At 36.6% G+C, this 119,328-nt stretch overlaps 1 protein-coding gene across 1 annotated transcript; it reads right to left on the reverse strand.

The window, feature by feature from the left end:
* Window positions 1-37,953: 37,953 nt before the first annotated feature.
* On the reverse strand, window positions 37,954-116,372 carry LOC149805983 (hepatocyte growth factor-regulated tyrosine kinase substrate-like). Its single transcript, XM_089950787.1, has 18 exons — window positions 116,234-116,372; window positions 106,297-106,381; window positions 102,807-102,882; window positions 102,186-102,278; window positions 98,294-98,414; window positions 96,081-96,202; window positions 91,498-91,622; window positions 90,491-90,563; window positions 70,890-70,988; window positions 66,807-66,896; window positions 62,264-62,449; window positions 50,102-50,315; window positions 47,102-47,274; window positions 44,971-45,102; window positions 44,403-44,543; window positions 43,163-43,252; window positions 40,817-41,084; window positions 37,954-40,170 (listed from the first exon to the last, which is right to left on the reverse strand). The coding sequence occupies exons 1-18, from the start codon at window positions 116,268-116,270 to the stop codon at window positions 39,989-39,991; spliced, it is 2,307 nt and encodes a 768-aa protein (XP_089806913.1). The 5' UTR covers window positions 116,271-116,372; the 3' UTR covers window positions 37,954-39,988.
* Between the last annotated feature and the right edge of the window lie 2,956 nt (window positions 116,373-119,328).

The raw sequence follows: 119,328 nt of genomic DNA on the forward strand, positions 1-119,328 counted from the left end.
TAGCTTGTGACTTACATCCCCATTGGAGGGGCCCCGAGTGGCCGAGTGGTCTAAAGCGCTCTTCGTTACGGATCACTGCCATCTCACATCTGTCTGCGGCGGTTCGAGTCTAAGATTCAGCCAATGTAGGCATGTGAGAAAGCTTGCCAGTAGCTTCTCGTGGGTCGGTGGTTCTTTCCGGGGTTTTCCGGGTTCTTCCTCCACCATTAATACTGGCCGCCATGTATAGCCTATCGTGCTGAAAAATGGCGTTAAACCCCACAACAACAACAACAACATCCCCATTGGACAGATGTCCGTGCCTGGAAAGAATGGAATTTTGAGGCTTGGACCCAAGAAGTGGCCCAGTATGCACGAGAGTTGTTCAAGGAAAAAAGTTACTTTTCAACCTGTGGTAGTGACGGTGCCAGAAGAACCCGTCACCCAGGACGGGACTGTCGTGGACAGGCCTGAAAGACCCTTTCGGGAGGACACTTGTGTGACCTTACCCCCTACTATAGAACTGGTTAGAACATTACCCAAAACATGTTGTTGTACAGACACTTGTGTTTATTCCACGTTAATGGTTATCATGTGCCTTTTATCCTTGTACTTAAGCCTTTGGCTTTTATGTATTTTTGTCTTTCGTATTCATGTTTGAAACATTCAATAAACGTGTTCTGAAACAAGTATATAAATTCTTGTCATGTTTGTTTTCGTGTCACAAGTGACATTTCTCACACTATGGCTACCTCTGCTGTCTCTGCTCCCTCTTCCTCTACTGTCAAAGTCATCGACGAACACTTAGATCGTGCCAGTTGGGAGGCTTTGTATCTTCGCCATCCCTTTAACATGCTCATTGCTGGACCTAGCGGTTCAGGCAAAACCGAATTCGTCAAACGTTTGATCGAACATAAACATCATTTGATTGATCGACCACCTCAGCGGATCGTGTGGTGTTACAAAGAGTGGCAATCGGCGTACAGCCTCTTGCGAGAAAGTCAAGGCGATTCCATCGTGTTTGTGGAAGGCATTCCTAAAGAAGACGACGGCATCGTCTCTGACTCCCGTCAAACCCATTTGGTCATTTTTGACGACATGTTAGGAGAAGACGAAGAAGAAATTAAACTGTGGTTCACGCGCAAAGGGCATCACCGTAATGCCAGTGTCGTTTACATCACCCAAAATTTGTTTCAACAAAGTAAGGCCCATCGCACCATCAGTCTCAATGCGCATTACGTGGTCTTGTTTAAAAGCCCTCGAGATAAATCGCAAGTGCAAGTCTTAGCCAAACAGTTAGGAACGCCTTGGCTGACTCAGGCGTACGACGATGCCACTCAAACGCCACACGCCTATTTACTCGTCGATTTGAAACCTACGACCGCCGAGGATTTGCGATTTCGTACCCACTTGTTTCACCACTGGTGCCCAGACGGAGGGTCTGTCCTGTACACGTCTCCGTCTTCGACTTAATTTCACTCCACAAAAAAATCTATAAAAACCTCAGACCCTTTTCGTCTGTCTCACACAGTGTGAACATGACGTCCCTTCAGTCGCATCTTCCCGTCAAATTGATTCGTGCCTTGTATGGCATCAGACGAGAAAAAAAATCCACAAATACGAGCTCGTGTCTTCGGAGCTAGTCTCAAAGAAGTCTTACGATGGTTCACGGTGACGGCACGTCAAATACTCCAAGGAATCATTCAGATTCCTCATCAAACCAAACGCTTTTTCGATCGAAACAAAGTTGCTTTGACCCAACTGGCCGATCCCCGCATCGACACTCAAACCAAAAAACAAATCATTTTGAAACCTGGAGGGAGCGGTACTCTAGGAGGGGTCATCATTCGCTCTCTCTTAAGATGGGATCCTAATGCCCCCAAAGTTCTCCCCAAGAAAAAAAACAAACGAAGCTCCAAGAAGAAGAAGAAAAAGACCAGGTCCCCAAGAAGAACTTCTCCAGTGGCGGGACCCTCCTCTTACCAGACACCACCACCCCGGAAAAAGAAAAGAAGCCCCCAGAAAAAGAAACAGAGAAAAAGTCCCCAGAAAAAGAAAAGCCCACAGAAGAAAACTAGTCGCAAGAGAGGCACTTCGGCCAGGACGCAACCTTACACTCGCAAACCACGACCTGCCACGGCGGTGACTGCGTCTCCGGCAGCCTCACGTTCATCCACTTCTCCGTTGATGACACCAAGAACTGAATAGTACTTGGAGACGTTGATCACACCAAGAACTTCTCCGTTGATGATCCCAAAAAGAACTTCCCCAGTGGCAGGACCCTCCAATTTAGTGGCAGTGGCTGCTGCTCACAAAGTACCTTCTCCCAAAATCAAAGTCCAGGAAAGATCGGGCATGTTACAAAGTTTACTGGATTTGTCCAAGCAAGAACTGGCTCGATTTAGTCCGTTACGAACCCCTCCACGACGTGTCATGCCTGTCTTCAAACTGATACGACGTAAAGACAATCAGTGGCGACGCGTTCCAGTATAAAAAAGGCCTGTGACCAAGTCGGGGGTATCAGTGTTTTTTGGCGCTCCTGAAGACTCAAAGATGTCACCCTCCAGAAAACCCCAAGGAAAGAAAAGGAAAGGACTACCACCACGTTTAGTCAAACAAGGGGACATGTTATCTGTCCTGTCCAAAGCTTCTCCACCTCTACGAAAAAAACTCATTCAATCGGCCTCCAAAGAGGTCATCGATACCGTGTGCGAATGTTGTTTGAACGTCTTGAAAGACACGATCCCTTTGTCCAAACACCAGAAACAATGCTTAAGCAAACATCGTCACGTTCTTCGCCAAATGGTTCAAAAGAAAATTCCCATTCGTCAAAAGAAGAAGATGTTGGTCCAACTTGGAGGCATTTTACCCCTCTTATTAGGTCCCTTGCTGAAAGGAGTCTTGGGAACCATGCTGGGATGACTGGTGGGAGCAAGATAAAAAGACCCTCGGAAGTCCCAAGATCTCAGAATCGACCCCGGACAACCCCATGGAAGGACGAAAACTGGCTTTAGTGCCTTACAAACAATGGATGGAATACCATCGTTGGCAAGAACAACGCACCCCGCATTTACCTCCCAATCCCAATTTGAGCGAGTTGTCCCAGTTACAACACGAATTGCAGTCCTTGATGGATCGCCAAGATTTGTCCGAAACAGAAAAATCGCAAAAGTACGGTCAACTCTTGCAACGACTGCAACTCTTTCACCAGAAATCTTTAGACGAAACAGCTCTACCCACTCTGAAAGATTTTAAGACCTTGATGAAAAGTCCAGCACCATCACCAGTACCAGTACCACCAGTACCCGTGACCAAGACAGAAAAAGGAGAAGAAGAAGAAGAAGGGTTTCAAACTCCACCAGAAAAAGTACGCAAGTTAACAACACCACCTACCTCCAGAATTGGATGGATTAAAAAGATGATGGCCACCCCTTCTTCATCACAAGAGAAAAGGAAAGTGAAGACAGAAGTGAAGACAGAAGTGAAACAAGAACCGATATCCCCCGCTCAGACATCCTCCTCTTCAACACCTATTGCGGGTCGCACACGCAAAGCATTGCAATCCAAGAAAGTACCCCAAGAGAAAAAGAGTAGCATCCTCCAAGAGTGGCTGTCTTATTAACATACACACAAACACAAAATAATGGAAAAGTCTTAGCCAGCATTTACTACGATCCCTCCCATCCTGCAAGTTACGCAGGAGTTCAAAAATTGTATCGTGCTGCCAAAACTCGACTGAAAAGTCTCCGTTTACCTCAAGTGCAACGATGGTTACAAGAACAAGCTACCTACACTTTACACAAACCCATTCGACGCAAGTTTGCCAGAAGTCGCACCCGAGTGGAAGGCATCGATCATCAATGGCAAGCCGATTTAGCCGATGTCTCTCATTTGGCCAGCTACAATCGTGGCTACAAATATTTGTTTTGTGTCATCGACGTCTTTTCCAAATTTGCCTGGGTCGTGCCCTTGACTTCCAAATCGAGCAGCGAGTTAGTGCGAGCCCTGCAACGGGTGTTGAAACAAAGCGGTCGTCACCCTCTTCGATGGCAAACGGACAAAGGCACCGAATTTCTGAACCAAGCTTTCCAAAAAGAATTAAAGAAACGTGACATTCATTTTTTTACCACCGAGAATCCCGAAACCAAAGCCAGCATCGTGGAACGTTTTCAACGCACTTTGAAAGAACGCATGTGGAAATATTTTACGCATCATCACACTCTGAAGTACATCGACATCTTACCGCACCTGGTGCAAGCGTACAACCAATCTTACCATCGAAGCATTGGACGTGCCCCGCAAGACGTGACTCCTGAGAACGAAGTGTTGGTGTTTGAACGCCTGTTTGGTACGTCCCCGACGAGGACTGTCCCCAAGAAAAGTGGAGAGTTGGCCATAGGAGATTGGGTGCGCATTGTCAAAACCAAACGCACTTTCGACAAAGGTTACTTACCTAACTAGACGACCGAAGTGTTTCGTGTCACTGGACGAGTGCATGGCCGTGATCCTGTTGTCTATAAATTGGAAGACATGAACGGAGAAGTGCTCAAAGGAACGTTTTATTTGCCCGAGTTACAACGTGTGACTAAAAAAGAAGACGACGTGTACGACATTGAAAGCATTCTCGAACGCAGAACCCGTAAAGTAGGTAAACGACGTGTCAAAGAAGTCCAAGTACGTTGGAAAGGATATCCACCCAGTTTTGATTCTTGGATCGACGCTTCGCAAGTCATCGACTATAAAAAGAAGTGACCATCATGCCCTTTCACACAGACGCAGCTACGTCGACCACTTCTTCACCTAGTTCTTCTCTGCAAGATTTACAAAAACAACCCTTGTGGGTGTGGTGTGGAGAACGTGTGCCTAAAACGCAGATCGTCTTTTTCTGCCAAATCTTCGTGGTGTATTGTGTCATCGTGGCAGCCATTGCCAGTTTGAGTTTGCAACAAGGAGACAAACAATTATGGACCATTTTATTAAGCAGTTGCATCGGTTACCTGCTTCCCAATCCCTCCCTGAAATTCTCCTCGAACGGGAACCACGGGAACCTTGTGTCCAGTGCCAGTGTCAGTCACCACTCCAACAACAACAATAACAACAACCCCATTTTGGGCGAAGACACGCCTCTGACGTCTAGTAACCCCTCGGACAGCCACAGAACTCTGGAATTATGAGCAATAACAACCAATTTTACTTAACCTTACCCAGTGACAGTTCCATGGAGGTGTTTCCCAAGAACACGTTGTGCTGTTACACGGCCAAATTACCTCAGACCATCCCATTAGATCACGAAGCCCATTGGGAAGTAGCTTTAGTAGAAATCATTCACCCGACCCAAGTCCTCAATGTCCTTCCCAATCAAAATGTTTTTGATGTAGAAGTTCATGACGAGTCATTGCAACAGTACTTGGATACCTATGGCAAATATGACAAGAAAACCCCTGGCACAAAAAATCAAAAGTACACCACCTATCACTTGTTCATTCCTCCAGGCTATTATTTTAGTGGTCAACATTTGGTCAGCACCATAGCCTCCAGGTTTAATGTCGTGTTTTTGAAAGCTTTGGAAAGTGTCAAAAAAGTGTCACCATGGAATACCACAAAGTAGCTCGTCGCTTCTTGATGAAATTTGACGGGAGTAAAATCCTGTCCATTTTATTTTGTCCTGAATTGTTTGACATGTTGGGCGGAGACATGGACATGAGAATGGCCATGCTCAAGAAAAACGAATTACTAATCGTTTACGACAACGAGTCTTTTAGCAAGTTATTTCGTTCCCCGGTAGAATTGAACCAAGGACTGAATTTGATGTTTGTGTACTCCGATGTGGTGGAGTACAACGTGGTGGGACACACCTCCGTACCGTTACTGCGTGTCATTCCTTTCAAAGTGGATTCTGCCACGGCCGCTGACGAGGAAGGTGGAAACACTTATCACGTCCACCGCGAATTTGTACATCCTCACCATTTGCCTGTCAGCAAGTCGTATTTGGACACAGTCAACATTGCTATAAAAGGAGATCTGGGACAAAATATTCCATTCACCAAAGGAAAAGTCACGGTGAAACTCCATTTTCGAAAACGATTCTCTCACGACTCGTAAGTCATGTATCCAGTGTACCGAGGGGTTGCTCGACAGCGAGAACACGGTTTAGGAGATATGTTAAAATCGGCTTTTCGTTCGGTGGCTCCGGTGTTGAAACCGATCGTGACACGCGGATTCCACGCCTTGAAAGATGCGGCACTGACGCAAGGCAAAGAATTTCTCCAAAATGTCATCATCGACAAACAAAACCCTAAAGAAGCCTTTATGAGGGCAGGCAAAAATGTCTTGCTGAAAACGGGCAAAGACCTTTTGGGCCGACGCGAAACACCTATAAATTCCATGCACGCTACCGAGTCAGGCATTTAGCAAGGACAAGGCAGAAAGAGACGACGAAGAAAACACCCTTTCACCAGACTTCACACTTCTAAAGCGAGAAAGACAAAGAAAAGAAGAACCGTTCGAGACTTAGACGTTTTCAATTATTGAGAAAGAGACAAAAAATGATGCACCGAGAGTCATGTGCTTGTTCCAAGTCGGAACTGGATCTGTTTGCCATGCCCCCCACCATGATGACCATGCAAGAACCCCAGTGGGTGGAATTTCATCCCGTCTCCTCCTTGACGGATTCCGCTCCCATCGAGTTTGAAATCAAAGGACAGCCCGAAGATTACATCGATCTGAATAGCAGTTACCTGTACTTGAAAGTGAAAGTGATCAAAACGGACAACACCAATCCAGGAGGCGATGCTAGAGTAGCTCCTTTCAACAATTTCATGCATTCCTTGTTCAGCTCAGTGGACTTGTACTTGAATAACAAACTGGTCAGCAGCAACATGGATACTTACCCGTATCGTGCCTACCTGGAAAATCTCTTGACGTACGGAAAAGAAGCCAAGAATACTCATCTGGATGCTTGCGTGGTAAGGAAACCTGACACGGCAGGTGTAGGCACGTTTAACGACACAGCCCTCACAACAGATGACGAAGCTCACAATGTGGGGTTTAACGACCGTCGTAAGAAAATTCTGCAAGGGCGAAGTTTAGAACTGATGGATCGTTTGCATTTGGACATGTGGTTACAAGAAAAGTATTTGCTCAACGGGGTGGATATCCGTCTGAAACTGAATCGTAGCAGTGCCACTTTCCATTTGATGGCCCATGCCAATGAATACAAAACTATCATTCAAGAAGCCCGACTTTACGTGCGTCGTGTGGAAGTGTTACCTAAAGTGGGAAACGACGTCAGTCAGACGTTGAGCAGAACGACCGCCAAGTATCCGATACGACGCGTAGAAGTGAAAACGTTCACCATTCCCGCTGGACAGCGATCCATGATCGAAGATCATCTGTTCCAAGGACAGTTACCCAAGCGTTTGATTGTTGGTATCGTCAGGAATTCAGCCTTCAACGGAACCCACGATCAAAATCCTTTTGAGTTTCAACATTACAATGTGTCCAAGATCGAAGTCAGTCGCGACGGCAAGACCTTGTGTACCCGAACTTTCGAGTCCAACTTTGGTGTCGCGAAGAATTATTTGAGATCGTATTTGTCCCTGTACGAAGCCACCGGACAGTTAGGAACCAACACCAGTCACGGTATTTCGTACGACGATTATGCAGGAGGCTATGCTTTGTGGAGTTTTGATTTCACTCCAGACCAAGGCAGCGACGAGGGACATTTCCACCCTATAAAATCAGGCCAGATTCGAGTGGAAATTCAGTTTGCAAATCCACCTCCAGAAGCAGCAGGGGGGGGGCGAATCGGACATTTTGTCCAATCGTCATTTGGTTTAATTAATACTTTCTGCACTCAGCGGATCCGGTGTCGTCAGCGCCCGGTAAAAAAAAACGACGTCATCGTCGGGGGGTCGTCCAATCGTCATTTGGTTTAATTAATACTTTCTGCGCGCCGATCCCAGCGTCGTCAGCGTCCGGTAAAAAAGCGCGACGACCGCGTCGATGTCATTACCCCCCCCTGCTGCTAAGAAGTTATTTACAATGAAAAGTAGTTACAATTTAACCGAATATTTGGTCAAGTCCAATACGATATCGTGTCCGAGGATCATGTAAATTTATCGTTACAAATCCATGTGGGGTTGACTGAGCATGACTAAAAAAGTTTCGAAAACCATTAAAGTCCATGTCACCGCCGCACCATGTCTGCCAAATATTTCGTAGCGTGTGTGTATCAACGCCGTTGAATACAGCAAGAATATTACAGTTGTCTCTGATTACTTTTGGAATCTGAGTGTATCGTTGAGTGACATATATCACGTCGGTGTTTTTATGCCTGCCTCTGGAAAATATCCTAGCTGGGTTTTTTTGATTGTCTAACATAACATCATCGTACACGACTAGATTGTTAACGTCGCCATCAATATCATCAATACCTGGTGCATCATTGATATCTGTAATAAACTCAATAACATTTTTTTCAGCGATCGCTGATGCATTCTCGTTAAAATCTTTTAACACCTCGTAGCATCGTTGATCATCTACGCTAGGGGCGATTAAATACAACTTATCCCACTTCATCCATCTCATTATTAAATTGAGTAACAATTGCGTCTTGCCGGATCCAGATGGTCCGATGATAATCATCCGGATCGAGTTTGGTAACGCTGCAACATGCTTAACTGGTTCTCTAGTTTTAGTCGCCGAAAAATCAATTATATTCATATCTCTATACATAAATTATGGATTTATATTGTGTGAAGTGTAGAGTGCGTACTGGCACAAATGATATGACAACCGTTACAACAAGAAATAACAGATCGGCACTTACTGGTAAGTGTGTACAATGCGGAACAAAGAAATTTAGATTTATTTCTATTAGACCCGGGGATGCTTTAAAAAAAAGCGAGGAGGTGATATTGCAGCGAAGTTATCAAAACTCCCCGGAACACCGTGGGCAAAGTATCCAGGAGAAAAGCACCTCCCAGGATATAGCTACTGTGGCCCCGGAACACGATTAGATATCAGACTCGATGATCAAAATCAGCCCAAACCCGGTGAGTATCCAATAAACGCTATCGATAAGGCGTGTCATGCTCATGATGTTGCTTACTACAAAAGTAGCGATCTGCAACAGCGTCATATCGCGGATGTAAAATTAATTCACGCGTTAAATGCTATTCCTGATAAATCATTCAAAGAAAAATTGGCTTCATGGTTGGTAAAATCGGCTATGAAAGGTAAATTAATGATTGGAAGCGGAGCTTCTCGCGCTGGTAATTGAAAACGCTAGCGTTTATAATGACAACATGGAATCCATCTATTATTCTCCGAGAGGATACTGGAAGGGGAAGGCTGCAATTGGTAAACTCGCAAGCGCTGCAAAGGTAACAAAGGCCGTTGCGGCTAATTGGTTATCCAAACAGGCTATATGGCAAATTTATCTACCACCGCCTAAACAAATCAACTTTTCGCGCTTTGATGTCAGCGTACCTAATGAAGTTCATCAGGCTGATATACTATTTTTGCCGCATGACAACGGTTACAAATACGCGCTAACCGTAGTTGATGTTGCGAGTCGATACAAACAAGCGGAGCCGTTAAAAACAAAGTCGGCAACTGAAGTAGCCGATGCGTTTGAGCGGATTTACCGAAGGGGTCCTCTGCGCTGGCCAAATCTATTACAAGTTGATCCTGGTAGTGAATTTCGCGGCGCTGTTTTATCAACGCTGAAACATCATAGCGTCGCGATACGACGAGGTCATACTGCGCTACATCGTGATCAGGCAATTGTTGAACGATTCAATCGGACTCTTGCTGAACGGTTATTTGGGTATCAATACGCGAAGGAATTCATCCAAGAAAAACGATCTCGTGAATGGGTCAAAAGGTTGCCAGGCGTAATTGTAGCGTTAAATAACGAGATTACCCGAGCAATCAACATGAAGCCCAGCGACGCGATTAAAAAAAAGTATATACCCGGAAGATCAAAAATAGATAGCGTTTCCAAGCCGATTCTCGGCGATGTCACTGTTAGATATCTGTATGAACCAGGAGAGCTTGAAGGCGGTAAAAAAAGAGCTACTGATCCTATTTGGAGTGTTACCACACATAACATATTAACGATAACACGATCAACTGGTAGACCACCGATCTATAGACTGGATTCAACTGCCCCACAGCGGGGGTTTACACGCGAGCAACTACAAGTGATACCTGACGATACTCAATTGCCCCCGCGTGGTCTTAACTAGCGCCGTTGCGTCTATTGCACTCAAGACAGGTCAACCTCACATTGTTTTTGACATGACCGAGACTGTTATCGATCCTGTCCACGGTAAATTGGCGAGCGTCTTTATCCGAATAACGCCAGCGCATTACACAATTGCAACTCGCGCAGTGATTATTCTGTTGTTGTCGTAACGCAATTATTAATTCGGCATCAATATCAAAACACCGCTGTTTTTTTTATCCTGTTGGCGGTAACCCGAGAGCTTTCTATCAATGACGCTTGCATCGATGATGTCATCGTTGTCACTGGCTTCGTCAATAACAATTCTTCGAAGCTGATTTATCCTCCGTACTCTGGACACTGCAAGATAGACTAGATTTGACCATTCGATGCGATTATCAACCATCCAAACAATTGTGTCCGTGATGGTTAATCCCTGCGAGGAATGTATTGTCGTTGCGTATCCTAGCGTCCACGGGGATTTATCAGCACGTAGCGCGTCCTCGACGACGCTGATATCAACGAGCACGATATCATTCAGCACGAGAATTTGTTTTTTTGTCCCTGACGCTGTCGGGCCCGGGATTTCAACTTCAATGTTCTGCCGCCGTGTGTTCGCGTGTCTATAACATAACGGCACTGGGCGCGTTGGAAACTTTTCCTTATGCAACGCAAACAACTTTTGCTGAAGTGTGTCTCTGACTATCTTTCTACTCGTTACAATTAAATCGTTTGGTCTCCATGTTTCCCAGAATTCATTTAACGGCGTTTCCGGAATCAACTCGCGGATTATTTCACATTGAACTCTATCCGGCTGTAATCTGATTAATTTTTTAACCTCGCGCAGTTGTTCATCAAGTGCTCGGTAATCAGTATCGGTTTCTTCATAATAGTCCACAAAACCCTTTAACCAATCATGTGGACCCTCGCCGACAAATGGTGGTGGTTAGCCATGATCTCCGCACATTATCACCGCTGTATTCGCGCGCAGCAACCACTCAAGAAACATTTGTAAAACATCTAACGAAACAGTACATATCTCATCCCAGATGATAACCTCAGGAATAAATTTTTCCCCCATTCGATCAGGAGTCCACTCACCGCCGCTGTATCGAAAAAAGCTGTGATAAGTAACGGCGTCAACATTTCGTTGTTTTATCTCTCGCGCTAGTCTATGGGTCGGTGTAAGCACGATTATACTTGCCCGCGTTCGGAATAATTCAATTGCCCGAGTCGTTTTTCCCGACCCGCCACAGCCGCTTAAATAAACTGTTTTATATCTACAAATTGGATCAGAACACGGTGGTGCATTAGACCATTCTGATAGATTATCACCGCGTAAGTAATTATTTTCAACGGTGACATCTGCTGACGGGGAATAATCGAGTCGTATTTCATTTTTAATTCTCCATGTACCCCAACTCTCGTCCGGACTAGTAAACTCGGCTATGTTTCCCTTATACTTTACGTCTATGTAAAATGAATCAATCGCAACTCTAACCGCGGTGTCGGGAAATCTATTTATTATCGAGAATAAATTGATAGCGGCGTAACCCAGCATAGACGCCCTCAAATGTGGATATGCCGGGCTGTCTCCATCGGCGTAAGTAACAACTGTACCCAACCTTGTTCCATTGGACAAGAAAGCTGTTTTGCAGTTCACGTATCTATTTTTGCCACTGCGTCCTTGATTACAAAATCATATTCTGCGTCATCTATAATCAGCCGTGAGCAATATCGTTTGTAGTCGCAGTTTTTTCCACCTTGTGTGAACTTACCAATTATTCTTCTACCGAGATCTTTTGCCTCGCGGTTTCGTTGGTTGAATATCCTTTTGGACCATTCGATGATATATTCCTCGTCGGCATCAATGTGTTTTCTGGATTCGTCAATTATGCTATCTAGACGCTCTGGTTCTGGTAACCAGACTTCAGTCTGCGCCCGATATGATATTATTGCGTCGCTGACAATCAACGATACAAGCATGCTACAATCAATCATAAACCGTAGCAGCGCTATTGGAAGCCATCTCTTTTCAGCCATGTGTCTACCGATCCAAATATAACAACAGCGATGAAGTCCTGCTGCGAATTCAAATGATACTATGCGAGCGAATCCGGTTAAATCAAAATCAGGCAGTGGTCCATTAATAGCAACACGAGTCATTTCATGTCTGGGGTGTCCAAATCGTTTAAAGTACTCAGCGGCGGATCCATACCCGAGAAAACTCGCTGGATAACAGGCAACCATATCAACGGAAATCATAGCGTCGCGGTTGTATTCAGTGTTCCATAGTCCACCGTGATAGTATTCCAAACAACTGGATTGTACATCCGGTAGAAATTCCTTGCGCGTTGGTCTCCACGCATTTTTCCTTGCTGCAACATGAGCCGCAACCGATGGAATCGTAAAACAATTTGTTAGCAGTTGTTCATCATGCTCTTCAAATTCCATGGCGGTTTTTTTCATCTTGTTGTGAAACGCTTCAGTGCGATATAATTCACCGTTTGGTCTTACAAACTGATCAAAGGTATCCGCATCATTTTCAGCGCTGCGAAGTAACCACACTGACACAGGGTCGTTTTTACACAAACAAGCAATAGCATCAAATAGTTTCCTCTCCGCGAGAAAACCATCCTCTCCCAGGAATTCCCCCGGGATATCCTTTACTGTTCTATTCCGTGTAAATATTGTGACCGCGGGCGTCCACGCGTGTTCGTTATGATCAATAATTTTGATTGGGGCTCCCTTTGATTTATACTTTGATTCGTATAATACTTCACCGGTTATCGTTGTAACGGTTATTGGAAATCTCAACGACGTTTCTAATCTCGCTATGTCGCTGATGGTTGCTCCTCGCTCGCGCACTGTCTCCTCCCATTGGTTTATTTTGCTACGTCGTAAATCGGTCAGTTTATTTCCTCGAAACGCATTTGTAAAATGCTCTATTACTCGTTCTGCTACACAATTTATCCCCGTTGACTGTTTCATCGGCGCTAGTTTTCCGATATCAGGTTTCTTATTTAACGGGTATATTCCATAGACAACTGCTGTTTCAGGATACGCTCGTTCATAGTATGGTCTGTCAATTCAGGTTAACAGCCCTGGCTTGGAGTTGCGGCTAACAATGACTGATTTCTTGTCGCTGAGAACCGGTTCAAATTTATCACGTATGATCCAATTACCTGATTCCACCCGGACAATGAATTTTACTCTGAAAAAATACTTTTTACCGTCAAGGTGTCATATTATCGTTGCCGCGCGTTTGTCGTTCATGGTAGCATCAACAACGCCATCAATTCGAAATGTTGACCAACTATGAGATGCACCATCACGCTTGAATTCATTGATACAATCGCGTATTTTATTCAACAGGGTTCTATCGTTTATTAACGCTTTTGGTGCGTCCTTGAGGACTCTATCGAGATTAAACCTAATATTTTTCCAGGGCTTAATTGCTGCTAATCTCTCGAACTCCTCCATATAATTGAAACAAGTATTTAAATGAAAGAATATAGTATAATGAATCACTGCAAATGGTTGATGATTGGGTCGACAACCCCGTGCAATAAATCATGTAGAGGTGAATTCTGCGGGTATCATTTACAAAGCGTTCGTAATGGTTCTCTTGGCCCCCTCCCGTGCTTGGTTTGCCACGTTGGTGTAAGAGGAAAATCACAATTATGTATCAATTGTGGCGGCAAACGATACAGGGAACTAAAACGCTATTATGACAAGCGAATAAAAAACGCCGTCATTGACCCCACCGCTGACTCCGTCAAGGACAAAATCATCAAAACTCCTCAGGACTATATTGAAAGGTTTATAATTAAACCAAATAATGAATTAGACAAGTAGTATTATTATACAAATGAACCAAGAATTTCAGCCGCATCCTGTGCTCGTTAGTTACGAGGCATCTCGCGACGGCGTTGTTAGAAACCGCAGACTGAAGAAGCCGGTTGGTACCGTAAATAATCAGGGGTATTTGATGTTTGGTGCCGGGAAAAAAAGCTATTACGTTCATAGAATAATCTATGAAGCGTTTAACGGATTGATCAACGACGGTCTTGTTATTGATCACATTGATGGATGTCCTCAAAATAACAGACTGTGTAATCTGCAAGCCATCTCTCAGAGTCAAAATAATAAAAAAGGCCAAACTGGCAAGTTTTCAAAGCAAGCAAGGGGGGTCAAATCGTTTGATACATCAACGCACGAGGAAAAAATATTTCAGTCGATGAATGAGGCAGGAAAATATTTCGATATTTGTAGAGCCTCAGTACGAAAAGTAGCAGAACGAGTATATCAAACAGCGATCTCAAAAAAGACGGGTCACAGAATTCGATTTTCATATATAACATCAAAGGGAGATAACTCGTTTTGTGATAGCGTCGCATGACAAGAGTTACGTCCCTTGAAGTCCAATTAATGTTACGATTAATTAATCATTTTACGATGAAAACTAATGAAATACACGCTGTTATCTAACAGCTGTATTCTTTTTTTTAATGTTTTATTCAAATATTTGGTGGGGCCCCGAGTGGCCGAGTGGTCTAAAGCGTTCTTCGTTACGGATCACTGCCATCTCACCGATGTCTGCGTGGGTTCGAGTCTCGGATTCTGCTAATGTGGGTATGTGAGAAAGCTTGCCAGTAGCTTCTCGTTGGTCAGTGTTTCTTTCCCGGGTTTTCCCGGGTTCTTCCTCCACCATTAATACTGGCCGCCATGTATAGCCAATCGCGTGCTGAAAAATGGCGTTAAACCCAACAACAACAACAACAACAACAAATATTTGGTTTCATTTAAATGCTGTGTAACACCATTAATAAGTATTCAAGGATTTAACGATTCAAGGGAATTCAAATTAACACACACCTTGTGACTGACGCGGTTGTATTAGTCACCTTATATATAAGACGACTCGTTATAAGCCTGGGGCTTTCGAAAGCCGATTCGATCAATCAAAACTAACCCACGCTCTTGACCCGGGCGTGTGGTTGTCTTTTATTCACAATCATGCAACCGGGTTAATTTAATTGGGTTGCTTTTGATTGGTCGAATCGGCCGTAGAGTTCCGCCCCGCCGTTTTATGTTTGTGCTGTCTTGTGCCGTCCCATCATCCATCAATCATTTCATTGTAAATATATCCATCCTTAATTAAGTACATGTAGTGATGTCCCCCCAAGCATATCTTCTGGGCGGTCTACGATGACGTTTGTCACCCTAGGCCTCCCTCCCGGAGATGTATGTTTCGGGGTTCCCTTGGGCTCAGATGGATGCGAAGGCACCCAAGGGGTTCCAAGATGTGTTGTTGATGGATGTCCTTAATTAAGTAACCGATGGGCCTCTCTGACGTCATAGGGCGCCAGCGGGCTTGCCAAACGGGTCTTTTATGTATGTGCCGTCCAATCATAATACTCTCTGTTAACACGAAGATGCGGTGGCAACTTCATGTTATACGAGTCCATAATCACGCACATATTTCTCTAGGCAGTAAAGATGTTAACAGCACCTTTATGTGCCTAGAGTTCATTTTGTAAAACATTTTATTTTATATTAGAAATAAAGATGTTTATAAGAATATGAATATCGAAGACATCAATAACATTTTAACTGAAATTTCAAAATTAAAAAATCAAGGAATTGTATTATCTGATAAGCTTGATAACCAAAAAATATTGTCCGATTATGAAATTATTAACGAGCAATCAAAGAAAGGTCGATATACCTTGCCACGTGAGTATTCTTTTATAAAGCGATTACAATATACGATCAATGAAAACCTGTATGGCAATGACGTAAATGCATTTATTGGATTGTTTACTACCGTTGAAAAAATACGACAAAAACTCGGACAGGCTTTTGAACGACGGCGGGAGATTTCTAGTAAGATCAAAAACATTAGAAGGATTATAGACGAAAACTCCGTGGAGCCTGGCATGTAGCGTACGGAAGTGATATTTTACGTTGTATACATTTTTTTTCCCCCCGATAGGTCGTGGTAACGTGCGTCTGACGCTGCCACAGGGAAATTAGAAATTACGGAGCAATTTGCAATAATGGTAGGCGAATCACTTACTACTCGGCTAGCCAGAGAGCGGCTAGCAGCGCTTAAAAAGTTCATACCGTTACGAGACAGGGTCCGAAAACAACTTCAAACGCGGCAACAACTACAAACTGATTTTGCTGTTGGAAGTCAACAACTCTTTGCTCCGATAACGAGTGCAACTGTGCCTGTCCTCGGTGCGCTTGAAAAGATAGCGGCTCAGACCGAGCAAACAAAAGAGTCTCTGGAAACACTTCCTGCGAAAATAGCGGTTGCTACAACACACCAACGAAGGGAGAGGCCGCCACCACTCGCTATAATGGACCCACAAGAACCTTATGTTACAATGGCCGATGAAGAAGAACTAGGCGCCACCGCAAGAGAACCAGAAGAAGAAATACAGGAAGAAATACCGGAAGAAATACCGGAAGAAATACAGAAAGAGGGGAATATACCCCGTAATGTACTTAAAAAGAGCACAATAGACACAATCAGAAATCTTGACGATGAAGAATTAGTTAATTTTACTGTTACAAATTTTGCTAAGGGCACACGAGATGAGCATATCAATAGCGGTTACGAGAAAAATGTAAATTCGGTGGAAAAATGGACAAGAATAGTGTATTTAGCAAGTAGATATAAGGATATAATACCACGTGGTGATACCGATTACAAAGCATTCCTCGAGAATGTTAAAAGTAGGAAACCAAAAAAAGGAAAAGGATACTCTGTTGGTAAAGACGTTACTTGTCCTGGTAATGTTCTCAGTGATATATCACGGCTGGAAGTACTAATCGGAGGAAAACGAGCCGGAAATAACTCTCCGGAAATAATCAATGAGGCCGCTGATATTTGCAGGCGGTTATTTGCCGGTGGTATCATGGACATTAATGTATATCGAACGCTCATAGACGAACTCGTGGACGGTTTTGATGACCACGGTCATTACAGCGATTGACCAATCACTAATTGGAAAACACTGGTGTTTTTATAATAAAGATGATTATACACTACAACCATGATAAACCAGTCAGCGTCTACGTGGTAAACTCACGATTGCCTGTATACCGCGCGTGGTACGGAGACGGTCTCGGTAGCACCATTGCGGGGTTATTTACAAGAATGGCTCCAAAAGTGGCGCCGTTAGCCAAACAATTATCTATGAAGGCCATTGATGTTATTCGTGATAGGGGTATTAGTGCTATTGGAGATGTTGCCGGAAGGGCGTTTTCTGCCGCACGAGATAAACTAGCATCGTTGGTGAGAAAAAGAAAACAGAAACCACCGATGATGCCATCAACGACAGTGATGCCTGCAAATGTCAGTAAAGTAATAAATAACGCCGTGGAAGAAAAACTAGAGTCGTTGGCGGCTCAGTCATCCATCGATGCAACAACCAACGCGCTCATGAACGCGACAGCGGGAAGTGGCCTTAAACAAAATTTAAAGAATTTACGACGAAAACGACGTTGATGAATTAAACATCAACATGATAAATAATAAAATGTTTGCGCGAACCGCTGATCCCGCGTTTGATATGGACGCCCCAGTGCGCAGGGATGATTCTGTCCGTGATTATCAATTTTATTCCTATCAACCACCACAAGCCGACCTACGATCGCGAATTGAACTTCAAGTCCAAGATACCAGTAAATACTTTTTGCCGTGTGAAGCGTTTATCGAAATTGAGGGAGAACTTGTAACAAATGCTTCCGATAATGCACCATACGCAAATGACGGTCGTGTTCGAGTTGGTTTTGTCAACAACGGTATCATGGCGTTATTTGAGAGTGCCAGATATCTTATTGACGGGCGAGAAATTGAATCAATAGAACGCGAGGTTGATGTTGCAACGACGATAATTGGGCTAGCAAGATACTCAGATGATTATATAAGATCGGCGGGCCCATCTATGATGTTCGCAAAGGATACCACTAATAACGCTGATCATATTCAGTACATTAACGTGCTGATGAAAGAAAATACCGCAGTTGACCCACAGGCTGAAGCAGCCAATCCAGACCGCAGAGCAAAACCAGGCGCTGATTTCACTGTTATAAAAAGTACTAACGATAATTTTAATCTAGGGTTTGCAACACGAGTAGCAACATTTCAAGGACAACGCCGACAGTTTTCATGCGCGATTCCACTCCATCACATATTCGGATTTTGTAGAAATGTCAGAAAAGTTATCTATGGGGCTAAGCATACAATCGCTCTAACGCGAAGGGGCGATGATAACAATGCAATATGGCGTGCTGCTGGCGTCACTAACGGTAAAGTCCTTTTAACTAAAATAGCATTGTGGATGCCGGTGTTGACTCCATCAGTTACCACGGAAGCACGATTGTTATCATTTATGGAACGGGGGGAAAATCGTTCTTGAGTTGGCTAGCGGTAACAACTGATGCTAAAGAGGATAATGTCGCTGATACATTTACATGGCACCTGGCATCAAAACAAGGCGTTTCAGCCCCGCGTCATATATTTATAGCGCTACAGAATAGGGATCGATTGGGTAATCAAGAACGCAGCCATATGATATTTGATCGATTAGGAGTCAGGGAGGTTTCGCTGAGAATAAACGGACAACAGGAACCATCCGAGGATATACAGCTTAATTACGACAACAACCATATTGCTCGCGTGTATCATCGGATGCTGTCATTTATGGCGCGTGATCAAAACGTCGACACCGGTTTGCAAATATCACAACTTGATTTTAAAAACCTGTATCCGATTTATTACTTTTCGTTGGAACATCTTGATTTAACGAGACAGTCCGTCGTTGATATACACTTCCGAGCTCGTATATCCCCGGGTGGTGTTGATTATAGAGCGGTTGCTGTCATTCTCAGCGATAAATCAATGCTGTTGGAAGGTGTTGGTGGACGAATGAGAATCGTTGATGCACCAGTGGAAAACATGTAATTGAAAACATAAACGCGTTTACAATAAAAATGTCGTATAGTGTTGTCGGTGTAGAGTTGACCGATGGTCAAGTCAAGAAATTACGATCAAAGTCGGCTAAACAATGTGGAACCACAATAACGCTGAAGCCGTCACAGATGGCAGGTGGTAATCATAAGATATCGTTAACGGCGCGTCAAATAAAACATTTCAATGATGCGATGAGGAATAAAAAGGGTGTTCAAATAGATTTTTCGGCCGCAGCGATTAAAAACATGGAAAAGACCGGTGGGATATTTCCGCTGTTAGCTGCGATTCCAGCGTTGATTGCCGCGGCGGCCCCAGCAGTGGCGAAGGCGGTGGCATTTGGAGCCGTTGGTACCGCGGCGGGAATGGCATTGAAGAAGGCAACCGGGAAAGGCTATGAAAAAAAGAAACGAGGACGACCCGTAGCCGGAAAGGGTCTAAGACTACCGGGAACCCCGTATTCATGGTACTCGGGGAAGGGTCTAAGACTACCGGGAACCGTTTATTAACGCAAGAGTCAATGACTCCTATGTCTAATTTTGATTTAATAGATGCCGCAAACGCGTTAGCGATAAAAAAACTTCAGAGGTGTTTTTATGAGGGATCAATTACCGACAAAACCAAGGAATATTGAAACCGGTATAATTAACCTCGATAAATCCTCCGGAGCGGGAACTCATTGGGTTGCATACGCGATTGATCCGCGTGCGATCGTCTATTTTGATTCATACGGGTTAGCCCCGCCAAACGAGTTCATGCGGTATATCCGGGCGTGTTCAGCCCCGGTTTTTTACTCCACGCTGCCAACACAGCAATTAAGTGACCCACCGATATGCGGCCGTGAGGTATTGAACGTACTCGCGGCGATTTCATCATCGCGGAAACCACCTCATGTGGTTGTAAACGAATACACTAGTGGGGTCGTAGAGGCCCGGCGGGTTAATTAAAAACACTGTTTTTTTTACAATAATAATGATTGATATCTGGGGACGACCGGTTTCGGCGCTGAAAGAATCCACGGAAACGCTCGCCACCGATGACATAAAAAAACTAATCGAGGATGAAATCGCTGATACGTTAAATCTAACCAGTGTTGACCCGGGCGAAATAGTTGTATTTCAAGATCGTCAGGGTAAATTAAAATCCAGTAATGTGTCGCTGGATGACGTTTTAACACGACAGCGTAATGCCGCCGAGAACACTATCGCACTATATACCGGCGACGGACGACTTAAATCAGGTGAATCCATTTTGACGATAAATGGAAAAATAAATACACTGGGCGACAATTATATATCCATGTCGAATTCGTTAAAAAATTTCTATGATATATTTAACGCGCAAGCAAATCAGTTCGAGGGGATACAAAAGTCTGTCAACTCACTACTGCTAGTTTTTTTGGGACCCCGACGGTGACCGAACCAAATCTTGCAGTGATAAAAAATAGTATTTTGGAGTTTACAACGCTGTCGGGCCAATTTACCTCGTTACGAAAAAATATTAACAGGGTTAATGACGCCGTTGATAAATTCTTTGGTAGAAAAAATGTCAAACCGGATGAAATTACAATAACTATAAATGATATCACTGCGTTTGGACAAGAAATAGAAACAATCAAAACTGATGTTGCAACGAACAAAAGGAGTGTAGACGTGCATGAACGGGAAATAGAAATAATCGGCGCTAATGTTGCAACGATCATAAATAATGTAGACGCGCATGGACGAAGAATAGAAACAATAAAAACTGATGTTGCAACGATCATAAATAATGTAGACGCGCATACACAGGACATAGAAATAATCAAAACTGATATTGCAGCAAACAAAAGGAGTGTAGACGCGCATACACAGGAAATAGGAACAATCAAAACTGATATTGAAGCGAACAAAAAAAATGTAGACGCGTATTGGCGGGGAATAGGAATAATCAAAACTGATGTTGCAGCGAACAAAAAAGGTATAGACGTGCATACATATGAAATAGAAACAATCAAACTTGATGTTGCAGCGAACAAAAAAAGTATGACCGAGAATACACAGGAAATAGAAACAATCAAAACTAATGTTGCAGCGATTAAGGGGAATATAGACGCGCATACACAGGAAATAGGAACAATCAGAGCTGATGTTACAGATATCAAAGACAGACTACCGGAAATGACAAAAATAAAAATCCCTCATGAGAACACCTTCAACACAGTATACACGATTCGGCATGGATCATTTATCTGGACTCCTACACAGAATATAGTAAATATTACCGCAACTGTTAAGGGTATTTATCGATTGACACTGGTTTCAATGATGCAGTTTAATATATTATCGTCGAGTTCATTCGGGTTTAACAATACAATATCAACAATTATAGACAAGGACGCAACTGAACCGTTTACAATTAGAGCCGTTGATAGAATTTTAACCAGGGCAAACATTACATGGTATGTGGAATTTGTAGCGGATCTAAGTAATTAAAAACACTAGCTCTTTTAAAATAAAAATGACCACCAAGGTAATTGAATCAGAGGTATCACCGACGTCACATCAATATCGATTCAATACCGTAAAAGAATTCTCCGCGAATTTGAAAACGCTTTCCGAACAATACCGTGTAAAAATAAAAAAATACCGTCGAAAAATAACCGCCATCGACGCGGTCGTGTACTCGGTGTCAGGTATAGTAGCCGGTACCGGTGTTATTTTATCCACGGTGACCATGATGGCCCCGATCGCTGTTCCAATCGCTATCTCCGCGGCGACAACAATTGCTGGAGTCGCCAACGCAATCACTAGAAAGATATCATCGTGTTCTCAGAAAAAACTCAACGAGTATACAGTAAAACATCAAATAGTATCCGACGCGTACTCGAAATTATCCGGGTTGATCTCGTTGGCGATAGATAATTCGTTTATATCCGATGTTGAATTCTCCACGATGGTCCAGTTGTATGACTCCGCGATGTCAAAAATCGAGGATTTTCAACTGGAAGCTGGAAACCACGTCGCTGAAACCACTTCAATGGGCTCAAAACATTCTCCTGAAAAAAGCAGGTTGTTAATATTCGGTGTTGAAATTAAACACTAGAAACAGCGAATAATAATAATGTCGCTGAACTCCGAAGGGTTTCAATTACTTCAACGGATCGCGGAGAACACCACTCCGGTACAAACAAGTATGATATCGATAACATCAACGAAGCCAGAATTCAGTGTAAACTTCCCTTCTCCGATTCCAGTGAAGGAAATAGCGCTGGCAAATTGCGAATATATCACAGTTGGCCTAATATCCGAGCGGAAGCATTTAACGGACAACAACCTAATAACTCGCTGGTTTTTGCATGGACAAATAAGCCCAATGGGACCCCAGACTGGAAGGAGGTTACAATACCAACTGGGTCATACCAAGTAGAACAAATCAATAAAGAATTTCAACGCAGGATAAAATCGATCACAGGAAAAGAATCAAAAATCGCTATTACGGTTCATGAACCGACGTTATCGTCGACGATTGAAATAAGCACACCGGGGTATATGGTTGATATTTATAACAGTTCAATAAGAACCATACTAGGTTGTCCCGAGAATCCACCTCATGAAATCCCCGCGGACTTGCACACGAATGCGCAATCGTATCATGAAATTAATACCAGTTATCAAGATGATTTGTCTATTATGAAAAACACGTTATTACCCAGCAGGTTTATATTTCAAGACAGGAATACCATGCAATGGTATTTTCCGTATAAGGAAACTCCTGAATCGTCCGCAGTGGTCACAGTTAATTTAAATGATATCGCTAGTGCTTTTATCGAGATTAATCATGATTACCAATTTCAACTAAAACAACTACGGAAAACAAAAGCACGAAAACACGTTGAGGTGTTAAATCAACTCATATCAGACATGGAATATATTAATGAGCGAATCGTTAAAACAATATCCGCTAACAGCGATGATAATAAACAAAAATTCCTAACCGAGTATAATATCACAGAAGCCAATTTACCCGATTTCAAGTTTCCAGGATACAACGCGCCAGAACTAAGAAAGTCTCTTAATGATTTTCTCGGTCCATCAACTATCCTCAAACACGATAACGGAGATGGTGGTAGGCATATTGCTCCATACAACGTAAATATCGCATCGGTGATAGCAATCAATCTAGTGTGCGATGTTATCGAAGGGAGTTACCAGGTAGATACCAAGCAATCAAATCAAGCTCAACAGGGGTATATCCTTTATTCATTTTCACCAACAGCCCCTCCGGGATTTTTAATTATTGAGAGTCCGATTAATCCGGTCTATATGCGATGCCATAATCGGTTTTTAACGAGAATTAATTTTAGACTTACCGATCAGTCAAATAACCTAATTGATCTACAAGAGGAGGAGTTAGTGATCACTCTGTTTGTAAGATCATTGTAAATAACTTCTTAGCAGCAGGGGGGGTAATGACATCGACGCGGTCGTCGCGCTTTTTTACCGGACGCTGACGACGCTGGGATCGGCGCGCAGAAAGTATTAATTAAACCAAATGACGATTGGACGACCCCCCGACGACGACGTCGTTTTTTTTTACCGGGCGCTGACGACACCGGATCCGCTGAGTGCAGAAAGTATTAATTAAACCAAATGACGATTGGACAAAATGTCCGATTCGCCCCCCCCCCCCCCGCTGCTCCAGATCACACAGTGAACGTTCTCCTGTATGCAGAATTTGATAATACCATAGAAATCAACAGTTTGAGAGAAGTCATTCTAGATTACTAGAAACCATGGAAGACTGTTATCCCTCTTTACCTAGTGGAAAAACTTTGAAGATGAAATGTGAGGAAACTGTGGAAGAAGAATCCCAAGACAAAGACGAAGAATATCATGATGAAGTCAAGATGGCCAGAACAAGAAGCCCATTTAGTCTGCTGTTTTGCCAAACACTTGGTCGAAAAAATGACGGAATTGATCAAGAAAGATTGCTATGGATGTCAAAACGATCATCCCAGTCAAATTCAACACGATAAATGCCTGATGCTGAGTCAAGAAGAAAAATTGGACGAGTGTCTGGACGAAGCTTGGAGTCTCATCTCGGACGAAGACGTGTTGCACCAGTGGTATAAAGACTTGCGTGAACATTCTTGTCCACCATTAACCACTCAAGAGATCGATCGTATCGAAGCTCTCCTGAATCAAAGTGAGGAGACGAAACGAAGAAACGGTTATTTGTCAAACATTTTCAAGCAAAAAGTCAGGATCGAATTGATGACATATTATTACCTGTGAAGAAGAAAAAACCACACAAAACATGGATACCTGGGAACTTTATTACCTTTTGAACCACAGTTCGTATACGGCTTCTTGGAATCATGTCGTCTGCGCTAAAGATGAACTCCCTCATCGCAAACCTCAAGACCATCTAGTTTATGTCATCAACACGGACGACAGTCATCTCCCAGGAACCCACTGGGTAGCCGTTTATTTTCCCCAAGAAGGATGTGTGGAATATTTCGATTCGTACGGATTGCCTCCTTTGGAAAACGATATCATTGACTTTATGAGAAGAAATGCTCAGACCACCCGATTCAATAATGTGAAATTACAAGGCACAGATTCCTTGGTGTGTGGACAATATTGTGTGTATTTTCTGCATCATCGCAGCCTGGGCTATTCCTTAGAACATTTAGTGACTCATTTTGATCCTCGTTCTTCTTCTAGAAACGATGTGAAAGTAGATCGATGGTTTTGTGACCATTATGCTTATCTTTTGTCTCAAGCTAAGAAACGTAGTGTCCATCAATGGCCTAATGACTTCCAACAGCGGAAATCACAATTTCATTCACAACGTTGCCAGCCCTATTTAAAGTAGATTGTAAATTGAAAAAATGTTTGTGATTAGAAAAAAAAGTTTGATGTTATAATGTTGGATTATTGTTAAAAATGTTAGAGTTGATGGTTAGTGTTAAGTGAGTTTTGAATAAAAAATGTTGTGTTTTGAAAAAAATGCCTTTGTCGTTTGTTTGGCTATAAGAATGTTGATTCATGCTCTTTGACTTCTTAGTATCCCTCTCATGTCACTCATTGAACGTTCCGGCTCGAAAACCGTGGAGGGATGTTTTCCTTCACGTCCGCGCTTTGACTTTAAGAACCGGGGAAGTTTCCAGTCTAACCATCCATTGTCGACTCATCCTCCTAAGAAGATGTACTCCAAACTAGCTAAGCTAAACGAAGCCTACGTGAATTTGCATAGGGTCAGACACAGTCTGATACAGAAAGCTGAAGAGATAGAGAATGTGAGAATGTTAAAAGTCACTGAAGACCTGATAGAAGAGCTCTTCAGAGAAGAAGTGAACAGGGAGAAAGAAGAATGGACAGAGAAGTACAGACTTCAGAGACAGCAGCAACAGCAACAACAACAACAGCAGCAGCAGCAGCAGGAACCTAAACCTGACAGAGGCTTTGTCGATTGTCGTATCGACACCAAAGAGTTCTTCTTCTCTTTCCGAAGAAGCAGACCTATCGTCAGAAAGTCTATCCTCAGAGGACGTCGCATTCTCAGAAACTAAAAGATTGCCATAGCAAACAAAAAACCCCAGCCCTTTTCAGGGCTACCCAATACTCTAGAAAAGAAATAACAATCGATTTGCCAATGTGTGTAGGTAGAGTAGTGTGAATATAACACTAACTCTTTTTTATAGTGTGAGTGTATGTGTTTGTAAGTACGTTGGTGTGGATAGTAGATTAAGATCATGGGTTTTTTTTGGTGTTTGAGGTGTGGGGAGAGTAGATTTGGGGGGTTTGTTTGCTTTGCGTATGTGAATAGTATACTGAAGTGATTAATGAAAATTTTTTTTAGAATAGGAATGGGTAGTATAAAAAAGTGAGTGTTTCTTTTAGGTCCGCGAGTTGTTTTGGTCATGATCTAGGTAAGATCAATTTTATGTTTTTAGGGGGATGTTTTCCTTCACGTCCGCGCTTTTAGTATAAATTAAAAGTCACTCGTCAGTCCAGTTACCCTTGTTGATTGATCAACACCAGAATGAACACCAGACTAGCGAAACTGTTATAACTTCATGTGCATCTGGAATATGCCAGGCGCCTGTTGAACGAACTGGCCGCGGAAGCCATTGTGGAAGAGGGAAGGATGAAAGAGGATGAGAGAAGAAACAAAGAAGAGGCGGAGAGAAGATACAAAGAAGAGGAGGAGAGAAGATACAAAGAAGAGGAGAAGGAGAGAAGAAACAAAGAAGAGGAAGAATAAGAGAGAAGAAATTTCAGAATCCCAGAGACAGAAAATTGGGATTCTGAAGCTATTTATCCCGCCTCTGCTCTCTCCCAAAAAAAAGTAAAAAGCAACTGGGGAACAAGATGTGTATGTGGCGCCAGGCCTGGAAGGTGCCATCATTAACCAGGTGTCCATGAAGTTCCAAAAAAAAAACAGCCCTTTTCAGGGCTACCCAATACGCTAGAAAAGAAATAACCATCAGTTTGCCAATGTGTGTAGGTAGAGTAGTGTGAATATAAACACTGACTCTTTTTTCATAGTGTTGGTGTATGTGTTTGTGTTTGTGTTTGTAACCGGACACGTAAGTTAGTGTGAATAGTAGATTATTGGGTTAGTTTATTGTTTCTTAGCGTATGTGGAGAGTATAGTTTGGGTTTTATTATATGAAATGAGAAAGTAGGGGGATGTTTTCCTTCACGTCCGCGCGTTGTTTGGTCATGATCTAGGTAATATCAATTTTATGTCTTAGGGGGATGTTTTCCTTCACGTCGCGCTTTAACTGTAAGAACCTACAAAGTTCGTCGTTCGCACCATTCTACAGAATAATCTAGACAAGATGAGGCAAGTGACTGATTTATTTAATCAATTGAGGCATATCTATTTCTGGATGATAGATGCAGAATATGTTATAGAAAGGATACAAAAGGAATGGAAGTATGAAGATAAAGAACACTTGGTAACCAGTCAAGTCGAACGTCTAAAGGCCGCCAGACATATAATAGAAGGAATGATAGAAGATGAAGTCAACAAATCAAGAGGATTTATTGACCCACCTTATGTCAGAGTGGGGAGTTTGAAGGAAGCACTGGATTATGTTATCCAAGTCCGGTGCTTCCTAGAACATATAGTGTATTGGACGGAGTTGTCATATGTGAAGAGGGGGCTGGACAGGTTGAAAAAAGGAGAAGAAATAATGAAACAAGTGATGACTGAAGAGGTGAAAAAGATAAAAGAAAAATGGAGTCAAGAAAGACAGGATAAGGAAACAATAAAGAAGAAAGAGGCCTTTGACAAAGTCAATCAAAATTGGATCAAGGTACAAGAGAAGTTCAGGGCTATGGGTCACCCAGACTGGTTACCAGAAAAGGAAAAGAGGAAGAACAAAGGAATTTGGGGAAAGATTAGGGGCTGGATGAGGAAATGGAGGAAATAGAAGAAGAAGCAGAAGAAACCCAAAGGCCCTTTTCAGGGCCACCCACATTTCTCGAAAAGAGAATGACTTTCGATTGCCTACCGTTTTTTTTAATTTTTAAAAAAAAAAATAAAAAAAATCCCATGTTCAATTTCCCTTGACGCTATACAGTCCCACCCTGTTTAAATTCCTTTGACGCTATACAGTCCCCTATTCCCATGTTCAATTCCTCTTGAGGCTCAACAGTCCCACGATTTTTCTCCATGTTAAATTCCCTTGAAGCTATATCGTACCACGATTTTTCTCCATGTTAAATTTCCATTGAGGCTATAGTGTCCCACGATTTTTCTCCATGTTAAATTTCCATTGAGGCTATAGTGTCGGGGGGGGGGTCTGTAATGCTAATTCCCATTGAGGCTATAGTATCCCCCTTCACTACTCATGGACGCTGGCATATTCTAAATTATCATCATGTTATCATCGAGTCTCGGCGATGGAATAATATTAGATCTTGAATTTTCGCAGATGATTGGAATTTACAAAGATGTAATGAGAGTGATATAATCCACGTCTGATTTAGATAATAATAATAATAATAATAATAATAATAATAATAATAATAATAATAATAATAATAAACTACTACTACTACTACTACTACTACTAATAATAATAATAATAATAATAATAATAATAATAATAATAATGATAATAATAATAATGTCAACCCCGAACGAGTTATTACAGCAGATTCTCGTTAATACAACTCCGTCAAGAACAACGATGATACCAGTAAGCTCAGCTAATCCTGAATTTAGTTTCAACTATCCAACTGCTATTCTAGTTAAATAAATAGCGCTAGCACAATTACGAGTATATTATAGTTGGCCAAATATTGGATCAAAATCATTTGGTGGATTACCAGCAAATAATTCGCTGGTATTTGCAAATAAAAATAAACCCGATGGAACTCCCGATCGGCAAGTTATGAGTATACCTACAGGTAATTATCAGATTGAACAAATTAACGATGAATTCCAAAGCAGAATTAAATCTATGAGGGTTAAATAATCCAAAATTGCTATCACAGTTCATGAACCAACATTATCAGCTGCGATAGGAATAAACTCTCTACATTATGCTGTAGATATATATCAATCATCAATCCGAAAAGTGTTAGGATGGCCAGAGATACCACCTGTTTATCAAGGACCTTTAGAACCAAAACGAGATGATTTCCTCACAGATAAGAAAATATTTATAAAACTTCCAGAGTATTGAAAAATTCATCCATGGAACATAGCATATATATCTTATTATATTAATAAGTTTGATGGCACAAGACTTCCTAGGTTATAAGATATTAACGATTTACATGATATAGACGAAGAGTATAAATTTTCATCGACAAATTTGTTAAAAAAATTTCTGACATCATTAAATCTGAACATGAACAAGTAATAAATTACGAAATTTATTTTCCAGTGTCGTACAACATTACAACGATGATACAAAAGCAACAGATCATTGAGTAAATACAACATCTAAACCAGGTTGCATCAGACCTTGAGTTTATCAATAAACAGATCGTTGTATCTGTAATTGACGGGGGTGATAATGTAGCGTATCAAATTCCTCCATACCCAAACGTAAAAACATTTAAACCGTTGTTTCTAAGACATTACGCGATCACAGAAGAACAATTACCAAATTTTATAGTAACAGGTTTAATACAGACGAATTTAAAAAAAAATCAGTCAACGATCTTATCAATGAAAGCTTTCCAAAAATATTATCCGCATGGAGAAAACTAAGCCCACCAGCAGATGTTTTCAAACATAACAATGATCCATATGGCGAAGGTCGTCATATTTCACCAGGAATTGTAAATATTACATCAACACTCGCAGTTAATCTTAAATATGATGCAATTGACGGCAGTTATAAAATAGATCTAGAAAAATCTAACCAGGTACAACAAGGATATATTTAATACACATTTACACTCCAAGTACCTACTGCATATTTGATTGTACAAGAGAATATTAATTCGGTGTAATTGCGATGTCACAATCCGCTATTATCAAGGATACATTTCAAACTTACTGACCAATTCGGACACCTTCTTGGTTTACGGAATAAAATTTTGAATACAAATTTTGATCATAGATCTTCATGTAAGTGATTGATTTTCAATCCTGCATAAACAGGGGAAATAAAAGATATATAACCGAATTTTCAATCCTGCATAATCAGGGGAAATAAAATAGATATAACAGAATTTTCAATCCGTATAAAACCGGTTGCATCAGGTTCAAACCGGTTCAAACCAGTTTATTCTGGTTAATAACCGGTTCAAACTGGTTTATTTTCTTAGTAGATTTTATGGTTTGATGGTGTATTGGACAGGTTTTGACCGGTTTTAACCAGTTCAATCCGGATCAGACCAGTTAGATCCGGTTCAATCCATTTTATCCTGGTTTAAAACGGTTTATTCCAAGCAGATTTTATGGTTTAATGCTGTATTGGACAGGGTGTGACTGGTTCTAACCTATTAAAACAGGTTAATCCGGATCAAACCGATTTCATCAGGTTAAAACCAGCTTATCCTGGTTCAAAACCGGATCAAACCGGTCTATTCCAGTAGATATATTTGTTTTAAGGATGTTTTGGACAGGTTTTGACTGGTTTTAACCGGTTCATAATAGTTCAACCTGGATCAAACCGGTTCCATTTGGTTCCATCAAAACGGTTAAAACCAGTCTATCATGGTTCAAAACCGGTTCAAACCGGTTTAATCCAAGTAGATTTTATGCATCAGCATGCATTGGAAAGGTTATGATTGGTTTGAAAGGTTCAAACCGGTTCCATCAGGTTCAAACCGGTTCAGACCAGTTTATCCTGGTTCAAAACCGTTTTAATCTATGTAGATTTTATGGTTTCAGGTTGTACTGGACAGGTTTTGATGGTGTTAACCATTTCAAACCGGTTCATTCCGGATCATACCAGTTGAGCCTGCTTCAAAACCGATTCAAACCGGTTTGTTCCAAGTAGATTTTATGGCTTAATGTTCTATTGAACAGGGTTTTACCGGTTTAAACCGGGTCATACCGGTTTAATCCGGATCAAACCTGTTCCATCCATTTAAACCAGTTCAAATCTATTTATCCTGGTTCAAAACCGGTCCAAACAGGGTTATTCCAAGTAGATTTTATGGTTTCAGGATCTACTGGACAGGTGTTAATAGCTTTAAACCATTTCAAACTGTTCAATCGGGATCATACCAGTTTATCCTGCTTCAAAACCAGTTCAAACCGATTTATTCCAAGTAGATGTTATGGTTTAATGCTCTGTTGGGCAGGTTTTTACCGGTTTATTCTGGATCAAATCTGTTCCATCCGGTTCAAACCAGTTCAAATCTGTTTATGCTGGTTCAAAACCGGTTCAAACAGGTTTATTCCAAGTAGATGTTATGGTTTCATTCTATATTGGACAGTTGTTAATCGGTTTTAACCATTTCAAACCTGTTCATATCGGAACATACCAGTTTATCAGGCTTCAAAACCGGTTCAAACCAGTTTATTTCAAGTAGTTTGAATGGTTTAATGCTGTGTTGGACAGGTTTTGACCGGTTTCAACCAGTTCAATACGGATAAAACCAGTTCCATCCTTTTTAAACAGGTTAAAACCAATTTATCCTGGTTCAAAACCGCTTGAAACCAGTTTATTCCAAGTAGATTTTATGGTTTATGACTGTATTAGACAAGAGTTGACCAGTTTTAACCGGATTATACCGGTTCAGTCGCGATCAAACTGGTTCCAACCAGCTTATCCTGATTCAAAACCTGATGAAACCGGTTTATTCCAAGTAGATTTTAAGGTTTAAGACAGTATTGTATAGGTTTTGACTCATTTTAGCAGGTTCAAACCGAACCAATCGGGATCAAATCGGTTCTACCAGGTTCAAACCAATCATTACAGTTTATCCTGGTTCAAAACCGGTTGAAATGCTGTTTATTCAAAGTAGATTTTATGTTTTAAGTCTGAATTGGACAGGTTTTGACCGGTTTTAACCGGTTTAAAGCAGCTCGATCTCGATCAGACCGGTTCATACCAGTTCAAACCAGTTTACCTGGTTAGAAACCAGTTCAAACCGGTTTATTCCAATTAGATTTTATGGTTTCAGTCTGAGCTGTACAGGTTTTGACAAGTTAAAAACAGTTCAAACCAGTTCAATCTGAATCAAACCGGTTCCATCCATTTAAAACCGGATCAAATCAGTTAATCCTGGTTCAAAACTGTTCAGACTGGTTTATTCCAAGTTCTTTTATGGTTTCAGTCTGCATTTGACAGGTTTAGGCCGGTTAAAAACTAGTTTAAACCGGTTCAATCCAGATAAAACCGGTTCCATACATTTCAATCCAGTTAAAGTCAGTTTATCCTGGTTCAAATGCAGTTCAAACCATTTTATTCCAAGTAGATTTTATAGTTTAAGGATGTATTGGACAAGTTTTGACTGGTTTTGTCCAGTTCAAACTGGTTCAATCTGGATGAATTAGGATCCATCCGGTTCATCACGGTTTAAACCAGTTTATCCTTGTTTGAAACATGTTCAAACCGGCTTATCCCATGTAGACTTTGGTGGCGCTCTACAGTTTCGTATTTTCATGGGTTAGGATTTTAAAGAAAATGAATTTCCCTGCCTTTCCTCACTGGTTATACTGGCTATTTAAAAAAAGACCTTGTATATCTTAGGTATAAATCAAAGAACCTTGAACTCCCTTTATTTTGGTGTATGATTGATGGGTGTAATATGGGTTATAGAGTATACAGCTTGGCTTTACTTCAGATGAGCACCTTTCAAAAAAGTGCTAGCTCCACTTGATCATTTTCACTTCCTGAATTTCAGAGGTAAATTGTATAAAAAAGAGCCGATAACTTTTTTTACATTTTATATATTTGGCAATTCATTCATTGCACTTTCAGAAGCTGGTATTGTCTAGTCTGGAAAAATTCATTTTCCCTGTTTTAATAGCTGCTATGGATAGCGCACTTTAGCCTGATTCAGGCTGACTTTTTAGCACAAGAGAGCAGTCATTTTAGTTAGCAGTGTGTTTAAATCATGTACAATTTCCAAAAGTAAAATATCCAAAGAAATATCATCCAAATTACATTAATGCAGCATAGAGTTATGCCAATATTCTCTTCACTGTGGATGTTTTAAATGCAAGCAACTTCACCTTACATACGTCACTCTCTCAAAAGTACATAATAACTGGTGAGCACCCCCTTTAGTGTTTCAGTCTGTATTGAACATGTTTTGACTGGTTAAAAGTACGGATCAAACCGGTTCCATAATGTTCGAACCTGTTAAGACCACTTTATCCTGTTTTGAAACTGGTTAAAACCGGTTTATTCCACTTAGTTTTTATGGTTTAATGCTTCATTGGACAGGTTTTCTCCGGTATTTACCGATTCATATCGGTTCAATCCGGATCAAACCACTTCCATTAGGTTCAAACCGGTTGAAAGCAGTTTATCCTGGTTAAAATCCATTTCAAAAAGGTTTATTCCAAGTAGATTTATGGTTTAAGGCTGTATTGGACAGATTTTGACCGGTTTTAACAAGGTGAACTGGTGTATTGAGGAAAAGTAATGTTCCATCTGGTTCAAACTATTTCAAACAAGTTTCTCCTGGTTAAAAACCGGTTCAAGTTGGTTTATTCCAAGTAGATTTTATGGTTTAAGGTTGTATTGGACAGGTTTTGAGCAGTTAAAAACCAGTTCAATCCGGATCCATCCAGTGCATTCTGGTTCAAGCCAGTTTATCCTGGTTCAAAACCGGTTCAAACTGTTTTCTTCGAAGTAGATTTTATGGTTTCTGTCTTTATTGGACATGTTTTGACTGGTTAAAAATCTGGATCAATCTGGTTCCATCAAATTCAAACCTGTTAAAAACAGTTTAACCTGGTTCAAGACCGGTTTATTAAAATAGTTTATTATGGTTTAATGCTTCACTGGACAGGTTTTCACCGGTATTTACTGGTTCATACCAGTTCAATCCAGATCAAACCGCTTCCATTAGGTTCAAACCGGTTGAAAGCAATTTATCCTGTTAAAAGCTGTTTCAAACTGGTTTATTCCAAGTACATTATGTGGTTTTAGACTGTATTGGACAGGTTTTTACCGGTTTTATCTGGTTCATACCGGTTCATGTCGGATCAAACGGGCTCCATCAGGGTCAAACTGGTTTAAACCAGTTTATCCTGGTTAAAAATTGTTTCAATCTAGCTTATTCCAAGTAGATTGTATGGTTTACGGCTGTATTGGACCTGTTTTAAGTGGTTCAAACTGATTCAACCCAGTTGAAACATGTATCAGTTTTTAACCAGTTCAAAACCCATTCAAACCAGTTTATTTGAAGCCGATTTTATGTCTTAAATGCCTGTTAGACAGGTTCTGACCGGTTTCAAGCGTTCAAACTGGTTTAAATCGGTCCCATGCGTTTCAAACCTGATCAAGCCAGTTTATCCTGGTTCAAGACCAGTTCAAACCGTTTTCTTCTAAGTAGATTTTACGGTTTCCGGCTGTATTGGATAGGTTTTTATCGGTTTTAACCATTTCAAACCGTTTCAATCCAGATCAAACCAGTTGCATCAGGTTCAAACCAGATCATACCAGTTTATCCTGCTGCAAAACCAGTTCCAACTTGTTTATTCCAAGTGGACTTTATGGTTTAATGCTCGATTGGACAGGTTTGGACCGGTTGTAACTGTTTCATACCAGTTCAAATCAGTTTATCCTGGTTCAAAGTGTTTATTCCAAGGACATTTTATGGTTTAATGCTGTAGGTTTTGACTGGTTCATACCAGTTAAGTCGGGAACAAAGCGGTTCCTTCCGGTTAAGTCCAGTTTATCCTGGTTCAGAACCAGTTCAAACTGGTTTATTCCAAGTAGATTTTATGGTTTTAGGCTGTATTGGACAGGTTTTAATCGATTTTAACCATTTCAAACTGGTTCAATCCAGATCAAACTGGTTCCATCCATTTCAAGTGGGAACATAAGAGTTTATCAGGTATCAAAACCGGTTCAAACAAGTTTATTTTAAGTAGTTTTTACAGTTTTAGTCTGTATTGGACAGGTTTTGACCAGCTTGAACCAGTTTTCAATCCAGATCAAACCGGTTCCTTCCAGTTTAGCCTGCTTCAAAACTTTCAAACCTATTTATTCCAAGTAGAGTTTATGGTTTATGGCCATATGAGACAGGTTTTGATCGGTTTTAACCGGCTCATACCGGTTCAGTCAGGATTAAACCGGTTCCATCCTGTTCAAAAGCAGTTTATCCTGGTTCTAAACCGGATCGAACCAGTATATTCAAAGTAGATTTTATGGTTTAAGGCTGCATTTAACAGGTTTTGACTTGTTTTACCAGGTTCAAACCAAATCAATCCGAAACAAATTGGTTCTATCATGTTCAAACTGGTGCAATCCAGTTTATCTTGGTTCAAAACTTTTTCAAACTGGTTTATTCAGAGCAGATTTTATACTTTATGGCCGTATTAGACAGGTTTAGATAGGTTTTAACTGGTTCAAACCAGTTCAGTCTGAATCAAATCGGCTCCATCCAGTTTCTCCTGGTTAGAAATCGGTTCAAACTGGTTTATTCCAAGTAGATTTTATGGTTTGATGCTCTATTGGACTGGTTTTTACCTGTTTTAACCATTTCAAAGTGGTTCAGTCGGAACCAAACTGGTTCCATCCATTTAAAACCAGTCCAATTCGTATGAGACCAGATCAATCCAGTGCATACCTGTTCATACCAGTTTATCCTAGTTCAAAACTGGATCAAACCAGTTTATTCCAAGTAGATTTTATTATTTAAGGCCGTATTGGACAGGTTTTAACAGGACAAAGACAAAAAAAAAAATTAAAAAAAATTAAGCACTATAATTACCTGTGTAAAAACTTGGAAAGAATGTTGATTATGGTATGTCTAGTCCATAAAATTTCAGAATTAAGTATTAATTTCTTAAAAACTGTGGAATATATTCTGTCAAACTTGGCCTAGGAGAAGACATTGAAACTTAATGGTTGTTGGGGCATTGGGGTTGAGGTGCAGTCACCTTATCTTTGTCACTTTGGGAGGCAGCAATCTAATTTGCCAATAATTTCTGACTAAGAGTTTTTCAACTTTAAGCAAAACATTTTTTCAGTTGTCTTCTTTTTGTCAGTATTTCAATATTCTTAATTCTCTTATATACTCTTCAAGTTGTGGATTATGCCAACGGTGAGAACTTGAGAGCCAAGGTCAAATGTCTTGACATTTTCAGCAGAGTTGTCAGATCCCAGCAATCCAACATTTTGTGCTATAAGTAACAATTTTGTTTAGTTTGGTTTTTGTGAGTTTAATGCCATTTTTCAGTACCGGGTGGGCTATTCAAGGAGGCCAGAATAAATGGTGGCAGAAGAAGCCAGGAAGAACTACTGACCCAGTGGAAGCTACTAGCGAGTTTTGTCACATTCCCATGTTGGCTGAACCAAGACTCAAACCCACAGACAGTTTAAGATGTCAGTGATCTGTAAAAATGAGTACCTTAGACCAGGGTTTATCCTGTTTGTTCTACTGATTACTCCTAAAAAAAAGCACACTGAGATCTGGCGGCCCATTATGTGACAGCAGATTTGCGTCTGTGCAGTTTGCAGTTGGACTCGTCTTATAAATGAGTATATACAGTTATTCCAAATGTGCCCCCATTAAATATATACCATGATAATATTTCTGTGTTATTATATTTTCATTTATTAAGTAAATTCAGCATATTTGGAATTCAATCTAGTCATCAAACTTATTTTGCAAAGGTTTTATTTATTACACTAAAGAAGCACAGAGTAACACCATAATAAGATTAAATACAAAACATAACTAATAAAAACCATTGTGACAGCTTAAAATGAAGTTTCAAGTTGTCAGAATTTGAGAAAATTTTAATTATTGTTTGTGTGGAGGCACAATTAAACGAAATTTATGCTAATATTTCCTCCATGAAGTGATGTCCCACTGATACCAAATATTTTACTTCAATACCACAAAAAATGTGTGATATTTCCAAACACATCATGATACTACCATGATATATTGCAATTAGGGAAGAACTAATTTTCTGGGGAAAGGGCCTGGGAATTTGTTACTTCCAGCTCTCAAATAATGGAAAAATGATCTTGCCGTGATAAACAACAAACACTATATTATCTCCATTATAATATCTGAAACAAATTATGATAAAAGAAAAGAAAATATCTCAGCTTTATGGAAAATTGCAGCACCCCTCCCTCCATTTAAATTGTCATATTGGCATATGCAACATGTGTCAAATGTGATTAAAGGTTCATAATTATATTTATAATATTCAATTAATTTGTGACAAATACAACTATTTTTTTTTACAAAGATGATAATTTTGGGATTTATTTTACATGAAAAATGGAAATATGCTTTTAATATCTTTAATTTGTAACATGATTATTCTGGAATTTCTGCCACTATAAGGATGCCAATAGCTGACTGTTAGTGACCAGAGTCGCTTATATCAATGAAAACTTAAAAATTTACTTTATAAAACAAGTCTGTATCAAGCACAATGAATATGGCTAATCTAACTTGGAAAAACAAAGCTGCAACCAAGGAAGCTACCAGGTTACTTGTTGCCCCTATTTCTACTGCAGACTGTGAGAAGGGGTTCAGTCGCCAGAATCTGCTCAAAACAAACTTACAAAATTCTATGGGTATATCTATTCTGAAAAATGTAATTTGAGTTTCTATTGATGGGCCCAGTGTTGAGAATTTTGATTTCAGGAAGGCATTTAAGAAATGGTCTGGGGAAAATATGCAGATATTGATGAAGTGTCAGTGACATTGTTCATAAAGACCAAGCGGTATTTTGTATTATCAGTTATAAAGAAACATTCTTATTCATTCTTGCTTTTCATATGCTATACATGGAACTTCCTGTGTATAATGGTATTGTTATATTTACTAATAATTATTCTTGTGCTTTGATATGTAATAAAAACATGTAAAAACTGTTTTAGTGTCATGTTTATATAGATTAAAATACGGCCAATATAATATTATGCATATATTTAAGTCCCTGCATCATTGCATAAAATGGATCCAATGGCTGAAAAGTGGCTCCAAATTTTAAAATTTTGCAAATTTCATGGCGCAAAGAAAAATATTTCCAAGGCAGGCCTTGAGAAGTATTTGTGAAGAAGAAAGAAATGATATCATTTTATCCATCATTGTATATCAATCTGATTTATACACTCTATCAACAAAAAGAACAAATAAAGGATTTTTCATTCTTTTATTGATGCAATAAATCGTCAGTATGAAGACTATTTACCCACCTTAAGCCAGGACAAAATGTCGTTTACATAACTATATATTAACTATATTAATGTAAGTGTAGTACTTGCTAGCTTAAAAAAGAATAATCAGTTATAAGACAAGATGATGTTTTCCACAATAAAAGTTAAACAATGATGGAAACAAAAGGTTGTTCAGTTGTCACCATGATCTAAGCACCAAGACAGTTTACATTTTACATGAAACTTCTGTTGACAGCACTAACACAGATATATAAAGCTGTGTACAGAACAGCTAAATAAAAAACCTGACACTGTTTTAATGCTGCATCAATTATTATGTTTTTATTATGTTTGACTTTGTTTCAAGAAATGGTTGGAATCAAATAAGGTTATGGTTGGGATCAGAATGTTGAAAACAAGAATTCTTCAGGAAGCTATGTCTCACTTGCTCCAAATACAGCTAACTCCTGATTTGTGCGATAGCTGCAATCCCAACTGTGGTCTTGTAACTCAAATTTTCTTGTATCACTGCCTTTAATTTTCACTGAAAAATATGTAACTATAATACTATTCATTTCAGCCATTTAAAATTCCTATTTTGATTTGGCTTTAAACATGTAATTTCATTAATTTTTTAGTCTTCACTAAATCAAGTAAATTTAAAAATAAAAATATAAGATAATCATGCATGTTGGCAGATATGTGAGCCCAAAAAAATCTCTGAAGTAGGTCACTATGTCCTTTTGGCTGATGAGCACTACCCTCCAAAATGAATATACCTATCAGGTACATGCAACAGTGTCCTGGAAACTGATAACAACGACAATGCTGTTGGAAAAGTGATACCTATGTCTCAATTATGTTTCACAGACAAGACAATTAGTAAGTCTGAATATACAGGTAGTACTGTCACAGGTAACATGATTTGTAAGCCTGAATAAACAGATATGACAATTAGCCTGAATACACATGTATTACTGTCACAGATTCAGTAAACCTTAAAATACAGGTGCTGATACAACTGTCCAAGAAACAGAGAGGCTCCATTACAGAACATGATAATGACATAAATTCAAACCTGAACAAAGTTGTAATGTACAGGCAAGTAGATGGCAACACTATATGCCCTACCTCTCTTGTTGTGGAAACATAAAAATATAGACTAGATTCACTGGTCCAAGCTGCAATAAATCAGATTAATTAGTGTTGAATCTACATTGAAAACGTGTAAAAATCTTGTCACATTAGAGAGATAATTAAATCTGAATATTTGTAGGTACATATATTTTGTATTTTTTATGCAAATGAATAGCTTATCTTCAACATTTTCAAGGAGTTAAAAATCCATCATGTAACATTCAATTATACACACAATACAAATGGTATGTAAATCTTCATATATGTTCCAAGTATATCACAATATGTAACATATATAACAAAAAGCAAAATATTTAAAAAGTGACCATATTTTAGACAAGTATGCCTTTTACAAAACTTCAACATGTGGGTAATCTAGGGTGTACGCAGTCATGCCAAAGTGATCACTATACTGAAGTTTCACCAAAGTGGGTTAAAAAAGTAAACTGGGGAAGCAAATATTGGACCAATTCATGTGATTAAAAAAATCTTATCCTATGGTGTCACTGAGTCACTTCATTTACACTGATTCTTCAGCATTTATATATTTCATTAGGAAAATTCCATAGTGCAGTTCTTTTCACTAAACTGACAGGAGCAACAGTGTCTTTCTTTGATTGTTTCAAGCTGGCATCAATGTAAGGTTCCAGTTTCGCTCATATCGTTTATAATCTTCTTCTCAGGAATGAGCAAATTCATAACAAATTTAGAAGAACTGAAAATGTAATTTTAACTAATAAATTAAACTAATACAAAATTTAAGTAAATTGGTGCATTATCTCGCTATATCATCTGAATTCATTGTATACATAGAAGTGTGAAAGTATAATGTACTATCTCCAAATCAAAACACCTTGGATGCTGGGAACTGTGGTGAATATCAGTCAAAAGATATAAGCTCTGCCACACCTGTTGCAGGTACATGTTGTGGAGGGTGAACCATGCCTTGTGATTGAGCGGATGGGCCAGGCCCCTGGTGATATTGACCTTGGGGTGGAGGCAGGTACTGCTGGGGTTGTGGGGGAAATGACACAGGCTCTGTAGGCAAGGCATTCACCATACCTAGAAAAGGAACAGAAAATGCAAATTACATTGAACAAGTTCCATATACAAGATTTTAATAGTATTCCTTGATTTGCAGTTTAACATTTTTATAATTTCACTAAGATATTTTGTGAATAATGTATAACACAATGATGGTGGTCAGGTCTCAATCAACAAGACTTTTCATATTTTTCCAAGATAAGCTCAGTGACCAAGACTAACTCCTGATGTGCTAGATCATATGTCTCTATTCGATAAGTGTTCTCAAGGTGATCAATATAAATTTAAACATGCACGGACCATGTCAAACTTGCCATAATAAAACACTGAAGGTGCTCTGAGCTGCAGAAATACACTAACAACTTTCAATTTAATGCTTACAATTATAAAATTGTTTTCATACTTTTAGTGTTTTAAAAAGGTAATCATGCAGAGCTCTATAAATATTTAAAATTGTCAATATTTGTTTGCACACATTTTTAATATGAAAACTCTTTACATGACTCTGGTATTCAGCATTCACTCATCATTGTTGTTAGAGTCTTTAAATTTCTGGTTTATAGCAAACATGAAATCCACAAAACTGGTTCCTCATAAATAGCAGTGAATTCATAGAGATGGCATTACAGCCTCCATTTAACATGTATGATGCAGATCATTTTACCTTGCATATTAAATGACTGGTACTCTGTTCCTCCTCCCCCACTCATGGCTGTCTGTGGCAATGATGTGTATCCTTGGTTTCCCTGGCTGGCATGGACAGGTAAGGAGGATGGCGGACTCTGGTGGCCCATAGTACTGTAACTCATCTGAGGGTAAACACCCATGATGCTGTGTTGAGGAACTGAACTGCCATCTGCCACACTGTAACCTGATGTAGCAGTAGAATACCCAACTTGACTAGAGAGTGACTGACCTTGAACAGCCATTGACTGAAAATGTAAAACAAAGAAAAATCCTTTTGTTCAAGTTTTTGATGTTTAAGATTTTTTAAAATACAGATACAACTTGGTAACAAAAGACTGCCTTATCTGAATTATGGAAAGTTACTTCCAAGTCCAGGATCTGGTCATCTGATCAGATAAAATTATTCTTAAATAGAATGAGATGATGCTTGTACATAAAAACCTGAGAATGAATTTGCTTTATCTTTGCAGCACTTGTTTTGTTGTTACAACGACATGGCTAAAGGAAATGAAGTGAATTAAAACTACCCGTACAACAATTATTTAATGTGTTCACTCCTCTGGACTCAATTTTCCCAAAATTGATCAAATCATCTGTCCAATTAATTTTTAGGACAAAATCTGACGGGTTTGGATGATCAGCATTTTCAAATACAGCACTGTTACAATGACTATGAGCTAAATACAAAATTTCACTACTGTTCAAGACAAGGATTCACAGATGCACATGTTGGTATATGCAATAAAACTAAATGGCCAAAACAAAATCCAAACAATACTGGAAAAAGAAATGAGGAAAAGTGCAAGGTTCTGTGTGTGGGGTTGTACAGTTGTTGTTGCATGGTTTAATGCCATTTTTCAGCACAAGATAGGCTATACATGGCAGTTAGTATCAATAGTGGGGAAGAACCTGGGAAACCCCAGAAAGAACCACTGACCCTCGAGAAGCTACTGGCAAGCTTTCTCACATACCCACATTGGCTGAATATAAGACTCGAACCCACGCAGACAGATATGGCAGTTATCCATAACTGTGAGCCCTTTAGACCATCCGGCCACTTGGGGCCCCCGGGTTGTACAGTAGTTGAATACTTTTATATTGGCATTAAAGAAAGAACATTAATTTCCTTGTAGATTTTATTCATTGGTAGGCAATCTTGGTTGTACAGTAGTTGAATTCTTTTATATTGGCATTAAAGAAAGAACATTAATTTCCTTGTAGATTTTATTAATTGGTAGGCAATCATGGTTGTGCAGTAGTTTAATACTTTATATTGGCATGGAAGAAAAAAGAACATCAATTTTCTTATAGAGTTTATTCATTTTTCTCTGTATTTATGTACAAGCTGAAACATGTCACATTATTTCATTTTATGCAACAATTACAAATCAGCTCTTTGGGTTAAATTATTGAGATCTTTGGGATAATTATTGAGATATCTAAACAATATATGAATGTCATAAATTCTAAAACATAAGAAGTTTCTTAGATTATGCAAACATATAATAATGTTGTTGGTAGGCATATAAATGTCCTATGTCACACATGTTCACAACAAACAAAGAAAAATGTTAGTCATTTAAAATGGAAAATAAAAATGTCATTTGTAAGTATTATATACAGGAGACTGCATTTAATAACTATATCTACTTCCATGATTTCCAAGGCAAATCTCCATTTTAAAAAACTTATGTTTCCCTCCAAATAATGACACTGGAATGGTAACACAAAATCCATTGCATATGTTTCTATTACATTTCCCCCTCCAGATCATGAGACACAGGGACCGTAACCACAAAATTCATCACATGTTTTAATACATTTCCCCCAACTGACCACAACACAAGAATTGTAACCCAATATCCATCACATATATTATAGTTTTATTACATTTCCCCCTCCAGATAATGACTCCAGGATTGTAACCTAAATTCCATTACATATGTCATGTTTTTACTTCATTTCCAACTCCAGACTAAAACCAATACCCATTACAAATATTGTGTCATATGACTGCATTACAAAGTTTGGTTTACAAAGAAAGCACTTAAAAACTGTCCATAAGTACACTGTTCAACATTTGACCTCTGGTCCAAGCTCAAAAACAAGGCCAAAAAATCATACTCTTATTAGAGATGGTCATCATGTATGTAATCTATGGTGAAAATTTCCAACCAGCGGTTTAAACAGATAGGTGGTTACAAACAGATGAATGGAAAGACAAAAGATATCTCAATACCACCCGATAAAGCATGTGGATAATGACATCCCAACTTCCTGAGCCCTGAGTTAGTCAAATGTTCAATATATTGTGGCGACTTACATCATATTGCTGCTGATAATGGCCTGGGGCACCTGCTTGACTATACATGGCCTGAGATGATGAAGGAACATACATCTGGTGAGATGAGACCTGAAATATGGTAAAATAAAGAATATTAAGCAACTTCAACTCATTCTGGATTAACAGAAATCACTATTAGATTTTATGCAGGAATCAGTTCTTTTATACTGTATACTGTACATTCATTTAATTTCATACGCATCAATTTTTATGGTTTTGCACAAAATAACACTTTTAAGTAATTAAATTTCGGAATTAGGGTTACAGGTCTTAGTTCCCCGTGAAGGATCATTCTGCACTGGGTCTTGAAATTCATGACTTGTAACAACTAGAGAATCCCCCAAAATTCACACCCTACCCCCAATAATAGAGAATTTACAGCAGTTTAAAAATAGATTGAAAATAATCAGGAGCTGGTTTTTAGATGTACTAAATGGTAAAAGATTCAGTCAGAGGTCAAGAATACCAAGAAATGTGTTCATGGAGCATGGATGCCCCACCACAGTGTGTGAAAACTAATGTGTGTGATTTAGATTTTTAACGTAGCTTTATCAATTTTCCAGTCATATCGCTATGATGTCTGCAGTGTGGCAGTTTAAAGTGATGTCTAGCACTGGGGCATCATGCTGCAGACATGTAGCATGATGTCCCGTCCAGTCACATTATCCTGATACCAGGCCGACCAGTCCTAACACTAATCTCTTAATGCTGTGCGCCTAGCGAGACAGCTGTTATTACCATTTTTATAAGTCTATAGTATGACTTGGCCGGGGATCGAACCCATGACCTCATGCATCTGAGGTGGACGCTCTAACCACTAGGCCACCAGAGTGGTGCTGAAAACTAACCTAAACCAAAAACAATTAACCTAAACCAAACATAATTAACTTAATCCAAACAATTAACCAAGGTGTTATGGATTGATGGAAATACAAAGATAACACCATATGCTCTTCCACTGACATGGTGTGACATACATAAATCTAGTTTTACTAAAATTAAAATTCCAATTGTATTCAACGTACCATGTTCAAGTTAAATCTTTTCAAAATATATTTAAACAGATTTTACATATATACATGTAATAGCATGTTCAGTCAGTTAGCAGTTAAAAAATTAAAGAACCTAAAATTTGTGATGTGTAGTGATGAATGTGGATGTTCCCTTGAATGCCCATTTCTTAACAAGAGTGAAACCAATGTTGATGATAAACACTCACCATCTGTTGTGGCCCCATGTGACTCATGTATTGCCCTTGTTGGGGAGGGTGTTGTCCCTGTTGGATCTGATGTACTGGTGACCCATTGGGGCTGAAGCCATGAGGAGCTCCCTGCATTGGCCCTTGTGGGTAGGGGGGTGGCTGTGGGAAGGATAGGTCAGGTTAAGACAACAAAAAATGTATAATATCTCCACTTCTTAACTTGCTCAAGTAATAATGATGGTTACTTCAAAAGAAATCATATAAAATACCAAAATGCGTTAGTGTTTCACAAGAGAAATATCTAATTGTGAAAAGCTATTCACATGAAAGCTGTAATATGCCCTGATGCCATGAATATTGTTAATATTTTACTAATTTTATATACAATGAATGATAAATGAACTTTAAAGTAATTTACAGTTTGTTCTGCTGTCTTTGCAAAGTAAATATAAAAAAGATTGCAGCTAATGCTGAAGATAATTTGGTTTGGTTTTTTCTTTTACACTTGAAAACTTATTCAACACAACTAAAATACTGAAAGAAAGCAATCTGACACATAAAAGAAATTTCTCAATGAAGCTAATACTTGTGGGTAAATATAGCTCTGCATCTGTCGCATGTGGGTCAGCTGCTTCTGCTGTTCAAGCCTCATTTGCATCTCTCGCTCCTGTTCCTGCAGCCGCTGCAACGCCAACTGTCTCTGCATCTCCAGGTATTCCTATAGCATAAGGCAATTGATTAGAGTACAATGAGATGTCATCTTTCACATACTTCATACAATCAGAACAAATTATTGCTGACCATACAACATTAACAAGGACTGATATGTGCACTGATATGTAGTCTACACATATTTGGATATTTATTTACACAGATTTATGCTAGTCTGTTTCAAGCAAATAAAACCATAGCTTGATTCAAGAACAAGTAAGAAGCTAAATTAAACTTTTGTCTTTGCTTATCGGCAATGTAGGAATCATTAGCCGTTGCACGGTGGTGATATTTCTCATATTGCATACTTGTTTCTTAAAAAAAAGAAAGAAACAACATGGTTGTCAATATAGGATGTAGTATCTTAAAGGTCTTAGTTTGACTAATCAATCTTTTTTACCTACATGGTACCGTATCCAAATATGCTTTTAAATCATCACAGCTCATTAACAATATTTTCCAGCATTTTGCAAATAAATAAAAAAAATCTTTTTTAAATTAATAGCAACATGTATATAGTGTTTGTTGTCAAGGACCAAACTAAAACAAGAGTAGTGTGTATTGTCAAGGAAATAACTATAACAAGAGTAGTGTGTATTGTCAAGGAAATAACTGAAACAAGAGTAGTGTGTATTGTCAAGGAAATAACTGAAACAAGAGTAGTGTGTATTGTCAAGGAAATAACTGAAACAAGAGTAGTGTGTATTGTCAAGGAAATAACTGAAACAAGAGTAGTGTGTATTGTCAAGGAAATAACTGAAACAAGAGTAGTGTGTATTGTCAAGGAAATAACTGAAACAAGAGTAGTGTGTATTGTCAAGGAAATAACTGAAACAAGAGTAGGGGTGAGTATTGCCAGCTAAAATCGTGTCATGATATAAATGAATTGCAATTTGTACTGATACATATTGCAACCAAGATGAACTTTTTGAAAACCAATGTGATACCAACTGTCAGCATGATCTGATGAGCTTGCAAGTTTTATAATAATATACTGCATGTTCTACCAGCTGTGCTGCTCATTATTTCGGGAAAAATACAGTGTGTATTCAGGTAACTGACGAGAGTTTGCAGCAACAAAATTTATTTTGCAGAAATGACTTTTGACCCATTTACTTCAAAACTGATTTCTAGATTCAAATGCAAGCCATCCCGAGTTTGTGGCAGAAGATAACAGTTACTGTAAGGAAACAATTTTCCTTTTTAAAATCCGCCTGATCTTGATCTCTGACTCCAAACATGAATAGGTTGGGTGGTTGTTGTAGGGTTTGACACCATTTTTCAGCACAAGATAGGCTATATATGATGGCCAGTAACTGGTGGAGGTAGAACCCAGAAAAACCCTGGACCCACGAGAAGCTACTGGCAAGCTTTCTCATGTACCCACATTGGCCAAGCCAGAGACTCGAACCCAAGCAGACAGAAGTGAGATGGCAGTGATCCGTAACGGTGAGCACTTTAGACCACTTGGCCACTCGGGGCCCCAAACATGAATAGGTGTCTCCCTTGTCTTAAATGCAAGTCATAAACAATGTTCAAAGTTGGTGATAAAAAACTCAAGAACATGTGGAAACTTTTCTTTTTACAATGGTCACTGTGACCTTGACCACTGACCTTTTGATGCCAAAATCAATTGATGTTTCTCTTATGTCAAAGGCTAGCCATCTACAATGTTTGGTCAATGGATCTGATTTAACAAGTCAAGTTACTGTGTGGAAAACTTTTCTCTTTTAATGTATGTGACACTGATTTCTGACCTTTTGAGCCAAATTGATCAGTTTCTTCCTTGTCCCATATGCAAACTACTAACAAAGTTTGGTAACAATAGACAGTGGAGATCTTTAAATATTGTGCAGAAACAATATAGGGAAAACATGGATGGCTGTTGAATATGGTTGGATAGAAATTATAATATATATGCTCTGTCTTGTTGTTGTGTGTGTATACAAATTTCATGAAGAAAATTTGGAATCTTTAACAAAACTATAAACATTTTCAGCACATACATGTTTCTTTTGTCTCATGATTTCTAGTTTTTGTGCCATCTGTATCTGTCTCTGTCGCTCAAGCTCCTCCCTTTCACGTCTCCTCTTCTCAAGATGATCCTCACGTAAAGCATCCAGGGCCTCGCGTGCATCCTTCAGCTGTGCCAGTTTGTCCTGTAAAGCCTCATAGCTACCTGGAAATACCAATCACGGAAGACATGAACTGGCCATAAGAATTTTTATGACCATTGTATCTATTACAAAAATAACAATGTCCTATGACACATACTTGCAGTAAAGAAAAGGAAAGTATGTGCAGTGTAATCAATATTTGCATTCTTACAAATAAGAGTTGGACAGAAAGGTGTATTGTGAAGTTAATTCTGTTTGGGGAAGAATATCAGGAGGTGCGCATAACAGTAAAGTGTATGCTTTTTACGAAAAAATGAACTGACTACTACCAAGGTCACTCAAACAGAAAGAACCTATTACCATTTATACCATGTATAATAATTTTGGAGATTTATCGTATCTACACTGAAATAACTCCAAGTACCAGGATAACAAGCAAAATCATGTTTGTCCCTGGCCTATGGTGGCAAGGTCACCAAATGTATACAGTGAAGAAATCTGGCTGTCACCCTTATGAAAGCTGTAGAGTTACTAGGCAAACATGGAAAATAACCAAGTTTTAGTTGAAAAGGCATTGAAGAAAAAGTGTATCATGGTTAACCTTAAAATAGCTTTTAACCTCAAATAAGATATAAAGCAGAAACAACAATATCCATGAAATATACATGTGTGACCCGGTAGTTAAAATGTGACATCAAATGTGGAATCCAACTCTTTCAATAGTGACAATATAAAAAGTGTATCAAACCCATCACCCATTAAGTCCAGACGCGCAGATGCAAGAGGATCAGACATGTGCTCCTGTTACGAGTCTAGGCTCCTATAAAAATTAACAGGAAAAAAGTGTAGACAACAAGCTTTGTAAAATTTAACAAATCATTTTCCCCCTAGAATATCAAGGGAAAAATGAGAAAAAAGAACTCAGTTTTACAAATCAAATCCAAAAATAATCCAAGAATTAAAAAATAGAAGTCCTAGCAATAAAAAGTCCTGAATGTCCTAGTAATAAAAAGTCCTGAATGAAACTGAGTTCAAATCCCAAAGAAATCCAAAATGGAAGACAATGACATCTGTTGTAACAGTGAAGTGCTGCAGTGTCAACAGCCTCTTGTTGAATCACAGAAAATATTATTCCAGTTTTTGATTCTGCATAAATTTTGATAAATGACCTTGTCCAAGAATTAATTTAGAGCACTAGTATTTTCAAGGAAAAATAATCAATTGAAATCCAATAATTTGAAGAAAATAAAATCTCAGCCCAAACTGGTCACAACAACACAATTTAATGTGTCAAAAGTTTAAAGCCCACTGACTACTTCTATACAGGGGCCCCTAGTGGCCGAGTGGTTGAAAGCGCTCTCCGTTATGGATCATTGCCATCTCACCTCTACACAACACAGCTTCTAAGGATGATATATATATGTATATCATGTTTCTTCCCTCAATCTCTTACAACTCAGAAGATACTGAAAGAAATGGAAAGTCTAATGGTAAACTTTATGCTGTGACCTTCGCCATGCAGATATGATCCCCAAAGTTATGTGCATCACAACTGATAATAATGTTGTGTATTAAGTATACAAGTTTCATCCCTTTATCTCAAACAATTCTAACAACATGGTGCACAATCAAAAGTGCCAAGGAAAACCTGACATAATGAACTTTGATCTTGAAAACAGAACTTCCTATGTGGCTCAAGCCACTCCTTCTAACGATGTGTGTGTATATATATATTTATATATATATACCAAATTTCACCTTTAATTTCAAATATTTTTCAAGGCAACGCAGTGGAATGTAAAGTGTGAGGCAAAGCTTAAAATACTGCAATGATGTACCCCCTCACCCTCTGAAGCCACCCGCTATGATAAAAGTTCCCCCATAACCATCAACTTGTGTTCATTTTCAAACTAATCAAAGAATGGAGAAACTGAATCAAAGATGATCTACTGATGATCACGACCCTAAGTGTCTGACTAATACATTGCACAAAAATTCAAATTCACAATTTTCAACTCCATACAGGACCTATACTGAACAAAATTTGTGAGATTTCATACGTAAAGCAGTGATAACTGGCTCCCAAATATTACTTTCATGAAGAGGAAAGTGGACCATGCTTAAAACACAGTTTTGAGAAAATGGGCAGCCACTCATATGAACTGCAGACCAAAACTTAAAGCTGAACCGATCTAGCAAAAATAGGTTTATGCACAAGAATCATGCATGCAGTAAATTATGCACCCCTGGTACCAACACAAACAGTAAGGGGAAGAAGAGATAAAATAAGGATGTATATTCAAACATTTACTCGTCGACCAATAATGTGAAGCTGTTGAGAGAACCCCCCAATATAACACAACCATTAAGTTAGTCACACACATTCTACTTAAAATGTATAAGTATACCAAGCTTCATCTCTTAATCTTAAAACAGCTTTAAGTTATAGAGTGATAACAAAGTGTGATGGATGAAAGAACTGATGAATATATGGAAATATAGATATGTCCACTGATTATCATGGAAAAGTAGACATTATGTCGCTCGCTTATCATGGAAGAGGTGAGGGACGATAGAGTATGAGAACCAGAACAACATGTCACTTGTGTCAAGAGACAATGGCAACTGATCCTAGACAAAGATTGTGCTGCTGGAAAGAAAGGAACGAAAGGACAGAGAAAAAAACCTCAATAAGCTGAACCCTTCTGCAAGCAGAGGCCTAATATGAAATAATATTCAAATACATTCGCATTATCAAAAGAGATCTGTTTAAACGTTTGTTTTTTCACAATATAATTCTTCGTTTGATTTTTTCACAATATAATTCATCTGAACTTGGCTGACAAGAGATTTTGGATTTATCCAATTTTTGAAGGACATAACACATACTCCTGGCATCTTCCCGCTCCTGTATATGCTTCAGTAGCTGTGGATGCATATTTCCAATGACAGTGAAAAGTGACTGGACCGAAGAGTCAGTAGCAATGCTGCGTCCCCTCATGGAGTTACTCCTCATCCTGTTGACAAATATCTCCACGCTGCTGTGCAGGGCATTCAGGAACTGTTCCTGGTCACTATCATCTGTCTCTCCATTCTGATATACCTGCATAATATGAACAGGAAATGAATGGGCAAGTTAAACAAAGTAGCAACTGTACATCAACAAATCAACATTTAGTAATATGATGCATCATAACACATCAGGTAAATCAATCACCTACATTCAACATTCTACTGTATTCCATAAATCTTGTCAATCTTTACAATATACATTTTGAACCTATTTCTCATAAATTAGAATACTTTTAAATTATAAAATATTTGATGCCAAACTCTTCTAACCCCATTCAATTCCTAGAACTCTAGACGTTTTGCAACAGTAAAATATTACACATTTCTTAATATGCGCTGTGGGAATACTGATGTAATTAATAATGGGTGTTTGCAAAAGTATGTACATATTTATTCCTATTCAGGTATATATAGGCTTTATAAAAATAATTGCAATTTTCAAAGACATTTTTAAAACAAATTCCTCCAATCAACACTTTGAGTATCTATATTGTAATTTTCAGTTCCTCTGCTATTTTTGGAAATTACATCCACCCTCCTTGGCAGTTTAGTGCCTTTATTTAGTGTTCTGTACCAAAATATAGCATCTCCAGTGTACAATAATTAATAAATGGTGGATCTGACAACAAGTTGTAGATCTTTTGAAGGTCAAGTTTACTGTATATACATATCATATGTGAGCTCCTGGGACTGTCATGTTTGACTTTCTTATGCTGTGGTGTGATTCATCAACTGCTAGAATAGATAAAACGTGTTTTACACACTAATTCACCCACTAGCGAATTGGGAGTTTTCTTTCAATTCTAAAGAGCTGAACCTGTGAGATGTCATTTGTGATAAAATTCAATACTTTACTGTGCTCTGCTATACTGATATAATGGAGGTCAGCTTAGTCCAATGTGTACTGAACTGTTCCAATGAACAATAAGAGACAGGCATAAAAGTGTATTCTATTGAAGATAAATGATGTTTAACATGTCATTTTGTGATGAAAATGATTCTCATCACTTTTAAAAACATTATTTATGCTTCTGCTTAATATATAGTAGCAATTAAATTTTGGTACAGAATTTTCTGGGCTATAAGTCGATGTGGAGTACAAGTCAAGTTTGCTAATCATGCAAATTTTCCATCCTTCTTCCTTATATAAGTCAATGTGGAGTATAAGATAAAGTCATGTGAACAACTTGGCTTCTTCTTTTTCTCTAGTAACTTCTGGTTCCATGAATATTAATGGTATCATGGTGTGATATTCCAGATTAACTAGGAAACTGCAGTCACGAACACTAACATAATCCCCCCACCCCCCTTCTGGTTCTGTAGAGAAAAGGTGCCTGGGTGCAGTGGGGTTCAGAATAATTGTGATCTGTCCTGTTCAGTTACCTGACTGTTGTGATCTTCCCTATGTACATGGACACTAGTATATTCCATTATCAACTGACACCTCTGTTGTTGTTGTTGTTGTTGTTGTTGTAGGGTTTAACGCCATTTTTCAGCACAAGATAGGCTATACATGGCGGCCAGTATTAATGGTGGAGGAAGAACCCAGGAAATCCCCGGAAAGAACCACTGACCCTCGAAAAGCTACTGGCAAGCTTTCTCACATACCCACATTGGCCGAATCCGAGACTCGAACCTACGCAGACAGAGGTGAGATGGCAGTGATCCGTAATGGAGTACACCTCTGAATAAACAGTTAATTCTTGTTTTAATTATAATATCTATTGTCACAAGAATCACATGCTTATACAGTATCATTAACATGTTAATTAAATATACCAAAAGCTTTGGCCAATTTATTCCAGTTAACGTGTGTTTGAGGGAAGGATAGACAGACTAGATCAAATTAATAAGACTCCCAATATGAAAATGAACCTATCCACAGGAAAAGAAAAATATAAAGAACATTAACGACATAGAAAAAAAAATCCCAGAAAAAATTCCAATAAAAAGAATCTTTAAAAAGCTTTATAAAAAAGTTATATTTCTTTTATATAAATGTATCTATTAAATATTTTGGCTAAAGTTCATTAATTACATCCAGAGAAAAGCAAGGGCATCATTTATTGTGCTTAACAATCCACTCGAGAAAACCAGCAACTGACATGGATTAATAATAAAAATCAAAGTGGTATGGGCATTGTCTATTATCCAATGGGGTACAGGCATTGTCTATTATCCAAAGGGGTACAGGCATTGTCTATTATCCAATGGGGTACAGGCATTGTCTATTATCCAAAGCCAATATCAGGGTTTAAACAGTTAACTGGCTTGGATTGTTTTTGGAAACCAAAGACCAATCCATTATTTATAATAAAAAAGAGACACCAAAACAACAGCTTGTTAAGAATGTATATGGGTAATGTGTTGATGTTTGCTTTAAAATGTTGTTGTTGTGGGGTTTAACGCCATTTTTCAGCACGATAGGCTATACATGGCGGCCAGTATTAATGGTGGAGGAAGAACCCGGAAAACCCCGGAAAGAACCACCGACCCACGAGAAGCTACTGGCAAACTTTCTCACATGCCCACATTGGCTGAATCTTAGACTCGAACCGCCGCAGACAGATGCTTTAAAATGAAATGCAAAACTCAAAACAGATCACTGATGATCTATGAGCAGTCCATCTCTAATATGAATTTTAAAATAAGGGCATTCTGTAATGACTATATGACAGTACTGTGAATATATGATAATGATATGTTTAATATACATCATTTTATACATATTTTGGGAACATTTGAGTCATTAATATGGATTACATCATGTTGAAGGATACATTGTATTAATGTTGTTGTTGATCTAGGGTTTAACGCCATTTTTCAGCACAAGATAGGCTATACATGGCGGCCAGTATAACTGGTGGAGGAAGAACCCTGGAAAACCCAGGGAAGAACCACCGACCCACGAGAAGCTACTGGCAGGCTTTCCCACGTACCCACGCTAGCCGAGCCTTGGACTCGAACCCACGCAGACAGAGGTGAGATGGCAGTGATCCGGAACGGTGAGCGCTTTAGACCACTCGGCCACTACATTGTATTAATGAAAAAGATGTACTGGTAATCACTTGAGTACATCAAATAAATGATAAATCTAAATATCAATGGACAAATTGCTAAAATGTTATGAGGAAGGATTAGGTATGGCCAATTAAAAAAGATGAATAAAGCAAAATCTGTTCATATTGTTTTTTTTAAACAAAGTTTGCAAAGGTAAAGTATACTATTGAGAATAGACTACAAGTATTACGCTGCCTGTGAATTGTGGACACTTTAATAATTTTCTTTTCTTTCATGTTGTAAAAATAATAAAATACATGCACATACAAATGCATAAACAAAAATAATGAAGAACATTAAAATATAATATCAGTCATTTTCTATAATGCTGATTATGTCTAAAAATCTGAGACACGTACTTAAAAGTAATTTCAATGACATAATCCATTTACAGTTCATTCCAAGCATTAAGACAGATCCCAGACATCCGGGGTAAAAAATTATTGACTTATAATCTGGAAAATATATGATTTTTCACCAATGCCAATGACATAAAGAACATTTGAAAATATCTTCCACCATTCATTTGATGAATGAAATGACTCTTCATAAAGAAAATTGCAGATAATGCAATTTTCAAAATGTCACTAATATTTTATGAAGAACGTACATGCTCAGAAAGACTGTAGAAAAACTGCATCAGTAAAATGATAATAAATAGCACCAAAGTATTGACCTAAGTGTATAGAGAATAATTACAATTTATATTAATCCCTTTAAAGGAAAAAAATGAATAAATTCATCAAGTCTCTTAGCAGCAGTCAGTTTTAAAAAATGATTCTTTCTTTTGAGAAAGAAGAATTCAGAGACAAATAAAGACTTGGTTGGTGAGAATAAAACATTATTTATTGTGTAAAGAGCAAGAGGTTAATCCAAATTACCCTTTAAAAAAGACTGTTTGAGATTCTATAATGTCCTGGGCATTTTTCATAAAAAATTCACCTTCAAGTCTTTTCATGATGGAAGCATCAATATAAGTATCACTATGTAGGTTAAGGTTTTACACATAAATGATTTTTTGGAATTAATTTAACTCTGATTAATGATCTAATTAATTCAATGTGCAATTTCACCAATTATCCTTTATATTAATATCAATTTAAAAAAGGAATGAACATATTAACAAAAACAACTGATGCAGGAAAGAGTAACAGAATAAGCATAAGATCCAATTAATGAATGAATAAAGGAATCAACAAGAGAGAAAAGGGTTATGAAATATATGGATGCAAAATCAAATAAGAATATGTATGTATGTGATTTGGAATTTTAAGTCATATCACCATCCCGACTGCAGCATGACAGTTTATAGTGATGTCTAGCACTAGGGCATCATGCCGCAAACATGTAGCATCATGTCCAAAACAGTCACACTAACCTGACACTAGGCTGACCCACCCTGACACTAACCTCTTAATGCTGAGCACCTAGCAAGGCAGCCGTTAGTACAGTAAAACCTGTCATGAGCGACCTCTGCTATGAGCGACCACCTGTCATTTCCGACCACAATTGTAATGCACGGATCGATTTTACTATATAAACGCTCTGTTATGAACGACCACCTGCTGAACGTGACCAGCGACCACAATTTCTTGGCAAAATATGCATTTTGACACTGCTATGAATGACCGCATCGCCAAAAAATCAAAACAGATTGACACCACTGACCTTAACTTAATCCTTTGTAAACACTAGAGCTCGGGATAAATGTTCTTGGCATCCATCCGTCTACGGGAGACGATGGCATAGCTCCAAAGTACGCTTTTGCTTATCCTTCTTTTTAGCTTGTTTTATTCTACTCTTTTCCTCTGCGTTTTGAACTCCTTGCCTGACAGCTAGACACCAGCTGGAACAGTTGTTTGCACAGCTCTCCCAGTCATTGACATTGATGTTTGCTGTCTTCATATCCTTCTTGCAAACATCTTTGTAGCGCAGATGTGGTCATCCAGTTGGTCGTGCACCTTCTGCTAACTCCCCATATAACAGGTCCTTGGGAATGCGACCTGGGTCCATTCTCTTGACATGGCCGAGCCAGCGAAGGCGCCTCTCGCTGAGTATGGAGAACATGCTGTTCATGTTGGCGCGTTCTAGAACCTCTGTGTTGGGTACTTTGAATGCGCCGCAGACATCTCAGGTGGAAGCTGTTGAGTTTCCTCTCGTGTCTTGCATAGGTGGTCCATGTTTCGCTGCTGTAGAGAAGTGAGCTGAGCACGCAGGCTTGGTAGACACGCAGTTTGGTCTTCTCTGTGAGGTTGGGGTTGTTCCAGACCCTCTGGTTAAGTCTGGCCATCACTGCTGCTGCCTTGGCAATCCTGCCGCCCACCTCAGAATCAATGGAGAGTGAGCTGGAGATGTTAGACCTGAGGTATGTGAAGTTCTCGACAACTTCCAAAATTGTACCCATCAATGGAGACAGAGGGAGGGGAGTCTGTGTCCTGTGCCATGACATTCGTTTTCTTCAAACTGATGGTCAGTCCAAATTCCTTACATGCATGGGAGAGGCAGCATACCAGCTGCTGAAGTCCATCTTCCGTGTGTGATGTCAAGGCTGCATCGTCGGCAAAGAGCAATTCACGGATGAGTACCTCTGTGACTTTAGTCTTAGCACGGAGATGGGCGATGAACAGCTTGCCGTCAGCCCTGGTATGGATGTACACTCCCTCGCTGCAGTCCTTGAATGCATACTGGAGAAGCATGGAGAAGAAGATGGCAAAGAGCGTCGGTGCAAGGACACAGCCTTGTTTGACTCCGCTAATGACTGGGAATGCTTCAGATGTTGCGCCATTGAAGCACACTGTGCTGTGCATGTTCTCGTGGAACGACATAATGACAGCAAGCAGACGTGGGGGGCAGCCAATCTTCTGCAGGAGTCTGAAGAGTCCACTCCGACTAACCATGTCAAACGCCTTCGTCAGGTCTATGAAGGCAATGTAGAGGGGCATCTGCTGCTGATAAATGTAGTATGCAAACAAAGTGCACATTAAATAACACTATAGTTGAACAACCATATATCGGGATAAACACCTCTAACCATCATTTAATCCTTTGTAACAAAGACTGCATAAATAGCAAAGATTGCTCTAATAAAGTATTGAAAAATAATTTGTCTTGCTACAGTACCAGTTTTGTGAAATTTAGAACTCCAGCGTACGGTGTCATTTGTAAACTGCAGTAAAACAGACTAAAGTACATGTCACTAACCGCCACTGTAGTGCCGAAGTCATGTGAATAGCCAGTAAGAGTAACATCAAAGGGCGTAATGATGGATATACGCAGTCAATTTAGAGGTCTGTATTTTTTCTTTATCTGTATGAAAACTCACAGAACGCCGGTAGTCCTTATGTCCAAGTGAGAAATCCTTTGAAAGGGCTTCAGTGTTGGTTTGAGTACGTCGTTTGCTTTCCAGTTAATCCATAATGCCTAGAGAGTGAATGAGCTCATTGTCTTTAATACTAGTAAGTGAGAATCATTTCCGGATTTTTTTAACATTATTTTTTATTTCTTTTGTTAGTGTTTCACCAAGCCACAATCTGTTTACGTGGGTGCAGATGGTCGGAACATTTGTTTATCGAGCTATAACGCTGTTGATATAAACTTCGTCTCAGAATAAATGTACAGTATTGTTTCCTGATGAGTTAATTATGTCTTTTAGTTTCATTCATTGGTACATAATATATATTTATTCCACAATTCCCCAAAACCTGATCAAAACCGATAGTCTTTATAACGTCAACACTAATAACAACGGCAGAATCTCCGCTGAAAAAAAGAAAAATTTTAACACTGGAAGAAAGGATTAATGTCATTGAAAGAGATGAAAAAGGCGAGACCACTCGCAAAATAGCAGTCAGCTTAAGCGTCAGTAAAACGCAAGTTCAAAATGTAATCAAAGACAAGAAGTCCATTAGAAACGAATGGCAGAAAGGTGCACAAGCACAGAGGAAATATGCCACGGCACGACGGACAGTTTACGGAGATCTGAACGAGCGAGTATGGGAGTGGTTTTGTGTTGCAAGGAGTAAAAACATACCAGTAAGTGGAAAGTTGATTCAGGAAAAGGCAATAATTGAGATACATGTTCAGACCAAATAGCTGAGTAAAACATGTCAACAAAGAAGTATAATAGATTTCTTTTAAAAAAACAAGTGAAGAAGTGTATAAAATAAGATATATACATCATATCTAACTGTTCATTTTTTGTACATATTAATGTGATGTTGAAATATAAATTTTATTCTCGTTGTCTGATAGATGTATATCTTTATTATATAAAGATATTTTGAGAGGAATGCATGCATTATTTAACAAGATTCATGAATAAAGGATATGATACATGTACAGTGAGTATGGGTATTATTTATTTTTCAACAATACTAACTATTGACCCTGAAAACCAGTCCATTTTCACACACCTCTTATGAGAGACAACCTGTCTTGAGAGACCGCTTTTGGTTGGCAGAAGGGGCAGTCTCTCAAAACAGGTTTTACTGTACCATTTTTATAAGTCTTTGGTGTGACTTGGCCGGGGTTCAAACCCAAATAAGAATAAGGAAAGGATAAAGAAATGAGCATCACAGAAGTTTAAAATTAAAGATCAATAGAAAATTTGCTTGTTTTAATTCATAAGGTAACACTTCATTTTACATGGGGACATTTTTTCTATAGTAAAATCTGAAAGTGAAATATAGTTATTAGGTGTAAATAACAAGATTGATGGCTGTTACTTTTGATTAAGGATTTAGCTGTATGAGCAACCATGTTCTTCGTATTTTGCCCTCAGGTATGCACAAGAAACTTTCAACATAGCTAACAAGTCACTAATCTCCCTTATTTGAGGACCTGCAACAATAAAACGAAGTCTTCAGTTGATCTGATTGGCAACATCTGGTGTTTAATTTAATCTGCAACATTTGGTGTTTTTTTAATAATTTTTTTGTCCTTTTGCACACAATGCAACTGACAAAAATAAAGTACCCTGAGATGTAATTCTGACAAGCTGTTGTTTACTACTGTTTCTTTCTGTCTCTAAGCTGTATTTTCACTGGATTTTATTCTTGCCCTGAACCGCAAATTTGAATACCCACCGAAAGATTAGATGGAGCTCCCATCCTCCCCATTTTCTTACTGTCTTTTATTCCTAAAAATCAACAAAGCTATTTGATAAATCAATGTCATTACTGTAATCTGGTGTTATGTATATCTTATGTGTATTATTTTCATAATATTAGTTTAATAAGGGTAATTCGGTTAATGACATTTTTATGCTAATATTTTTTGAATGGGTTGTGTGCATACATTGTTTCGGTCATAGGTTTCAAGGTCAGTTGACCTATAAGTACAAGTAAACATCACATGATCTGACAAGGACAAAGTTCTAATGTGAGAGGCCAAGCTGACAGAGTTCCTTATCTGTCAGTGTTAGAATAGCTGATTTGTTTTATGTAGAGAGTATTTTGAAATACACTGATGATTCATTCAAAGCACTGAATTGTATTCTCACTATGGCATGTTAGCTTTGTAAATAATAAAATAATTACCTGAAATTAGACATTCTTAGTAGTACTATTTATACAAGAGGATTGAGTCATTTATTTAATATAATCATTTGTTTGAATTGCATAGCTCTAACATTCATTTAGAGACTATCTGGATATCTAATGGCTGAAAGGAATTACTGTGAGACAGACATTTAGGTTAATAGCTGTACTGGAATTACCCTGAATTCATTTAATGAAATTTGGGATTATAACATAGTGATTTTTCTGTATTGGTGATACATCATTACAATACATGCTATCAGTTGGAATACCTTTGGAACTTATTCAAATTAGCCAGATCTATTGGAATTGATAGAACTTTTAGGATTTCTGGAATTCATTCAGTATACTTTAACTTAATTCTTTCACTTTGTATTTAGGGAAATAAATTTATATTTTAAACTTTACAAAACTTGTTGATTTTGCTCTTTCTTGTTATGCAGTTTAAGACCCTAGAGTCATAACACTAGTAACATGTATTTGTTTAACATTATCCCTTTAAAAAAAAAACAACAGAATCATAAAATATTTGCATGGTTTCAATGCACACTAGATATGGTATCCAGTAGCTGTAATTTCCACTCACTGCCTTAAATTGATATGTCTTGAGACAATTATCGATAGAAACAAGAAACACAGATTTGAATATTAGTATTACTGAAAATGAAAGAAAGAATAATAACTTATACTAGCACACGAAAATAAGAGTTAGTTCATGTTCAAGTTCTCATTTTATCCATACATGACTCATCCCAATATACAACATGACTGTAAAATACTAGAACTATTGTTTGAAGCACAATTACTGATGAAATATTTTGTATATACAAAGCAGAATAAGTGAAGGATTCTTCTTGAAACTTGTCTGATTCCACAAAATTGACAGTTCATCAAATATTATCTTCCCTCTCAGCACAAAGCAGGATACCTCAAGTGTCTTGCAGGACTACTTCGTCTCATCTCATTCCTGGAGAGATGGGGACTTCTGACTGGGATTAGTCATCCTGCTGGCCACCCCCTCCTCGCCGCAAGGGGGAACGGGAATGAGAAAAGGGATTGATGATTCCTTCTTGATGCCAATTCAACCATGCTGTCATGGTAGGTTAAGAAGACATGGCTGCTCCACCAACCAGTTTTGAGAGTCAAGTAGGAATCTGTGTCTTACTAATCCTTTCTCACAGATGGCTCTTCAAAACTGACAACCCATTCAGCATTCCCATAGGGATTGAATGGAAATCTAGAGAAAGAGGTTTTTACTGAACTGTTGCCTGTGGCCAAAAACCCCATACCTGGCCCAAAAACTGTTGTCTGTTGCTTAGTGTCCAGTAACTGGTGACCAGAAACTGAAAATGGAAAATTGGCATCAAATACTATACCCAGTGCAAGGCACCCAGTGTTTGCTGCCTGGTGACTGTCATTTGAAACATTACCTGGTAAACAATGCTGGTGACTAATGTGACTTTCTATGACAAACACTTGATGCATTTCCCAGTGACTGGCACCCATGAATCAACCTTCACTTTATGTAATTTAACACTTAGCTGATGAATGGTGCTCAGGTGCCCTTTGAGAGAAACTCTGAAACTGTTGCCTGACACACTGCCCTGTGGCAAATACCTGATGCCCAGTGACCAATGACTGGTTAGACCTTTATGGGGATCCTCTGTTTAGAGAACTTGGCTGATAAACAAGATCACCTAAACTTAGACTCAGGTCTATTCAAGCAAGATGACAGCTGTATTTCCATTGCTCTGGCATGCTAAACCAGAAAGCACTGAAGATCTCACTCACAAATTCCTAATGTGTTTCAGTGATTCCACCATAGCAGAAGGGGCAGCGTGTGTGAGTGTGATTTGGATTTTTAACATAGCTTTAACAATTTCGCTATGATGTCTGCAGTGTGGCAGTTTATAGTGATGTCTAGAACTGGAGCATCATGCCACAGACATGCAGCATGATGTCCCACCCAGTCACATTATCCTGACACCAGGCTGACCAATTCTAACACTAACCTCTTAATGCTGAGCGCCAAGCGAGGCAGCTGTTAGTACCATTTTTATAAGTCTTTGGTATGAATTGACTGTGGATTGAACTCATGACCTCCTGCATCTGAGGCAGACGCTGTAACCACTAGGTCACTGGAGTGGAGCAGAAGAGGCCATGGACTTCTCACTTATGGGCACTGTCATCTCCCTAAAGCGGAATGGTCCGTAGAATTGATATTGGGTTTGCAAATGAAGAAGAGGAAGAAGCAGGTCCATTCTTACTAGAACTTTAAGCAAGGTAACTTTCCACTTAGTAGTTCCATACCTTGTCAGGCCAACAACAAAATAGGATGATGCATACACATGCAGAACATGCCAAGCAGGTGAAATATGTTCGCATGTTTTATTTTAATGAATGCATTTACCCTCACCTTGAGGAATTGTAATGCTGAAATAAAATACAAGAAATAACACAATAAATCAAAACAACCAATGGGTAGGAAATATTTACCCTACCACCAGTTACTGAGGGATGAAAAAAAGAAGCACAGCGTTACTAATGAGGTACTTGCACACACTCAACTTCAGCTAAATGAGACATAGTTACATGACAAGATTTCATTGTCTGGGGAGAAAATGGCAAATACAACACAAAAAAGGATATAACTGAAATTAACATGCCAGATAATTTAAATGATGAAATGTTAAGTACTCAGAAGACAGCCATAGGTGCATGAAGTCCATGGCAAAGAAGGACAATAATCCGACTGTCAGACAGGGATATTTTTTTTTTTATTGAGAACTCCAATGACTAATTAAATGGGAAATTTCCAAATACTGGGGACCCTGATTACTAAGTGGAGCAGAGAATAATCTCAAGAGAAGGGACTAGTGCCAGTAAAAATATGGCATTGCATTAATAGCAAAAGTAGTTTAATGTTTTAACCATTATGGCCACATGTTCATTTTTAAGTTAGACTGCAAAAATGTATGTCATGCACAGATTTCAAAGCAAACTTCACTATTTACCTTTGCAACTAGCACAGCACTTTGCTGAGGCACTTACATTATAATTTCACTACAATACTATTTGATTCTGATATCATGTAGGTTCAAAAAATGTAGGTAAGTCAAACATTTTTAAAAGAACCTATTTGGCTACATGTAGTTTAATGTAGAATATTTCATGAAAAAAACCATCTTCCTTCTTTGACATTACACAAAGATAATCCACAAAATGCATTTCTTCAAGTAAAAAGTTTAAGAACTGAACTTCATATTATGAGGGTTCTTGAAGTCATGAGGCTCAAAAATTGATTATACACTCAGCATGAATGCCTAGTCAAGTGTACTTTTGGAACCAACAACTTGTGAAAATTATAAGACATGTATCTTACTTCCTGCTGCTTTTCAGCAACTTTGTCCATAGCCTTGGACTCTGTGGCAGTGGCTACAGGTGCTGAGGGTTGAGTTGTTGTGGCTGTTTTTGTATCCTCAGCTCTCTGCTTCCAGTAGTTACGGTTCAAATATCGAGCCAGTTCTGGATCCATATCTGAGGTGTCAATCATTGGTGCAGAAACAGTCTGGAAACAGAGCAAATCTTATGCTGAATACAATGTTGTACTTTTAAGTTAACATCAACTTATAAAATGTCTGTGACCTTCAGAAGTCGGTCAAGGCCTCATACCTAAACAGATGTAAGGAAATTCTTACAGCATCTTTACATTAAAGTAGTTAGGTTTCGTCTTCCAAAACTGAAATATCTTGCACACAAGCTCTTTCTGGGAATAAAATGTTGCATTAATACAACAAAAATTAGGAAATTTCTTTCTCTAACTCTGAATATAATTCCACTGACCATATTTACCATATATATTCAGAATAATTCATTTTTTCCTGTTCCAGAACTTATGTTAATAATTTTTTCACCTAGGTCATATGTCCCAAGACATAAGAAATGAAACAAATTTGTATTGAATTTGTACCCCCTCCCCCACTGCTTGTTGCAATAAAATAGATAAACAAAACACTTATACAATTATTTGATAATAAAATGAAAAGAAACTAACCTTGTATTGTTATTATTTATTCTTCTTTTTTCATCATGAACAATTTATTAAAGAAAAAAATATCCACAAACGCTGTACATGTAGCATATGCATCCATACTGTAGTGTGTCAATTATGTCAGATATCACACGACAAATTGTTCATTGACATAAATTATTGAAAATGAATTATGTCTGGTTGTACTCAAAGGTTTGAATATGTTATCTGACAAAAAACCGGATCCAATCAGAGGGAGGGAGAGAGGGAGGGAGGGAGAGAGAGAGAGAGAGAGATGAACCAATTGCTTGAAGGCACCTGCCATTCATGCATGACACTGTGCAAGATAACTAAGACTGTATTATATCCAGGTTAACAATATGACAATATCTCACAAATAAAAATCATAAGTTATTGCTGTGTATACTATTTACCCTGCAAATATCAATGCCCATTTTATCAATTATGATTACAGATGCAAGCAGATAGAAGTCCAGGTGGTGAATAACACAACTGGCAGAAAGCAATATACTGACTGATTGAACTTACTGAAAGGGTATCAAATACAAAGGTTATTTTATTTCAAAGCAAGCTGACCCTGGTAGCTGGCTTTGGATTCTTTTAATTGTGCCAGTTTTTATATATATGCAAAGTTTGCCATCATATGGAGGCAAACTTGATTCCTTTTTTACTGGTATCCATGGGCATTTGAAAATAAACTGAAACAATACAAGTTTTTAAAGCGACAGAATCAAGTACTTTGTGCATGGACATTGATGACCCAGCATTTCCCTGAGGATTTGGAAGAAAAAGTAAAATCATTTGATGGATTCATGAAGGCCAGAAAAGAAGAAGATTTTGCAGACATTATGATCATTAACACAGATGAAACTCCACCGTACTTTGATCTGATTCCTGGACTGACTGTTGATAAGACAGGTTAAAAGTATGAGAATTCGCACGACTGGTGCAGATAAAAAAAAATCATACTTTAGTCCTTGCAGTTTCCACAGCAGAAATTGTGCTGCCTCCAATGATAATCTTTTACAGGATGAGGGAGCTAAAAAATTATATATGCACTGAAAGGATTGATTGGGTTGATGAGGTGATGCTGCGGTGGATAAAAGTTTTATCTCAAGTACAAAGTTGAATTTAAAAAAATTCATAAAGTTTAAGTTCAAGTGCTATTTCTGATGTAAATTTCGAATGATTTTTAAAAATAGGATGTCCCATAACTAATGACTTGAAAAAAAAAGAATATACAGTGCACAAAAAGTTACTTTAAAAATTAATTTATGGTATCCCAGCACTTATGGGAGCCCAGTATATTTGGTAAATATAGCAAAATTCATCTAGTTAGGTATACAATTCCTCGACTTGACTAGATCTGTCAATAAGTGATTGCTTATGCATACCTGAAAACCCTAAGAAAGAGTTATAAATGTAATTATTTTTTTTATATATGTAGAAGAAAAAGCCTAATCTCAGCATAAAAAACTTATCTACTTATTACATGCCATAATTACAAAACACTGTCTGATAAATGTCATTTATTATTGTTACTAACCTGGATCTGCAACCGGTTACAATTTTTGTCACAAATGGGCAAAATCCATGTGAATTAGCACCAGAATACAAACACAAAACATACCAACAAATTACTTATACCCCACACTCATTTTAATCTACATGGCTAAATTTCACTGAATGATAGTAAAGTGAAGTCCATTATCAAAACACGGTTGACAATTAATTAGGTTCTCAGAGAAACACTTGCAGACATAGATGTTACGGTAGATTGACACATTTTACGTTTAGTTACATGAGGAAAAATTGCATTTATGATGATTACACTTAAAAGTAACCAAAAGATAGAACTAGAACACAAATTTCAATTGAAATTTTTTTTAATTTCATTGTTATTTATTTATTAAAGTAATGCCTCCTCAGGGCACATGTGACATTTTCATTGATTGAAATTTCATTGAATATCGTTAATTAGGGTGAACTAAGAATATCTTTTGGAAAGAAAATGTAACAAATTTTATGACTTCCTTTTAAAGTTGATATTTCGTAATGTTGATTAAAATTTCCAGGTCTTATCTACCATTTTCAACGATAAAACAAATGATACATAAAAGCTTCCATTACCAATTTTGATCACAATTTTTTTCAAGTTCAACAAATAGGGATCATATTTTTGGTATCTTCTGGTTTTTAAAAATGGGATCCATAACTCACCCGGCATTATAAGCAGGTTCGCAAGTTATCAGGGTGCGAGTTATCGAGGGAGTGGTGTATATTATCAATTAAATAAATCTGCAAGGCAAAGTTTCAAATTGAAGAAACCCACCAGTCTTCTTATAAATGTGTAATATACAGTTGCTATAAACAGAAAATATGAAAAGCTCATGCAAGTCTAGGATAAAGAAATGCACTGGATTCAAATTTACAGGATGAGTGGGATTAAAGCCATTATAATAAAGTGAGAAACATGACTTTTTAATTTGTATTTTTTTTATATGTACCAAAAAGTTTCATCCATTTACACGCAAGCATAAGACGTAATTAGAAGAAAAGCCTAATGGTTATACCAAAAGCATAATGGTTGGCATGTATTCTTATGGAATGTCTATGATATGTAAATGCAGTTATAAACTTATTTCAGGGTTCTTCTAGACTTAATAAAAACATATTCCACGACTTATCCAAAACTTTTCCAGGGCCATTTCACAAAACTTATGGACCCCAATATCTATGAAATGAAACCACTTATCAACTGTAATTGTGCCTTGTTCAAGTGTTTTCAATCAGTGCTCAGCATTCTGTGAAATTAGCAGTTATCAATATTTTTAAATCCATTGTCAGAAATTTCATGACTTTTCCAAAACTTTGCAAGGTGTGAGAAATTCAATCACTTTTCAAGTCCCTTCATATTCATTTTTTCAATTCCAAAACATTTCCATGATTCCATGACCTACAGGAACCCTGAAATGTTGATATAACTATAGACTTACTAACCTGACAAAGCCAAATCTTACATGCAGCACAAACTCTTGTCATGATACAAATGCATACCAAGTTTCAATAAAATATCTCAATCAGTGTTGATTATAGTAACCAGACAAGAGTGTAATTGCAGGACACAATTTGCAATAAAAATGAAAATAACTCTTAAAATGCTTATCATAGTGACTCCATTTTTACAGGACACAATGTCAAGTCATGATACAAATGCATATATGTTTCATGAAGATATCATGAAGTGTTCAACAGGTATTAAGTAAGTGTTAAGTTTGATAGACGGACAAGCTGAATTTAGTATACTCTGGCAACTTTATTTGCTGCATGTATTTATCAGTGTCACTGGTTTGTTGTTTCTGGGTTTTCTGGGTGGATTTAATGATATTTCTCAGCACAAGATAGCTTATACATGGCAACCAGAAAACATTGGAGGAAGAAGCTGGGAAAACTCCAGTAAGACCACCAACCCATGGGAAGCTAATGGCTGCTTTCTCTCATTCCAACATTATCCATGCTTGAGACTCAATGTCTGAGGTGAAATGGCAGTGATCGGTAAAGGAAAGCACTTTAGACCACTCAGCCACCCTGGCCCCATCAAAAGTTTGAAGAATTATTAAAAGGGATGATGAAAATATTATGAATTGCCCATTAAGAGCTTTCACAATAGCAATTCCATTTGTATCAGAGATCATCACTGACAAATCATTTATTGCTGAGCTCAAATCTACTGACAAAAAAGAAATGTATGTAACTTCACAGAAGGAAATTAAAAATATTCTCACATTAACATTCATGTGATGAGAAAAAAGAACATAGTAATCATTTAGGAAACTACTGGAAATGTTTGCATATAGGCAATAAGTGTACTCACCGCTGGTTGGCTGACTTTGCTAGGTTGTGGAGATGCAGACCTGTTATTTGTGCTAGCATATAAACCATAACTGGTACGTAATCTTTCTCTCTGGAACAAAAATAAACAAGTACAGCTTTCCTTCACTATACTGTGATACAGAGATCTCGAAAATGCTTAATTACATGTATTTGGATGCAATTGTTTTAATCTGGGACGCAGAAAATCACCCACGCAGGGGTCCTCTGTAAACACTTTTTTGTTGCAAACAGGAAAGTTTTGCGGCACAATAAATATGGTCTAAGCACAATGAAAAATGAAATAATAATTTTATTTAAGTTTTTTGGTGACTTCCTTTGATCAAAGATCACTGGCTTGCTTTGATGAAGGTGCATGTGTTATTTAAGGCGCCGCTAAAGGCTCTCTTTGAAGGACCAAACAAATACCCACTTGTTATTGCTGCGGCAACAACAGATAATTGTAGAACATTGAAACAGACTCTAGCTAGTCAGTTGCATGGCTATTTTGGTTATATTACAGTATACCGTACCAAGGCCAGACACCAGCGTAAATGGATTATGATATAACAAAGCACTGGTGGGTGGTTTGTCAATATGAAACAAGGATTGTTTACGTAACATTTTATGTTATGTAGCATTTTTGTCAGTGCTGGATTACCTAAATAGGCAGAGTAGGCACCGGTCTATGGGCCCAGCGACAACGGATCAAAATAATATTGATAAAATGTATTGGGAGATAATTTGCGAGGGGGGCCCCAAGATTTCGGCTGCCTAAGGCCTTGATTTTTACATCCAAGTTTGCGGGAACCTGTCATGGTGCCTTCGAATTTCTTTACTCCAAAGCCAAGACTGCATATATAGTTTTATCAGCCAACAATGCTGCCACCAAAAATATCTCTAGATGATATATTTTGCTGCTAATTAGGAAACAAAAATCTCAATTTGTGATTTTGGCGAAGCCCAGCGCGATTCATGTTATTGTGTTCATTTCTGATTTTATGTAATTTATGAAATAGTGTCATTTTGTGAATAAAATAAGTGTTCAATCTTGTAATGCTCATTTATTTATCTTTATTTCTCATTTGTGTTAATTCTTATATTCCATAATTCTCCTATTTGTCCAGCTTCATTTGTGTATATCATATATTTTATAATTCTCCTATTTGTCTATCATCATTTTGTTCATTCATTACTGATTCATTCATTTGCTGCTCTTTTAATTATACATTTACCTGTATTTTACAGTTGTCTGATTTACTGCATTCTTTATAGGTTAGTGAAATCACAAAATGAATTAGATTAATTAGTGTCTATGTGTGTGTGATTTGGATATTTAACATAGCTTTAAAAATGTTTCAGTCATATCACTTTGATGTCTGCAGTGGGGCAGTTTATAGTGACGTCTAGCACTGGGGCATCATGCCACAGACATGTAGCATGATGTCCCACCCAGACACATTATCCTGACACCAGGCTGACCAGTCCTAACACTAACCTCTTAATGCTGAGTGCCTAGAAAGGCAGCTGTTAGTACCATTTTTGCAAAATTTTGTGAAATGTGACATAAACAAAAGTGAACTATACTGTAGTTAAAGAACATGATATTTGTACATTATATCAATTTTAATACATAGGTTTTTTTTAGAATAATAAATGATTACAAATAAATAAAACTGACAAAGTTTTGTGTCTGTTTATTCCTGGCATTTTAATAGACATTTAGCCACTTCAACATATTTCTGGGAGGGGACTGCAACTTTTGTTGGTGGGATTTTTACCAACTTAGGATTCCTGGACTCCTAGTTTTAAAATCCTAGTGAGAACTCTGGTGACAGCTGGTTCATAAATGTTGACTCCGTTATATATTAAACCATGGTATAATGAAAGCAGTGTTTTAAACTGATCCACATTATGGCAAAGACTGTGTATGTACCAAACTATGGTATAACAATAAGAATCAAATTTTGACAAATACAGATTCTGATTAAAACTTGCAAGATGCACTAGATCATTTCACTTTGGAACCAGTTAACGTGTGTATATGTTGACTTGACCTAAGAATGTCACTACACAGCTTTTGCTTGATGATCAATCAATGAAAAAGTAACCTTTTTCATGAAAATCCCTATGTTAATGACATGAAGGACCACTGATTGAGCATATATATAAATGGTAAAAATGAATTTCATACATTTAAAAACTGTCATACTCTCATAATCAATTTTATTTTCAAGCCTGGATAAGAACTTTTTATAGCATTGTGTGCACATCTCTTTTCATTATTTCAATAAATGATGCTGTGTTATTGTTACTGAATAAATGTTAGGAAGAATTATGGCATACATATCAATATGTTCCATGTAATTTACACCAAAAAGATTATGGATTTTGTTTTTAAGGTTAACTTTATCTTAAGCTTCATTCTCAAAAACTGTTATTGTTGCACTTGCCTTTAAAAAAATATGGCATTATTTCAAGTTAAATAAAAACACTGTTCAAATCTTACTTAATGCAATAAGTCGTCACCATCTTCCATGAATGTCTTGTGCATTTGTGACAAGATGGGGCTTTTCATTTTGTTTATTTCAATAATTTCAAACTGCTCTGGATGCCTAGTGGTTAGAGCGTCCGTCTTGGAAGCAGGAGGTTGTGGGTTCGATCCCTGGCCGAGCATACCAAAGACTTACAAAAATGGTACTAACATCTGCCTCGCTTGGCGCTCAGCATTAAGAGGTTAGTGTTAGGACTGGTCGGCCTGGTGTCAGGATAATGTGACTGGGTGGGACATCATGCTACATGATGCCCCAGTTCAGGACATAACTATAAACTGTTGTTGTTGTAGGGTTTAACGCCATTTTTCAGCACATGATAGGCTATACATGGTGGCCAGCATTAATGGTGGAGGAAGAACCCAGGAAAACCCCAGAAAGAACCACCAACCCACAAGAAGCTACTGGCAAGCTTTCTCACATACCCACATTAGCCGAATCCGAGACTCGAACCTATGCAGACAGAGGTGAGATGGCAGTGATCTGTCACTATAAACTGCCACACTGCAGACATCGTAGCGATATGACTAAAAAATTGTTAAAGTTATGTTCAAAATCCTAATCACACACACATACACAATACTTTCAATAATTTGATTAAAAGGGGTCTTGGAAATAGTATAGAAGTTAAAGGGAAAATATGACAAATTAATGACCAGTTGAATAAGCACTTTATAAAATATAATTTAGTGAGAAAGAACATCGAAGGTACTGCTTGATGCAGAAAAGTATGCAAATGTCTGCATGTGTGTGTGTTTGCATGTATATGTACTCAATACAAGGGATGTACAGTGTCACTAGGCAACTTGTATGATGTACCTTCTGTTATGTGGAATGGATGGGGGAAGATCCAAGAAATTTAAAACATGTATTATTTTCTATGTAAAGCACACTTGTCTGTGTGTAAACCTGGTTTGTTCATTAGTAAATACCACAAGCAGTGTTAGTGCTGTAGCTTGTACATGTATGACAAGGGCAACTGCTCTAGTCATGTTATAGGGTTGGATGTCTCCCATTTGTTTGTTTAATATTCTGGCTCTTGAAGTCAATGCAGAAAAATCAGCAAGTGGTACATTAAATCCACTATGGCTGCAATGGAATTCATGATAGAGTTCCACCTGACTGAGTGGATATCACCATTTGATTACTGACACTTAATCTCTTGTCCAATGTCCAATCTCATGTTTTTGAGAGGGTAACATAAAATCCACAAGGCATGTATTGTAGGATTAAGTAGCCAACTCACCAATTTTAGAGTCGAGTCCAGAAGCCAACAGTTAGACCATACTGCCTTCTTAGGCATTAAGATTCAATGAATCCAAAAATCTTAAGTTATTTTTGCCAAATTATACCCACAGCTATGTGTGCTATTTGCAGATATGGTAAGGTTTTTCAAATAGCATGTTAGATTGATGAAAATCAGGAAATGATAGTAAGTATACCAACCTTCAAATTCAGTGGCTTTTATACACAACTATGGCTAAATATTTCCCTAACCAAAACCCAAAACTTAATGATAAGGACAAAGAAAATACCTCCTTCTCTTTGTTTTCGTGTTCACTTTGTGACAAGGCAAGTGCCAGTGCTAGCTCCTCTTCTTCCTGTAACTCTTCCTCAGTCTTCTTGGGGGGCACCTGTGGGTAGAGAAATATATGTATATATATATATATATATACACAATGTGACCCCATTATAGCACACTCCGTTATAACACAAATTCGGATATAACACTGTCGTGGTGTGGCTCCCGAAATTTCATATGCATGTATTTTTCTCATACACAAAAAAAATATCTTTCTTAAAACTTAAAGTAGGAAAAAAAATGTAAAAAGTTCATTATCATTTTGCGGAAGAGATCACGTATAAATAATACAAGACAATCGTAGTGTGACTAGTGAAATTTTATATGTATTTTTTCTTGTACATGAAAAAGTAGTTTTTTCTTCTTAAAAGTAAGAAAAATAACATGTACAAAGTTTACTCTGGGATCGCAAAGGGCTTTGCCAATGTAGCAAACTTGGATATTTTTTCCTTATTGGCAGCAAAATAAACCATCTGGCAATATTTTTATTGCCGACATTGTTGGCAGTTTAAACTTGTATATAAAACCATAGGTTGGAGTGGTGAAATTCAGAGGCCCCATGAAAGGAAGCCACAAACTGGATATAAAATGCACTGAAATTTACCTATGGTTACATAGACAAATTCTTTCTCCATGCTGACAAACCATTTTAACTGTTATAACAGTGCATTGTTATATCATCATCTGCTTATCTTGACATCTAGCGGCAGTACTGTATGTTGTGAGATATCTGCTTTTTTGTTGCTGACATTTCTGGTAACAGAGATCAACCGGACAATGCAATATCTCGTAATCTATTCTTTCGTCGAATTTTCGGCCACTCGCTAGTAATTAATATATTTAAATATTAGACTGACATTTGTACGTGGATGGTAAGTAAAATTCCTCTTCTTTTCACTCAGAATTAAATCCTTCAGAACACATTTTCTGCAATAAGCCCTGTCATCTGACCAGAACACCTGCATCTCTATCATCCATTGACCCTTTGTTAAATTTCTGATGCATGCATGGAAGGCAGCATCACTCTGCTACCACAAATGTAAATTTTTTTATTAAAAACATATAAAAAACATCTTATTGGTTTATTCAATATGTAGAGAGGAACAGTAACTCAAATAGATCAAACAATGGCCAATTCTTTTTTAAAAATGTACCCAGATAAAATAATTTGCTGAAATTTCAAAGGAAACAGATTACCTTTGAAGCACCGATTGTTATGAAAATGTACTCAGTCATGCAATACAATTATTTGATGTTGCCACCATAATAAGAAATGGGCATTTGCTTGGTTCTCTGACTTCAATAACCCATGCACCCTTCATCAAAGAAAGCTGACTACAATCTTCAATAAAAACAAAGAACTTTTCTTCAAAGGAAGTCAGTACTTAACTTAAATAAAAGTAATGGAATCTGATGGATTTTTGCATTTTCCAATGTGACTGGAACACGTTAACTGTGCTGTAAAAGTTTCCTTTTTGCAGGGAAAATGTTTATGCTGATGGACGCTACTAATGGCGACTTAAAACGCAAATAACTTTTACTGACTTGGAATGTACTGAAAAGTAAATGTGCTTCATCATTCATTACATGACTGTGCTGTTTTTCCACTGAATTCAGATCAATATAACCTGTGACAAAATTATTGAATATTTAAATCTCTGTGTGTGCATATTTTTGATGGAATCACTTTTATTGTGGATTCAATGTATATGATGAGATATGTGGGTGAGTACAGTGTTGATACTCTATTCATGCTATACATTAGACATGTATATATAAACAGCATTCCCGCATATGTGCCAATTCATGGTTTTCTAAATAAAGTAAACTATTATATATGCCTTCTCTGTTTTCACTACAGGTGTATTTCTCATTTAATATGCATCGATTTAAGATGGTAACTGTGCAGATGAAGCATGTATTTTACTGCCTGCATTTATTACCTACCCCTCCTCCCCCCGTGCATTTCTGGGGGTACATGTATCATTTTCTTCAGCTAACTGACCTGTTTGCTTACAACACAGTCAGGTTCTATGGCTCCCAACTACCGTGCTATAGCGGGGTCACACTGTGTTTGTGTGTGTGTGTGTGTATACATATATATATATATATATATATATGTATATATATATATATATATATATATATATATATATATATATATATATATATATATATATATATATATATATATATATTGATAATGGCGCAAATTCAAAATAGTTTCCCCAAATTTTGGGCTAAGCAAGCTCTTCATCAGGGGAGAAAAAAATACAAACCAATACTTAATACAAAAAATTCTGGACTCTTACATCTTAGAATCACTATGGCAAATTTACAGCAAAAGATAAAACAATACAAAGTTGTGCAGGAATAATAGATGAGCAGGTTCTTGTGTCTATTACATAATGAACCAAGCAGTATGTTTGGACCTAATTCTAAGTCTGAACAAAGGACAAGACAAAGCATAGTGTGAGATCAATGTCAGAAATTATATCCCAGTAGAGTTATTCATGGAAGTTTTGAAAGAAAGATGTTAAAGTACATGTGTGTCAGAATAATTGACAGGAACTTAAATGAATACTAATAAGAACAATAATAATAATAAAATCATATATATATATATATATATATATATATATATATATATATATATATATATATATATATATATATGTGTGTGTGTGTGTGTGTGTGTATGTGTGAATGAGAGAGAGAGGAGAAAGAAGACTACTTCCAAGTTATGCCACCTGAGCTACAGCCTGATCAAATGGCCAGTGTTGCTAAATTGCTTGTGTGCACCTGCATATGCATATATATGTCACATATATAAATTTTTCTCATGTCCATTAACTTATGTACTTGATTTATACCTGATTTCTCAAAAAAAGAATTCTGCACAATGCTTTTCTTGCCTATCCTACGATGGCATAAGTCAACAAATGCCTTTCAAAGGAACTGATGCTCACTTTACAAGCTGAAAATTATTTCCAGAAATCCAACATAAGATCCTTTCTACTTTTTAACTACATATTATTGAAACCACACCTGATATTCTTGAGAAATTCCACCATACCCAGTTTTGTAATAAAAATATTTTCTTACATGTCTGAGTTAACATGTTCAAATGATACCTCAAGCACAATATGACATTCTTTATGACAGCAACTAACCTGGTCTATATGGACATAATAGTGGTAGAGAAGCGAAGTTAAATGCAAAAAAACACATTTGTTAAAGATAATGACAACAACAACAGAAGAATTATCACAGTGTCTCACTGGCATACAAATCTAGACCAATCCCTGCTTCCTACACCTACCTATAGAGGTCATATCAAAGTATTAAAATGTTCTGCCCATCTACAGCTCATCCCCAATCATATCACACACTAAAAATCAAATCTATATCAGTAGTGGTGTAGCAGGAGACACAATACATTACTAACATATAGAGATACACCAAAACAATCTCTTATATACAGTAATCTCTTATATACAGTATGAAAATAAAGAATGGGAGATATGTATGGATGTATATGTATTTTCAAAGAGCTCTGCATAACAGATTCTTACTCTATGCAACCCAATCGCTCCTTAATAGTATTTGGAAGGATCATAATGGTTTGTTGTTGTTGTTTTGGGCTTTAATGCCATTTCTCAGCACATCTTTTTTTTGGAATTCTTTGACCACTTAAATACTGTATATGATACAATACCTTGCTGTTAAATAAGTTCCTATATCTTCAGAAATCCAAGTTTTGTAAATAACACATTTTTAAAACATACCCATAAATCATGAAAATTAAAATGTGTTGGTTGAATATGAAGCAGTGTGTGTGTGTGCGTGTGTGTGTGTGTGTGTGTAATACATTTATGGATTATAACACTCTTTTAGCTGAGGTTTCCATATCTTCATAAAAAGCTCTGTCTTTTGAGAAATATTCAAGCTTGAGTTTTTCTTATGTGTGTTTTTCTTAAGCTATAAAATTAAGCATTTGATGTTCTTAAGTTAAGGTATATCATCCATTTAATTCCAAACTTTATATTTCAAATGCCTTTATTAAAAGTATACATTTAAAGATATATGGATCTTAGACATGAAAACGTTTTAAAATATGTTTTAGCATCTTTATTTGTCTCCCACACTTACATGATGAGCTTCTGAGATATAACTAGCTCATATTTCTTGTCTCCATTATTGGGACTGTCTCTTTTGATGCAATTAATAGCTTCTTTTCCATACTATTATTTTAACACACAAAAAATCTAGTCATAATACTTTACTTACATTAATCATATAAGTGTGTATTCTGTACATGTAACATTCATATCAAACTCCTTGTCCTTGTGTATTTACATTTTTATGTATGTAAACATAAGTCCTATGCTACTTATAATTTAAGTATAGATTCTATTACATTAAATTATCTGCATGTAATCTATTTTAAAAAATTGATCATTAAAAATTTGTTTTAATATTGAAACAAAATTTGCAATAATTAGTTAAATAGTCATAGCTAAATAGTCAAATAATTTAATCTTTCTTTCCATGTATGTATATATTGAGCCAAAGGATCAATCCTGTAAATAAAATCTAACTCTAAATAAATGAAATAAAAAACTGTAAGCAAACAAAAATGATTTAAATAATCTCCACAAGCATGGAGAATGTTTTAAAGAAAAGAACCTTAGTAACATTTAGATAATTATTTATGTACAATTAGCCATGACTGCAAAATAAGATCTTAAACTTAATGACTGCATTTAGAATAAAGACCAAGTTTACTATTCACTTTAAGGGAGGTTCACTTCCTAATACCCATGTGTAAAAGCTGTCATATCCATGTTAGAAAGAACAAAACATTGTAAATTAAATGTCAATTTCACCACGATTATATACATGTGTAAGAAGAAACTAGCCTACCTTGGAGTGGTAACGGTAAGTCCTACAATACTGATACTGACAATCTTCACTTGCTGTATTTGGTCTAAAGTGTTGGCAATGTCATTCAGTCATGCCAAAAAGTTTATGAGAAGATTGTAGACTCTTTCCACTAGGCACTAAATCTGTATTGTTTGATAGTTGAAAAACCTCGAAATCGAATATTCATTGACATGGGACACTGGCATAGGTCTAACACGCATCTTGAATAGTTCACAACAGTTTAAGTGAGTAAAACTCAGAAAAGTCAACTTCACAAAGAACTGATGAATATAACCAAGTGAAAATAATCCATTAGAGACGAGTTGGCAAGTGTCCGTTAGCTGCTGCTTACACTGCTGTATCCTTACCTAGTATGGCTGGCAAGAAATAAATCCAGCCGTTTGCAGATGAAAAACATGCCATTAACATTACTTTCCTCATTTTTAGATCTATTAAGATCTCTTACATTCTAACGGAAGCAATCATTCATCATTTTCCAAAGTTTTCACGAAAGTATGTACATGACAACTCTTGTCAAACGGAATCATTTAAAAGGAGAGTTACAAGGGGAGGTAATTCAAGAAAGATAACCAAGTACCTGTTTTTATATTGACCAAAGTGTAGATAACTAAAAACAGATACGGTGAACATGATAAGAAAAAAATAAATAAAATAATATAATGAATACATTTTAACTTCTATCTGGTTCAAACCTATAATGAATGCACAAATATAAAGTCAGACATACTGGTACATTATAGTAATTGATAGCAGGATGCAAACAATATTTTGATAGTAAAATGCAAATGAACAAAAAATGTCTAATAAATACAATGTGAGAATGGTAATAAACGGAATTATTCACAAGCTGACTTTAGTTCGAGATAATATCAGTTCAAGCTCCTCACCAGAGACAGTAATATCACCTGTAATGACTTGGCATGTGTGTCAAATTATATTGTTACAGATTTACCTGTATAATGTGCATTTGAGTTCATCCAATCCTTCATAATACAAATATAAGGAGGATGAGGACATTATTCTTATTGTAGTTTTAATTTCGTGTGTTTTTTTTATATCTTGCCTTACTGTAGTATTTTGGTTGGAATTTAGATGGAAAATGATACTTATTTTTATTAATACACTTTGATTCAGGTAGATTGTTACAGACTTTAACAAAATTTGCTGTCGAACTCTTAACATCTGGCTTTGTGCAATTATTTTACAATGATCTCGGGCAATATCACTGGTGACTATTTTTAACATTTAATTGTCAGGCTTTACCATAAACCCCAACAGCCCCACCTGGCTGGGTTTAGGGATAAAAATAAACTAAATAAAAATAAACTTACTATCCTTCTCCATACATGTGACAGAACAGAGGTCAGCTTAGGACAGATCAAGAGCTTTTGAAATTTTGGTCATGAATTTGGACTTCAAATCAAGAGAATTTTCACTGACCAGGTTTTTTTTATGCATGCAAATAGCCCAAAAATAACTGCAAAAATTTCTTTCATTAGTAAAATATGTAGATCATTCCATCACATCAGTCACTTCACAGTAACTTGTAGAACAAGCAAATACTTTATAAGTAGATCAATTGCTGATTATATTTGTGGCAAACAATGAATACTTTTTATCATTACTAGGTCCAGCCTTCCTCTGGAGGCAGCCTAAATTTCCTGAGAACAGAAAATGACCTTTAAGTGACTACACAGGAATAGGGCAATGTTAGTATAACTATATCCAGTCCACCAAACAGCTCAAACTGTTTTCTGCATGTAGGAAGATTCAGGCTACTGACTGCATGCCAGAACTGCTCAGGATTGGTGCCATCTGAACTTGATTCCAAGCAATGAAATCCCTGTTTCCATCCATTGGTCAATTTTGTGTAATACAACAAATTTTAAATACCAACGACAATCTGACCTGATTGATGACACTCAAGCTTTTTAGTAAATACTAATCCAAATATAATCAATTAACATCTTTAATCTTTTCAGAATTACTTCTGAATACATATAGTATAATCTCTCTCAACAAACTTTTAAACACCAATTTCACAATTTCCAAAAGAATCTAAGTAATGTTAACTGTTTCATGCTGCTTTAGTTCTTTAGTAATCCAATCATAATCCATTAACATCTTAAATCCAAATTACTACTATCATACAAAGTACAATCCAATGATGAATTTTAAGTTATTGTTTGTCAACTTAGCAATTAAAGTGTCATGTTCACCTTGCAAACACCAGTTTATTGTCATGTGATCTGAGGAAGTCTTTACTGTATATATACTACATTTGAAGGTGGGTGTAAAAAAACAAAGGGGAAATATTTCTGTCAAGGAATTTGGAAAATAATAATTTTGTTTATGTGGGAGATTTAAATGGGACAAGGGGGACAGGAGATACCCCAAATCTAGAGAGGAAAACACTCCTGGCTGGAAGAGAAGGTTCACATTTATGCTTCTAAAATCTACCTAAAGGTTAAAAGAACTACAAAATACAGCAATTTAAAGGAATGATAATCTAAAGGAAAAATAATTATCCATAATTTGTAGATGTTGTCCTTGCAACATTTGAATAAGACATACTTTTCAAATGCCTCTTCAGAAAGAATCTTCCAGTTTAATAAAGGATGAAAGAATAGGCAAAGGGTATCTTGTGTATACATACATACACATAACACATATACAAATTTAAATATGATTAAATACTGAAACATGCAATTACTGCAATAAAAAAAACAACAAGCAAACAGCTGTATCTGTTGGCAACATATTACTTCATAAATTCCTTTATTGATTTCATAATAAAACAATCCACCAGTTACTTAAATACTAGTACTTAAAATATTTATATTGGAAAAATTTGGCAATCATTGGAGTTTGGTTCTGTGGGTTCAATGCCATTTTCATCACATCATAGGCTAGACATTACAGCCATTGCTCATGGGTGAATACTGAAAGATTCCAGGAAGAACCACTGACCCACATATAGTTACTGGCAAGTTTTCTCACATACTCATGCTGGCAGACCTTAAACATGAACTTATACAGACAGGTTAGATGTCAGTGATCTGTAAAGGAAAGCACCTTACAGCACCCAGCCACCCAGGGCCCCAACAAACAGCACCCAGCCACCCAGGGCCCCAACAAAGAATTGAAATAGGAGAGACAAAGAGACAGAAGCATAGGAAGAAAGCTTCTCATAAATGCTATAAAATGAAACAATAAAAGAGAAATCTTGATTATTCAATTAGAAAATAGCAAATTACCAATATTTTCATTTAAAGACTGTTCAGTCTTGTAAAGTGAACACAAACCTCTGAAAATCTGACCAAACTGCATAGAACCTACACATATAAATAAGATACTTTAGACACAACACACTCATTTAATGAGACAAGTTAGGTACAATACACTCTGTGACTCATATTGGCAGCCACTGTAAAGAAGTAGAAAATAGTGTTCCAGAGATTATAAACATTGTTGTGTTTAGCTGGATGTCAATTAGCTTGGTGGGGGATGATGGTGCCCAGACAGGAGCACAATACTAGGCTATCAAATTACAGAGCCTGATGACTTGAGTGTCTGAGCATTAGTGCCCAAGGTTGAGCCAGCCAGTTTGTTCAGGTTGTTTAGAGTGCTCAGTTTTGCTGCAGTTTTCTTCAAGTGGTTGCATAGTGGCAATGATCTGTCCAGAGTCACACCAAGGTATGTTGGGTGCCGGGTCATGTTTTATATGCAGCTCTTTAAGGAAAATGCAAAGCTCATGGTTCACATTTGCATTGTTAATGTGAAAGACACTGCAGACTGTCTTTGTTGTGTTTGACTGTAGGCACCATTTCTCAAAAAAGTCCATCATTTTATCCAGGTCTATGTCCAGTACCTCTTCAAGCTCAGTAAATGAGCAACTTTGGGTCCTAAGAGCAATGTCTTCTACATACATGAACTTGCATGACTGTGTTTCAGGAAAGTCATTGATATAGACATTGAACAGGCAATGAAACATGGATTTACTATTCTCAACTCAAATCATGACAAAATAATAAAGTCTGGCATAAATAAAGAAAATGAAGAGAGATTACTAGTAATTGGCTGAAAATGTTGGACTGTCAAAAGTTTTGTATGCATTTTTTTTAAAGGAAAAAGCCCAGTCCATCAGGGGCCTAACTTTGCTAATGTTGCTGGACATTTGTATGCATCCAAAGTGTTGCCAAAAGTTGTGGAACACTACTGAACCACCATCCAAGGTATCCATGTATTCTATGACAATGTACTAGTGTGTATATCTACTGTCTTGACAGACTTCCTGAAGGATCACAACATAATAAATTGCTACATCCTCCATAAAGCCCTGATTGAGCACAAAGTAATATTTGGCTGAATCCCTTTATCAATGATTTTATGAAGGGCAGATGATTTGAAAGCAACCATGTGGTTTGAAGTGAAGTTTAAAGTGGATCAACAACATACCAAACAAAAGTCCCTTGACAGGGCAAAAAGTATTTCCAGGAATTCAAGATCAGACCATTTCATCCTTTAACTGATGAGTGTTGAATCTATCTAAGTCTGATATTCTTATTTTTCAAATTAACTGCTGTGGTTACCATTTTCATTTAGAAACAAGCAGTAGAAGTCTTTTTGGTGAAAACACCATATCAATATGATCATCCATTCACAAAGAGTAGCAACAGCAAGATTTTCAAGACAGCCATTTTGGTGGCCATACAGGATGTACGATTGGCACCATTTTTTTTTAGGACCAATTAAGTACCATAAGAAGTCTATTTTTTAAAACACCATATTGATACAACCATTCATTTGGGATGAGTTGATCTAAAAATATTTTCCAGAAGGCCAACATAGTGGCCACATTGATTGTCAACTTGTATCGTTTTGATTTAGGACCAACAAGACACCATACAAACTCTTCTAATGAAAACCCTATGTCAAAATGAATATCCATTTAAGAGAACATGCAATAACAAGATTTTACAGATGGCCACCATGGTGGCTATATTGGATGTTAAAAGAAGTCTTCAAGTGATATGACCAGCCATCTAGAAGTAGTAAGATTTTCCTGATGGCCATTGTGGTGGTCATATTGGAGGTGAGAGTGGCACCAATTTCATTTACAACAAACTATACATCATATTAAGTCTTTCAGCAAAAACTCCATTCTGATATGATCATTCATTCATTCAGGAGAAGAGTTTCAAGACGTCCACTTTGAAGGCAATATTGTATGTCTGGGAACAGACATCATTAGAAACCTTTTAATAAAAACCAACAAGCAACATCATTCTAATTTTGGCCCAAGCAGACTTCATAACAAGTCTTCTAGTGAAAATCCCATATCAATGTGAAATTTCATATCAGTATGAAACGTAATAACCCCTGCAGAAGATCTAAACCATCATATTTTTAAAAAAAATAATTGCAAGATGTTTCCAGAGCTGAACTACATATATATCAATGAACTTGAGAACCATTTCTATCTTAAAACTTGAACAACTACAAAAGTCAGGAACATTTTGACACCCCATTGCAAAATGATCAATAAAACATTTTTTAACATTAGCTCTTTGTCTATTCCCATGTCTAAAATGAAATGATCAACCTTTGTACCATAAATGGGGATGCAGCATACTGATATGTCAATTGAGACAATGATAAATTCGTGCTTTCCAAATTGATATATTATCCTTATTGGACAGTAGTTTTTCAGACCACCCTGGGTTCGAACTCTGGCAGAGTCATACCAAAGATGGTACTAACAGCTGCCTCGCTAGGCGCTCTGCATTAAGAGGTTAGTGTTACGACTGGTCAGCCTGGTGTCAGGATAATGTGATTGGGTGAGAAATGATGATACATGTCTGCAGCATGATGCCCCAGTGCTAGACATCACTATAAACTGCCACAATGCAGACACTGTAGCAATATGACTAAAAATTTTTAAAGCTATGTGAAAAATATAAATCAGACATACACACTAGTTTTTCAAACATTTTTAGTTTACATATCTTTTTCAGCAAACACAAGGTATACACATAAAATCTTTATATACTTTTTCCATGAAAATCCAAAATCATTAGAACTTTTGTTTATCAATGACCTAATTCACATTTGTTTATCTTTATCTGCTTAGACCAGAAAAAAATTCAAATTAAAAAAAAAATATATAAATATCATATCATACTGATTCTGTATCTGCAAGAAACAAATCTTTATCATCTACAAACTCAACTAACTTTTATTGCTATATTTTCTGACTGTATACCCTACACAGAATTTGAACATTAAATTATATAAGCAAAAGTTTTTATAATAATAAATATGGCAATAATGGTTCACCTTGCCTTACCACACTTCCACTGAAAACATATAACAGTGAAATAAGGTGAAAATGTTTGGAAAATATTCCCAATCTTTATCCATTTTGTGAATGTAATTACACCATGCTGAAGTGACCTATCCATTTCCCAGCATCTCAAATTTCTGTCATATAGAACTAAATAAATCAGAAATTTATTCCCAAAAGAAACAATCTAATTCAATAGTGAGATCATCATTGTTCAGAACTTATTAAATATTTAATTTTTTCAAACCTTTATAATGCCTGTGTATAGTTAGACCTCTACCACAAACAATCTTTCATAGGCCCTGGGTGGCAGAGCGGTCTAAGGCACTCACCTTTACATTCACACATATCACCTCAATCTGCAAGATTTTGAGTCTCAGCTTGACTGATGTGGGCATGTGAGAAAGCTTGCCAGCAGCTTCCTGTTGGTTGGTGGATCTTCCCAGGTTCTTCCTCCATCAAATATACTGGCCACCATGTAAAGCCTATTTTCATAAATAGACTTCTGTTCAGTTATTTCTTTACCCTCATCATCTTAACATCTTTATTTGCTCCCATAACATTATATTTAACAGGATGAAACAAGATTTACTTCCTCACTTTGCTCACACAATCTTACCTTCAATCTCATTATAACCCTTTGTGAATTTAGTTTGTTACTTGTAACTAAGACTTGACCTCCTCATAGTCCTAAGCATTTTCATCATTTTAATTATCCTCTAGCACATCTGATCTCTATTTGAAGCTTTAGTTTGTGAATAAATTATATCAAGCTCTTGTATTTTATGTTTCAAATATCCCATTTTAGGACTGAATTGTCCATTTGGTTCAAATTTCCAGTACTTCAATTTTTAACTATAATTTGTCATAAATCTTGCAGTAAATGTCCAAAATCACTTACCCCAACAATGGAATCTAGTTATTTCATTAAAATAAAAGATGTGTGTGATCTGACTAATTGCAGGAATAATATTTGTCTCTTTAACAAAATCTGTAAGAGCTGAAGTAATAAGAAAATAATTTAATCAATATTAAATTAATGTAAATTTTTGTCTCCATGTAAACTTCTGAAATGTCGGTCATTTTTGTCTCCAAATCTCCTTCTTTTATTAAAAATACTCCATTAATACATACATTTCTAAAAGAACATAACGCTTTAACTTGATTAACATATCTCTCTCATCCATTTCATCAAAAACTACATTCATGTTATTGCCAATCAGAGGCGTAGCTGGGGGGGGGCAGGGGGGTACATATGTCCCCGGGCGCCAAGGTACAGAGGCGCCAAAATGAGGCTTACAACGTTACATTATAATAAGTAAACAAGGGTAATATTCAAAAATGTGATTAAACGGGGAGGGGGCTGGGGCGCCAATTTTATAGTTCGTCCCTGGGTGCAAAATATCATAGCTATGCCTCTGTTGCCAATGATAATAATGTCAGATGATGTCAACTGCTTCCTATTCATACATCTTTTTTTAAATGTCTCTAAATTACATATAACATTACACATAACAAAACACTAAAATTACAAGAGAAAGAAGCTCTGAACATGACTAAAGGTGTCAAATATAATTAGAAATATTAAAACGGATACATTTTTAGATCTACCCTCCCTAGAAAGAACATAACATAACCTACAACTCTAAAGAAGCAAACATCATAAATTACAAGATTTTAGAACCAATTGGTCTCTGTGGTGACTTAATGAAATATGGTTTTCATGTAAATGTCTTCATGATTGTCCAGAGATGTGATATCTCCATGAATCCAACAGAGCATGTATATTTCTTCATGATAGTCCAGTGCCTGTGTTATTTCCATGAATTCAAGATATCATGTAAATGTCTTATTGTCTTCATGATTTTCCACAGCCTGTAATATCTCCATGAATTCCAACAGAGCATGTACATATCTTCATGACTGTTCAGAGCTTGTGATATCTCCATCAGTCGCAAAAGTTGAGTAATGCAAAAGGTACTGTATATACTCAGTTATACGTCTATTTTCCCCATAAATTCTGTAGAGTAGGGGACATTTTATAACCCTGACATACAACAATTTTGATAAATCTAGGGGTAATACTGGAAACTTGATATGTTTGCAGCACATTTAAAATATTGTATATTCAAATATTTTAATGTTTTCAAAGCACCATTCTCATCCAAAAATGTGTATATGGCAGGCAGTGTGTTAATTTGTTTTATTAAAGTATTTATTAAACAATACCTGAATTTAGTTTTATTTAGTATTCATTTGAAAAAATGAAATTAAATATTACTCACCACAAAATCAAGTGTCCACCAATGCTGTTTACCCTTGAGTGTTTACTTATAATCATATTACTTCCTTTTTCATTTAAGTCCAAACACTCTGTACTAGTATTATATTTTTGTATTTTGCTGTATAAACACCCTTTGTATTTGAAGCAATAAGTTTTCATTTAATTTAAATTTGCCTTTTTCGTGAGGCTGATCTAATTCCCAAGTAATATTTCCCAAGTTATCTGCCAGTGCAAAACCCTTAGCTTGTAAATGAAGCACTCTGGTTTTCCAGGTGACAATCTTTTGTTTGAGCTGTGAATTTGTTACTTGTATAGTGCCAATCTGAGTCCTACAATGTCCTGTAAGTCTGGCCATAATCCTTTAGCTTGTGAAGGTAGCATTGACTTTGTTTTCCAAGTTGACAACCCTTTGATTCAGCTGCAAATTTTTACTTGCTGTGTTCCAAGTAGAGATCTATATTCAGTGAACAGAGTCTGTTTGAATTCTCAGTGATCATGGTGCTCAACTGACACTTGTTCACTTTAACAGATCTTACTAAAAGCAAGCCCAAGATCAGTCTCCACATAAGCACTTGCAGAAGACAGTAAAGACAATGAAACAGAGTCAGACAATGTTTACACTGACCAGGATGAACTCTTGGGCTTTGTATCAGATAACATTAGACAGTGACATTTATATGATACTGTGAATCACAAATGTGTGGACTTTACTTTCAATGTTTATTAATAAGACATATGGAATAAGCAAATTACAATATTTTTTACTCTTGTTTTTTTTACTGGTATGTGACCTATAACAGAATTCATAGCTTTATCATTTAAATGGATTTAAAAATGCCAAGCATTACAGATTTTATACATTTTATTACATGAAGATGGACAAAATGTAAGTAGTCAATATATTTGTGCCATACTGCACTCAATAATTGTATTTATTTTACAATGGACTTTGTCTTTACTTTCCACATCTGTCTATCCAGCTTGGCATTTTTATTCTTCCAAAGTGCAATTCCAACTTACTGACAACAATTACAGACAGATTCTACTTACAATGCACACACCAACTTAGAGGAAGGTCAAAGAGAAATTAGCTTTATTGTGACCCTGAAAGGGGGAGATGGGTCAACTTTAAGTTGAGCTGACTTACAATTGATTATACAGGGTACCTTCATTATTATCATGTTCTTTGGAGAAGCTTTTTCCCCCATGTGTAAAACTAATGGCAACTAAACTCAATCTTGAAAGTTGTTTTATCCCCGCTGTGCAAAAGACACAATGTAATACAAGTGGCAAACACAGATTGAGGAGCAGAACAAGGTATTACCTTTGGTATAAAGGATCTAAGCAAAATCTAAACTTTATTATGGCTTGATTGTTTATGGATCAGCTTGAAAATCTTACCTGCAGGTACCTAATCTGATACACAAACAAGTCATGGCTCAAATAAAAGCTGATCATGTGACACATTCAATTCTTTTGCAAAAAAGTAAGCAGCACATGTGCAATGCGACCCTGCTATAGCAAGCTCTGTTAAAACATGAATTTGGATATAACATGATTGTGATGTGTTTACTGAAATTTTATGTACTTTTAGTACCAAAAAAAAATATCTTTTTCAAAGTATGTGAAATAATGTATAAGTTTATTACCATTTTAGGGAAGAGATCAAGTATCAATTCGAATATAGTACAAAAGTGGCATGGCTCCTGAAAGTTTTTTATATTTGTTCATTTGTGAAAACAATAATTTTTTGTCAAAGTTCAAAAATTAATGTGAAAGGTGAATTATCACTTTGGAGATTGTGTATGAATTTGGATATAATATGATCGTAACATGACTCATGATATTTTAATTTCACCAATTTTTTGATGAAGTGCAAAGTACTGTGCAAAAATAAGCTTAGCTTAGTTTTGAAAGAAAGTCAGCTGATTAAAAAGCTGATTAGTGTTAATCTTATTATTACTGAACTATGCCTGCAAGTCTTCTCCATTTATCTTCAATGCATTCTGTGTACAATTTTTGCTCAAATGAAAGAAAATATTCTCATCCAAATTCATAAATCAAATAAATTCAGTAACTGCTGATCATCGAGTTAATCTCACTAACTACAGGTCATTCAAGGGGCCCCGCGTGGCCAAGTGGTCTAAAGCGCTCTTCATTACGGATCACTGCCATCCCACCTCTGTCTGCGGCGGTTCGAGTCTCGGATTCAGCCAATGTGGGTATGTGAGAAAGCTTGCCAGTAGCTTCTCGTGGGTCGGTGGTTCTTTCCGAGGTTTTCCAGGGTTCTTTCTCCACCATTAATACTGGCCGCAATGTATAGCCTATCATGTGCTAAAAAATGGCATTAAACCCCACAACAACAACAACAACAACAGGTCATTCAAATTAATGAACAATGATTTATATAAAAAAAAAAAAAAAAATGAAAACTAGAAAGCTGCCAACACACGCACAAGGCTTTGTGGTGTATCATGCATTCAGTTGACCAGTGAACACTATTCTGCATTCCCTATAAATATGACCCCATTGTTCCGTAACAATTATTCTTGCTATATTAGTTCAAATAGATAGAGGTAAAATTGTTAATTAGTGGGTATTTACAATGAATAATGGGATACAGAATGTAGAGCTTTTACTGTTCAAGACAAAAGCCCTGGGAAGGACTAAATCCGAAGTTAAACAAATGCAATTAGCATCAAGATTAGTGTTCACAAGTCAAGCAAACAATCTGGTGGTCTAAAAAAAGCTTCTTACCCGAATTTATGTCAGAAACTTTTCCTACCATTTTAACAGAACACAAAAGATTCTAAATGTCTGCTCATTCATAAACACCAGCTGAAACAAGTTTATGGACCAAATTGTCAGTGATTTTGGTCATTGTACGTAAAGCCTCCCTCCCCCACCTCATCTTAACCATTTTTATTTTCCAGCTTCAAATGATTCACATATACAAAGAAAACTGTCTTGCCAATGTTAACACTGATTGGAACAAAACCATTTAAGTTACAGTGGTGGGGGATTGGCTAATATAATCAAACATTCTACTCTCTGCTTTTTACTTACTTTGTTTCAATGTTTATTTTTTCTTCTGTTCTTTAGAGAAGGACTCAACATTTTTGAGGACCTTGCCCTGATCACACATGGTCAAATGGTTTACCCCCACACTGGGTACAGGCACTTTACATATACAGGGATCACAAACCTGTTGAATTCTCATCACAAAACATCATAAGGTCAATACCTTTGATCTTCTATGTGAATTTTCCGCCAAGTACATGTGCTTGTCAAGCCTAGATACAGGTTTATTTTAGAAGCTCTCAATGTCTGAATTATGCATTTTATTATCGGCAAGAAATCAGACCCTTTGGACACATCTAGCAAATATGAACACTCAGGAAAAACTCCCATTTCAATTGTTTATGTGAAATTGACAAGAAATTAAATGTCAGGATTCGAACAGACCTAGCTAGTGTTTTTTTATGATAGAAATAATGTGTCTTTAAACACATTTCTGGTAGAATTACTATTAAGGACAAAAACAGATTTGACTGGTGAGTACAAGTACTCAACTAATTATACTTATATTGCAGATTTTGTACACATACATATAAATATTAAATATGTATTAACCATTTTAAGTACTTGTTTAATCTGGAACAAGCTAATAGTCATGTCAAAAAGTCTATAGTATTGCACCCACTTGTATGCCCCAAGCGTTTTATTTTAGGGGGTGGGGTTACTGCATCATTCTCTTCAGCTATTTAACCTGGTTGCTCATAACATGGTTCAGTACACAGAGTGGTCCCAGTGTTTGGACCTCAACAATCACATTATAGTGGGGTCACACTTTAATAGGTAAATAATATAAAAAAATGAAGAAAAAGCTGTTTCATGTGTGCAAATGTCATCAGACATTCTCAGTATAGATCAAAAAGTGAAAGCAATTCAACTAAATGGAAAGTAGCATCCTTTGATCGCTAATGAGAAATTTGATGTCACAAAAATTCAAATAAACATCTATACACATTCCATTGCAGTGAGTGGAAAACAGAATCAACAGACATGGATAGTTACAGCCCAATGTTTCCACCTCGACTTTTCTGACAGCTTGAGTGATGATTATTCAAAATTAAATAACACTGATATTAAGTTATATCAAATTAAGTCCATAACCTGTGAATACGCCTGTGATTTTTAAATGAAATTCTTAAGTACTTCAAAACTAGTTACTCCTTCTCGTATTTTATATGTAGTTATTACACACATCTGTGTGATCCCCCTCTAGAAAAACCACTCCTCTTATAAGGATACTTTCTGGCTTCAGAATAGGTGGCCTTATAAGTGGGAAATCAATTACTGCTGAGAAACCAATTCCATCTTTTGGCATATAAATTCATCCTCATTTAGAAGCAGCCTAAATGAATATTGCCAATAATGAATATAATCTCTACTCTCAAATTACCACCTTGGTTGTTAAAAACCCCAAAATATAACATTTAATCTTTGCTATTTCATAAAGATCCTCTAAGAATCCTATTTTCTTGCTGATCCAGCTATATTGATACCGGATACATTTCTTAATTTTCAATGTGATTTACTTTATTACAAATATATATGACAATATGTATGGATTTTTGTATGAGGAAATATAAGTAAATAAAACTTCCAGTGATGGGTGTATCAATCACAGTGTGCATGGCAGGATTGCAAAGGGCAAAATTTGTGTTGGAAAACCAAAGTTAGGCAAACAAAGGTATTCAAAGGCCATTGTGTCTCCAAATTATGTGAAATGCCTTTCGAGCTCCCATCATATAATGCTACAAAAATCTGGTAAAAAGCCACAATTGTTAGCAAAGTGCTGCTGCAGAAACCAGAGTAAAAAAGATGGACGATGTGGGAAGCACAGCTCCTGCAAATGCAGTTGTGAAATGCTGAACTCAAACTCATTTAAGGTTTTATTAATATCAAGCTGCTTGCTAAATTTGGTTCAAATCCCAAAAACCTGGTAAATTTATGCTCCAAGTCAGGAGGCTCAGAGTTGCAACTAGGTCTACCTCCAACTGCATGAAATGGTCCATGACCTTACAAAATTATGGCCAAATTTGTGAAAGTCAGTCATATTTTCCAAGAAATTGGATGTCCATTTTCTGTGACAAATCACTCTCACTAACACTGTAAAAACAAATGTACTGCAAACAGTATATGATATTCCCTGTTACATGACCTTATTTCACTGAATGACTTTGACCATGGGACTTGAACAATGTGTGAAGCTGGGTAAAGATCCATAAATATATCTGTGGGTTTTAACATAGGACATACTGAAAAAGGAAATATGGAGCTCATTTACATCCCTTGTTGTGACAATGATCTTGGGAAAGGGAGTATGTCTGAATACACATGAGAATGTGAAGTCAAAACATACAAGTGCAGAAGTTTAATTAAAATAAATTCATTTGTTTAAAAGTTATAATTACCCCTGGCTGAATCATAAGCAATGGACCAAGATCATATAGTCGAAATACATCATGGAGTTCTAAAGAATACCAGCCAATCAAAGTACAGTAAGCATGCATTCCAAATTTGGTTAAAATCCAATATAGTCAACTTATCTTGTGGAAACCAAATTGTTGATAGACAGAGGGATGGATTCATTTACTACAGTGCTTGAGTGAGGTCCTAAAAGATTCAGCTGGTTTTGAGTATTAGTTACTTTTTAAACTGTAGATGAAAAACATTGTGAAAATTCAAGAGAATCATGATCTATGGAATGCTAAATTATTCAGTGATTTTTTTACTTATAATCTGCCTGTTGCTTCACGCAAAGTTTTTACTCAATCATTCTCCAGAAATTCTTTCTACATTAGGTGTCACAGAAAAGCTTTGATGGGATAAACAGATATTTAACTAAGGAGAACAGACAAAATCTGCGAAGATGAAACTGGGCTGAGATAGTCATTTTAATGAGATCTACCTGCAACTGTTTTGATAAGGGACTGGCCAGGTACTCTGAAGGAAGGTCTTCTTCGCCTGGCTTCTTAGCAGGACTGAAAAATATGCATACAGTGAATTCTATAACACATATACCAGTTTTAAACATTTTTTCTCAAATAGCATTTGATAAACGAACAATCTATGTAAGTTATATGTTCTATTTTCATGATGCTTACAGCCAACAAATTTGATTTATAAAAGAGAAATGATATAGTTAAGAAAAAATCTCAAGGTGTAAGGCATAGATTCCACCTCTTTCATGGACTATAATTTTGAACATATCTAGGAAGACACAGGTGATAGCTAAGTAACCAAACTTTTTACACTGACCATAGTGATATCACACCTCTAGTGAATGAGATTATCATTGGAATTTTATCATGTGTAAACACTGTAATCAGGATACAGGGTGGACAGCTAGGTTGCTGTAATAAGGTATCAAAGAAAGACAATACTATTAAGTGCTTTCTCCATGTGGTGTTAAATTTGGGTTTTAAAAAATTGAAATAAATAGATTATATTCACTGCATATACAGACTCATCACTGAACAAGTTTTTTTAAGTTATTGCTTTAGATATTTTATTGGCAATCTTTATTAAACACTCAATTTTATGATGTACCATATAGCAATCATTTGTATGATATAAAATTTAGTGATTCTATCCAGAGATGCGGGTTTTAAATTGTGCTAGTTATGCTTTAATAGAATAGTTTCTGGACATGTACAGACAGTTAAATGGATAATATGGTCCATTCTGTATTGGATGCATGACAAAGCATGACAAATATTTAAGGACAGAATTATCACTAATTATGGTTTTATCAATAACCAACACATAAATGGTTTTAATGATATTTGTTTCTAATAGATAAAAATACAAAAATAACCATTTCTGCAACTGAAAAAGATCCAGAGATACAACAGAAAGATTGATCTATTTTCTTTTTCTTGCTGAGTTGGTATGGTGGGAGATCTTGAGTCTAACCTGTTTAGTTTGCTGTAACAAGCATCACACACCCTCACTTCTTTCTCTATACCAAATCTAGGAATTATAGAGGTCTTGGAGGAACACTTTGAACAGAAAACTTCTCCACAATTACGACAATGGTGCTGCAATGAAAATCAACAACTACCCGCTAGACAGTAAACTTAACAATATGTAACTAAAGACAACCATTATTTAAAAAGTAAATAACAATATGTATCATTTCATTCAAATCCATTTTCAAGCAAATTAATTAATCTGATCTTCCAGATTAATTAATCTTCTCTACCAAGTCAAAATTATATACATCTTTATTTCTTAGGTCCAACTCTTAAGGCAATTAATGCTGTTTACTAATTAACATATTTATTTTGAATTATTTTTTTTTTTACATGTGCTGCTTGGTACTTATTTTCAGTATTTCTTTTTTCACTGAATGATGTTAATTCATGTGAATATATATACAACAGAGTATAATGCCAGGTGTTTACTTATGTACATTTCTTAACAGCGATGCCTTTGTTCTCACTGAGAGAAGTGTCAAATCTGTGAATCGAAAGTAACAACTATGCTTAGTGAAAGCAAAAAACAGAGCAAATGCCTTATATCTAATAACGGAGAAAACAACATAGCATCATAAATGACCATTCTAGGCATTTATACAAGCTAGTTTATATACATATAAATATTGTGAATATTTAAATATAAATCATATATCTTAGAAACTGCAGGAGGATGGTATGAATTACAATTGTGGATACAAGCAGATAGGCTGGTGACGGGCAAGTACTTGTACTCTATTTATGCTTATGTTGCCAATTTTCATATACAATTATATGTATGTACCAATGAATGGATTCTGTCCAAAAAATTATATTAATTTAAAAATATGTAATAACAGTATTAAGTAATTCTTGTTTAATAGGGAACAAGTTGATAACTGCATCAATGAAGCACGTAGTTGTGCAAACTCCCACCTTCACAATATATTTAGGTAAACAACTAAAGAGGATGCAGATGCAATATTTTCTTCAGTAAATCAACTTGTGTGCCTAAAGCAAAATAAGGAATAAAGCATGACAGCATTCTGTGGACCTTATCTGTGGAAATTATCATGCTATTTGAGAATTTGGCTGTACACAATGACTCCCAAAGAAGAACTTCCCAAAATTTAAATAGATTGTAGTAATCTTCAACAATTCTGGCAGACAGTCAGCAACCTGAATCCACCCACAGACAGGAAACAAATTTTAACTTTTTGGTGGACTTAGAAGAGTTGTATTAACATTGCCACATGCTTACAATGAAATTTCATTTTACATTCTGAGGACAATTCAGGCTGACTCCAAAAGAAACCTTGATCCAGTAGCAATACACCACCTCCTAAGTGTTAAGATCAACAATGACGAAGACTGCCACGGATATAATCCAGAAAATGATTTCCTAAGAGATGCTAAAAAAAATGTTTGTGGTACCTATCAAGAGCATATAAATGGTAGCAAGTTACTGTGAAAGGATTGATGTGATGAGATGAATCTGAACACTAAAAAAATAGAAATCTGTTCAATATTTGTAATTTTTTTGCATCTTCATGCTGAACAAAGTTCATTTACCAAGATGCAGCAAAATCTGATTGGAATTCCATCTCCAGAGTATTAGAAAATTTAGCCAATAAGATACACGATAACATCATTAATTTCCATGGATCCTGTTCATAATCAAACTCATCCAACAACCTGATAATATATCACCATTTAAAAACAAATTTAATCAGAACTATAGCTGCTAGTATGTTGACAAGCTCAGCCAGTCAGAAGTAAGATCACATCATTCGCATGCATGGATTTTGCTCACAATCATAGTCAATCAAAATCTTGATGGGAAAAGCCCATCTGCCAAGTTGCAACAAAACCCTATGAAAATTACTGTCTCAAGGGTAGTAACAAAAAATATTATCATCAGAGATCTTAATGATTTAAGTCTATTTACCAAGTCTGATCAAAATCAGATTGGAAAAAGTCACCAGAATGGTAATAAATTCAGCCAGTCTCATGCCTGACCACCTCAACAATATGCATGGTTCAAGCTCCGTATCAAATTCATGCAAGATCTTGATTATATCAGATAAAAAATATGCCTTCCATAGTGGTAACAATCTTAGCAAATAAGATGCAAGATCACCTCATTAATATGTGTGGATCTCACTCATTATTAATCCCATCCAAGATGCTGATGATGTAAGCACATATTTGATGTTTAATCAAATGGGATTCAAAGTATTACTTCCAGATTACAGACGTGATTTTGGTATTCCACAGAATAAGCTGAAAATTTGAAAGGGAGGTTTGTGGGTCTTCCCCAATGGAGTCTCCAGGGGCAGTGCCCAGATCTGGGGGTCCAGATGGCCAATGGCCCCCCCAGCCAAAAATGCATTTTACAATCATAAAAAAATGCTCCTGGTGCAACTTATGATCATAATATATAACAAATAATCATTTGAAAAACTAACAAACTTACCAAAATTTTTCAACCTGACTTGAATAATTTCACAATATTTATTGTCACATGAATTTGTTCTCCAATATTATTGGTGCTTAAGTTATTTCATGTGCATGTCAGTGTTCCCATCATAATTAAGTCACAATAATTTCTCAACTTTTGCAGCAAATATATTATGCTTCTCTCTTTTCATAACAAACCTGTAAAATAAACACCCAAATACATCAACTATATACAAATAATCCCATACATTCACTTGTCTTTTTCTCCAATGGACACAACCTGTTGATATGCCAGTCGAGCTCTTTTTGCGGCTTTGGCAAAGATTTCTTAAGCCTTCCTTTTTGACTGACCTTTTGGGCTCAATGTGCAATCGTTTCTTTTCCTTCTCAATGAGAGCCTTTTTCCTTTCAAGCTGGTGCTTGTATTGGTGACATGCAATGTGCATATTCTGACAGACAGCTACATCTGTTCTCAGGGCCCCGAGTGGCCGAGTGGTCTAAAGCACTCTCCGTTACGGATCACTGCCATCCCACCTCTGTCTGCATGGGTTCGAGTCTCGGATTCGGCTAATGTGGATATATGAGAAAGCTTGCCAGTAGCTTCTCGAGGGTCGGAGGTTCGTTCCGAGGATTTCCCGGGTTCTTCCTCCACCATTAATACTGGCCGCCATGTATAGCCTATCGTGTGCTGAAAAATGGCGTTAAACTCTACAACAACAACAAAAACATCTGTTCTCTCATGCAAGAAATCTTTCTTCTTATAGTAATTAACTGCACTTTTTCCAGATGCCTTCTGAGCTCCAATTTTTCCGTATGCAGCTTCTTTTGTAGGTGCTGTTCCACTCTTCCAACTGCGATTACCGTAGAGCATAGGTCACAAAATGCCAGTCCTCTAGCATTCAGTTTTCTTATAAACGAAATTTCGCTCCAGCCATTACCATTTCCATACATTTTTTAAACCATTATCTAAACTTCTTGTGACAAGGTCTCTCTCAACAACTCGGGATGCCATTTTTTGCAAACATGTTTCTTCTTTCCATTGCCATCAGTTTCCAGTCAACAAAGATTCATTGGATGAATTTAAACTTTTGACCAATCAGAATACTCTTTACTAGAGTTGTGGGCTAACTAATACATGAAACAAATACGTTACAAGGGTCGTTGCGGAATGGGACCAAACAGACCATTTTTAGAAAACCGGATCAGAGATGATAAAAAACGGACTATATCAAGAAAAATCGGATTTAAGTCAGGAGAAAAGCGGAATTCCACTTTAAAACAGAAAAATCATGTCTGACATCAGTAAGAAGCTCAACCAATCAGATGCAAGATCATCTCATTACAGGCATTGATCCTGCTCATTACTGAACTCGTCCAAGATTTTGACAGTGCATGACCTTTTTCCAAATGAAATCAAAATCAGATCAAACAAACTCAACCAATAATATCCAAGATAATGTAATTAATATGAATGGCTTTTGGCCACGATTGAACATGGCAAAAATCTTGATGATATAAGCATATATTCCATGTCTGATCAAGACTGGATCAGCTGACGGCTGTAAAGTCAACCCATTAATATGTATAGCTCTCATTCATATTTTAGCTCACCTAAGACTGGATAACATAAACCTTTAATCCATGTCTGATCAAATGATTCTCTGAAAATACTTACCCAATCACATTAAGGTTAGGAATTACTTCTGCAACCTGCTGGATCCAGCCCTTCCAAAGGCTTGAAAAGTCTCTGTCTATACTGTGTAGAAAGGGAAGTAATTCTTACAGATTACCTCCCATTAACATGCTAGGTGGCATTCCATATACTGGATGTTGTAAGTTTTAGCTTTTGCTGCAAATTCTCAATATGCCCCCAAGATTTTAATGTGATTGAGTAATGTATTTGATAAGGAAACATGGCCTCCCGTGAAGTAACGAGGAAGTGATGCTGGACGGAAAATGAATGCAGGGTTATACCAAAAACTCATTTGCACTTAAGGCCAGGTGCACTGTATCTATCAAAGCTGACATATACTAATCTGATCTACTCTTATGTCACCCTGTTTGCTTTGAGAAGGGACTGACCTTTCTCTGCACCATTCCGAATGCCACCCTACATCTAGTACAGCATTCTCCATCCTTCCAATCTGGGGCCTTGTCAGCCGCAAACATGGCATCTGCTTCCTTCAATGTTGGAAAGGTATGACCTATCAAAGATGAGTTAAGATATTAAGCTAGAAGAATGGTAATCAACATGCTCACATAAATATACCCCCAACTCCTCTGCATCCAATCCCTACCATATGATGGAGAAGACTCCATAGTACAAAAAAATGGTACAAGTATTTACAGCAATCCACTAAAAACTGCAAGAGTAGCTGCTTTAATAAAATTCTTTCATATAAAGCATCCAACTGTAAATAAGGGGCAATAACTCAAAGATCACTGAAGCACAAAAATTTGTCAATATGATTATCTTAACATAATCAAAATAAGTATCAAGTATCACAGCAATCCACAAAAACTTCAAGACAATCTGCATGCACAAGAGTCTCACTTAAAGAGAAAACTGCTATGCATAAAAGGCAATAATTATTTTATTGAAGGAAAAAAAAGAAAAAAAGCTAAGTTCTTTCTCAAGATATACATCAACAGGTATCAAGTTTAATTAAGTGCTGCAGGAGAAAAGCATATTGGCTAAATGTATATTTTTAAATACAATTATGCATGTTTTGGAATTTTTTTAATGGCATTTAATATATGAAATGATACAAAATATGTCTATAAGAAAAACAATAATCATTACAAACATTTTATTAAGGCAATACCATTTTAGGCATTGAGTGTCTTTGGTTAGTATTCGCTGGGCAATGAGAATAATATGTCTTGTCAAAGGATATAATACAGTTAATTTATTCCCCAAGATTTCATACACTGTTTTCCAAGCTACTCCTAATTCATTTCATCTACTAAGAGTGTTACTTGTTATATTTACATTTTTTATTTTTTCAGCTTCAAATTACAAATTATTCAATTTTAATCTTTAAGGTGTATTATTTTACTAATATAAATACTTTTTAAAAAAAATAGAAATTAGTGAATCCTAAACCTATTTTCAAAATCAGTTTGATGGGAAAAAGGGAGTGATGGTTGGGTTTGGGGTGGACATGAGCATAACCCCAAAACTGTGATTCACAATAGTCCTCTTCATATTTTACTTACCTTACTTTAATAGTCAAATTGACAAGTATGTTATTTTTTTAATTTTCATTAATAGTGGTGATATTTGATGGTGGATCATTTGTACAAACTTAAAAGCCCTCTATTCCATGATGTAAAATTTGATCAAATTCTGTTGAGCAGTTGCATGAATTTGTTTAAATTTGTAATATTTTTACCATAGGTAGCAATATTTTACTGTGGATTAATATTCTTTTTTAAATGAGAAATCCTGTCCAAGTTGGTCAAATTGTGTTCAGCAGTTCTTGGAGAAGTTATTTTTCAGATTTGTTTTAGTAACTGTAGCTATTTCAGACGGTAGACGGGCCCCACTTGAACAAATCTGAGTAGAGTTTCATGCCAGAATGCTTTCTGTTAAACTTGGTAGAAGTCTGTTATCCAGTTCTTGAGAAGAAGTCATTTGATATTTTTTCTATTTTTATGAACAGTTGCCTGTTTGATGGCAGATCAGCATTTTTGATCTGAAAGCTTCATGACAAGATGGTCAAATATGGTAAAATTCGGTTGGGCAGTTCTTGAGAAAATGTAAATATCAATTGTGAATGGATGGCACACAATAACATATAGAGGCAAGGATATTAAAAATTTATGTGCAATTTAAATTTAATTCAAATCTGTTGACTACAACTTACATTGCTGTGCAAAAATGAAATGCAAAGGTTTAACCTACTTTTAAGAATGACCTTGACCTTTAAGCCCCCCTCCATCAACATACCTCTTTGGTTGTTTTTTTTTTAAAGACAATGCATAATAATTTTAATTGAACTCTTTTTTTTTTAGCAGCACTAAAGTTATTAAAAATAAATTACAATAGAAAAATATATTTTTAGTACGTGACCTCTACCTTCAAGCAATCTGTTCAGAAATGCGAGGAAAAATATATTAAATGACCTGAAAAACATCATTCAACATTATTGTATGATTTGTGTCCATCTGTACTACAGAATAGTTTGAAGTGACTCATAATGCATACTTAGCATCCTTTCCAATATTCTTAATGATCAATACATTATGTCTTTAGAGAAATTTATGATAAGCTTGTATCAATTAAAGTTTACCTTCTAACTTCATCATGTTAAATGTATCCTGCACAACCTTGTAGCTGGGCTCGTTACGGAAAGCGTGTGACCACACTTGCACTAACTCTGAAACTTTGGCTTTCACTGGGTCTGCTCTAGTCTAATAAAAGATAGAAAAAACAGATCTGTAAATCTATCCAGTAAAAAAGCGAACAGAAGTATTTACACAATATATTATATAACTGATATATTTGATTCTTGACACATGACTGTACAGCGAAAAATATATATGCTAATATAATGTTCTTTAATCATTTAGCTTTGAATATAGAAGGTACAGTATGTTTGCCATGGGGTTAGAGATTGCTACGGCTCTATCATCTTAAACTATCTAACAGAAAGAAGCAAAACCAACAAGTTTAGTAAAATCAACAAGTTATTTATTTCCCTAGAATACCAAATGAAAAATCAAAGACACAGTATTGAAAATTAAATCCCAAATAATCCTAAATGTTCTATCTCAAGTCTAGAAGTATAGAATGTTACAAATTAATTCCAATTATCTTGATTGCCCTGATGTACCTTAATGATAAAATCCAGAACATCTTTAAATGAGTTCTCCCAAATAATCCTAAATGTTCTATCTCACTTCTAAAAGTATAGAAAGTTCTGAATGAATTACAAATCTTGATGCCCTGATGAACCACATTGATCTATAATGCAGAATATCTTTGAATGAGTTGTCAATAATTCCAAAGTAGTGTTTTAGTCCAAAAAGTCTATGAGCACTTTGTAATTCCAATATATAATTTAAAAAAATGTTTTCTCTTAAATTATATCTGAACATAATTATAAACTCTGATCACTGATCTCCAAAGACTAATAATAAACTGGAATGAATAATTGTTTACCAAATCCTTTATATACATATTTCTCTCAACCTATGTCACAACAGAGTGTTCTGAAAAATGCAATCATCTTTGTAGAAAACTAAACCAAACTGCAAACAAGTTAACTTCCAGAACCTTCTAAGCTAATAAACAAGGTTAGGTCTTGAACTCAAACTTAAGTAAATATCTTCTTTACGTCTTAAAATCATGACAAAATTCAGGTAGATAAAAGCTCCATTTTAACAATCACTTAATCATGAAGTGATAAAAGTCAGATACATAACAGAAGGGCAAACTCCAAAATCCAAGGTGTCATTTTCAATTCCAAACATGCAATTTAGGTTGTAAAACTCTGTTGAAATATTAATGATTATGAAATTTTAAATACAGTGTCACCATGTTTTCTATAAGAACGATTAAAAAGACTTCAACCCTCCAATCCTTTCCTCAAAACTTACTTTCCATTTCCATTTACATACATATGAAAAATCCATGACTTTCTCCAAAAACCTAATTGTCACTGTGGTATGCAAACACAAAAATGGTGAAAACAACCCTTTCCTTGTTAAACACAGTAGTTATGACTTCAAGATATGATGATTTCCTCATGGAAGATAATCTGTTTAGAAGTTCTCATATCAGTGCCACATCATTATATACCATAGGAACTACTATCACACACTGTTGTTCAATCATACCTCAGTATAAAGTGACATAGTTCCCATGAACAGCACTGTAACAAGGGAGCATCATATATACTTAACTGATGTGTTGTTCAAGGATAATTCAGTAAAAAGTGGCACAACTCTCATCAGCAGCACTGTAACAAGGGAGCATCATATATACTTACTGATGAATTTTAATCAATCATACCTCAATATAAAGTGGCATAGTTCCCACGAGCCGCACTGTAACAAGGGAACATCATATATACTTACTGATGTGTTGTTCAAGGATAACTCAGTATAAAGTGGCACAGCTCCCATTAGCAGCATTGTAACAAGGGAGCATCATATACATTGTTTAATCATACCTCAATATAACGTGGCACAGCTCCCATGAACTGCATTATAGCAATGGAGCAAAGTATATACACTTACTGATGACAATGTTGCTTAATCATACTTTAGTATATAGCATCACACTCCCATGAACTGCATTATAATGAAGGGGTATTACATATACACTTACTGATGATATATTGTTTAATCATACCTAGTATAAAGTGGAAGCACATTAGATACTCTCACTAATGACAGTTTTTTTTCAATTATACCTCAATATAAAGTTGTGTAAGTCCCATGAAAATCATTATACAGAGGGAGCATTGTATATACACTTACTGTTAATTGTTCAATCATACCTCTCTATAAAGTGGCATACCTCCCATGAACAGCGTTATAACATAGTTATCATGAACAACATTGTAATGAGAACACATCATATATACACTTACTAATGATAATGTTGTTCAATCATACCTCAGTATAACAGAGATGGTACTGACTTTAAAAAAGTTGTTTCCTAAAAAGTTGGCAACCTCAATATTTTGTTGCCAATTTCATAATGCAGTACTATCCAATTATCTCAGCATCCTTGGGGCCAAGGTAATATTGTCAACATAAGCAATTATTTAAATAAATAAGAGGGGTGAAAATAAATTGAAATTTTGCATACAATTGAAATTTCTAAGGGATGATCTGTCGTGAGTGACTAGGATTTATGCAGAGAAAAAAATGGACATTTTTTATTTAATGAAGACAACTAGTCTGAAATACACTGGTATACTTAGAACTTAGATTTGTGTAGTACACTCCACAATGTGTTAAATAATATACATACATATGAAAAATCCATGAATTCAAGTATTCAAACATATGGTGGAAAATTCATATAGCAGTCAAATCCCATTAGAAAACACTCCCAAAATATATACATAAAAATTGGTAGTCTTCATTTGATCTGTATTCCATTGTTAACAAACATGTTTCCTGAAAAAATTCACTCTGATATTTATTATCCTAGTAGCACGTGGCTGTATAGTTGTTTATATGCTACAAATATATGTACTTAAATTGGCCTAGATTTTGGTCAGCCAGAGACAACTACCATGATGCTGAGGCTACATAGGGGATGAAACTATTCATAAGGAAATGAAAACGTGAACAAGTGAAAAAGTTTCACATTCTTGCGAGATGTCCCACCTTCATTTAACTCGATGGCCTGATATCTAGTTTTTTTGTTGCAAACAGGAAACTTTCATGGCACAATAAATACGTCCTACAAATGAAAAATGAAACAATGCTTTTGTTTATGTTTGTTGCAGACTTTCTTTGATCAGAGGGTTTCGGCTTGCTTTGATGAAGGTTCACGTATTACTGAAGGTGCTGCTAAATGTGCTCTTTGAAGGACTAAACAAATGCTCGTTTGTTATTGCTGCAGTAACATCAAATAATTGTAAAACATTGACGGAGACAGAATTGTTTTTTCATTTGCTTAGCACATATACAGAACAATCGATGCCTCAAAGCTAATTAGCTTTCTTAGAAGTTTTGGCGAAACTATTTTTTCTGGTACACTTTTCAAAAATGAAAAGAATTGCCAACGTCTGGTAGATTGTTCCCACCTTCAGAGGTGGTCGATTGTAGCTAGTCAGGTAGCAAGACTATTTGGGTTATATTGCAGCAGAGAGTACTGAGGCCAGACATCAGCATAAGCAGATTATGTTATAACAATACCATGTCAGGGTGGTTTGTCAATATGAACAAAGGATTTATTTATGTAACAATAGATTAGAGTGCAATTTTATATCCAAGTTTGTGGCTTCCTGTCATGGTGCCTTCGAATTTCTCAACTCCAAACCCAAGACTGTATATGCACTTTTTAACAGCCAAAAATATTGTCACCAAAAAGATCGTCAGATGGTATATTTTGTTGCCAGTAAGGAAACAAATTGCAATTGCGAAGTCCAGTGCAATCCCTGGTATAAAGTGGCTTAGCTCTCATTAATAAAATTATAAGAGAGCACTGTAGTCACTTACTGATGCTTGATGTTTCATAAATTCCATGAACTCTTTTGTTGCAATTTCATTGTGTATTGGTGATCCACAGTTTTTTACACATGATTCCAAAACCTGTAATGGGGGAAAGGAAAAAAGATGTTTAATAATCAATAATCCATGTACTGTAATATGTCCATATTTAATTTATAAAGTATTTATAGGCGACGTTCTATCCAGTCATCTACAAATTTAATGTTTTGTGTCTCTATTATTGTCTTTCTGACAGTCTCTCACAAGAACAAAAATATTCAGATAAGGACACACAAGCATTTCCTTGATCCAAAATTTTCAGCCATCTCATAATAAGCTTCCCTAAACACAGTAGATGATACTAATCCTGATGATATTATGATTTCTACAAGCCTGACAGTTTTCTGATTATTAGTACATTATGCTGCAATCACATTTATCTTTTTCCAAATCTTATCAATAATCTTTCAAAACTACAATTAACAAGTTCTTTTTGAAAGTGATGCCAGTGACTTTTCAAAACACAGTGATGTTGTTGAAACAATTAATCAATGGTCAATATGTGTTATTAAATAATAATAATAATAATAATAACAATAATAATAATAATAATAATACTTTAATACTCACTTGCAGAGCAAACAAAGATACATGAGGATTTTCTACTCCAATTTTCTTCTTTATCATAGATACTGCCTGTTTTGGGCTAAGAATAGAAAAAAAAACAATTATCACTTCCAATGATCTGGTCCCCAGTCACAAAAAAATAACGAGCATAAAACATTAATTCAGAGTTAAAATTCCACATGAGACTCACTTTAATGTTAGCCTACCTTATATTTAGCTAGAAATGCATCAGTGACTTGGGTGTGGTTGGATGTATGGAGACACAGATGGCCAGACCTGCACACTGATTACAAAGTGATCATGATTCACTATCTTAAGCTAAACTCGAGATAAAAACAATTTATGCAATTTTATGTAGCCAATCTACTAAAAATGTACAGGGAATTTTTAAACATCTTCAATTTATGCCTAACATTTCAATTTTAAGAACTGAGTCCAAAATTGTCAAGCAATGAAGTGTAAGGATACCAACTTTCCTCTCTTAATCTCAAATGGCCTTAAAGTTACAGAGTAAAAATTAAGGCTGTTTACTTGTGTAAATGACTTAATTTCATTTACTACCTGTAAACATTTACAGAACTAGTAAACAGGCAGCCAATCAACCATTTCCAATTAAATTATATATTACCATAATTATGATAAGAGGTTTATTTAATAAGATTCTTATGCTAATTTTTTTAAAACATGTATCTATGATTATTACATCAAAATGTGGCATTGCTGGGAGAAAAAAAACAGAAGTTGATAAGAATTAGTTACAGTACACATTAGACAACACTATATAACATGTTCACATTACTTTTAATGCTGATAAAACAATTATTTAAACTACAATATTTACATTTAAATGTCTATCACAGAACCTTTGATTAGTGCCTTATTAAACAAATAAATTTCAGTTTTGTAAGCCAATGCATAGTTTCTTGGTCATTGTAGATTTTACAAAAGCATCCCAAGCATTATCTAGGCAGTACATCCACATCCATAATAAATTTTTCATCATATACATATGTGTAAAAGTAGGAAACAAAATCACTGGGATGATTTACTTAAATTTTACAATATGTTCCACAGTCATTCTAAAGAAACCTGTCATAATACGAGGTGAAGAACCTGCAGCAAATGAAACAACCGCAAACTGAGTGAGTTACAGCATACACATTATAACAGCTGTAAACTGTTCTGTAAGACTAGTGGATAGATGGGGTGGGGTGGGTGAGTTGTTAATTATTTTAAATAGTATTGTTTCAGTTTTTAGCAAAAGTGAAAGTATGATCCAAATGTGGTAATGTGATAACTATGAACTGGGTTCCATTGTCAGTCCCATAGCCAACAATTCCTTTTGCTACATTTTTGTTTGGATTACAACATTCTTTCTCAAAACAGAGACTGATAACATGCTTTTCACACATCCACAGTGTGTGTGTGTGTGTGTGTGTGTGTGTGTGTGTGTGTGTGTGTGTGTGTGTGTGTATATATATATATATATATATATATATATATATATATTGTCAATATTTGCATCTTCAATGATGACCATAATATATAGAAAGTTCCATAGCAATCTACTGAAATCTAGGATTCAAGTTGAGTTCATATGATTCTGTCAGGTACAGTGTAAAGTCAAAACAGGGAAACGTTTTTAAAAATATAGCAGGAGGAAAGTGATTTATTGATACACACATCTTCAAATGATGATCATAATCCTCATGGCAATCCATCATAAACTGCAGGACCAGCTGTACAAAGGATATTGTACGGTACAGTTTATTAAGGTATATAAAAATGGGCAATAATTCTAACAAATATTGTGGAAGCTTGATAGAAACACTGTAGGACACATTCAGGGTGCATATGAAAACTATTAAGATGTTAAGACTTTTCTTAACTTGCTTCACCATTGTTGTAAAAAGCAAATAAAAAATAGGTTAATAATAATAATAATAATAATAATAATGAGGACTTTGTATAACGCCTAATCTTTAGAAGCTCTAAGCACTTTACAACATTAGACAACACCTATAAGATAAGAAACATATAATATTATTACAAAAACAAACAACATGAAATTAGAAAAACATTAAAAAGTAAAAACATGCTGAGAATATTTCAGGTAGGAAACATTAATAGGTCTTTAAGTTTGTTCTTGCAGTCGAAATAAGTGAGTTTTGAGAGCCCTCTTGAATGTGATCACTGTGTCTTTGTGTCTAAGTTCAGTGGGCAATTCATTCCATATTGCTGGGCCCTGGTATACAAAAGAACGCTGTCCATATGACTTTGTTTTCATAGTGGGAATAATGAGTATACAATTGTCAGAAGAGGAGCGTAAGTATCTTGCTGGTGTGTAAACATGGGTGGGGTCAGATACGTATGTTGGACTAGAGTCCGACAGTGAAATGTAGAACAGAGAACAAATTTTGTGTTTGATTCTGGATCGAATGGATAGCCAGTGTAGTTACAGTAATAATATTCAAATATTTCCAAAGAAGACCTCCTTTCATATGTTTGCATGATGAAATATTGGCTGAGATGATTAATTTTTGCTAATAATTAACTTGAATGCATCCAGTGAGTCATAATCTGCTTACAACTGGGTAACACCAATTTTTCACTTGCTTTTTCAAGATCATGCATGAATTTAGGCAGTTAATTAATTTCTGTAACAGTTTTTATGACCAAATTGGCACCAAAATTGACAACAGATCATAAAATTTCTTTTCTAACTTTCACTTCGAAGGGAAAACTGGCAAAAAAAATTGCACTACACTGTAGTTAATAAAGCATTACACTGAAACAAAAGGCAGAAATGGAATGGCATGAAATCAACACAAGACAAAGCTTACCTCACTTTCTGGGCATGTTTAGGCTAATCTACTAATTCAAGAGAAATGGTTTTGCTGTCGAGATTGTGACATATATTGCAAAGCTCAGGGCCTCCATTAGATTTCAAGTTGGAGGATGAGCATATAGGTTGTTTTTTTTATAAAGTAGCCAGGCAAATCTCCTGGCTCCTGGCTGATATGGAAAGCCTTGAAAACTTCAAAACAAAAAGTGCAATAACTAAAACAAAAAAATTACAAAAGCAGAGAGATTTGGCAGATGATGACCTAGTACGAGTTTAAGCAGTAACTGGCAACTAATAGGATTAGGCACAAATTCCAGTATACAAGGAGAGGCCACTCATCTGACTTCTGTCTCAGCAAGCATTGGTATTGCACAACCAAAGTCAAAAGTAAATGACATCTTTTTTGAATTGGTAGGGCTGAATCTGCAAAACTGTGGATGCTTTCCCAATGTGTTATGACTGGTTATGATGACTGGATAGTGCTTCTAAAGAAAACTTGGCAATGGCTTTCAGGTCTATGACCGTACGTAAAATTCTTGCAAACATGCAATCTGTCACTTAGACCACAGACAGGAAAGATACTATGAAAATGAAGTTAATATATATTTAATATTTTATTTTTTTTACAAAAACTAATGTGCTACTTACGGAACATCTCCTTGGCGAATACAGTCACAAATCTGCAGAACTGAATCCCAGTCAGGCTCCAATAACAGCTGACTGGTTGCCTTTTCTGAAATTAAGAATGGAAAGTAAGTTAGTAAAATACAATACTGCATCAGTATTTAGACCATCTGGACAATACTTGTTGTTGTAGTTGTTGAGTTTAATTATAGTGGCGTGCGCACAATTGTGCATGTGCCACTTTTTTCTGACTGCACCGCAGCCTGCTTGTTGTTCCTGGGGAAGAGGATGGTGCCACCTCCCCCAGGCTTTTATGGATTCAAGGAACCCTGATAGTTTGGCCTCAATCTGTGGGTCCATAAAGGTCCCTACAGTTGAATGGTTGGCTGTCATTAGTGGGAAGGAGAGCTCGGGAACGGTCCTGCTTGCTTTACATCGCTGGTTTCTTGTTGTATTAGCCTGGTGTTTCTTGCGATTTTTTTCTTCTTTTTTTCCTCGATTTTTTTCTTCTTCTTCAAAATGTTCTAAAAGGAGGGGGGGGATGTTCTATGCTGTTCTTAGTAGAAATCATGTATGAAGAGAGATTTTCAAGGTTATTATGGTATTACTAGTTGAGGTGTTTAGGGTGTTTTTCCTACGTTATGTTATTTATAAGTTTGTAGATATTACCGCTTTAAGTTATTTATTAATTAATGTTTTTAGAGATTGAATGTTATTTATACTTTATTTAGCAAGAGACCTGAGTCCTAGCCGATTACACGGTTTGTTAAGGACATCTAGGACCGGAATCCTAGCTGATTACTCGGCTCGTTAAGGACATCTAGGACATCCGATTTTGCGGTTTCCTTAGTTTTTTATAGGTACTTCGTAAGTGAATTATTTATTAATACTTTTATAAAACTGAATGACATGTTATGGGTTTTTATGTGGTGGCTTCTAAATTTATTTAGCTAGTTACTGGATCTTTTGGTTTCGTGGGGATAGTAATTATATTTTGTTCCTAAGTCCTGCTGAGTCTATGAATTGATTTATATTTTTATATGCTGATTGTTTATTTTTATTTGAGTCCATAAGTAACTCTGGGTATGTTTGTGGTGATCCAATCTCTTTTTGGTTTTTGATAAATATTTTCCGAGCGGGTTGATATTTTGGGCATATATTGAATACGTGGTGTAGATCTTCGGTGGTGTGGCAGTTAAAAAGCAGTTAATGGTTGCTGGTTTGGGTCCTAAAAACCTTCCAAAACTGATTGCTAGTTTAGTTTTTCCAGCTATTATCCTGTTTATGGTTTTCTGTTCTAAATAGGTACCCTTAGGTACCTGTATGTTCCTATCCTATGTTTTTTGGGGTTTCATGGTGCTTTTTACCTTTTGTGGAGGAGTTCCAAAAATCTTGCCATGTTTGGTCTATATATGTTTGTGCAAAGCTTATTGCTTCTGTAGAGCTATAGTTAAGCTTGATAGAGTTTTGATCTCCTAGTTTGGTTTTTGCAACTTTGTCTGCTGTTTCGTTGCCAGAGATTCCAATGTGCGACGGTATCCACATGATACTGCACAATAAATTACAATGTGGTTACCATAAATCTAACACAGAAAACAGTTATTTCCATAACAGTGCACTTAGTAGACAAAATGTTATGCACTTACCAGTTAAGCCAGTCCACAGAATTCAAACTAGACTTTCATTTGTTGAACATGAAGAAACTGTTATGACTTACTATTATCCCCTTCTTGACCCTAATTGAGAACGATTACTTCTGAATAAGATGCATATTCAAGTATCTCACATAATCAAACATATTGGTGTTTCAAGACTGCTCCAGTGGCCTAGTAGCTTAGTGGTCAGAGCATCCATCTTGAATGCGGGAGGTCACAGGTTCAATCCCCGGCCAAGTCATACCAAAGACATAAAAATGGTACTAAATGCTGCCTTGCTAGGCACTCAACATTAAGAGATAGCTGTTAGGACTGGTCAGCCTGGTTTCAGGATGTGACTGGGTGGGACATAATGTTACATGTCTGCAGCATGATGCCCAGTGCTACAATATAAACTGTCACACTGTAGACATTGTAGCAATATGACTGAAACATTGTTAAAGCTACATTAAAAATCAAAACACACACACACTATTGGTGTTTCATTCTGCTTAACCCATGATTAGCGATTTACAGTACCCTGCCTGGCCACCCAGACCTGGGTTTAAGGCAAAAATGTGATCTTGCCGGGTCGGACACCATCTGGCAGTAATAAGAAAACAAAGTTTTATGGTTGACAAAAATGGCAGCAGGATAGCCAAAAAAATGGGAGTGGAAAAACCTAACCCACCTGCATAACGTGCAAAATTTCCTTACCCTTCCATCCCCATCCAAGAATAAGCCACGATGCATTATTGGCAGGAACAGATTAAAAGATGCTGAAATTAGATGGCAGTCTTTATGCAATGTGAAAAATCTTGTAAAAAAATATTACAGTGACCCAGTTTTAATGTGCAAAATGCATTTGTCCTAAGATGTGCCATCTGGGCAAGTTTGGGAGCACTTCTTTAAAAAAGTACTATAATCAGGGCCAATACAAGGCGGTATAGTAGGCCATTCTGACCCAGTTTTGATGCATGATACATGTCAATCCTACAGTGTACATTCAGCATCAGTTTGGTGGCTACAGGTGAAACAGTATTGGAATTTATCAACTGATAATAAATCTTAGAAAGTAGGTAACTGTGATCCATTTTTATACATAATACATTAGTTCCAAGATGCATATGCGGTGTAAGTTTATCAATAGATGTAATAGTATAAGAGTTATAGATCTGACAGGAATGAGAGACACAATTTATAAAGCAATTTATAATAAATCCTTAAAAGTACAACCCAGCAACCCAATTTAGGGTGTATGACACATATCCAATCAATTTGGGTGAGTTTGATCATAATACTTGTATGTGCAAAAGAATGGAAATAGGCACAAAAAGTGATTTTTAACCTATTTAAAAAAAAAATCCTAAACAGGTCATAGCAATCCAGTTTTGGTGCATAAGACATTCCTAAGGTTTAAATTTTATGTCAATAGGTGAGGTAGCATAAAAGTTAGAACATGGACAAAAAGGATGCTCTGAAGTATGCATGGACAACTGAATTCTGAATATTTCTTGTATAAAAAACACTATTGAATACATCTTTCTCTTATATCTTTTCAAGTTTTCCCATTATTTCACCACTAACTTCACCATCTAAATATTACTATGATGACAAGATGGGCACCTTGTTCAAGAAATAATGTATATGTCAAAGGGGTATTTCCACAAATATATTATTTAGTACCACAAAATAGGCCAACTAAATATTGTATGAAGCCTTCTAGTGAAAAACCCTATTTTCCATTTATGAAGAGCAGCAAGATTTCCAAGATGGCCATACTGGATATCAGTTTGGCCCAATTTTCTTTTTAGGACTAACTAGATATTAAAATGAGTTTTAGTGAAAATCCCATGTTGATATCCACTGGGGAGGAACAGCAACAAAAATGATGTGAAAATGGCACCATTTTAATTTAGGACAATAAAGACCCTGGAATCAGTGTGTATGTAAAGTAAGTTTCATGGGTATCTTTCATGTAATTTAGCTGTAGTGACAACACACTTGTGCTAACAGATGGTTGGACAAAGTACAACTATCTTTGTTAGCCATGATTCCGATATGATAACCCTATCTACACCCTGGCATATCGAGCAGATATTTTCTGTGCTTCATGTTTGTCAATTTCACTGAATGCGGTGGCAAGCTAATGCATCAAATCAAAATTAAGTTTTTTTTAAAATCTGAACACTGTTCCTACATAATCGATACAAACGGAGCACACAACTTGAATGGACTGATAAATAAGCAATTTTCCACTACCAGTCCATGTTTGTACAAATACCTTTCATTCAAATACACCTATAATGGCTTCCCTCTGGTACATAGTCATACTGTCGTTTTTAAACTTACAAAGTATCCTATTTAAGTCAACTGCTTCCACCATTTCCGACCAATGTACAATGCACCATTGTTACATGCTATTGGTTAGGTGACATGTCATGCTAAGAGAGGCAACTCATGAAATCCAATAGCCATTGCTAGGACAATGCACTAAAATATATATTTGATCCACCAACACCAAGGTGTTGATAGGTTATCATATCAGAACCTCCGCTAGCAAAGATGATGGATAGCAGGCCATGCCATATACTCTTCTTGTCCATAATCAGGTGAGCTAAACAGGAGTCCCTTAAAGGGACTGACACTCTACTGTCCAAAATAATATCCAGGATTTTTAGAGATTAGACCATTTCTTCTTTTTAACTGCCAAGACTTGAAACTGTCTCTGATATTCCAGCACAATAAGATTTTAAAATTATCCATTAGGAAGCCATAATATATGTAATATCAGCACAATTTTCATTGATGAAAAATTAGTAAGCGTTAGAAGACTTTTGGTAGAAGAATAATGCCAATATGATCATCCTTTCACAAAAGTTAATGACAATAAGATTTTCAATATATTCATTGTGACAGCCATATTTTATACCATTTACATTAAGGACCAGCATGATGTCATGATTAGTATTTAGGTGAAAAACCCCATTTTGCTAAAACTTTTATTGCTCCATTTTAGATGAGCAATAAAAGATTTTCAAGCTGGCTACCATTGGCACAATGTTTATTCAAAAATTACTTCCATGATGGCCCTACTATATATCAGATTGGCACAATCTTTTTTCAAGATCAACTTTACAATAAGAAGTCTTCTGGTGAAAGCCCTGTGCTGATATGACATTCTGTTCAGAAGGAGTAGTAATAACAGGATGGCTACTGGTGTGGTCTTATTCACTGTCAAATCAATTTTACTTTAGACGTCCTAAGTAGTTTTCTGGTTAATATGACTTTTGTTCTTCTGGAGAAGAGACAATATTTTCAAGAAGGCTGCCATGGTCGCTATTTTGGACATCAGATTAACATCACTTTCATTTAGAATCAACAAGACATCAAAATAAGTCTTGTAGTGAAAACCGCCATTCTGATATGACCATTCATTCCGAACAAGTATTTTAAGATTTTTAAATTTATCACTGTAGTGGCAAAGCAAAATTGTTTTCATTGAGGACATCATATGGAGTACTAATAAGAAGATTTTAAGAATGGTTGCTGTGACAACCATACTGGATGCATGAGCAACACCATTTTCATTTACAGGCATTTTACCAACTAGACCCTGAAATGTGTGTGTGTGTGTGTGTGTGTGTGTGTGTGTGTAAAGTTTCATGGCAAACCTGCAGTTAGTTTAGGAAAAGTTGCAATAACAAACTTGTGCTAATAAGCATACAGAGATTAGAAGATAGGCCATCACACATATAGACATTAGAAGATAGGCCATCACACATATAGACATTAGAAGATAGGCCATCACACATACAGACATTAGAAGATAGGCCATCACACATACAGACATTAGAAGATAGGCCATCACACATACAGACATTAGAAGATAGGCCATCACACATACAGACATTAGAAGATAGGCCATCACACATATAGACATTAGAAGATAGGCCATCACACATACAGACATTAGAAGATAGGCCATCACACAAGGTCTTCGGGTCTATGATCAGTAGAGCTAAAAAGATTAATTACTAATATTTTTTTCTTAAAATGGAATTTATTATTCAAGAGACTTTTTCAGATTCTGCTTAGTAACAAATACTATAAAACACTGACTTATGGCAGTTTTTTTAATATGTCCATTTTAACAGCAAATGGCATTTCAACATTCATTATTACTGTCTGTAACTTCGATTTTGATCAGCTTAATCTGCTTAACGATATACTGCACAAAATTTTCAACTTGACTAATGATACTGATGAATGCACATATGTAATACCTCACTCTTCAGCCTTACCCAACCCTATAATAGTATCAAGAGCTTTTGATCATGTATATTCTAAAATCTTTCTTAAAACAACTGGCTCTAAAAAAGGTGACAACAAAAACATTAACCATCTCAAAGAACAACTTTAACTGAAGTTGATCATTTCACCTCTTATCTTCATTTAAATGTAGTATATGAATTATTTCAAATGAATTTTTTTAAACTTTGCTAATGAGTGTACACCAAGTTACATAATTTCATTTGTTACTATAAGACTGAATGCCAAGATTTGATTAACTCCTCTCTACAAAGGGCTATTATGGTCTGAGAGAGACTGTGTAAAAGGCTCCTAAAACCATCCCTTAATACAGCATAAACTAAAACCATCTCTTTATATAGCATAAACTATTATATCATTAATAGTATACATACTTTCTTCTACTTTGTCCCACTGCTTGGGGTATCAAAAGGCTCTATTTTAATACCATTTCCATTTCTCATTCATATCAAACACAATGACAGACTTCTGAAAGCTTGTTATCAAGTAAATATCTATTTGTAGATGATTCTTCTCTACAAATTTATGCCAAATATCCATTTTTTCTCTCAAAAGGTGTCATCAACGATGATATAAGAAAAAATCTTGGATTGGGTAGATATATGGCTGGTCAACATCAATGCTTAAGCAATCAAACATTCTTTATACAAGAAGAAAACTATATTCCTGAAATTTAATTAAACAAGGAAAAGTTACACCTTTTCAAATCGCACTGTCAGCATGAAGTAACTTTAACTGCATATTCAACTTGGTCCTGTCATGCAGATAATATCAATCTGCCTCCAGTCATTTCAGGTATGATTGAAATTTAAATATCCAAAGTCTTTTTATAAAATAAGATACAAAATTTGCTCAAATTATGTTACAGATGTAATACCATCAATCACCCAGTTTGTTGTTTTTACAACCTGAGAAATTCCAATAATTTAGTTACTCGGGATTAGAACTTCATTATTTCAAAATCCACATTTACAAAGCACAACAACATTCCAACTTAGTTAAACTCTCAGCTTTTAGAAAGGGCATATTAAAAATGATGTTAAATGTACACCTTCCTTTATCATGTGTGGCAATATTCCTACAATGTAAGACACAGCATATGTTAATTTTGTTTTAATGCTATGTCTTACTACCCAAATAACAGGCTTGTATAGTGTGTTCCGATGACGGTTGACATCAGAATGAGTAGTCAAAGTTTCTGGAATATCTCACACACTTGGCAGCCCATATCAACACTCTTCCACAAATTGATAAATATTTAACATACTTACTGTGCTGTTTTTATCCTGGTGGAATCAAAATCTGAGACAAGCAAATGGATACATTTTCATGTTCCACTGACATACATTTGAATTTGCTGAAATGCGACGATAGTCGAGGGAATTTTATGATGGGGATATGTTTCTTGAATGAAAAGAAACAATGCTTACAGTTCCAATAGGCATGATATATTTTTTTATTCATTTCATTAAAGAATAATATTTCAACTTAACTCAATTGCGGCGTTCCCCGCTTTCATCACTTTCCAGCAAACTGAAATGTAGGCCAATGAAACTTGAAAACAGGTCCATATTTTTTGTGAGAATTTGAATTTATTAGAGACAAGACATCAGAGTAAAGTATAGTCTGACTAAATCATTATGACTTTGTAGGAAAGCGTCGTTATTTTAGTTGCCAGTTGTTTGAGATATTCCTGAAAATTTGGCTTTAATAACGATGTCAGTCTACATCAAAACACACCACACAGTTCCGTTAGTTAGGCAGTAAGACCCTGACGCCCAAAACATAAATATCAGCGTCGAGGTCTTACATGTAGGACTAGTGTGGCAGCAGAAAAATTAGTTTTGTTAACACACCCAAGACATACCTGTAGTATCCTTCGATATGAACTAAACTATGCTAATCTTGTTGATGATCCATCTGTTTCTGTGGATCAGCAAATGAATACCATCCCCACTCTTTCTTTGAGTGAACTTTTGTAGCATTCAGACATAAAATTTGAATTACATGTCTTTGTTTTATTTCCAAACTGATTCAGATACTGTTGATATAAATATTTTATAGTGCTGAGAATGCAAATATACATTACCAAATTAATTATGTCTGCCACAGCCATTAGCGTTATTCTTGTTATTTATGCTACATGTCGAAAATACCTCTCTGTCTATAAATAAGTTGATGCACTCACACTTGACTATTAAACAATTGGTGGTGCATGGCCAAAGATAAAGTAAAGATGGAAGTGATATGACAGTCAGAAGAGTAATGATAGGAAAGGCAGAAATAAGTAAAGGAGTGTCAGTGTATGTTTTCATCCCTTCATGCCCAGACCAATCCGGCTACTGTGGCGGCAATGAGATATGGAATCTCAACCGGCATAGCCCTGAGAATCATGAGGTCTTACTTGTAGCTGACTAGTTCATTAGAATGTGATTTTGGAAAGCTCCTGCTTGTGAGATACCAGGTCAGGAGCTTCTGCAATTGTTGATGGTAATTTGTTCCAAGTTCCTATTGTACGTGGGAAGAAGCTTACACACTATTTAAGAAATTATTGAAACAGATAGCTTAACCTTAGTGGGTGAAGAAAACTTCACCAAAAAGTGTTAACATAAGAGTTATTAGACCATCAAGTGAATTTATGTCTTAAGGATGCATGTTATTAACCACAGGTGCTCTATGCGATCTTGATGTTGAGAAAAAAAAGAATAATTTGAAGGGAAAAAAATCATACAGAGTAAAAAAACTACCTTAGATTAAACCCATGACCCATTGACATAGGACCCTCTCTATCATAATATATAAGAGAAAATGTACATAACTTCCAAATACTTTGTTCCACCCATGACCCTCGATTTCCTTCTGCTATTTCCATCTTTAAAGGCACACGTCCAAACTATATTTTTCTATTCATCAAGCCATCATTGACTTTTCTGCGTTGTACCAAACTGAAGTTACGGGCTCCAAACCATGCGATTTTTGAGAATTTTTGCTTCAGAGACAAGTCCGAACTCATGTGATAATATGTATAACCTTTTGAGCCAATCACATTTTGGCATTGACACGTGTGCCGCATAGTTTACCTATTTTGAGAATAGAGTTGCATGTATACAATGTGCAGTAAAGAAGACAATGTCTAATTCTTGCATGGAACAGGATTCCTAAAGTTGAATCGAGTTAATGGTAAGTAAAACTTACTTTTTCATCTACCACTGTTCTGTAATTCAAGAAGGGATGCATCGTAGAGTCGCAAACATGGTACATGTAGCTCTTTTCACCAGTTTTCATATGTGCACGCACTTGTCCAAAAGACAAAATTCAAGAAAATCGCACGTTTTGGTGCTCGTAACTTGCTTGGTACAACACACAAAAGTCAATTATAGCTTGATGAATAGAAAAATATCTCAGGAGTAAAACAAGCCATACAGTATGGGCGTGTGCCAAAGGAAATCGAGGGTCATGGGTGAAACGAAGTATTTGTCAGTTCTGTACCTTCTCTCTTATAGGGGCCCCAAGTGGCCGAGTGGTCTAAAGTGCTCTCCGTTACAGATCACTGCCATCTCACCTCTGTCTGCGTGGGTTTGAGTCTAGGATTCAGCCCATGTGGGTACATGAGAACGCTTGCCAGTAGCTTCTTGTGGGTCGGTTGTTCTTTCCGTGGGTTTCTCGGGTTCTTCCTCCACCATTAATACTGGCCGCCATGTACAGCCTATCGTATGCTGAAAAATGGGGTTAAACCCAACAACAACAACATTCTCTTTTATATATTATGATAGAGAGGGTCCTATGTCAGAACGGTTCATGGAGGTAATCTAAGGTAGTTTTGTCACTCTGTATGATTTTTTCCCTTCAGATTGTTGGTTTTTTTTTTTCTTCTCAACATCAAGCTCGCGTCGAGCACCTGTGTTATTAACAGCAGCAAAATGTACACTATTCGATGCAATAAGGAAGCATAATTTACAAGCAAGTAGTAACAGCTGTTGGGGCTAAATACTTACCCAGGGATCTTTCAAACACAGATTTGCTTCCAAACATTGCGAGGTAATATATATATATAGGTAAATTATTGCAACTCAAGGAAATGAGTCATAATATTATGACTGCGAATCCCGTGAAATAAAATAAAGAGCCTTTTGTGCCGCTTAGGGTATAATAATTGTTTGGATTGGGATGAAAATCGATTCATTGATCATACCATACCGTAATAAATACAATTAATTTATTATTATTTTTGTTTGTTTAAAATTTCTCGATTGTCGGTCTTCTAGTATGTCAAACCGAATTATTACTGAGACCTAGTTAATTGGTTAATGATATATGAGGTCATGTCAAAAGGTCATTTTACCGGAACTAAAATCAAGTGGGTCTCACTAAACACCCCAAAACTCTCCAAAGCACATCAAGACTTTATAAAATACCTACTTTAAATTTCAACAACAACACAAACAAACAAAGAAACAAAAAGTGTGAATATTTAGCTATTGTTTATATAACGGGAAAAGTAGCGAGGTCAAATTGTTGCCAAGGGAAATAAGTCCCATTTAGACGAAGAGTGTTCGGGTGCAGTAACGTGAATATTTATCAACATTTATAAATAAGCAGCAATAGAATAGCGGAGAACTCGCCCTTGGGAGAACCCATCCCAGGTGTCAGGAGAAGTCGCCCCAAGGATCATATGTAGTAATTCTGAGATGTCGCCACATGGATGTTAAGGCTTTATTTATTGTTGTTTTTCTTCAAATAAATAACTTTTATGTTACATTTAAATGAAGAAAATGTTTTTTCTTTCTTTTCTGTTTAGTTCTAATTAAAAATATTGCAATTTCTTGGGTCTTTAAGCGAGAATTGGTTTATTTTTGTAAAGTGATTTTATGCTGGTTTTATTTGATAAATTTAGGAGACTATAATATTTATTAATTATACAAGCTATATTAGATAATGAAGGAATAGATTGTATTTTGAAAGGAAATACATCTCTCTATTTTACATTCTGCTGTAAGAGTAAGATTACGGGCTTTGTTCAGCGCAGAATCAATTATATGTGTAGGATAATTTCTATTTTGTAAATATGTTTGTAATTTATTCAACGAATTTTGTAATTGACATTCATCTGAAATAATGCATCTGTATCTTTTGGACTAGACCAGCAAGTTGTTCTCCACCTTTTTTTTTTTTTTTTTTTTTTTGTTTCACTGGCGGCGGAGAACAACTTGCTGGTCTACTTTTGGACTGGCTATATGGTATAAAGTTTTTACATGACATGGGATGACATGAAGAATATTCCATATATTGGTGGATATTAGTTTCCTTGATATGAATATTTGTAGAGATAGTGTTATCAATATTTTTTGGGGCCCCGAGTGGCCGAGTGGTCTAAAGCGCTCTTCGTTACGGATCACTGCCATCTCACCTCTGTCTGCGGCGGTTCGAGTCTAAGATTCAGCCAATGTGGGCATGTGAGAAAGCTTGCCAGTAGCTTCTCGTGGGTCGGTGGTTCTTTCCGGGGTTTTCCGGGTTCTTCCTCCACCATTAATACTGGCCGCCATGTATAACCCATCGTGCTGAAAAATGGCGTTAAACCCCACAACAACAACATTTTTTATTACATTTACATCTAAAAATGAATCATGCGTATTAGATGCAGTACAAGTAAATTTAATCGTCGGGTGAAAATGATTTAGGCGATCAATACATTTTTTCAGTTGAATGCTTCCAGATCATAAATATGTCATCTAAAAATCTGAACCAAAGAGGTGGATTAAACTTTTCATTTTGAAGAAAATCCTTTTCTAATTTACCCATGAAAGGGAAGAGTACGAAGAAACCATATTAATACCGATTGACGTACCCATTATTTGTAATTCATATTATTAAATTGAAAATAATTATTTTCCAAGATAAGTTTTATTATTTTACAAATATCTTCACTAGATAGCGTGCTATTATTAGGATTGGTATCAAGAAAATGCAGCAGAGAGGGTCAACAGACCACTATGGGGAATGGTCATCCTTTTTTTTACCAAAACAAATAGTGACCCTTCATAGAGGTAAATACCACGTCTACGGTTATTGTTTGTCCCAAACAGAATTGTAGACAAGGCCCTCTCTGCTGCTATGTTATTCTGAATAATCCTGGGAATCTGTATCTGAATCCTGGGAATCTGTATCTTTAAATCTTAAATAATATTCAAGTTCTGATGGTGGTTTTTCTGTTCTTGGATTTATGTTCTTTCTGTGTTTATAATATATCATTAAACTTCTGTATCGATCTCCACCGCAATTTTTGCAGATCTGATATAATCCTCTAACGCCGTTGTTACAACCAACACAACTTCGTGGACCAGCATGAGGATTTTTTGATAAAATATAGTTGTGTTTTTTGCAATATTTTCTACGGCATCTTTTATCACATTTGTTAGTGGTTCCTTGACGCAGCCACGTACAGTTATTCATGATATTAATGATATCTGTTTAATTAAATTTATTAATTAAAAAATTGTTATATTAAAAAATAATGTTACATCCAGAATCTCATACTGCAAGAATAGCACGAGAGAGACTAGAAGCAATTAAAAATTTTCTTCCCGTGCGAGACTCATTCAGAAAAAATCTGCAAGCGCAGCAAGAAGCACAAGCTGAATACGAAGAGGACACTAAAAAACTATTTAAACCCATCACTGCAGCTACTGAACAAGTTACAGCTGTCATCAAAGAAGATCTTCTTCCGGTATCAAAAGAAACAGCAGAACAAACCGAAAAAATAGCAAGAAGAACTAAACAGACAAAGAAGATTTTACGAGATCTTCCAATTGATATAGCTGCGGCTCAACCTCCACCTGTTGGTGAGGAAATACTTGAAGATATTGGAAAACTTTATACTGAAGTCATCGGCGTAGAAAAAGAACTTAAATCTAAACCTAAACCAGTAGAAGAAGATATCAAATTGATTGCAAGATTCAGAGAGGGGGTTGTTGAAGAAATTAAAAATACTGAAAGAAAAAAATTACCCGAAAAAATATTAGAATATATATCTGACAAATCTGGTATTTTAAACCCCCGTCATGAAAAAGTAAAAAATGAAGATCTTATTAAA

This window comes from Sinohyriopsis cumingii, chromosome 2, assembly GCF_028554795.1.
Source record: "Sinohyriopsis cumingii isolate HCF-2022 chromosome 2, ASM2855479v2, whole genome shotgun sequence".
In the NCBI taxonomy this organism is placed as follows: Eukaryota; Metazoa; Mollusca; class Bivalvia; order Unionida; family Unionidae; genus Sinohyriopsis; species Sinohyriopsis cumingii.

Excerpts from the sequence above, each read along its gene's own strand:
- LOC149805983 (XM_089950787.1), bottom strand. The coding sequence starts at position 116,270 with ATGTTTGGAAGCAAATCTGTGTTTGAAAGATCCCTGG. Across the intron at positions 70,989-90,490 it reads CCTTATCAAAACAGTTGCAG|GTGCCCCCCAAGAAGACTGA; the intron begins GTAGATCTCATT and ends CTCTACCCACAG. Across the intron at positions 44,544-44,970 it reads AGAGCTATATTTACCCACAA|CCACCCCCCTACCCACAAGG; the intron begins GTATTAGCTTCA and ends TCCTTCCCACAG.